Here is a 144179-nt window from a genome sequence, read left to right as displayed (position 1 = left end):
ATGCCACGTTCTTGACGGGCCTAACTTTTGTTTCCTACAATCATTATAACTACGACAACATATGGCACGGGCTATCAGCAATGGTACCATTCGTGGCGTGGCACCTGAGAGACGGGCAGTGTGCAGTGCCGGCAAGGTGGGTTCTGTACCATTGGGGGGAGCTGAGAATAAAGATGGGGCCATGGGTGAAGAGCTTAATGGAAGTCACATTTGGTGGGTCAATGAATATGGAAGAGTTTGGCGATTCTGGTGATGAGGCACAATGAAGGAGGGATGTCTAGAGAGAGGAGATTGGAAGTGTATGATATGATGAGGTGCAAAGCCAGGGAGTACTGTAATGTGAGGAATGAAGGTAGGGGTTTGGCGATGATAGGGCTGACAATGCTGATGAGAACAGGGGCGAGGTCTTTCAGGAATGAGTCAGCTGTGGTTGGAATCTTTCAAAGGGAGTGTGGGAAGGTGGAGGGGTGCAACTTAACGGTGGCTTATGCCCATAACCTCACCTTCTGCCAACAGGTTAGCATAATATTCCTTTAATTCGTTTCTACGCAAAGATTTTCTGTTGCAAAAATGCTAGTCACTTCAATACCTATTTGATCCTTTCACAACTATATATTTTTCACACTTAAATTGAAACTCATAATAATAAAATATAGAAACCTTCTAAGAATGATTATTCAAATGTAAATCAAGTTTAACTTTCCAATATGTCCCCTTACGCTTGATTTTTTCTAAGTATCATCCTTAACTTTCTAAAATCTTTCAACTTGAGAGGCTTGGTAATAATATTTGTAATTTAATCTTGAGATTTTGCAAATTTTAATTATAATTCTTTCTTTATAATGCACTCGCTAATAAAATGATACCATGCATCGATGCGCTTGTTTCAATAATGGTATACTAGATTTTTTTTATAATGCAATTAGTGATTTGTTATCCACATAGATCTCTATTGGTTCCTCTTACAACACATTAAGCTCATCCAACAATTTTTTAGCCAAATTGCATGACATACACACGATGTTGCTAAAAAAATTATGTTTCACTAGTTAAAAATAGGCTACTTCTTTAAGTTTCAAGTGATTGTGGTATCTCCCATAAAAAATTAAAAATAATATAAAATAACGCCATTGGTTCTTTTTTTATCATCCAAATCTTCACCCCAATAACTATCAATATATCCAATAAGCTTAAAATTGTCAAAATGTGAATAATATAAACCATAATGAAGTTTACCTTTGATGTGATAAAGAATTTGTTTGATGATCTTCTTGTCGGTCACTATATATTGGTGCTTTTATACAACAACTAGTAAGTCTAACTTCAAAAAGAATGTTTATCCTTGTACAATCAAATAGTGTAGGCTTCCAACTATGTTTTTATTTTGTCTTGGATCCACCTTTTCTCCTTTTTCATGTTTTGACAATTTAACATAGAGGGAAAGAGTATCATAGTTGCTTCTTGAGCACCCCAATCTCATTCTTCTTTTTTATTAAACTTAAGACCTCTTGTAATAGTCATGATGATCATTATTTAGATTGTATATCATGTAACCTTTGTACCTTGAGTCATAACCAATGAAAATATATTTTCCACTCTTTTCATCTAACTTTGATCGTTTTTTATCCCATATATAAGCATATGCAATGCTTCCAAACACTCTCAAATATGAAATGTCTGACTTTCTTCCATTTCAAGATTGTTTTGGTGTTTTATTCCATACATTTTGATTAGGAGAACAATTTGACAAATAAATCGCACAATCACCCATTTTGGCCCAAAATTCTTTAGGCATCTCCTTACTTTTCAACATACTTCAAGTTATGTCAAGAATAGTTCTATTTTTTTCTTTTAATTATACCATTATTTTGTGGAGAATGTGAAATCATTACGACTAATACATCATATGACAATTTACTTTTGTCTTTTACTAGAATTTTGAATGTATCTCCAAAATGAACATGACCACTTTTTGATTCATCAAGTTCTACAAATAATTTTGAATCCACACATGATTTCTTGTTCTAGTGTCAAGGTATCATGTGTTTTTATCTTCATTTTATCCTTTATATGCCAACAAGATAGTAGGTTCTTCTTGACATTTCTTTTGAAGATAATTGGCTTGTCCTTCCACATTGTTAGTGACACTTCCATATTCACAAGCATAATGACCATATTTTGACAATTATAACATTGAATTTGGGATTTGTTCATTTTGTCTTGAGTTGTGTCATCTTCCAACCTCTAATAAGGAATATGAAGTTTGACTTTTTTTTTCATTATTTGATGAATTATAATCACCTCTTTCTCTATTACCCTGGTCATGCCCATGGCCACGTCTACAACCACATCCAAGATTATTCTAACTTCTTTTAATGAAGTTTTCTTTATTCTCTTTTAATATAAGTTTTGTTTGAAGAACTTATCCTAATTTTCTTGGTTCTTCCTTTTTAGTTTCTCTTCATGGGTTTGCAATGATCCTATAAGTTGATCAATGACTATAAAATCTAAATCTTTATATTATTTAATGGTTATAACAATGTAATCAAACTTTGAATTTAATATATATATATATATATATATATATATATATATATATATATATATATATATATATATATTTTCAACCATAAGAGTTCATTTAAACTTTCACCTATTCTTTTTAATAAGTTCACAATAGCTAGTACTCTAGAAAAATAATCAAAGATTGTTTTTGCTTCTTTCATATTCAAATCTTAAAATTTTCCGTAAGAGTTTGAAGATATATATATATATTGGTACCTTATCAACTCCTTTGCATGTATTTTGTAACATTTCCCAAGCTTCTTTGGAGGTAGGTGCACTTGAAATTTACAGAAAAAAAAAAAAAACCTTAATCCATTGCTTGATAGAAGATGATGAGAATCATTTTTATCTCTCCTAATCCTATCTTTCAAAAAATCCCTTCGATTTGAGGATAGAACGATTTTACCTTGTGGCTTTTTATAGCATTTCTCTATAACCTTTCATGCATCTTGTGGTCCAAGCAAAACCTTCATCTTGATGTTCTAATTATCATAATTGTCTTTGTTGAGTTGAGCAACTTGAAATGGATACATTCCATTAGCCATCTTTTTTGTATGGCTCCAGAACCAATTTATTGGAGTAATAGAATTGAATGAGAAACACAAACTGCAACATAAAATAAGATAAAATTAAGAAGAATTAAAGATTTATTGCCCTCTACCACTATTTTATTCAAATATTACATCATCTCTTATTTATAGATACTCACATTTAACAAAGTAGAAACTCCTAATAACAAAATATAGAAATCTTCTAGGACTTGACTACTCAAATAAAAAATCTGAAGTAATCATCCAAAATAAAATATTTTCATTGCCTTGTGGAGCTAAGTCTAATTATAATTTTTAGAAATTTTCTAACTCAAATTGAACTTTCCAATAATCCTTTTGATATGTGCAATTTTAACTGTATTAGAAATAGGATATACCAAAACAAATCACCACAACTTTGGGTGTAATTACAAAAATAAATGTTCTTGATTGAGTCACATTTAAGAGATTGTTCAAAATAATTAATCTTTTATGCATTCAAACGTCCTTGAAACGCGAATCTCATCGATAGAACACACCTAGAGGGGGGTGACTAGGTGTTTTTGTCCAATTTTAAAGGTCTCCTAACACTAGTTAACTAACCTAAATGTTTTTTTCAATTTTTCCTTCTCTTTACAAACACTTCAAAAACACAAATTAGAAATCACATGCAAATATGAATGCAACAACACTCCCCAATAAGAATAAAATGCAACTCACATGCACATGTTCCAACACTCCCCAACACAAAACCTTAAAACAATTTCTAATGAATAACAAGAGTAAAATTTCTCAAATATGCCTATGAACAATATTCAGAAACAACATTCAATATTCTTAAAGGCAACTCATATCTATTTTACCTCAACATTCAATCAAAAATTAGATGTCCAAATTATCAAAGATAGCTAAAATTGAAAATGAAATGAAGAGGATAATGAGAGACAATGAGATAACACCAAAATCTACGTGGAAAACCTTCAAAGAGTTAAAAAAACCATGAACCTACAACCAATCAAAAATCCACTTTGAAGAACAATTAAGGTGTACAAGGATTTACCTAGCTCAAGATCTTTAATCCTTCACGGACTACTTGAAAAGCACTTTTTCACCTCACCAAGATGTCTTCATCTTCAGGAACATGCTTGGAGTCCTTCCCAATCATGATCTCGACCTTCTCCTTGAAGCTCCATTAAGAAGAAAATGGGCTTTCACTCAAACCCAAAATGATTGAGAGATGAATGTTCAAAAAACTCAACCCATTTATTTATTTATTTATTTTAGAAAATCAAAAAAAAAAATGCTTGAAGATTTGAATGAATTTTCTTGGAAAGCAAACAACATCTTAAAAGGGAAGGGAATGAGGAATACAAGAACCGACTACTACAGTCTCTTATCTCCATAAATGGGAAATTTTCATTTTAAAGAGATATGAAACCTTAATCCAATGGCTAGAACAAGATCACAAAAAAAGTTATTTGGATCGATTTGCCCCTGCACTTGGATCGATCCAAAAATAGGGTAACCTACAACTTTTAGCAAAAATATTTTTCCCATGCTTTCCTAACTTTTTAAAAATAATTCAAGATAATCAACATTATGAAAATAGGGTTGATTCAAATTCATTCAACACAAACTCAGTTACTTACCTTGTCCTCTTAGCAAATCCAATATCTTGATCATCAAGTCAAATAGTCCAACAATAGATTTAGAGAACCGTAGCTAATAGACACTTAGGTATTTTTTCTAGAATTGCCAACCTAACTACAACACTCACAGTCCTAATGCTAAATTTAGTGGAAAAGCTTCAAACATGTCCTAAAACCCAAGGGCACTTACCATGCTACTTTCAATTTCTTATCTAGAGTGCTTAATTTGAAGGTTAAAAAATGGCACTTTAGATTTCATGTCAACACTAAAACAAGGTTTCACACATTCTTTTTGTGGAGTTGTTCGTATCCACCAAGTACATTTAAAATGGGAAATTAAGCTATAAGTTTACTCCACACATATATACTCTAACAATGACGCATATTGGCATGGGTTAATGTATTGATCCAGGTGAAATTGATGAGCTTGACAGACATTGTAGTATCTGCACATGGCGCCCAACTAACCAACTTGTTCCTCATGGACAAAAATAGTAGTGTGATGGAATTCTTTCCCAAAGGATGGTTGAAACTTGCAGGTGTTGGACAATATGTATTTCACTGGTTTGCTAGTTGGTCTGGGATGAAACATGAAGGAGCATGGCGAGACCCAAATGGAGATGATCGCCCTTACCCAGAAGATGATCGGCGTTGCATGTCCATCTATAAGAATGGCAGAATCGGATATAACGATACATTTTTTGAAGAGTGGGCAAGAAATGTTCTCATGAAGGTGAAGACACGGAAGATGGAAGAAGCCTTGAATAAGAACACTACTTCAGTTTTAGGTGGTTGTGCTTGTAGTTGAAATGCTAAACTACCGATGCTTAAGCACATTGATTATACTATTTAGTTTCCATGATAGAAACGATATCCTAATTGATGGTTCTTTTTAATTAAAAATTTTAGCGCACAAGTATCAACATAAGTATGAACTTTTAGAAGTTACTTTTATTGTGACCACAATTGTATCTTCAGGTCCCTAAACATTAATGCACATGTTAAAATTAATATTCCTAAAAATCTTTTTTTTTTCTTTAACTAGCCTATAAACAAAAAATCTAGAAGTTAGATGTAGATGTCTTCGAATAACATATATAATCACATCAAACAAGTGATTTTTATTTGCCCACGAAGTTGATCAAACCAAAATAATAGAATCTATACTTCTTGAATAGTCAGTGTGTCCTAACTTCTCATAAAATATTTTTAAAATGTCTATACATTAAAAAAAAAAAAGTTTTAAAAAGATATATGTGATATTTTTTAAAAGGACTTTTTCAAAATAAATAAATAAGTTATTTTGTTTTTTTTTTAATTCATAAACTCAAATATAATATTCTTTATGAAAGAATATTTTCCCTTTGATTCTTTCACTTTTATCACAATTCAAAAAATATATGTTGATTTTATTTTATTTTTGTTTTTTTTTTTAAAGATCAATAGATGGTATAGAGTGGTTTTTTTCCTTAATGAACTTGTTGAATGATGAAGAACACATGTAGTACTTTTGTCATTTCATGGACTAGGAGGGAGATTTTATGAAGCCTCTTTTCCCTGTGAGGTCATTTTGCTAATCCTCCTCTTAGAAGGAACTCACTTTTATTTATAATTGATCCAATTTTGAATTCCCAATATTTGATTGCTTAATTTAAGGAATTTGGTTCCTTGATTTTAGCAATTTTTCTCCCCTCCATGGAAGTTTTGCCTACAAGAGAATGTTTCTTATTACTATTTTTTTTTTTACTTCAATTGGAGATTTGTTTGCCCTTTTTAGGAAACTTATCAACAAAATAATATTTATTTTGTATTCCCTTTTGACTTTAATTGAAGATTGGTTTCCTTTTTTTTTTTAAGGGAACTTATCAAGAGTATAATTATTTTTAATTCTCTTATGACTTCAATTTTTTATTTTTATTTTTATTTATTTTGAAGACTTAATTTCGTTGTCCTCCAAATTTTGTCATGTGTTACCTTTTGAGTTGCATGCCACATATTTGATGTGTATGACCCATCACTTGTCAAGCACTAATTTTGTTGAATTATAAAGTCTTGATTTTGAAGACCAAATTAGTGGTAATTTAATCCACCAAAATTTTTTATATCCACATATGCAAAGAAAGAGAACTCAATAGGGAAATATGGTGAACATTTCAAGGCCGGATTGATTGTAAAAGGGTATACACAACAAAAAAGTATCGACTATAATGAACTGTTTTATCCTATTGTTAAGCATTCTTCCATTAAATTATTGCTAGCTGTTTTTGCTTGTTATGATCTAAAGTTGTCTCAATTAGATGTGAAAATTGTCTTTCTCCATGTTGATTCAGATGAAGATAAATATATGTCTCAATCCAAGGATTATAAAGAACTTGAAAAAGAATAATTTCTTTGTAAAAGAAGCCAATATCATTATTTTGTTTATATTAGCAAATTATCTTATGGAAACTTTATTTATTTGTTAATATATGTTAATGATATGTTGATTGCATATAAGAGTATTGAATAAAATTGAGAGGCTGAAAAATTAGTTGAGAATTGACTTTAAAATTAAAGATCTTAGAGATACATGAAAAATTCTTGGAATTGATATGATAAGAGATAGAAGCAAAGGGCTTGTTGCATTGTCACAAAAGTAATATTTTCAAGCCTTGCTTCAACATTTTCTATGAATTTTGAAACAAAGACGGTATGTACTCCTTTGACACCTCATATGGAACTTAGTGCAGGTGCCTTCTTACATAGATGAAGTTGAGTACATGAATAATGTTCCATATACTAGCGTTATTGGAAGTTGGATGTATGTCATGGTTTGTAGTAGGCTTTATATTTCACATGTTGTTAGTATGGTTAGTAGGTATATGCATAATCTAGGGAAAAGACATTGGCAAGAAATAAAACGAATTTTGAGATATATTCTTGGCATAGTTGATGTTGGAAGAGTACTATTTCAACAAGGAAGTTCAACACAAGCCATGGGGTTTTTGGGTTGAGACTACAAAGGAGACCTTGATAAGTCAGGTAGATCTACTATAAGTTATGTATGTACACTTGCAGGTGAACCTATTTGTTGGAGATCAACATCACAATCTATTGTGGATTTGTTTAAGAAGGAAAATATATGGCAGTGGCAAAAGCTTTCAAGGAAACTATTTAGTTGCATGGTTTGGTTGAGGAATTGGGACTCAAACAATATCATATTCTAAGTTGTTGAATGTGGCTTCATTTAAGATACTTCACCCAATATTGCAAGAAAAGTTTTGAGGCCTTAATATTTGAACTAGATACTTCTTTAGGTGGAGGTTGAAAAATAAAAACTACAGTTAGCATATAGTTGCTTTTGAGAAGTTTCAAGGCGTGTGTGTGTGTCTATATATATATATAATTGGTGTTCTTTGTATTGGTTTTTTCAAATTTTGAAATTCATGAGAAACCTATATAGAGAAAACCCAAAACCAGAATAGAGAGTACTTCGTAATTGCTCTGTACTCTTTTGAAATCTATAGTGAATGATTTTGCTACCACCTCACATATAGGCACACTGTTGAACTACATAAATCTTGATGTCTTTTGTTGATTTGGTTTTATTATTCTTTTGCATGCATTTTGTTTTCACAATCAATTTCATAGATCCATTTTGTTTCTACATAGCATTTGTAACTCTTTAACGATATTGTGATTATGAAACAATTTAAATTAAATTTGATTTTTTTACATGTATTTGTTATTTAAAAAAAAAAATAGTTTGGTTAAAAATTATTTAAAGTAAATAATTTTTAGATAGTTTAAAATAATATAAAAAATATAAAAGGACAAATAATCCCAGTGACTGTTTTTGGTCTTATTGATTTTTTTTTGTATTTCTATTGCATCCTTATTATAATTAAATAAGAATAAAGATAAATACTAATAAACATTTATAATAAATTTTTAAAAATTATTTATTAAATTATGTCAATTCTAAAATCAATACAATCCTAAGAATGAATATAATACAATCCTTAATAAAAATAATTTTTTATAAGAGTTGTTTTTAAAAATAATTTTTCATTTCGATTTTAAAAACAAAAATATTAACTCAATTTATATAATACAAACTAAATTTAATTCAAATATTATTAAAAATAAAAATAATTTTGTAATTAAAGATAAATAGTTTTTAATTAGTAAAATATGAGTAGTAATAATATATAGAATCATAAATTATATTTTTTATAAATATTATAAAAATATGGATATTAACATCCTCATAAAAGTATAATTGAATTATTTTTTTATAAATAAATAATAACAAATTAAAATTAATAATTACTAGTACTATTTTATTTTAAATGAATTTAAAAACTGAAAATGTTTATTTTTTTAAGGTATAAATTAGTCAAGTTTTTCATTATATAAACACATTTAATACTTAATTACAAACTAAGTATTCTAAAATTCTTACTGTAGCTTGTAATTAATTAATTAATTTTTTGAATTCTAAATTATATATTCTTAAATATTAAAAAATTCATTAAAGAATTTAAAGTATTACTTATGTCTCACTTAATCCAAAATCTATTTAGCTAATTAAAAAATTCATAAAATATAGGTGTGTGTACAGGAGAAGCAATAAAGTCATGACCATACATCTAATAAATCTTTTATTTCGTAGTGATTCACTTAATGGTCTATTATTATTATTTTATTTTTTGTGATTATATATATTTTTTGAGTTACAAATTAAAATCATTAAATTCATTAATAAATTCAATACAAACTCCCACTTAATTTGAAATTCATTTCTTTAGTGAAAAAAAAATTAATTCTTCCAAAAAGAAAAATGATAGAACCATTCTAAACTAATTTTCATTCATAAAATTATTGTAGTTATTAAGTTATTATTTGACTTTTGAATTATTTGTTTAGTACAAAATTTAGAGAAGTTAAAAGAAATTCATAAGAAAAAAAACACATAATTTTAAAGAATATCATATTTGAAGATTTTCGGTATTGGTATTGGATGGTAAAAAGGGATTAAAAGAAGAAAGATATTGTGTTCTACTTTATTTGTTTTTTCTTATTTCTTTATATTTTCTTTTTGTTTTTAAAAATTGATAAAAACATTTCATTTTATTTTTAAAACTGGTTTCTAGATAACAAGAATCAAACAATGCTATAAATTTTTAAAAATAATTTTTTATTTTTAAAAGATAGAACATTGTTTTTAAATCAGACATCAAATATGCTTTGAATATATAGTAAAAAAAACCTTGAAAGATGTTTTATTTAAATGAAAATAAAAAATTATTTTAAACTATATGCATCGATATTATTATCAATTTATTTCTTTTTGCATTCTCCTCCCCATTATTACCTAACATTAAGATGAAAACAAATAATAATTTCAACCTTACATTTGTAGGTGTGCATCCAAATATAAGAATCGGTATCACCAAATTTATTCATATTCAAAGAGAAATAGGAATAGAAACAAAATATTCATTCTCATTTCTCATTCCCATGTACCAAACATGGAAATGATTGATTTTACAAGCTACAATAAGGTGGAAAAAAAAGGAGCTCAGTAACATTATTTATAGCTGAAGGCTGTAAGAGAAGAATGTTGGTTGGGCAGTGAGAAAAACCAGGATTCCAAAGGGTTAGAAATAGAGGATATAGCTCTTGATAGAGCTGAATGCGTGGTTGAGTAGTATTCAAGTAGCTTGGCCAAAGGCAATTTCTTCACTTCCAGATCTCCTTTTTCTTGTTGCTTTCACTAGAAATTACCTGAATACCATAATCCCCAAATATTCAAAGACACTTCAATGATATTTTCCATAGCATTAAGATACAATTTACACATTATTTTATGGCTTCTTAAACTAAATAAATTCAATCAAATTGAATTTTCAACATTTGACCAACTTTTCCATTCTCTTGTAAAAGAAATTCTACGGAAATTTTAAAGAAAGTACAATGTGACTTCCAACTTTAATGTAACCATCTCAACCCTAATTACACAAGGAGTTCAAAAAAAAATCTCATGATAAAAAGGCAAATGTAGTGGGGGTTGAGAAGTGAAGAAATTGGATTGGATTAAAAGACACTTATGTACATGCAATCGGGTTCAATTCAATATTATTATTGAGATGGTCGATTCAAGTTCAACTTCATCTCATTTTTGTAAGTTGGAATTGTTGAACCTTAAAACAGTCTCAAAACTAACTACCAAACTCCACAAGAAAACTCCTCATCTGCACCAGATAACAGTCCCGTTTGTTATTCTATTATGGCTTAACTAATGTACTTATAATTTGTTAGTTAGTTATCTCATCTTCAAGATGTGTATAAATAGGTTGTAATAGTGTAGAAAATGATATGGAATTGTAAGAAACCTTCCTGCAATATCTAGTTTCTTATATGGTATCATAGCAATCGTCCATACTCATCACCCAGATTTTCTTTTAGCTAAATCCATGGCCAATTCCATCCAAAGTTCCAATCCTCAACAATTCCATGGTCTAGAAGTCATCTCATCACAACAGCCTAACATGATTCAGTCACTGCACATGTTGAATCATCCTCTTCCTGTTAAGTTGGATAGAAACAACTACGTTCTTTGGAAAACTCAAATGGAGAATGTCATATATGCAAATGGATTCGAAGAACACATTGAAGGACTCAAACCTTGTCCTCCCCAGATGATTGCAATAGGTGAAGTTAACCCGGATTTTCTCACCTAGCGGCGTTTCGATCGCATGATCCTAAGTTGGATCTTTTCTTCTCTTACTCCCGAGATTATGGGATAGATAATTGGATACCAAACATCCAATACAGCTTGGGTAGCTCTTGAGAAAATCTTCTCAGCTTCATCCAAAGCCAGAATAATGCAACTCAGACTTGCATTTCAAACAACCCGGAAAGGATCTCTACCCATCATGGAATATGTCCTAAAAATGAAGACAATCACAAATAGTCTTGCTGCCATTGGAGAACCTATGGCTGAACGTGATCAAATCTTGCAACTTCTTGCTGGTCTCGAAGCTGATTATAATCCTATTGTAGCTTCTTTAACAGCTCGTGAAGATGATCTTACACTACATTCAGTACATAGCATTCTGCTCTCACATGAACAAAGACTTCATTTCCAAAATTCTATAGTAGAAGATGAAGTCATTTCAGCACATATAACTACTCAAGATCATCCTCAACCATCTAAAAAATACCATACTGGGAAACCTGGCTCTTCTTTTAATAGTCAAAATTCATTTCATCACCAGCAAAACAGAAGACGTCCAAATGCTCATGGTCAAAATCAACGCACACATCAATCTGGGGGCAGACCTCAATGCCAACTTTGTGGCAAATATGGGCATACAATAATTTCTTGTTATCATAGATTTGACATTAATTTCCAAGGACCAGATATCTTACCTACAAACCCTACCAAAGCTTCATCAAATGTACCAGTCAACACCAATAAAATGCAAGCAATGGTAGTTTCACCTTCTTCAGCCTTCAATGATTCCTGGTTTCTTGACAGCGGCGCCACTCATCATCTATCCCACAATGAGGGTCAACTCTCCAACATACAGCCCTATCAAGGCAAGCACCAAGTCACGGTTGGAAACAGTAAGCAATTGCCCATCTCCAGTATTGGTTCCAAATACTTTCATTCCTCTCTTAAATCTTTTCAACTTCAAGATGTCTTTCATGTCCCTCAACTCACCACAAACCTTATCAGTGTGTCTAAATTTTGTACTGACAACAACTCCTTTTTTGAATTTCATCCCAATATCTATCTCATTAAGGACAAAACTACAAAGTAGATTCTCCACCAAGGCACAACTGAACGAGGTCTATACAAGTTTCCTAGCACTCCTTGTCACGGTTCAGTATCATCTTCATACAGTTACTCAGCGTTTACTGCTTAACCAAAAAATGAATTTTTCGAGTGGCATAATAGACTTGGACATCCAACTCCACCAATCTTGAAACAAATTCTTGTTTCTTGTAATATTCCTTGTAATACGAATACAAAACAAATTTGTTGTGCATGTCAGTTGGCTAAAAGCCACAAGCTATCTTTCTCTTCATCTACCTCTAAAGCTTTTCATTCTCTTGTACTAGTTCACTCAGATTTATGGGGTCCTGTTCCCATCCTTTCCACAACAAGTGCTCGTTATTTTCTTCTATTTGTAAATGATTTTTCAAGATTTACTTGGATATATGTTTTGCATTCTAAAGATCAAGTGTCTTCTACATTTCTTAAATTTAAAGCTTTAGTTGAAACTCAATTCAACCTATCCATTAAAAACCTCCAATCTGACAATGGAGGAGAATTCAAAGCTCTTGCTTCTCATCTTTCTAAACATGGGATTCATCATCAATTCTCATGCCCATACACTTCGGAACAAAATGGACGGGCTGAAAGAAAAATAAGACACATTGTTGAGACCGACCTATCTCTTCTTAACACTGCTTCCTTACCTTTAAAATTCTGGACTTACGCATTTCAAATAGTAGTCCATCTCATCAATTGTATGGCCACTCCAACCCTTCAACATATGTCTCCATTTCAAATTCTCTTCCATAAACTTCCAGACTACAGATTTTTCAAAACTTTTAGCTGTCTTTGTTACCCATATTTACGACCATATTCATCCAATAAACTCCTTCACCGCTCCGCTCCATGTATCTTCCTTGGTTGCAATTTGTCCTACAAAGGTTATTTGTGTCTCCATCATTCCACCAATAGAATTTACATCACTAGGCATGTAATATTTGATGAGTCCAATTTCCCTTTTCATTCATCTACTTCTCTTCCATCATCTTCAACATCTTCCAACCAGTTATTACCCCAACTGGTCTAGTTCCTCTTCATTCTTCACAACTAATTCCCTCACCATCCTCAGTTTCCTCTCCACCAACATCCCATAATTCTACATCTCATATCCCCATTCCTCCTATAACTCAAGTCCCATTCTCTAATTCATCCATGTCCAATTCTATTTCCACTTTCCACAAGACCAACTGTCATCCCATGCTAACTCGATCCAAAACTGGAACACTCAAGAAAAAGGCATTTACCGTCTCTGCTCCAGTTGAACCACATACAATCAAGCAAGCCTTACAAGACCCTCATTGGCACTAAGCAATGGAGGTTAAGTACACAGCTCTACTAAAAACAAATACCTGGACTTTGGTTCCACCTCCTCCACATGGAAATGTTATCGACTGCAAATGGGTTTTTAAACTTAAATACAAACCAGATGGAAGCATTGACCTCTATAAGGCTCGACTTGTTTCCAAAGGCTTCAATTAGACTCCGGGAGTTGATTATTTTGAAACCTTTAGCCCGGTGGTTAAGCCTTCGACCATTCATATTGTTCTCTCTCTTGCACTATTTTTTCAGTGGCCAATACGCCAACTAGACATTCAAAACGCCTTCCTCAATGGAGATCTCCAAGAGCAAGTATACATGCATCAACCTCCTGGCTTTGTGAACACCCAAAACCCATCTCATGTATGTTGTCTTCACAAGGTGCTTTATGGACTCAAACAAGCTCCCCGAGTGTGGTTCACTAAGCTCAACTCTTATCTACTCACATTTGGTTTTCAAAATTCTTGGGCTGATACCTCACTCTTTTTCCATCACACAACTACAGATTTACTCATTATACTCATTTATGTTGATGACATTCTCATCACCGGGAGTAGCACAACTCAGGTCTTCTCCTTCATCAAACACCTCAACAACACATTTACTCTTCGTGATCTCGGGAACCTTTGTTGGGCTTTGTGGAGCCTAGTTTTGTTTGATCCGGTTTGACGACCCGACCCGAATAATATTGCATGGCCTTTTTAATGGGAGATTTATTGAGGCCTGTTGGGCCCGTTTAGCCCATTGTGGAACCATATTTTGTAATTAGGGTTTTTTAGTATGGTAGGGTTGTCGTGCTATATATATATAGAGAATATTGTAGCCGCCAAGTTGTACTCTGTATTCTTCCCTGATAATAGTGATATCCCTACAACTCCGTGGACGTAGGCAAATTGCCGAACCACGTAAATACTGTCTTGTGTGTGTGATTGTTTTTCTTTGGCGTGTGTTTTCTCTATTATTTTTGTTTCTCACGGGTTGGGAATTCGGTTTAATTCCCTACAACTGGTATCAGAGCCTAGGGTTAGGTTTGAGTGGGAGCAATGGCAGAGGAAGCAGGAAAGGCGTCTGGAATAGAAAAGTTTGATGGCACAGACTTTGCGTATTGGAGGATGCAGATTGAAGATTATCTCTATGGGAGGAAATTGCATCTGCCTCTTTTGGGGACAAAACCTGAGAGTATGAAGGCTGAGGAATGGGCGCTTCTTGACAGACAGGTTCTAGGAGTTATTAGGTTAACTCTGTCTAGGTCTGTTGCACACAATGTTGTAAAGGAGAAGACCACAGCAGATCTGATGAAGGCTTTGTCCGGTATGTATGAAAAGCCGTCCGCAAACAATAAGGTGCATCTGATGAAGAAATTGTTCAATTTGAAGATGGCAGAGAATGCATCAGTAGCACAACATCTGAATGAATTTAATACAATCACAAATCAATTGTCGTCTGTAGAAATTGATTTTGATGATGAGATTCGTGCTCTGATTGTCTTGGCTTCTTTGCCAAACAGTTGGGAGGCAATGAGGATGGCAGTAAGCAATTCTACGGGAAAGGAAAAACTCAAGTACAATGATATACGAGATTTAATTCTGGCTGAGGAGATTCGCCGAAGAGATGCAGGTGAAACCTCAGGATCTGGTTCTGCCCTAAACCTTGAGACAAGAGGTAGAGGTAATAACAGAAATTCAAATCAGGGTAGATCAAATTCCAGAAATTCTAATCGGAACAGAAGCAAATCTAGATCAGGCCAACAAGTACAATGCTGGAATTGTGGGAAAACAGGTCACTTTAAAAGGCAATGCAAAAGCCCTAAGAAGAAGAATGAAGATGATTCTGCTAATGCTGTAACAGAAGAGGTACAGGATGCATTACTTCTTGCAGTAGACAGTCCACTTGATGATTGGGTTTTGGATTCAGGAGCTTCGTTTCATACCACTCCACACCGAGAAATCATACAGAATTATGTTGCAGGTGATTTTGGTAAGGTGTATTTGGCTGATGGTTCAGCCTTGGATGTTGTGGGTCTGGGAGATGTCCGGATATCATTGCCCAATGGGTCTGTTTGGTTACTGGAGAAGGTTCGACATATTCCTGACCTGAGGAGGAATCTGATTTCTGTTGGACAACTTGATGATGAAGGACATGCAATACTATTTGTTGGTGGTACTTGGAAGGTTACAAAGGGAGTTAGGGTATTGGCTCGTGGAAAGAAGACTGGCACTCTATATATGACCTCATGTCCAAGAGACACAATTGCAGTTGCTGATGCAAGTATTGATACAAGCCTATGGCACCGTAGACTTGGTCACATGAGTGAGAAAGGGATGAAGATGTTGTTGTCAAAAGGAAAACTACCAGAATTGAAGTCCATTGATTTTGACATGTGTGAAAGTTGCATCTTAGGAAAGCAAAAAAAGGTGAGCTTCTTGAAAACTGGCAGGACACTGAAGGCTGAAAAATTGGAACTAGTACACACTGATTTGTGGGGGCCTTCTCCAGTTGCATCCCTAGGAGGTTCAAGGTACTACATCACCTTTATTGATGACTCAAGTAGAAAGGTATGGGTTTATTTTCTGAAAAATAAATCTGATGTATTTGTAACTTTTAAGAAGTGGAAGGCCATGGTTGAGACAGAAACAAGTTTGAAAGTAAAATGTTTGAGGTCAGATAATGGAGGAGAGTACATAGATGGAGGATTCAGTGAGTATTGTGCTGCACAGGGAATTAGGATGGAGAAGACCATTCCTGGGACACCACAGCAGAATGGTGTGGCTGAGCGCATGAATAGAACTCTCAATGAGCGTGCTAGAAGTATGAGGTTGCATGCTGGACTACCAAAAACTTTTTGGGCTGATGCTGTTAGCACTGCAGCTTACCTGATAAACCGAGGACCATCAGTTCCCATGGAGTTCAGACTTCCTGAGGAGGTTTGGAACGGTAAAGAGGTGAAGTTTTCACATTTAAAAGTTTTTGGTTGTGTTTCTTATGTTCATATTGATTCTGATGCTCGTAGTAAACTTGATGCAAAGTCAAAAATATGTTTTTTCATTGGCTATGGTGATGAGAAATTTGGCTATAGGTTTTGGGATGAACAAAACAGGAAAATCATCAGAAGTAGAAATGTGATATTTAATGAACAGGTTATGTACAAGGATAGGTCAACTGTAACGTCAGATGTTACAGAGATAGATCAAAAGAAATCTGAGTTTGTCAACTTAGATGAATTGACTGAAAGTACTGTCCAAAAGGGGGGTGAAAAAGATAAGGAGAATGTAAATTCACAGGTAAATTTGAGTACACCTGTAGCTGAAGTTCGCAGATCTTCCAGGAACATTAGACCTCCGCAACGTTATTCACCTGTTTTAAATTATCTCCTGTTGACTGATGGTGGTGAGCCAGAGTGTTATGATGAAGCCTTGCAAGATGAGAATTCAAGCAAGTGGGAGTTAGCCATGAAGGATGAGATGGATTCCCTATTGGGGAATCAGACATGGGAACTGACTGAATTGCCAATAGGAAAGAAGGCTTTGCACAACAAGTGGGTATACAGAATAAAGAATGAGCATGATGGTAGCAAACGTTATAAGGTCAGATTAGTTGTTAAAGGGTTCCAACAGAGGGAGGGCATTGACTACACAGAGATATTTTCTCCAGTTGTGAAGATGTCAACAATTAGACTTGTACTTGGAATGGTGGCTGTAGAAAACTTACATCTTGAGCAGTTAGATGTGAAGACAGCATTCCTTCATGGTGACTTGGAGGAAGACCTTTACATGATTCAGCCAGAAGGGTTCATTGTTCAGGGACAAGAGAATCTAGTCTGCAAACTGAGAAAGAGCTTGTATGGCCTTAAACAAGCTCCTAGACAGTGGTACAAGAAGTTTGACAATTTTATGCATAGAATTGGGTTCAAGAGATGTGAAGCTGATCATTGTTGCTATGTTAAGTCCTTTGACAATTCTTACATCATATTACTGTTGTATGTGGATGATATGCTTATTGCAGGGTCTGACATTGAGAAGATTAATAATCTGAAGAAGCAATTGTCCAAACAGTTTGCAATGAAGGATTTGGGAGCTGCAAAGCAAATCCTTGGTATGAGAATCATTAGAAACAAGGCTAATGGTACATTGAAACTTTCACAGTCAGAGTATGTGAAGAAAGTTCTCAGCAGGTTCAACATGAATGAAGCTAAACCAGTGAGCACACCCTTGGGTAGTCATTTCAAACTAAGCAAAGAACAGTCACCGAAGACAGAAGAAGAAAGGGACCATATGAGCAAGGTGCCCTATGCCTCAGCTATTGGCAGCTTGATGTATGCTATGGTGTGTACAAGGCCAGACATTGCACATGCAGTGGGAGTTGTGAGCAGATTCATGAGTATGCCTGGAAAGCAGCATTGGGAGGCAGTCAAGTGGATTTTAAGATATCTGAAGGGTTCATTAGATACATGTCTTTGCTTCACAGGTGCAAGTTTGAAATTGCAGGGTTATGTAGATGCTGATTTTGCTGGTGATATTGATAGTAGAAAGAGTACTACTGGGTTTGTTTTTACTCTAGGTGGTACAGCTATATCATGGACCTCAAATCTACAGAAGATTGTTACTTTGTCTACTACAGAAACTGAGTATGTTGCAGCAACTGAAGCTGGAAAGGAGATGATTTGGCTACATGGTTTCTTAGATGAATTGGGTAAGAAGCAGGAGATGGGCATTCTACACAGTGACAGTCAGAGTGCAATTTTTCTTGCCAAAAATTCGGCTTTTCATTCAAAGTCGAAACATATACAAACAAAATACTGATTACTACTCAAAAAGTGCTATTTGATAGCCTTTAATTAATCCTTTTTAACACTTTTGAGTAGTAGTTTAGGCCTTTTAACTCAATTGGCATGTTAAGGATCCTTTAAGGCAATTTTGATCACTTTGTGCAAGTTTTGGTGTTTTTGATAGTATTTTGATCACCAAAGCAAGTCAAGAATGAGGAGAGCTATGAGGAATCTTGGGCAAAGCTTAGAATTCAATTGCCAAGAGTGAATCCGGATTGCAAGGAGAAAAAGCAAAGAGAATCTGTCATGAAGCCTATTCTTGATGACAGTCGTAGCAGCCACTTTTGGAGCACTTTCTGAAGTCCAAATGATGCAAGCTATATACCATTTCAAAGCTCAGGAAGTCAAAAATCCAATGCTTCAAACGGTGTGCAATTCGGAGTTGAAACGAAGAAGTTGCAGCCATTACAAGCCAGTCACTCTAAAGTGTTGCGGAATCAGCCTTTTGTTGCGAGAATTTCGCAACACTTTTGTACAGTAAGGTGTTTCTCCTTCTGACGATGCACGAACCATGCCGCGAGAAGGGAGCTAGAAACTTCAAGATGGAAGCCAACTTCGCAGCCCTATGAAGACAGCTTGGTCTTGCGAAATAATTTCGCAGCCCTCTTGGGTGTTTGCGAAATTTCGCAGACACCACTTTTCTCCTGCGAAATGGCTCCTGAAGCCTCCCGAAGCTTGCTACCGACATTGGGAGATATTTTCCATTAGATTTTTGTTGTCTAAATCCCAAAATACTCCTTGTAAACCACCAATTACATGATTCCTTAGTTTTTAAGTTAGTAAAAAGACCAAATATCTTGGTAACAATTAGTTTTATATTGTTTTGATATATATACCTCTCGAGAGCCTGTTCTCAGAGAGGAGTTCCTTCTGTAAACATTTTGGTAAGCGAGTAAAAGGTCTTTTCTTTCTACTGCCTTACCTTCTCACTTTGTATTTTCATTTTATTTCTAAGTTATGAATTCTCTGAGGAGTTTTCCCCAGAGAATGAGTAACTAAACCTCCAATTCCTTGGAGCTAAGGTTGCCGGGGAAGGTTCCAAGTGCAAGAATGCAAAGCTCTGTGGTTTTAGCTAGTAATGAAGAGGAAGTGAAATCCTTTAGTGATTTCAATGTTTTTAGTTAACTTAAAACACTTTGGAGTCACCTAGGCCAACACTTGGTAAGGCAAGTGATTTCCAACCGTGGAAATGCACTAGTTTACCCCTTGCGAGCCTCTGGTAGGTGACTTCAAGGTAGGATTTTCTGGAATTACCAACACTTGGTAAGCTTTTGGACTCCTAGGAGACATCCATTAGTTATCTCTTGCGAGTTTGTGAAGGGGAATCCAAGGTTAAAGATCACCTTGAATGGTAAGTGCTCGTGAGAGGCATGAACCATTGCAAGTTGTATCAGTGAGAGAATTAAAGTGAAATCTAATTGAAGGAGTCTCTGTACATCACCGGTTAGAGGATTGACTATAAGTTGAATCTCTAATGCGAGGAAATGAACCATCTGACCGGAGCTATGTCTTTTGCATGAGGAACCACCCCAGTGAACCTAAATCTCCAAGGAATGCTTTTCTTCCTAAATTATTCCAAACTTCTGTTAAGTTAGTTAGTTTAAGTCTCAACCTTTACAAATCAAAGTTTGTGTTTTATTCCTTAAGCTAACCGTGAAATGAAACAAAACCAATTCACTTGGAATTGGTATCCTTGATTGCTTGCAAATCATTCCCAGTGAACGATCCTTAGAGCCACTATACTATAGTAGCTTTGTATTTGCTACCCTAGTGTATGGTGTTATAGGTATAAATTTTGTTGATCACTTCCTCAATCAAGGAGCACCAGCTGAACACAAATCAGCTGAGACACCAATTGGGCATGAGTCAAATGGCGCCGCTGCCGGGGAATGAGTGTCAAGTTCAATGTGATACCATTGTTGAGCACTTGTGATTTTCATCACAAGTTGGTAAAGTTTCTTTCACTTTACTAATTTTCATTCTCTCTTTGTTTATTTACAATCTAAGTTTATCTTTTTAAAATTTAGTCTAGCTTAATTTTGTTGTTGTAGTCCTCTGTTCTTGTTGCCCTCTGTTTTCATTTTTAGTTGCAGGTAGATACTAGTTGTGTATGCCCAAGTGGATACGAGATAGTGGAGGTAGGCTTGTTAAGTGTGATACACCTCAGAAAGGAGAATTTGAAGTAATCTTGAACATCATGGAGGCTGCACCTGAAGATCAGCATAGTCACCAAGGTCGTCAAGACAATCTCAATGAATTCAGATCAATGAGGGACCGTATGCATCCACCTCGTATGAGTGCACCATCATGTATAGTGCCCCCTACAGAGTAGCTAGTGATCAGACCATATCTTGTTCCACTTCTACCAACTTTCCATGGGATGGAGAGTGAGAATCCGTATGCACACATCAAGGAATTTGAGATGTTTGTAATACATTCCAAGAGGGAGGAGCTTCAATTGACTTGATGAGGCTTAAGTTATTTCCTTTTACTTTAAAGGATAAGGCCAAAATTTGGCTTAATTCTTTAAGGCCAAGGAGTATCCGCTCTTGGACTGATTTACAAGCTGAATTCCTCAAGAAATTTTTTCCTACTCATAGAACAAATGGCTTGAAAAGGCAAATTTCAAACTTCTCAGCTAAAGAGAATGAGAAATTCTATGAGTGTTGGGAAAGATACATGGAAGCTATAAATGCTTGTCCTCACCATGGCTTTGATACTTGGCTATTGGTGAGTTATTTTTATGATGGTATGTCCTCCTCAATGAAGCAACTCCTCGAGACAATGTGTGGAGGAGATTTCATGAGCAAAAATCCAGAGGAAGCTATGGATTTCTTGAGCTATGTAGCTGATGTTTCAAGGGGATGGGATGAACCAACCAAAGGAGAAGTGGGAAAGATGAAGTCTCAGTTGAATGCTTACAATGCAAAGACTGGGATGTATAATTTGAAAGAAGATGATGACATGAAAGCAAAGTTAGCAGCTATGACAAGAAGATTGGAGGAGCTGGAGCTGAAAAGAATGCATGAAGTGCAAGCTGTTGCTGAAGCACCAGTGCAAGTGAAGTTGTGTCCCAATTGTCAATCGTTTGAACATTTGGTGGAGGAATGCCCTGCAATTTCAGTTGAAAGGGAAATGTATAGAGATCAAGCAAATGTTGTTGGACAATTCAGGCCCAATAACAATGTTCCATATGGAAATACCTACAATTCAAGTTGGAGGAATCATCCAAATTTCTCATGGAAGGCCAGAGCAACTCAATACCAACAGCCGGATCCACCATCTCAGCAATCTTCAAGTATTGAACAAATAATAGCTAATCTCAGCAAGGTAGTGGGAGATTTTGTGGGAAAGCAAGAAGCCACCAATGCTCGAGTGGATCAAAGAATGGACAGAGTGGATCAAAGAATGGATAGAATGGAGAGTGTGTTGAACAAAAGAATGGATGGAATGCAAAATGACATGAATCAAAAGTTTGATAATATCCAATATTCAATCTCCAGGCTTACAAATTTGAATACACTGCAAGAAAAAGGAAGATTTCCTTCTCAACCTAACCAAAATCCCAAAGGTGTCCATGAAGTGGAAAGCCATGAGGGAGAATCATCACAGGTGAAAGATGTGAAAGCTTTGATCACTCTAAGGAGTGGTAAGAAAATTGAGCAGCCAACACCTAAGCCACATGTTGAGAAAGAAGAAGAGATAAAGAAAGGGAAGGAAATGGAAGATAAAGGCAGTAAGATCAGTGAAGAAAAGAAGGACTCTGATGCAACAATGAAAGTAATTCCAGAGAAGGAGCTTCTGAAGGAAGAAATGCTAAAGAAATCAACTTTTCCACCTTTTCCTCAAGCATTACAGGGGAAAAAGGGGGTTAGAAATGCAGCTGAAATCCTAGAAGTATTGAGACAAGTGAAAGTTAATATTCCACTACTGGATATGATCAAACAAGTTCCAACGTATGCAAAATTCTTAAAGGACTTGTGTACTATCAAGAGAGGGTTGACTGTAAACAAGAAAGCCTTCTTGACTGAGCAAGTAAGTGCAATCTTACAGTGTAAGTCTCCTTTGAAGTACAAAGACCCTGGAAGTCCTACCATTTCAGTCATGATTGGAGGAAAGGTAGTTGAGAAGGCCTTGCTAGACTTGGGAGCAAGTGTGAATTTGCTTCCATACTCTGTCTACAAGCAATTGGGACTTGGAGAGTTAAAGCCAACATCAATCACTTTATCTTTGGCAGATAGGTCAGTGAAAATTCCAAGAGGGGTAATTGAGGATGTATTGGTTCAAGTAGATAATTTCTACTATCCTGTAGATTTTGTTGTTCTTGATACAGATCCTACTGTAAAGGAAGCTAATTTAGTTCCTATCATCCTTGGAAGGCCATTTCTTGCAACTTCAAATGCAATCATCAATTGTAGAAATGGGCTGATGCAACTCACTTTTGGTAATATGACACTGGATCTAAATATTTTCTACATGTCTAAAAAGCAAATCACTCCGGAAGAAGAAGAGGGTCCAGAAGAACTATGTATAATTGATACTTTGGTGGAGGAGCACTGCAATCAGCATATGCAAGACAAGTTGAATGAAAGTCTTGTGGATATTGAGGAAGGTTTTTCTGAATCTCCTATTGGGCTTGCTACTCTACAAAGTTGGAGAAAGATAGAAGGAATTCTACCTTTGTTCAATGAAGAAGAGGAGGCAACTGTTGAAAAAGAAATTCCAAAACTCAATCTGAAGCCTTTACCTGTGGAGCTGAAATATACATATCTTGAAGCAAATAATCAATGTCCTGTTGTGATTTCTTCATCTCTGACTAGTCATCAAGAGAATTGTTTAATGGAAGTTCTCAAGAGGTGTAAGAAGGCAATAGGATGGCAAATATCTGATTTGAAAGGCATTAGTCCTTTAGTTTGTACTCATCATATATATATGGAGGAGGAAGCAAAGCCAATTCGTCAATTTCAAAGAAGGTTGAATCCTCATCTACAAGAGGTGGTGCGAGCTAAGGTGCTGAAGCTACTTCAAGCAGGAATCATTTACCCTATATCTGATAGCCCTTGGGTGAGTCCTACTCAAGTGGTACCAAAGAAGTCAGGGATCACAGTGATTCAAAATGAAAAAGGGGAAGAAATTACTACACGCCTCACTTCAGGTTGGAGGGTGTGTATTGATTATAGGAAGCTGAATGCTGTCACTAGGAAAGATCACTTTCCATTGCCATTTATTGATCAAGTGCTGGAGAGAGTCTCTGGACATCCATTCTATTGTTTCTTGGATGGGTATTCAGGGTATTTTAAGATTGAAATTGATTTGGCAGATCAGGAAAAGACCACTTTTACATGTCCATTTGGAACATTTGCTTATAGAAGAATGCCTTTTGGTTTATGCAATGCACCTGCTACATTTCAAAGATGTATGTTGAGTATTTTCAGTGATATGATGGAGAGAATTATGGAAGTTTTCATGGATGACATCACCATATATGGAGGTACATTTGAGGAGTGCTTGGTTAATTTGGAAGCAGTTCTTCATAGATGCATTGAAAAAGATCTGGTGCTGAATTGGGAAAAATGTCATTTTATGGTACGTCAAGGAATTGTCCTTGGTCATATCATCTCTGAAAGAGGCATTGAAGTTGATAAAGCAAAGGTGGAGCTTATTGCCAAATTACCATCTCCAACAACTGTGAAAGGAGTAAGGCAGTTCCTTGGCCATGCAGGGTTCTATAGGAGGTTTATAAAAGGTTTTTCAAGTCTTTCAAAACCTCTTTGTGAGCTGTTAGCTAAGGATACTAAGTTTATATGGGATGAAAGGTGTCAGCATAGCTTTGATCAATTGAAGAAGTTTTTAACAACAACTCCAATAGTGAGAGCCCCTAACTGGCAGTTACCTTTTGAACTGATGTGTGATGCCAGTGACTTTGCTATAGGAGCTGTGCTTGGCCAAAGAGAAGACGGGAAGCCCTATGTGATTTACTATGCAAGTAAAACACTAAATGAAGCTCAGAGGAACTACACAACTACAGAGAAAGAATTGTTAGCTGTGGTATTTGCTTTGGACAAATTTCGAGCTTATTTAGTGGGGTCTTTCATCATTGTCTTTACTGACCATTCAGCCTTGAAGTATTTATTGACAAAACAAGATGCAAAAGTAAGGTTGATTAGATGGATTCTATTGTTATAAGAGTTCGATCTTCAAATCAAAGATAAGAAAGGAGTGGAAAATGTAGTAGCTGACCACTTGTCAAGGTTAGTTATAGCACATAACTCCCATCCCTTGCCTATCAATGATGATTTTCCTGAAGAATCACTCATGTTCCTAGTGAAAACTCCTTGGTATGCTCATATTGCTAATTATTTAGTAACTGGTGAAATTCCAAGTGAGTGGAATGCACAGGACAGGAAGCACTTCTTTGCCAAAATTCATGCTTATTATTGGGAAGAGCCCTTTCTCTTTAAGTATTGTGCAGATCAGATTATTAGGAAGTGTGTCCCTGAAGATGAGCAGCAAGGGATTCTATCTCATTGTCATGAGAATGCATGTGGAGGCCACTTTGCCTCTCAGAAAACAGCCATGAAGGTATTGCAATCAGGGTTTACTTGGCCCTCTCTTTTCAAAGATGCCCATATCATGTGTAGAAATTGTGATAGATGCCAAAGGCTTGGAAAGCTAACAAAAAGAAATCAAATGCCTATGAACCCCATTCTGATAGTTGAGATATTTGATGTATGGGGCATTGACTTCATGGGACCTTTCCCAATGTCTTTTGGTAATTCTTACATCTTGGTGGGGGTGGATTATGTTTCTAAATGGGTTGAGGCAATCCCCTGTAAGCAAAATGATCACAAGGTGGTTCTCAAGTTTCTTAAAGAGAACATTTTCTCAAGATTTGGGGTGCCCAAGGCCATAATCAGTGATGGAGGTGCTCATTTTTGCAACAAACCTTTTGAAGCTCTGTTATCCAAGTATGGAGTGAAACATAAGGTGGCCACACCTTATCATCCTCAGACTTCCGGGCAAGTTGAGCTAGCTAACAGGGAAATAAAGAACATCTTGATGAAAGTGGTGAATTCCAACAGAAAGGATTGGTCTATTAGGCTTCATGACTCATTGTGGGCATATAGAACAACTTATAAGACTATTCTAGGGATGTCTCCCTATCGTCTTGTCTATGGTAAAGCATGCCATCTCCCTGTGGAAGTTGAATACAAGGCTTGGTGGGCAATAAAGAAGTTGAATATGGACTTGATCAAGGCCGGAGAAAAGAGATTTCTAGACCTTAATGAGATGGAGGAATTAAGAAATAATGCTTATATCAATTCCAAAGTTGCAAAACAGAGGATGAAGAAGTGGCATGATCAACTCATCTCCAACAAGGAATTTCAGGAAGGGCAAAAAGTTTTGATGTATGACACAAGACTCCATATCTTTCCTGGGAAGCTCAAGTCAAGGTGGATTGGTCCATTTGTTATTCACCGAGTATATTCCAATGGAGTGGTGGACTTATTGAATTCCAATGGCAAGGATAGCTTTCGAGTCAATGGATATCGTCTCAAGCCATTCGTGGAGTCATTCAAATCAGAAAAGGAGGCAATCAACCTCCTTGAGCCTCAAAAAGCCTAAGTGAAATGGGTTTGCTGGGCGTGGTTTTACCACAGTCCAAAATTTTTTGTAAATTTTCAAGTTGTTTCCATGCTTTTGATCTTAGTTTTTGATCTTAAATCATGTTTTTAGGTGTGTTTTAATCGTTTTATATGATCCCAGGTGGAAGAAATTTCAAGGGGATTGAAAGAAAAAAAATCGGGTCGAAATTGGAGCCGAAACAGAGCAAAAACAGGGGAGAAACAGAGCTCTGCGAAATTTCGCAGGGTGAAGGAAATCTCTGCGAAATCGGCATTTTGTTGCCAAACCATTCCGCAGCACTGTAGAAGCCTCTGCGAGTGTATTTCGCAATTGCGAAAGTGGATTTGGCACACGAGTGCCACTTCGCAGTACAGTGGCATCCGTTTCGCAGCTGCGAAACCCATTGCGAAAAGGAAAAGCGTGATTTCGCACCAAAAGTCCCATTCCGCAGGGCATTTCGCAATTGCGAAAGTGGATTTGGCACACGAGTGCCACTTCGCAGCACAGTGACATCAATTTCGCAGCTGCGAAACTCACTGCGAAGTTGTTGCGAAAATGGCAAGTTGCTGCGAAATTGCCGTTTTGTTGCGAAACTTAAATTGACCCCTGGGCTTCCGTTTTTCCTATTTATACCGGTCAAAAGTGCTGCGAAAAGGGTTTCAAAAATCAGAGCACCATTCTCGCAGCCCCTTCGTCTTCTTCACAAAGCCACGCCGTCCGTGTCTCCCGTCGTCTTCTCCGTTTAGCAGTGCCGACCAAAGATCGATATCCAAAAATGGCACGAACGCGAGGGGCAAAGTCTTCATCCCCTTCGAACCGCAAAAGGAGTCTGCGAAAGGAGCCAAGCCCAGGTTCTGTTCCAGAACCTGCTCCAAAGCTTTCGCCGTCGAGACCAAACCCTCCTCCAGTGAAGCCGACGCCACCAAAGCCGCCGGCAAGGCGATATTTAACCAGGTCAGGTGGTCAGCCATTGAAGAAGAAAGCCAGGGTTGAGAGCTCTGAACCAATTGATTTGACTGAGCAATCCCCTGAGAAATCACCAAATCCTTCACCGGTACAAATTCCAGTGCCCTCACCGGTTCCCTCGCCAATTCCCTCACCAGAAGCAACTCCAATTCCATCGCCGGTACCATCTCCGGCCCCCCAAGAAAAAGCTCAGGAGCCTCAAGCGCCAATTCCAGAGCCCCAAATTGCAGCTGAAGCACCTCTGGAAGAAGTGATCCGAAGGCCAATGCTTCCCCAGCCCCCAATCGAAGGAAACCTGGATTGCCGAACTCGAGCATTCCATTCTGAATTGTGCTTCGATTTAGCAACATTTAGAGTGAGGCCAGAACTTGCCCAATCCTTCCAGCTGCTGAGGAGATATCATATGGAGCATCTGCTAGCTCCAAGGGATTTTTTCTATCCCCGGGTAGTCACGGACTTCTACCAGACCATGACAACCAAAGAAGTAAGAAATCCAACTCTGATCCATTTCATAATTGATGGAAGGCATGGTATTTTGGGAGCAAGACATATTGCTGAAGCCCTGCAAATTCCGTTTGAGCCAACCCAATTTGACAATTTTAAAGCTTGGGTAAATCCTACTGAGTTAGAGATGGTTCGCACACTAACCAGAGGAGCTGCAAATCGGTCACACCTGTTAAGGGGGGAGCTACCTCCAGTGATGTTTTTGATTGATGCCTTTTTGAGGCATAATATCTATCCCCTACAGCATTGGACCCAAAGAAGGGGAATTCTCCTGGAAGCCCTGTACAAGATGTCAGAAGGATTCTTCTTTGGGCCTCATCATCTGATCATGGCAGCCCTTCTATACTTTGAGGAGAAGGTTCACAAGAAGAAGCTTCAAAGAGCAGATTGCATTCCACTCCTCTTCCCAAGGCTGTTATGCCAAGTTTTGGAGCATTTAGGATACTCCTCTGAGCCTCAGCAGGAAAGAAAGAGAATATGCCGTGAGCCATTTACCCTTGATAAATGGAATAATATGACGGCCTACAAAATTGATCAGCCTGGGCAGCCTCAGCCAGCAGCAAGGAGAGCCTCCCCAAGACATCCACCTGAAGGTATAACACTTGCTACTCCTGCCATCCCTCGAGCTCCACCAGCTGCACTTGCTCCATCACAGCCATCCACATCAGCTGAGCCGAGGATGGCCATCCCTATATCCGAATATCGAGAGCTGTGCCGTGCATTAGAGACTCTTACAGCTTCCCAGAGCAATCTTGCTCAGGAGTTGGCAGCCATCAAAGCAAGCCAGGAGCAGATGTTAGCCTCTCAGGCTCAACAAGCTGCCATCCTAAGGCAGCTTCAAGTCCATTTCGACCTGCCACAAGCTGTAGAGCCCTCCATTCCTACTCCACCAGAGCCACACTCTCAACCTTCAGAGTCTCAAGCTCCAGAGCCCGAAGCCCCAGCTGATCCACCTACTGAGGAGGCAGATCCTTCTGCCTAGCACCATCACCCCACTCATCAGACATTATATATATTTGCTGTTTATGTTTTTATGCATGTTTGTTTTGTTTTAGTTGAAAAGAAATCCCAGTATTTTGGTACTATATATGGGATTCCTTGTGTTACTTGTCTTTAGTATTGTAATCAAATGAACTCAAAGTAATACAAGTTGACTATTTCTTGTTAAAAGTTAGCATTAAATTCTCCTTATTTCCTTTTCTCACATATTCTATTCTTTTTGAAACATGTGGTTTTCCCCAATCAATATTCGAATTTGATATCAGCATGGAGGTACCACTTCCTCCCTTTTATTACAGTCACTCAAATCACATTGAGGACAATGCTCAGTTCGGTTGGGGGGTATGAGGAAGGAAGTATTCTAAATCTTTTTGGTATTGCAAATATATTGGTTAATTAGTTGTAGTTTTTACTTTTTACTCTTGTTACTCTATTCTCCATGAATTTTGAGGAAAAATTTTCAAATTAAACCAAGAGAAATTGAACTGTTGTTTTTCACTTGACTTAGAGTATGGATTATGCTTACTAAAGTAGTTCAATTGTTGAAACTTCTACTGTAATTGAAGTTAGTTCTTCCACTTTAAGCTATCCACACACTGTGCACATTAGTTTCCGATTATAACATGAAAAGCTATTTCCCTCTTGACTTAGTATATTTTTGGGACTTGGTATATTTGACCTCATTTGATAAAAATTGAAACACCCTGCAAAAGGCCAATGAGCCTTTGAAATAAAGAAAGTTGTTTGCTTGCCTTGAAACCCGAGCAAGGTCTGAGGGGTATATGGTGAAAATCTTTAAAGCCTGGTGCCCTAAACCTTAATTGGTTGGGAGTCACTGACCTCAATGCTCGTTACAAGGGTGAATAGGTAGAGCTAGCATATGGTAGATGCTTGGGTATTAGAAATTCATTCTTAAAAGTCCGGGGAAAAATCCGAGGAGTTAGTGGTTGAAAGATCCTTAAAACTTGGTGCCCTAAACCTTAATTGGTTGGGAGTCATCGATGGACCCCCATTACATGGACAAGTCAGAAAGAGTACCCCATAAAGCTACCCTGAAAAGAAAAAAAAAAAAAAAAAAATGAAAGTGTGTTCTTTTCTTATTGATTTTGGTCAGTTTGCTAAAGTGTTGAAAAGACATAGGTTGGGGGGTGAGACTAGTTTGGCATATTATTCTCGGAATCTAAGGAACCAATACACATAGATTTTTGTGGAAGATTGAAGTTTAATTCTTTGAAAGTGGAAATGATTTTAAAACTTCAGTTTGCATAATGCACTCCCTTGATTGACAGTGTTTAGCATAAGTGTTATGACTCTTGTTGAGATTTGGGTTTGTATTTCTTCAATGATTCATGTGAGAATTAGATCATCATGCCACTTGAGAATTATTTTCCTTTAGCATGATGTTGTAAATTTTAGTATAATTAACTATTTATTTTCATTTTTCTCTCCTATATTGCTAAGGGACTAGCAATATGTCGGTTGGGGGGAGTGATTACTACTCAAAAAGTGCTATTTGATAGCCTTTAATTAATCCTTTTTAACACTTTTGAGTAGTAGTTTAGGCCTTTTAACTCAATTGGCATGTTAAAGACCCTTTAAGGCAATTTTGATCACTTTGTGCAAGTTTTGGTGTTTTTGATAGTATTTTGATCACCAAAGCAAGTCAAGAATGAGGAGAGCTATGAGGAATCTTGGGCAAAGCTTAGAATTCAATTGCCAAGAGTGAATCCGGATTGCAAGGAGAAAAAGCAAAGAGAATCTGTCATGAAGCCTATTCTTGATGACAGTCGTAGCAGCCACTTTTGGAGCACTTTCTGAAGTCCAAATGATGCAAGCTATATACCATTTCAAAGCTCAGGAAGTCAAAAATCCAATGCTTCAAACGGTGTGCAATTCGGAGTTGAAACGAAGAAGTTGCAGCCATTACAAGCCAGTCACTCTAAAGTGTTGCGGAATCAGCCTTTTGTTGCGAGAATTTCGCAACACTTTTGTACAGTAAGGTGTTTCTCCTTCTGACGATGCACGAACCATGCCGCGAGAAGGGAGCTAGAAACTTCAAGATGGAAGCCAACTTCGCAGCCCTATGAAGACAGCTTGGTCTTGCGAAATAATTTCGCAGCCCTCTTGGGTGTTTGCGAAATTTCGCAGACACCACTTTTCTCCTGCGAAATGGCTCCTGAAGCCTCCCGAAGCTTGCTACCGACATTGGGAGATATTTTCCATTAGATTTTTGTTGTCTAAATCCCAAAATACTCCTTGTAAACCACCAATTACATGATTCCTTAGTTTTTAAGTTAGTAAAAAGACCAAATATCTTGGTAACAATTAGTTTTATATTGTTTTGATATATATACCTCTCGAGAGCCTGTTCTCATAGAGGAGTTCCTTCTGTAAACATTTTGGTAAGCGAGTAAAAGGTCTTTTCTTTCTACTGCCTTACCTTCTCACTTTGTATTTTCATTTTATTTCTAAGTTATGAATTCTCTGAGGAGTTTTCCCCAGAGAATGAGTAACTAAACCTCCAATTCCTTGGAGCTAAGGTTGCCGGGGAAGGTTCCAAGTGCAAGAATGCAAAGCTCTGTGGTTTTAGCTAGTAATGAAGAGGAAGTGAAATCCTTTAGTGATTTCAATGTTTTTAGTTAACTTAAAACACTTTGGAGTCACCTAGGCCAACACTTGGTAAGGCAAGTGATTTCCAACCGTGGAAATGCACTAGTTTACCCCTTGCGAGCCTCTGGTAGGTGACTTCAAGGTAGGATTTTCTGGAATTACCAACACTTGGTAAGCTTTTGGACTCCTAGGAGACATCCATTAGTTATCTCTTGCGAGTTTGTGAAGGGGAATCCAAGGTTAAAGATCACCTTGAATGGTAAGTGCTCGTGAGAGGCATGAACCATTGCAAGTTGTATCAGTGAGAGAATTAAAGTGAAATCTAATTGAAGGAGTCTCTGTACATCACCGGTTAGAGGATTGACTATAAGTTGAATCTCTAATGCGAGGAAATGAACCATCTGACCGGAGCTATGTCTTTTGCATGAAGAACCACCCCAGTGAACCTAAATCTCCAAGGAATGCTTTTCTTCCTAAATTATTCCAAACTTCTGTTAAGTTAGTTAGTTTAAGTCTCAACCTTTACAAATCAAAGTTTGTGTTTTATTCCTTAAGCTAACCGTGAAATGAAACAAAACCAATTCACTTGGAATTGGTATCCTTGATTGCTTGCAAATCATTCCCAGTGAACGATCCTTAGAGCCACTATACTATAGTAGCTTTGTATTTGCTACCCTAGTGTATGGTGTTATAGGTATAAATTTTGTTGATCACTTCCTCAATCAAGGAGCACCAGCTGAACACAAATTAGCTGAGACACCAGTTGGGCATGAGTCAAATACCACTTTATCCGTTATCTTGTTGAGGATAAACTGGTAATACTTGAGAAGATTTGTGGATCTAAGAACCCTGCAGACATGTTGACTAAGGGTGTCACTATTGAGAAGTTGAAGCTGTGCGCAGCTTCAATTGGTCTTCTAGCTTGAGGACAGGAGGATGAGTTGTAGGGATGAGGGATCGTTTCTTGGAGGATAGCGGTTTGATGTTGGTGATTGGACTAGTCTCCAAGTGGGAGATTTGTTGGGCTTTTTGGAGCCTAGTTTTGTTTGATCCGGTTTGACGACCCGACCCGAATAATATTGCATGGCCTTTTTAATGGGAGATTTATTGAGGCCTGTTGGGCCCGTTTAGCCCATTGTGGAACCATATTTTGTAATTAGGGTTTTTTAGTATGGTAGGGTTGTCGTGCTATATATATATAGAGAATATTGTAGCCGCCAAGTTGTACTCTATATTCTTCCCTGATAATAGTGATATCCCTACAACTCCGTGGACGTAGGCAAATTGCCGAACCACGTAAATACTGTCTTGTGTGTGTGATTGTTTTTCTTTGGCGTGTGTTTTCTCTATTATTTTTGTTTCTCACGGGTTGGGAATTCGGTTTAATTCCCTACAACCTTAACTATTTTTTGGGAGTTGAAGTCACTTCTCAGTTAGATTCTCTTCATCTTAGTTAGAAAAAATATATACAAGACTTGTTACATAGAACTGATATGGTTGATGCCAAACCAGTACGCACACCTGGAGCTCTCGGGTAGCAACTTTCTCTTGTTGATGGAGATCCTCTTCCAGATGCCACCTTATATAGAAGCACTGTTGGAGCACTTCAATACGTTACCATCACCCTTCCAGCCTTGCATTTGCTGTAAATAAAGCATGCCAATTCATGGCACACCCAATCACAACCCATTGGAGTGCAATTAAACAAATTCTACGCTATCTCAAAAGCACCTCCTCTCATGGTCTTTCATTACACGCCTCCTTATCCTTTGAACTCCAAGGCTACACTGATGCTGACTGGGCATCATCCCCAGATGATCGTCGTAGTACCGAAGGATATTGCATATTTTTGGGACCAAATCTCATCTCTTGGTCTTCCACTAAACAAAAGGTAGTCTCCCGTAGCAGCGCTGAATTGGAATATCAAGCTCTTGTTTCCCTCACAGTTGAAATTACATGGGTGCAAACATTATTAAAAGAACTTTGTATCTCTCAAACTGTCCCTTTGCTCTAGTGTGATAATCAAAGTGTTGCAGCCTTAGCGGCCAACCCTGTTTCTCATGCACGTTCCAAACATGTGGAATTAGATCTTCATTTCATTCGTGATAAGGTTCTACGTCAAGATATTCAAATTCAATATATCCCCTCCACAGATCAAGTAGCTGACATCTTCACCAAGCATTTACCAAGCTCATAGTTCATCACTCTCCGTATAAACTCTCTATGGTTCCTTGCCCTATAAGCTTGCAGGGGGATGTTGAACCTCAAAACAGTCTCAAAACTAACTACCAAACTCCACCAGAAAACTCCTCATCTGCACCAAATAACAGTCCCGTTTGTTATTCTATTATGGCTTAACTAATGTACTTATAATTTGTTAGTTAGTTATCTCATCTTCAAGATGTGTATAAATAGGTTGTAATAGTGTAGAAAATGATATGGAATGATAAGAAACCTTCCTGCAATATCCAATTTCTTATAGGAATTAACAATATTTGAATTCTTTGAGTCCCAATGGATTGAATCTATATTTTCACAATTTTTTTCTTATATATTTATATCAAAATTTTAATAGTGAATAAGATAATATTTTAAAATAATAAAAAATATATATATTAAATAAAAACGTGGTCATAATCCTAACTCTCAAGAAAATTAAATTGCCTATTGCATGAGGCAAATTAGTAATTGTATAACCGCATAATGACAACACCTACAAATGCAAACATCTAATTTCTAGTAAATTATTGTACGAAACCATTTACTCAATTGATACCTAAATCTATCTTGGACTCGAAGAATATTTGAAGGTGATTAACTTTACTAAGAGCTTCAAACCTTTTAAATATCAGATCACTTTCAAAGTGCAACAAATGGCAAGCCATCTCGGATATCTTTTGCACCTTTTTATTTTCCATTCAAACACAATTTTCTAGATATGTGTTGAGCCAAGTCACGTATGAGACCATGCATTACAAAAAAAATGATTCTTAAGTTTATAATAGATTTTTGGAAAAATAACTTTGATATAAGCTTGTTAAAGTACATATCGCCTACCTCTTCCATTCTTTTATTGTCATTTGGTTGTAGAAAATCTTCTACCATCCATAGTAAAATCACATTGTTTTTGTCGAATTGATAGTCCTTGGGAAAGATCGAACAATAAGCAAATCGTGCACTGCTTTAGATGCAAAGGAAAATGTTGGTAACTCAATCTTAACAACAGAGGAATTGTTGGCAGATCCCCATATTTCACTTCTCAAAATTTCATCCCATTCCCTTTTCTGGACCTTTGAGTACAAGAGACTACCAAGTGCTTTTATTGCTAAACACAAATCATGGCACTTGTCCACAATCTTCAAATGCAAATTTTGTAAAAAAGGACCAGTAATCTTTTGGGGGTGATTCTCCAAGAGGATAAGTCTGAACTGCATGACCATGCATGACTGTTGCAACACCTTTACTCCGAGTAGTCACAACAACCTTGCTGCCCTACCCAGCAGCTACAAGTGGAGTATGTAACTGATCCCATTCTATGCAACTTTCATCCCAAACATCATCCAGAACAAGTAAAAGCTTCTGGTCACCAGGGCTCTCTTTTAGTTTAAGCTGAAGCAAATGTAGGTTATTACTTTGGAATCAAAAGGGGCTGCAGAACCAAACTCATGTTTTCAAGGGAGAAGTATTTCTTCACTCTCTCATCGTTGTAGAGGAGCTGAGCCACTGTGGTCTTGCCTGCGCCGCATGCCAAATATGGACAACCTTCACAGCCTCTGGAGAAGCCAACCTGTCGAAAAGAATTTGGAGAGAAGTGGAGAGAAAAGCTCCTCCAACTAAAGCATCAGCCATGTCTTTTTCTTTGCAAACCCGAAATGAAAGACACAGAAGATCCACATCAGACCCAATTATAAGCCCTCAAACTTTTGTCGGCACAAGATTTTACCCTCAAAGAATCCTAATTACATATAATAAGGTAGTGTATGTGTCTTTGTTATTACATACCCAAAAGAGACTCATGCCTCTTAGGACTGACAATCATAAGTGGTTCATTGGGCTGGCCATGTAGTCTCAATGTGTTAGCCGATGGAAACAGGACTGAAAGAGTTCCATTACTCCTAGACAGTGGCCAGAGATTCTTGCAATTAAAGATCTCATTGATCTCCACTGTGCCATTGAAAAAAATAATAATAATAAACAGATAAATTCAGAAATAACCTAGTCCATATCTTTGCTCCAGCTTCCGAGCACCTAGCTTAAGAAATAACTCTTAAATCAAACAAGCAGAGCATGTCCTGCACCCTAATCTCCATTAACATTACAAGCAAATGACTTGTATAGATGCACCATTCTCAAACTTGATAGTCAGAAATGGACCTCGGACTTCTTTGGCAAGAAAATCAGGAATCAAAATGTGCCATGAATTTTCAGGGGATTAGTCTATTGAAATAAGCTTGAGGCTGAAAGGACATTCCAATTAACAATTGGGGGGCCAAGAGATCAGACCTATAGATCTGTTGAGCATCTGCACAATGTAAACTTCAAGCCATCTTAGAAGTAAGTATGATGAGATGTGGCCCGGTCAGAAGCTACAATCAGTACTATAATGAGAATGAAGCATAGCCTAAACCTGAAAGACACTAAAAGTCATTTATAATCATAAATCAAACTGGTATTTTGGCACATCTAATTTTTAAGAAACTTATGTTGAGCATGGAACAAGCACTAGACCTCGGATTCATGCAGTTTCACCTTCATCAGAATAGCACATCATCTATCACCACACATCCAATGTGAGCTATATGACACCAATCTTCCCCTTTTCCAAATTCGCACCGATGTTCCAGGAAAGAGCATTTTTGTATTTTAAGCAATGAAAGGGGTGTAGGCAGTCTCTCTTTCGATCAAACATTGGAGCCTACGAAAATCATTGATGTATAATTTTTTGAGAGAGGTAAAGTGTTGAAGACCCAACCCTGTTTGAGGACAGGAGGGCAGGGCAACTACTGATCTCCAATTGTTCAAGAGATGTAAGACGTTGAAGCCCCTCTTCCCCAAAAGAGTGGAGCTCAGGGCAGTTGTTGATGGATAATTTTGTAAGAGAGATTCGTAAGTTTATGCAAAAAATTCTAATCATTGATTTCCTCTGGGCCTCTGTAAGACAAGTAGATAAGTTCAGACATTGAAGTTATTAAAGTGGAAACAAGTCATAGAAAAATGAGAATTGGTGGGTATTCTCAAATTGCTCAAAGGATGTTTTTGAATGAATATGTATGCTTAACATTTTGGCCAACCAGTGCTCAATCTCTACTTGCTCTCTTTCATATCTTTGTTCCAGCTTCCAAGCATCTATCTTAGGAAAAAACTCTTAAATCCAACAAAAATAGGGCATGTTTTGCTCTCTTAGGTGGTGTTTGTTTTTTTTACTTAATTCTAAATAGAACCTTAATGCTTAATAGTGTTAAATATTAGGTTGTTTGTTTTTGTAGTATTTTATTTCTATTAAGTATTAAAAAGTTAAAAAAAGTCTAATATGTTATTTTTTATATTTAGAAAAAACTACATATTTTGGTTTTTTCTATTTAGTAAAAAGCTTATAATAAGTCATGAAAAAGTAGAAAAACAAACAACCTAAATTCTAAAACTAAAGTGCTTTCAGCAAAAAGCCAAAAAAACAAACACCACCTTAGTTCCAATAACAATATGAGTAATGATATTTGTACATTCACAATTCTTTAAGAGAGTTGAGGCTCTGCAATTCTTGATTTTATGCTGCCGTCATTGAGAAACAGTTTCGTGATTCTCAAAATTGATTATCAGGAATGGTTTAGGGAAGAGATGGCTTTCAGAGTTCTTATATTTTTAATGAAGAAAATTGGGACTCAAATTTTGCCATGAACTTTCAAAGGAATTATTCCTTGGAAAATGATACTTATGATAAAGGCATTTGAGATAGTCTATTAAGAGGATAAAATAAACTTATTTGACAATAAATAATAAAGGCACAACCTAATTTTATAAGCTTGAAGAGAATTTGAGGATTATAATCCTGTTGGGAATGGGATCCATGAGTGATCTCAATAGTCATCTCCACAGCAGTAGACATATATTAAATTTCTGATCACAATCAAGACCAGAAATAACAAAAATGGGTAAAGAAACAATCTAACAAGTACACAACAATTTGTACATTCTTAGCTTGGTATAAACTTCCAAATTTGTGCAAAAATAACAAAAAGAACAATGCATGAGGACAATGAATAAGCCCCAAATCATGTTTTCTATATAAAATCAACAAGTTCAATGAGGAAACTGCACTGCACCACTTCAAGATGATACTGACATCAAAATGGCTAATAGAGCTACAAAAAGTCTCAAAGTATGATCAATTTAGTCACAATATTCTTCTTGCAAGTCTCATGGAGTAAACCTTCATTAAAACTTTGGATATTATTTCTCTACAAATAAACAATTGACTCTAGTTGATACAAATAATTGACTCTAGGACCATAACCCCCACAACAATGGAACATCTTCACATACTCCTGCCCCAATCAAGACATAACAAACACAAGAACAAAAACAACAAAATGACATCAAAATTAGGAAAGAAATGAGTGGCAACTACAGATCAAAGATGTTGGAATTCTATCCCCCTGCCTTTGGTAAGTGGTTCACTTGTTTAGGCAGAATAAAGCGTCACCAGAACCTTATGTTACAGGAACTCCCAGTAAGTGCAATCTGCCAAATAAAATGAAAGCTGGCTGTATTGAAATGTGAATTATCTAGGACTAGGCTTGTTGGGTTAAGAGAAAAATGTTTAAGTGAAACAAATATTTTTGGAAGAAATTTATTTTGAGCACATAACAAGTACCTGGTTATATATTGATGTACCACCACCTTCATTAGAACAGGACTAGGCCTATCTCCATGTGTGGAATGTGAGCTATATAATGCCTGTCTTTCCCTTTCCTGAATTGGAACTGTTCTTGCAGAGAAAAAAAGCAGCTGACAGTCAGATAAGAGAGGGAGACTGGCAGTCTCGGTTTTGTCAAAAAAATTTGGTCACAGTTGACACCCAAGAAAACCAAACCAAGAATAAAATGACATCAAAATCGGGAAAGAAAAATGTTCCAAATGTACACCAGAAAGACGTTATACTTAAACGGGCTTTGTCTTTTGAAACTGGTTGACTTAATGCAGGACAAAAAATCTCCAGGGCCTTTCATCACAGGGACTCCTAGTAAGTGCAGCCTGCCAAATCAGAACAGAACCACCTCTGTAAAATTTGACCAATTCTATTTCAGTAATATAGCATGGAAAGGCATGGTAGTGGCACACTCCCTGGTCAATTTTGGCAGATCCCATCAAGGAGGAGAGAATCATCAAGAATAATATCTCTTAATTTTAGCAGCAATTATGTCACAGACACGTCTTCCTAACTCCACCTTCTACTCCAAAGAACCATCATAGTAATTAAATAGTTACTTTGAACATAAAAAAGATTAAGCTTTAGGAACAAGACCAGCCATGAAAACAGAAAAAGATATTTGCTTCATAATCACAATTGATCAGAAAAAGAATACAGAAAAATTCACTACTGAGTTTAATTTATCATTGGCATTAAAAACTCTAATTGATGATGAATTATAATATAAAGGGGAAGGAAGTGGCCAGAATGTGTTGGGTGACATGTTGTTAAAGCATGAAGAATTTTAGTTTGAGTCATCTAAATGATTACACCAAATGGATTTGGAGAAGTCTTTAAACCTTTTCAAGGAAGGAGTACAGTTTCAGATTAACACAAATTGGACTATGGACTATCTTGAGGGATGTCTTTCTCTCATTTAATAAATTGTATTATCTTAGTTCTGCATCACTGGGTTTGTTTTTGGACCAGTAGTCTCCAAAACGAGTCCTAGATCTAAAATAAATTTGCGCAACAATGTAAGCTACCTAGGGTCAATTCTCTGTTGCTCTTCTTCATATATCTGTTCCTGGTTTCTAGTTTCAAAATAAGTCTTAAATTCGACAAACAAGGAAGGTTCCTTCTCCATCAAAAGTATTAGAAAATAGCATTCAGTTCATGAAGAGCGCTGAGGTTCTGCAGTCCCTTGAATGGAGTATCAAGATCTGAAGGGGGTTCTTGGATGCAAATGGTAGTCAGAATGCAAAGAGAAAATGACATTCATCAAAATGGTATGTGTCTTGCTTGCTGTGTATGCTTAAAGCAATAGCTACCTTAAGTCGATCTCCCCCCATTCTTCTTCTATTTTTGTTCCAGATTCCTACCTTCGGAATAAATCTTAAATCAAAGAAACAGAGCATGATGCACCAATCTTGTGAAGGGCATTGGGATGCAGAAGATAGTAAAAACAAATTTTCAAGCATAAGTTTCACTAGTTACAAAAAATCTAACTCATATATCAAACGCTATTTGGAGAAGAGAACACAAAACCTGACAGTAAATTGGTGTGCATGCAATCGTGGTCATTAGAAAGCCAGATCATCTCTTACTACACGTGGGACATCAGCCATGAACAATTGTTAATCCCCAGTAAGGTACCAGAGGCGCATAAAAGTGGGTTTTTTTACTTAAAAAATGTGTTCGATGACTAAAATGTATTTCAAATTCAAGCTCAAACAAAAAGACCGCCCAGTCCCCTAAGAGCTCTTTAGAGATGAAAACAACATAATAATTCATAAATTGTGAAGTAAATCCTACATGTATATTCACATGTATTTGATAGAATTAATTTAAATGGAATAGAAATATCGCAATTCTTTTTGTTTCTATCAACAATTCTCATCAAGAAATCATTCAAGGAGGACAACTGACATCTTCAAGGCTGACGAGTAGTTATCACTAGTTGAAGATACTTAAACTTTCCTTAGAAGAATTTATATTTATATGAAAATTGCTTAATTCTCTTTAAAATCAATTGTACTATAAATAATGTTTTTATTTTTTATTAAATGAATAAAAATTAATTTTTAAAAAATAAATTTTAGAAGACTAGGAAACGTTTATAAAAAACCAAATGGAACCACTCATCCATTATTTTAAAATGTCTCGTAAGAAAATTAAAGAAGAACATGGGTTGTCATTCAAAGGTAAAATTGTGTGACATCAAATAAATTTACTTGGAATTTAGGCTCTTAGCATTCAAAAATTTTGAGTTGATTTTCATTTTCTTTTATAAGCTCACTCGTAGTCCACAACATTTTGAATTGAATAGGTGCAACCAAAAACTTAGTGGACACTCTTCTCCTCTTGACATATCGTATCAATACTATCATTGCTACTACTGCTACTTTTTATTTGTCTTGTAGTATATCTTCATGGTTCAGATATCCCGAGCATAAAACCAACCTCATTTAATATTTTCATAATATTTATAATATATATATTTTTTATATAACAATATTTGTTATATTTTCATGTAATTATAATTATTTCATGTAATTTTTCAATTTTTTAAATATATGTAAATTTATTTCTACTTTTTTATTACTATTTAAAAATTTTATTTTACTATTTAAATTTTTGTATAAATATACAAAAATAAAAATTAGAGAACATTGTGAATGGATTTTGAATCATACAACTCAATCAATTTGAATCCAATCCAAGATTAGAAAATTAAGATTGGATTGAGCTTAATATTTTAACCCATTTAGGATCATTTTTGTGGAAAATTATAACAACATGGAAAGATAGGGTAGCCATGACTCATTTTTTTTAATATAATTTATTGATTTAAAGAACATTAAAAGTTAAAAAAAAAAAAAAAATTAAATGTTGAACATTTTTTCCTTTGATGTTTTTACTTTTTATTATTTTTCTTTGGACATTGTTTTCATATACAAATATTTTATGAATTATTTTAAGTAGAAAAAAATAATATCAATTGGAGTTGTTACTGAAGAATCAATAATATTTATGAAAGGTACTATAATTCTACATCATACTAACTTTCTCTTGACATTTTTTTAATAATGATTAGGTTTTTTGTATTATATACACAATTTTTATGCTTGTTAGTGTATCATGTCCTATCATATTAGTAAACATGAAATTTTCTTTTGATCTTCGGAAAATTTCCTCCAATAGGACTTTTTGTTTGTTTTCTAGGAATATTATACCATGTGTGATGAGGATATCAATCAAGGTGAAGGGAATTTAATGATGAAATTTATAAATGACATTATTTCCACATTATGTGTACAAAAATACAAAACTTTCCATATATTTTTTATAGATTTTGTTTCAATCCAATATAGAATTTTCTAAAAAAAAACAAGAGTAGTTGAATTTGCTAGTAGCCAATTCCTTCCATAAAACTCTTCTTCTTTTTCTTTCCTTTTTCTTTTTTTTTTTTTCCTTTTTTTAAGAAGAAGAAGAAAATGTTTGATAATTTATTGATCTAAAGAATATTAAAAGTAAAAAAAAAAAAAGATTAAAATGTTGAACATCTTTTCCTTTGATTCTTTTACTTTTTATTATTTTTCTTTGGAGATTGTTTTCATATACAAATATTTTATGAATTATTTTAAGTAGAAAAAATAAATATCAATTGGAGTTGTGACGAAGAATCAATAATTTTTATGAAAGGTACAATAATTCTATCTCATACTTTCTCTTGACATTTTATTAAATAATGATTAGGCTTTTTGTGTTATATACACAATTTTATGCTTGTTACTGTATCATGTCCTCTCATATTAGTAAACATGAAATTTTCTCTTGATCTTTAGAAAATTTCCTCCAATGGGACTTTTTGTTTGTTTTCTAGGAATATTATACCATGTGTGATGAGGATATCAATCAAGGTGAAGGGAATTTAATGATGAAATTTATAAATGACATCATTTCCACATTATATGTACAAAAATACAAAACTTCCCATATATTTTTTATAGATTTTGTTTCAATCCAATATAGAATTTTCTAAAAAAAAACAAAAGTAGTTGAATCTGATAGTAGCCAATTCCTTCCATAAAACTCTTCTTCTTCTTTTTTTTTTAAGAAGAAGAAGAAGAAAATGTTTGGTAATTTATTGATCTAAAGAATATTAAAAGTAAAAAAAAATTAAAATGTTGAACATCTTTTCCTTTGATGTTTTTACTTTTTATTATTTTTCTTTGGACATTGTTTTCATATACAAATACTTTATGAATTATTTAAAGTAGAAAAAAATAATATCAATTGGAGTTGTTACTGAAGAATCAATAATATTTATGAAAGGTACTATAATTCTACATCATACTAACTTTCTCTTGACATTTTTTTAATAATGATTAGGTTTTTTGTGTTATATACACAATTTTTATGCTTGTTAGTGTATCATGTCCTATCATATTAGTAAACATGAAATTTTCTTTTGATCTTCGGAAAATTTCCTCCAATAGGACTTTTTGTTTGTTTTCTAGGAATATTATACCATGTGTGATGAGGATATCAATCAAGGTGAAGGGAATTTAATGATGAAATTTATAAATGACATTATTTCCACATTATGTGTACAAAAATACAAAACTTTCCATATATTTTTTTATAGATTTTGTTTCAATCCAATATAGAATTTTCTAAAAAAAAACAAGAGTAGTTGAATTCGCTAGTAGCCAATTCCTTCCATAAAACTCTTCTTCTTTTTCTTTTCTTTTCTTTTTTTTTTTCCTTTTTTTAAGAAGAAGAAGAAAATGTTTGATAATTTATTGATCTAAAGAATATTAAAAGTAAAAAAAAAAAAAAGATTAAAATGTTGAACATCTTTTCCTTTGATTTTTTTACTTTTTATTATTTTTCTTTGGAGATTGTTTTCATATACAAATATTTTATGAATTATTTTAAGTAGAAAAAATAAATATCAATTGGAGTTGTGACGAAGAATCAATAATATTTATGAAAGGTACTATAATTCTACATCATACTAACTTTCTCTTGACATTTTTTTAATAATGATTAGGTTTTTTGTGTTATATACACAATTTTTATGCTTGTTAGTGTATCATGTCCTATCATATTAGTAAACATGAAATTTTCTTTTGATCTTCGGAAAATTTCCTCCAATAGGACTTTTTGTTTGTTTTCTAGGAATATTATACCATGTGTGATGAGGATATCAATCAAGGTGAAGGGAATTTAATGATGAAATTTATAAATGACATCATTTCCACATTATATGTACAAAAATACAAAACTTCCCATATATTTTTTATAGATTTTGTTTCAATCCAATATAGAATTTTCTAAAAAAAAACAAAAGTAGTTGAATCTGATAGTAGCCAATTCCTTCCATAAAACTCTTCTTCTTCTTTTTTTTTTAAGAAGAAGAAGAAGAAAATGTTTGGTAATTTATTGATCTAAAGAATATTAAAATTAAAAAAAATTAAAATGTTGAACATCTTTTCCTTTGATGTTTTTACTTTTTATTATTTTTCTTTGGACATTGTTTTCATATAAAAATACTTTATGAATTATTTAAAGTAGAAAAAAGCAATATCAGTTGGAGTTGTGACTGAAAAATTAATAATTTTTATGAAAGATTAATTATTTCTCATACTAATTTTCACTTGACATTTTTTAATAATGATTAGGTTTTTTGTGTTATATACACAATTTTTATGCTTGTTATGGTATCATGTCCTATCATATTAATACTTGAAAACATTTGTTCGAGGGGAAAACTAAGAGGATGTGGTTGGTGTTAGTAACAATGAAATTTTAAAATAGGCACTTTTGGGTATGTATATATTATATTATTAGTAAACATGAAATTTTCTTTTGATCTTCTAGAAAATTTCCTCCAATGGGACTTTCGGTTTGTTTTGTAGGAATATTATACTATGTGGAAAATAATTGGTGATATTTGGAAAATAATTTTTGAGAAAATTATTCTCCATATTGTCATGTCCCACAGAAAGGAAAAATGAAGAAGGTGAAGTGAATTTAATGATGAAATTTACAAATGACATAGTTTCCACATCATGTGTACAAAAATATAGGAACTTTCCATATATTTTTTTTTATAGATTTTGTTTTAATCCAATATAGAATTTTCTAAAAAAACAAGTAGTTGAATTTGCTAGTAGCCAATTCCTTCCATAAAACCTTTTTTTTAAGAATAAGAAGAAAATGTTTGATAATTTATTGATCTAAAGAATATTAAAAGTAAAAAAAATAAATAAAATGTTGAACATATTTTCCTTTGATGTTTTTATTTTTTATTATTTTGCTTTGAACATATTTTTTATATCCAAAATTTTTATTAATTATTTTAATTAGAAAAAAACCATATGAATTGGAGTTATGGCTAAATAATTTTTATGAAAGTTACTTTAATTCTTTCTCATACTAATTCTCTCTTGACATTGTTTTAATAACAATTAGGTTTTTTGTCTTACATACGTAATTTTCATGCTTATTATAATATCATGTCTAGTTGAAATTAAATATTTTTATATTTTAAATTATTTATATTTTGTAACTAAAATTTTATTTTATATGATTGAGACGGGATTTAATGGACATTACTTCACAAAATGGACATTCAAAAAATATTGAAGTTAAGAAAATCTTTTCAAGAAAATTAATTTTAAAAGCATGATGAATAATTAAAAATAAATTAAAAAGTGCAGCTTTAAGTGGAAGATTATTGTTTTCCTAATTAAATTGGGATTAAAAGCATTTTTGTTATTTCACTTGATGGGTCATACTTGATTTCAATTTTGAACTTTTGTTCCATTTTTCTAATTTGTTCTCAATTTAAGTAAGCCCAAGAGAGCTCCATCTGAATAAATTCAGACCAATCTCAATCATCATTTCCACCTTTTCGCCATGGCCAGAGCTCCAACTGAATCCTGTGGTGATACTAACATTTCAGACTGGTCTTTCTGCTCGCCCAAACTCTTTGTTTACATCCTGGTTACTTGTGTCATTCTCTTGATTCTCTTCCAGATCCAATATCTTGACTCCCCTGGATCTCCTTCTTCTTCCTCACCCTCATGGCCTCTCAACCACTCATGGAACGCAGGGTCCCAAGAAAGCCCAAACTGCAGCCATGAGCTCCTAGCCTTGGCCGAGAAACTTAGTGATGCAGTCACGTTTCTCCCGCTTAAAGATCTCCGCTACGCCCAAACTGCCCACCAAGGCCACACGTGGTTCATGAGCTCCCTATATGATACTCACGTAGAAGGCGAGGTCCAATACCAACAATATCCTTCAGCGGCCTCCAGAGGCAGGCTTCTATGCATCAAGGGACGCGACACCCACGACGGCGCGCGCAACTCCTATGCCTTGGCATGGCCGAACGCTCTTCCTCGAAATGCCACGGTCTTGACGGGCCTAACTTTTGTTTCCTACAATCATTACAACTACGACAACATATGGCACGGGCTATCAGCAATGGTACCATTCGTGGCGTGGCACCTGAGAGACGGGCAGTGTGCAGTGCCGGCAAGGTGGGTTCTGTACCACTGGGGGGAGCTGAGAATAAAGATGGGGCCATGGGTGAAGAGCTTAATGCAAGCCACATTTGGTGGGTCAGTGAATATAGAAGAGTTTGGCGATTCTGGTGATGGAGTGGCTTGTTTTGAAGAGGCAGTGGTGACGAGGCACAATGAAGGAGGGATGTCTAGAGAGAGGAGATTGGAAGTGTATAATATGATGAGGTGCAAAGCCAGGGAGTACTGTAATGTGAGGATTGAAGGTAGGGGTCTGACGGTGATAGGGCTGACAATGCTGATGAGAACAGGGGCGAGGTCTTTCAGGAATGAGTCAGCTGTGGTTGGGATCTTTCAAAGGGAGTGTGGGAAGATAGAGGGGTGCCGCTTAACGGTCGCTTATGCCGATAACCTCACCTTCTGCCAACAGGTTAGCATAATATTCCTTTAATTCGTTTCTATGCAAAGATTTTCTATTGCAAAAATGCTAGTCACTTCAATACGTATTTGATCCTTTCACAATTTTTATGTTCTAAGGTGACTTTCCTTGTTAAAAAAATAAGTATATGACCATTACCACTTTTAACGACTTTCACATCCACAAATTTAAATGTAAAAAGTGAAGTCACACTTAACGAAATCGAAACCCATAATAATAAAATATAGAAACCTTTTAAGAATGATTATTCAAATATAAATCAAGTTTAACTTTCCAATATGTCCCCTTAGGCTTGATTTTTAATCTAAGTATCGTCCTTAACTTTCTAAAATCTTTAAACTTGAGAAGCTTGGTAAAAATATTCGTAGTTTGATCTTGAGATTTTGCAAATTTTAATTATAATTCTTTCTTTATAATGCACTCGCTAATAAAATGATACCATGCATCGATGTGCTTGTTTCAATAATGGAATACTAGATTTTTTTATAATGTAATTTGTGATATGTTATCCACAGATCTCTATTGGTTCCTCTTACAGCAAATTAAGCTCATTCAACAATTTTTTTAGCCAAACTGCATGACATACACATGATGTTGCTGAAACAAATTGTGTTTCACTAGTTAAAATAAGTTGCTTCTTTAAGCTTCAAGTGATTGCAGTATCTCCCATAAAAAAAAAACAAAAAAAAAAAAAAAAACACCATTGGTGCTTTTTTTATCATCCAAGTCTTTGCCCCAATAAATATCCATATATCCAACAAGCTTAAAATTGTCAAAAGGTGAATAATATAATCCATAATGAAGTTTACCTTTGATGTAATAAAGAAATTGTTTGATGGTCTTCTTGTCAATCACTATTGGCGCTTTTATATAACGACTAGTAAGTCTTTAACTCCAAAAAGAATGTCTAACCTTGTACAATCAAATAGTGTAGGTTTCCAACTAAGTTTTTATATTGTGTTGGATCCACCTTTTCTCCTTTTTCATGTTTTGACAATTTAACTCCACATTCTATTGGTGTATTCACCAAATTGCACATATTCACATCAAACTTCTTGATAATTTATTTTGCATAGGCTTCTTGAGAAATTATAATACCCTTTTTAGTTTGTTTCACTTCTCTACCAAGATATTATGACATGAGACCAATGTCAATCATCTCGCACTCTTGAGTTGTTACTTCTTTAAACTCATTAAATATGATTGAATTATTTTTTGGTGAAGATCAAATATTCTACATATAAACAAACAAGTAATATATCACTCTTTTTATTCACTTTTATATAGAGAGCATGTTCATAAGAGCATTTAATAAAATTATTATCTTGAAAATATTTGTCAATTCTATTATTCCTTGTTCTTAGTGATTGTTTTACTCCATACAAGGCTCTTTTTAATTTTAGAACCTTGCTCTCATAACCTATGGATTGTTCAACATGCATTTCTTCTTCAAGATGCTCATTCAAAAAAGTAGATTTCACATCCATTTGAAAAATCTTTCAATTACTTTTGAGCAACCAATGAGATTATTAATCTTATAGTTTCTAAAAGAGCAACAACAGAAAACACTTCGTCATAGTTGATGTCTTGTTACTTGTAAGCCTTAGCCATCTATCTTGCTTTGTATCTCTCTACTTCTCCTTTTGCATTCTTCTTTACCTTGTTTACCCATCTTACTCTAGTTGTCATTTTCCCTTTTGGAAGAGATTCTAGTTCTCATGTGTCATTCTTCTTTATTGCTTTTATTTTCTCATCCATAGCATTTTCCCATCTTTTGTCTTAAATTGCTTCTTAAACTTATTGGTTCACAATTTGTAAAAGGATGAAAGAGGTTTGATCATTTTCATTTTTTATTACCTCATAAATCTTTTGTAGAGTTCTAAAACTTAGTGTCCTTTTACTTAACTTTTCCAATAAAGAAGATGTTTTTGGAGCTTCATGAGTTGATAGAGGTGGTGATGGAGTACTAATTTCTTACAAGCTTTCTCTTGTTTGTTCTACTTCTTCATAGAGGGAAAAAGTATCATAGTTGCTTCTTGAGCACCCCAATCCCACTCTTCTTTTTTATTAAACTTAAGACCCCTAGTAATGGTCATGATGATCACTATTTAGAGTGTATATCTTGTAACCTTTGTAGCTTGAGCCATAACCAAAGAAGAAAATATATTTTCCACTCTTTTCATCTAACTTTGGTCGCTTTTGATCCCACATACAAGCATATGCAATGCTTCGAAACACTCTCAAATATGAAGTGTCTTACTTTCTTCTATTTCAAGATTGTTTTGGTGTTTTATTCAATATATGCAATGCTTCCAAACACTTTCAAATATGAAATGTCTTTCTTCCATTTTAAGATTGTTTTGGTGTTATATTCCATACACTTTGATTAGGAGAACGATTTGGCACAATCAACCATTTCAGCCCAAAATTCTTTAGGCATCTTCTTACTTTTCAACATACTTCAAGTCATGTCAAGAATAATGCTATTTTTTTCTTTTAATTATACCATTATTTTGTGGAGAATGTGAAATTGTGAAGGCTAATACATCACATGATTTTCAAAATATTATTTAAGTTCTTTTGAATTGATTCATCTCTTCTATCGAATCTCACTACCATTATAGCACATTCACTTTCCTTTTCAACAAGTGCTTTAAAGTTTGTAAAAGCATTAAATACTTCAAAATTTTCCTTAAAATAATGTACACATGTTTTTATACTAAAATCATTAATAAAAAGCAAGAAATATTTATTCTTACCAAAAGAGTTTGGATGAGTTAGGTTGCATACATTTGCATGAATAAACTCTAAAGGCTTCTTTGTTGTTGTAGCTACTTTTAGACATGTTTTTCCAAGTAAGAATTTTCAACTAAAAATCCTTCATATAATTAATCTAGAGGATCTATAAAAGACAATTCTTTCATCATTTTTCTTTACTCTATAATTTCAATCCTTCAAAATTAAAATATACAAATCTGAAGTATCAAATCTAAGAGGATTCATTGACAAAATTTTTTAGACATTTTATAGCATCATTTTGAATGTATAACAACAACATTCTATTTCTTGTTATAGACATATTAGTAATTAAATTGACATGTTGATCTCTTATTGAGAGACTTTGATTTTTCATATGAATTCATAATGTTTTTCTAAGAGTTGACCTAAACTTGACGCTTTCCATTTTTCAAACAAATTAATATTTTACTTTTGTCTTTTACTCGAATTTTGAATGTATCTCCAAAATGAACATGACCACTTTTTGATTCATCAAGTTCTACAATTAATTTTGAATCCACACATATGATTTCTTGTTCTAGTGTCAAGTATCATGTGTTTTTATCTTCACTTTATCCTTTATATGCCAACAAGATAGTAGGTTCTTCCTGATATTTCTTTTGAAGATAGTTGCCTTGTCCTTCCACATTGTTAGTGACACTTCTATATTCATAAGCATAATGACCATATTTTGATAATTATAACATTGACTTTGGGATTTTTTTTATTTTTTTATTTTTTGGCCTTGAGTTGTGTCATCTTCCACCCTCTCTTAAGGAATATGAAGTTTGACTTGTTTTACATTATTTGATGAATTAAAATCACCTCTTTCTCAATTACCTTGGTCATTCCCATGGCCACATCTACAACCACATCCATGATTATTCTAACTTCTTTCATTGAAGTTTTCTTTATTCTCTTTTAATATAAGTTTTGTTTGAAGAACTAATCCTAATTTTCTTGGTTCTTCCTTTTTAATCTCTCTTCATGGGTTTGCAATGATCTCAAAAGTTGACCAATGGCTATAAAATCTAAATCTTTAGATTTTTTTATGGTTATAACAATGTAATCAAACTTTGAATTTTTAAAAAAAAATTATTTTTTCAACCATAAGAGTTCATTTAAACTTTCACCTATTCTTTTTAATAAGTCCACAAAAGCCAAGGTTTTGATTCTTTCACATTCAAACCTTCAAATTTTCTGTTAGAGTTTGAAGATGATTTTTTCTTTTTTTCTTTTTTTCTAGAAATTTTCTGAGTCAAATTTAACTTTTCAATAATCCTTTCGATATGTGTAATTTTAACTATATTAGAAACAGCATATACTAAAACAATTCATCACAACTTTGGGTATAATTACAAAAATAGATGGTCTTAATTGAATCACACTTAGGAGAATCCAGAGTAATTAATCTTTTATGCAGTCAAACGTCCTAATGCTAAATTTAATGGAAAAGCTTCAAACATGTCCTAAAACACAAGGGCACTTACCAATGCTACTTCCCATTTCTTCTCCAGAGTGCTTAATTTGAAGGTTAACAAAGGGCACTTTGGATTTCATGTCAACACTTAAACAAGGTTTGGAGCATTCTTTTTGTGAAGTTTTTTTTATCCACCAAGTACATTTAAAAGAGGAAATTAAGCTATAAGCTTACACCACACATATATAAATTAACAATGACGCATATTGGCATGGGTTGATGTATTGATCTAGGTGAAACTGATGAGCTTGACAGACATTTTGGTATCTCCACATGGCGCCCAACTAACTAACACGTTCCTCATGGACAAAAATAGTAGTGTGATGGAATTCTTTCCCAAAGGATGGTTGAAACTTGCAGGTGTAGGTCAATATGTATATCATTGGATTGCTAGTTGGTCCGGGATGAAACATGAAGGAGCATGGCGAGACCCAAATGGAGATGATTGCCCTTACCCAGAAGACGATCATCGTTGCATGCCTATCTATAAGAATGGTAGAATCGGATATAACGATACATTTTTTGAAGAGTGGGCAAGAAATGTTCTCATGAAGGTGAAGACACGGAAGATGGAAGAAGCCTTGAATAAGAACACTACTTTAGTTTTAAGTGGTTGTGCTTGTAGTTGAAATGCTAAACTACTAATACTTAAGCACATGGATTATACTATTTAGTTTCCATGATATTGAATAAGAACACTGCCTCAGTTTTAGGTGGTTGTGCTTGTGGTTGAAATGCTAAACTACTAAAGCTTAAGCGTATTGATTATACTATTTAGTTTACATGATAGAAACGACATCCTAACTGATGGTCCTTTTTAATTAAAATTTTTAGAGCACGAGTATCAACATAAGTATGGACTTTTAAAAATTACTTTTATTGTGACCACAATTGTATCTTCAAGTCCCTAAACATTAATGGACATGATAAAATTAATATTCCTAAAAATATTTTTTTTCTTTAACTAGCTTATAAATAAAAAATCCAGAAGTTAGATGTAGATGTCTTCAAATAACATATATAATCACATCAAACAAGTGATTGATATTTACCCACAAAGTTGATTAGAGCAGAATAATAGAATCTATGCATGGCTAAAGACTTGTGCACTGAGCTGGTTCGAGAAGCCATGGGCGTAATGCCATGGCTTGACGTTGTGGATCAGATGGCTTGACAGGAGGCATTGATACAGTGGATAGACTAGTGGGATTGGTGGTGCATGACACGAGCAAAGCATCAATAGCCTCGCAACTAGTGGGAGCCTGACACACACCCAATGCCATAGGCACCTTGACATGGTAGGGGCTCAAGCATCAATGTGAGGAAAGGCATGCTGATGCATCAAATGCACATAATTAGATGATTGATGCCTGTTGTTGGTTCAGAGAACCTTGATCAAAGACACCTTGATGGGTACCCGTTCACATGAGGCACCTTGTGAGGAGGAGGTGTGTTAGGGGGACTTATCAATAGCTTTATGAGAGATGGCTTGAAGAAACAATAGTTAACTAGTGACAGTTGAAGGTTGATCAGTGCAGCACCTAGGAAGACAGTAGCTAGACTCAGCTAAGGGAACTTGTAGTTAGTTGATGGGTAGTGGCTGGTGTGAAGAGACACCTTGGTTCATAGGGGTGTCTCGAACTAGGTGGTTATGGGCAGTTGCATAACCACTACCAGACTCCTAGCTTGAATTTTGAAAGGGGAAACTGCAAGCTTTGAGTTATATAAACCCTAATGCATCTCAGAGATACATGGATAGACACTTTTGAATGCTTAGACAGGTTGTTAAGCATTGTAATTTTCTAACCCTTGTAAAGTGTTGAGACACTTTGAAATAGTTTTGTATCTTGTAGTTGTTGATTGAATAACACAAGTTGGGAAGGATTTTCGTAATTGATTTGGCCTCTTTACGTTGCTTTTGTGAGGTACACAAGGAAGGTTGGCTAAGAAAGGGTTCTTAGCACCGCGCACTCAGAGAAAAGTTTGGGGTGATTCTCAGGGGTGTGACAAGTGGTAATACTTCTTGAACATTCAATGTGTCCTAGCTTCTCGTAAAATATTTTTAAAATGTCTATACATTTAAAAAATAAAATAAAAGATATTTGTGATATTTTTTAAAAGGAATTTTTCAAAATAAATAAATGAGTTATTTTGCAATTTTTTTGAAATCTATAAACTCAAATATAATATTCTTTATGAAATAATATTTTTTTCTCTTTGATCACAATTCAAAAAATAATGTTGTTTTTTTAAAAAAAAAAAAAAAAAATCAATCGATGGCTTAGAGTGGCTTTTTTCCTTAATGAACTTATTAAATGGCAAAGAACACATATAGTACTTTTGTCGTTTCATGGACTAGGAGGAAAATTTTATGAAGCCTCTTTTCCTTGTGAAGTCATTTTGCTAATCCTCCTCTTTAAAGGAACTCATGTTTATTTATAGGTGAAGTTAGGGAATTGAATTTTGAATTCCTAAGACTTGATTGCTTAATTTAAGGAATTTGGTTCCTTGATTTTAGCAACTTTTCTCCTCTTCGTAGAAGTTTTGCCAACAAGAGAATGCTTATTATTGTTATTTTTATTCTGTTTTTTACTTCAACTGGAGATTTGTTTCCCCTTTTTAGGAAACTTATCAACAAAATAATATTTATTTTTTATTCCCTTTTGACTTTAATTGAAGATTGGTTTCCCTTTTCTAAGGAAACTTATCAACACGAGAATAATTATTTTTAATTCTCTTCTGACTTCAATTATTTGATTTTTTTATATTTATTTTGAAGACATAATTTCATAGTTCTTCAAATTTTGTCATATGTTACTTTTTGAGTTGCATGCCACATATTTGATGTGTATGACCCATCACTTGTCAAGCACAAATTTTTTGAATTATAAAGTCACGATTTTGAAGACCAATTTAGTGGTAATTTAATCCACTAAAATTTTTTATATCTACATATGCAAAGAAAGAGATCTCAACAAGGAAAGATGATGTACATTTCAAGGCCAGATTGACTGCAAAAGGGTATGCACAACAAAAAGAAGTATTGACTATAATGAAGTGTTTTCTCCTATTGTTAAGCATTCTTCCATTAGATTATTGCAGCCCTTGTTGCTTACTATGATCTAGAGTTGTCTCGATTTGATGTGAAAATTGCCTTTCTCCATGGTGATTTAGATAAAGAGAAATACATGTCTCAATAAAAGGGTTATAAAGAACTTGAAAAAGAATAATTTGTTTGTAAAATAAGCCAATTTGATTATTTTGTTTATATCAGCAAATTATCTAATGGAAACTTTATTTATTTGTTAATATAAGTTGATGATATGCTGATTGCATGTAAGAGTATGACTGAAATTGAGAGGTTGAAAAATTATAGTTGAGAATTGACTTTAAAATTAAAGATCTTAGAGAAGCGTGAAAAATTGTTGGAATGGATATGATAAGAGATAGAAGCAAAGGGCTTGTTGCATTGTCATAAAAGTAATTTTTTTAGGCCTTGCTTCAAATTTTCTATGAATTTTGAAACAAAGACTCTATGTGCTCCTTTGACACCTCATACAAAACTCGATGTAGATGTCTCCTTACTTAGATGATTGAGTACATGAATAATTGTGGACCCGTATTTTTCATGTGTATACCCACTAGTTGATGAGACTCATTTTTTAATGGTGAAAAATTAGTTTTGGAAAAGTTGGAGTCCCCACTTATTTCATTTTATTTTAAAAGAGAAAATAAAATAAGAAAAAAAATACCCTAAAGAAGTGACTCCATAGTTTTGGAAATGCATGTATTAAGAAAAAATAGAATATTGGTCCGGGGATCAGGTTACCTATTGGGAAGGTACCTCAAAGAGATAATACCCTTTTAAGCCCTAAAGAGGTCTCTACTGGCTAAGTTAAGGGAAGTATGACAATTAGTCAGTTGATTGAGGATACCTAGGTGGGCTAAGGTGATTTCAAGACTAGCATGTCAAACCAAAATTCAAAAACACAATCATAAAGAAAGGATAGTATGCGTACCTGAACTATTTCTAAAGCGCTATCACAAAACATCAAAGTGCTTAGAAATATGACACGCAACATGCATTTTATCAAAACAAATCAAACAAACATCATGGCATCTAGAGATAGTATCAAACATGGATATAGTTCTCAATAACATATATCTTTATACAATTTCAAAATTGGAGGATGAAAAGAGCATACCTGGTTAGCAAGCATCAATGCCTCTACAAAAAACAAGGTTAGCTCAACAACAAGGATAAAACAGACTCAAATATATCATAGAGAGGAATCAAAATCAATCAAATATCAAACAATCATCTCTGGAATCAATACCAAAGAAGATGTCATAGATGTTGGGCCCCCACCAAAACCCAATTAATTGTGCATGAGTTGATTCTATGAGTTCCATTACTTGGAACCATGAAATTTATTCATGCTTGTTGAAAATTGAGAAAATTAAGAAAATAGTTGAAAATTAAATAAAATTAGTGAAAAGCATGGCAGAAGGAAAATGGTAGCAAATTTATTAAAATTTTGATTTTATTATCTAAAAGAAATATAAAGATGGATTTATCAAAATTGAAAATGTTTAGTTGGAAAAGGATTCAAAAATTCAATGTAAGACAGTAAATTCTCAATCAAAGAAGCAAACAGAGGAGGAGGTGTGCACCAAAATGGCTACTTTCAGAGTACAGCCCAGGGATGCGACTGTGACTGCATTGCTGATGATTGTAGGTGCTGCTAAAAATCCCAGTTTTAAATGATCTCTTCACTGTTGAAGTTCAACACTAATGCTCCCCAGAAATTCAAGGTCCATTTCTTTCGAATTCCTTCTTGAGTGACGAGAAAGCTGCATGGACAAAATAAGAATAACATAAGAGAGTCAAACTATCCCACAGGAGGAAGGGTTCCTCATACTTTAGATGATGACACGGCTAACTGGATGATTATTCCAATGCATCTTCCTGCTCCAAATCCATTTTACGTCTCACACAGAGCACAAGATGCGTTTCCAGGTTCGTTGGAACAAAAGGAATACTGCATGCAGAGTGGGCACCATTAAGAGACCAAAGGTGATCGCCATGCAGGGGTGGTTGCTGGAGATGGTTTAAATGGCTGCTCCTTCAGATGTCACAGTTGTTGTAAGTTGCTGCCCAGGAATTAGTTCAGTTTTCTTGTAGCAAGGACGTAGGAGCGATGCTGGCATGCGGAGATGTACTCATCTTACAGTTCAGAACACTGAGTATTATGGGGTCATCAACATCTTTGAATAACCCTTGATCGGCGTCATTGAATAATCTAACAGCATCAACATAATGCACAGAGTCAGACTGTTCTACAGGGAAGTGATGTCTGTAAACAGCGGTGCACTTCTGCAGGTATTTGGATGGTTCACGATTTCTACTGATGATTGTAGTGGGAAATAGGGCAGCTTCTCACGAATTCTTCCATACCAGCAGAATTCTCACCTAGCAGTTGATTCATTTCTTTGTCAGTTAGCCTCCAATATTCTTTTCAAATAATATGCATCCATGTGTTCTGACCGACTGGACATTATGATTGACTATCATCCTCCTGTTGATAACTTGAGACTTCGTTACCGGCCTCTGAATTCTGATCTTTTTGGCTTAAGTCCATCTCAGGCATCGCTTTCACGAAATCTGTTTCAATCTGAACATTCATTCTCTCCTTTTAGAAATTTCTGTTCCAGAACTCTCCAAGGACTCTTTTTCCAAGTCTTAAATTGAGGTAGAATTGCTGTGCACAAATCCCAAATTACGATACTTCCCATTCTTTGATCGATCACTCTTCGTTTTTTGTAGTAGTAAACTGATTTTCAGAAGCTGTAGGTATATTTCCAGAAAATTGGTTTTCAGAAAGCTTGAGAAGCTTCAACTACAAAAGAATCCTACTGTCACACCCAGGATTCTGGGCAACCCAAAACTCGACTTGTGACCCCAAGTCAAAGTTTGACCCTAAGGGTTATTCCTATCCACAGGGGCAATCAATTAAAACACACTAATTTTTTTTTTCCTTTTTCAATAAAGCGTCTAATCTAAATAAATTTATTATGCTAAAATTTATTGTAACATATTATTTTTTTTTTTCCAAAACCAACCACCACACTATCTCTTGTTCACAAGTATAATAAATTCATCAGTTATCTTCCTACCTAAAATCTCAAATATTTATAATAATCTCTAAGTCAAAAAGAATATTTCCAAAAATCTTTAATAAACTAACAAAATATAATTTAACTTACAAATGTCCATATAACTCAAATTAGTACATGTCAAAAGGGTAATATAAATTTTAAAACAACCATTATTATGATTCTTTTGCTTTCTGGAACACTTCTTGATCTTCCCGTGGTCCCTCCAAAACTATATTTACATCTAAAAATTTTAGAAAATGAAGGAGTGAGCATTTCCATGTTGCTCAATAGGGTGTTTTACACCCAAATGGGTTGAAAATTCTAGGTCAATAAAACACAACCATGTGCCAATATATAATATTACCTTTACATGCATTATACACACTAAAAGATACCCCAACCATACAAATTTAAACCAATCAAAATTATCATTTTCCTCATTCAATCATATATCCAGCATATCAACAAATTCTAAATTTACAAAATAAATAAGTCATTTTAGTCTTGAATGATATATTCAAACATATACTTGATAAATAATACAAATTCTTCTTCCAAATGCAACCATGATGCAAATGCTTACACGCAATCACATAATGCATAGTCATTCTCAGGCTTTCATTGAAGGATATGCATCTGTATCCGAATACACTCCCCACTTAGAGTCTTCCCGATGTAAACTTTTGGGTCTTTCACCCTAAGGATCTCACTCTCTTCTTAATTCACCCTCTTTGGGGTCATTCCATTTATTTATTTATTTATTTATTTTCATTTTTGCCCTCTCCGGGGTCTTTTTATTCTTATTTCCATCTCACACAACCATTTCTTTAATTTTTCTTTTTCTTCACATAACCATAATGCGTGTAAAGTGCAATCAAATCATATTTTAACATCCATAATTTTTCAAGACATAATTTTATTTGCTCTCATTATATTTCATAATTTCCAATAATCTACACAATGATTTTTCTTCACTTTAATCACCACAAACATCAAAGAAAATTCACAATTAATTGTATAACATCAAAACATAGTTTCAAACCTTAGCCACATAAATTCTATTTATTCTTGACATGCTTAATAATTTCCAACAACCAATATAACCATTTTTTTCTTCAATTAAATAACCACACATATCCAAGAACATTCCCATTAATACAAATATCAACAAAAACGTAATTTATGTCATAATTTATTTATCTCCAATAATCTCAATAATATTAACACCTAATACAACAATTTTCCACAATTATGCCACCACAACATTTGGGAAATATTTTTCCGATAATTCAAATATTAAAAAAAACCCAATTTATATTATCAATTTATTTATTTCTAATAATATTAATAATTTTAAAACAATCATTTTAAACATATCTCAATACTCAAAATTTTCAACAAATAATTTCCGTTATTTTCCACACCAATATATCATCAATAAATTTACATAATTTCTAACATAACAACAATCATAAAAATATATTAAGCAATATTCCAATAAAAAGAATTTTCATAACCACAACAATCCGATAAATCCTATTACAGGAACAACAATTAAATACCAACAATTCTAATATTTTTATCTTGCATCTAACTTTTATTTACTTCCCATTTAACATTTTCAAAGCAAAATCAAATCATTTTACGCATTCAGGGTTTCCAAAAACAACCTAAATGAAAACTATATGACGATCTACTATAACCCAACAACTTACCCATTTCCATGGAGTTTTTGAAAGTAAATAAGAGCAAAATGAAAAGCCCAAAAAAAGTCGAGTGAGAAATTTAGGAAAAACACACTCCTACCTGTACAATAAAATCCAACCATGGGATAAAAAATCTGACTTCACAGAAGTATTTACCACATTGAAGACTATCACTGTCTGAAATTTCATCACGATTAGAGGTCATTTCGTAGTCAAATCGGCAAAGACACGTAGACCCTGCATCTCCCCTACGCCTGCCTCTCCATTCCTTTCTTTCTTTCTTTCTTTTCCTATTCTTTTGCCTCCGGACGCCCAACAATCCACTTATATATATATTATTAAACAAATTTGAAAATATCAGGCATATTCTTTCTTTTAATAATAAATTAAACTACTATTATTTACTTCACACTTCATAATTATAAATTATACATAACTTATGATTTTTCGCCTCATAAAATATATTACCGTCTTCGTAATTAAATTTACTACAAGCCTGCTCTTGAAAAAATATAATTTGACTTTAATTCCTTGAAACATTAAGGCAAATAGTACCGAGACCTTTAGGAATACATGTGAGTGCCTTTGATGAAAGAAGTATTCCAACCACCACTGAAGATGAAAAGCATCAGGAAGGCCTGATTCACGCAAGGAAGAAAAACAAGCAGTCATTAAGGACAATTTCGGCCAAGACAATCATAGCATGAGCATTTTGGGATCTCACAGAATCTACAGGAATATAAATAGCAGACCCAAGCACCTTCAGCAAAACCCCAATGAGCCTCTTTTGTAAACAAAGCTGATCATCACTTCAGCCTGAACCTTCTCCAATGATCATTGAACTATCATTTGTTCCATCTGAACCAAAAGTCCTGTGTGCTTCTATCCACGGTCTCTTTTGCTAAAAGTTCTACACTTCTTTTAAGTCTTTAAACAAGGAGCAATTGTATTGCATTCCGAATCTCTGATGACACTCCTAGAACACCAACAAAATTGATGCTAGATCCATTCAAAAATTCCAAACATGCTCATGAGATGCTGAATGTGCAACCAACTGGGCACCAAAGACAAGCATTGCAAGGGTTACAAAAGTTCCAGGGACAACTTCTTCAGACCCCACAATCCTAATTAATTCATGGGTATATTTTGGCCCATTGGTTTTAAAAGGGTACTAGCTCATCATGGGCACCATTAGATTGAGCAAGATCGATAAATACACAAGGGCAAATCTTGTTGTACAGTCTGCAAATTCTGGAAGAACTGAAGATATAAGAATACCTGATCCTAGTCTGGTGCAATCTCTTATTCCGCACATTCCACCTGGAAATCAAATCAAGACTTGACCATTGCCCAGCATGTAGGTTTCCAGTTTGTTATTGCCTTTAGGGATCACAAGGTTTTTATCTTTGTCCAGTCTTGGCAAATCTGGAATCTGCTCCCTTACAAAGACAGATCTACTAAGTTTTTTTTACCTACATTGGCTATTAAGAATATTTTTTACTCCCTTGTTAAGAAACACGATCAAACTAAACCCAGCAGCAACCTCATGAGATGATGTAGGGGTTGATTATGGAGATTTCCTTGCCTTAACTGATCTTCGAGTTGTGGTGGAATTGAGCAATGGTTATTTGTACCCATTTGAGTGACGAAAAAGTCTGAGAAATGATGAGGTCCAATGGAAATGGTATCAACAATCATGGTCAACTTGGAGGTCAGGTCATTTCTTGAGAATATTTCAGCCTTTTGATCTTGGAGAAGGAAAACTTCCTGTGGTGCTGTACACAGAAGCCAAGAAAAAGAGTTTGACACGAACCATATGAGATAACTCCAGCACTGCCAGTAGCGAGCCTTAATCCTTCATTGCTCTATGTACACATCAAAGGTCTTCTTCTGGATGCATCTTCATTCTAGTATCTGTAGGGCCCATGTTGTGTTTGATGAATCACTTTCTTCTCATGTAAATACCCGGCACCCTTGGCAATGCCATTGATGATAGAAACTCTAGTAGACTATTCAAGGACCTTCCCACTGTTATCAATCACATCCAGATACTGCAGCAAGCTTCCATTGGGAACAAAATCATAGATGAGAAAACACTCTTCCCTGCCTTAATCCAGAACATTAGCAGCAAGAGAAGACCCTGAAATATTCTTACTGATGTAGGAGCATTCCATACACCCATTATCAAACCCCTCTTTTCTCCTTTGCTTAAGTAGTACAGCTTCCATAGTAAACAGAAGAGGGACAACAGGTCCCCAGTTCACTTTGTACAGGTCTATAACAAACCACCTCGGAGGCTCTAGTTCAGGAATTGCCACTTCTTTTTTGGTTGTTAACCTCCCCCTTCTAGTGGTTGTGACTATTGATGACTGAACCACTGGACAAAAATATCAGTGATCATTGCAATTATAGACTAGGGAAGTAGCCTGGGTTCTTTATCACCATGTCCTAGTCCACTGTAGTCCTCTGTGGTGGTAATTCTATGAAGATTAAAATTCCCCAGTGATACACAGTTCCTTCCTCACAAACCCATCATGCTCACAACATATCATCAATGCAGAAATAGAAACAAACCCAGATATCCAAAATACTTAATAGTGTTGCTCCCAAATAGAAAATTGGAGACTCTAAACCAACGGCAAATTCATGAAAGAGAACCAAACCCATATGGAAAACATCCGACTCAGTACAGCAGCCACAGTCTTGCCACGAATCTTGATTTGATTAATGCCACCTCAAGCTCTTTCATGTCAGTCTCATCATCCCATGGTTTCACGTCCAAGTGAATGTGCAAACACCAAGAGCGAGGAGAAAATAGCAAAAAAAAAAAAAAAAACGGAACATAAATGAAGAAAATAAGAACTATAAAAAAGCCACGTCTGAATCAATGGGCTTAAATGCAGGTGGAATAAAAGGGTTTTCAAATATCACAAAGAAGAATCGAAGGATTCTTTAACATAAACAAAGAAGCAACAATGGGATCAGAAGTCAGGGAAATCTATGAAACACCCAAAATCAACAGTAACAAATCTTAATGAAGGAAAAGAAACAGAGAAAATAAAATAAATTGGACTTCACCCTGAAGAGCTTACCTCAGGGGAGATGCTGGGGACTTCAAGAACTCGTGGGCCTCTCCTATTGCTTCTTTCCTTCCTCTCCTTTGGTTCTTTTTTCCTTTTTTTTTGGTTCGTGATGATCCTTTCTTCTCAAAGTAATAGTGCCTCTGTCCCTGATCCTCTCCTGTGGCCCTCGGCCCTTTACAGAAAAATTCACACTATCGAAGCAGCCTCTCATCTTCGGCTACCCATCCTTTTCATCCATGGAGAAAATCCTCCCTCTCAAATCCGTGAGTCTCCCCCTTAAAGTGAACTGTGTGTCCCCTTTATTGCAGCCCGTAGAGATCTTCTTCTTATGGGAAGTGGGGATCTTCTATGGCATCCTCTCTCATTGAATATTCTGCTTCTTTTTTGAATGCATGTGGATATGGGAAGTGCATATATGCGTAGCTTACTTGGAGATTTCGTCAAGGATGCAGCCCATGTCTTGGTTGGTAAGTGATCGAATCCTCATGCAAAAATAAAAAAATAAAAAAGTACAAAAAATAAGAAGGGGGCTTAGAAATCATGCAATGGTAAATAAAAAAAAAATTGGAATAAAATTGGAAATTGCACAATCACATGCATATATAGGAGAATCAAAAATATTAGTTCATGCAAAATAAAAATAAAGGAATCAACCTCATGCAAATTTAAATAAACAAAAATAGAAATACGAGTACCAAATGCATGCAATCAAAAGAAACAAAATGTCAATCTAATGCAATCAATAATAATGAAAATTGAAACATCGAACTCGTATAACTAGGTATCGAAAGACCATCTCATGTAGTCAATACTCACCGAAACCTAAAGAATCAAGCAATAAAGAAGTCAAACCTAAAGAAGTGTCCAAGTGACCTATTCTGAAAAAAGTGCCAAGTGACCTAGGGTGAATGTGTGCAAGCTGGACAATGTTTAGGACGCGTCTAAGTGTCCTAAAAGTGTACCTAAATGCACCATCCTAAAACAGAAAAAGGAAAATCCTAGATCTAACTCAAGGCTGCCAAGGGGCTAAATAAATCTCTCAATCAAAGTCTCCAAGGTGACTAAAAAAAAAAGTAAGTTGTATGAGTAGCAATAGGCCATTAGGGAACTACTATGGAGTATTGAAAGAGCACTGAAAGACAAGTACTAAAGGGACAAAATGAAAGCTCTACAATAATGTTTCATCTACTAGCATTATTGGAAGTTAGATGTATACCATGGTTTGTTGTAGGCTTGATATTTCACATGTTGTTAGTATGGTTAGCAGGTATATGCATAATCTAAGGAAAAGACATTGGAAAGCAATAAAATGGATCTTGAAATATATTCTTGGCACAATTGATGTTGGAATAATATTTCAACAAGGAAGTTCAACATAAGCTATGGGGTTTATGGATTTAGACTACAAAAGAGACCTTGATAACTGTAGATCTACTACAGGTTATGTATTTACTCTTGTAGGTGAACCTATTTGTTAGAGATTAACATCACAATCTATTGTGGATTTGTTTACTACAGAAGGAAAATATATGGCAGTGGCAAAAGCTTTCAAGGAAACTATTTAGTTGCATGGTTTGGTTGAGGATTTGGGACTCAAACAAGATCATATTCTATGTTGTTAAATGTGGCTTCACTTAAGATACTTAACCCAATATTGCAAGAGAAGTTTTGAGGCCTTAATATTTGAACTAGATACTTTTTTAGGTAGAGGTTGAAAAATAAAAACTACAATTACCATATATATAGTTGTTTTTGAAAAGTTTCTAAGTATATATATATATAATTGGTGTTCTCTATATTGATTTTTCAAATTTTGAAAATTTTGAGATACTTATATGGAGAAAACCCAAAACAAGAATAGAGAGTACTTTATACTCATTTTGTACTCTTTTGAAATCTATAGTAAATGATTTTGCTACCATCAGATGTAGGCAAACTATTGAACATTGATGTCTTTTGTTGATTTATTTTTATTCTTCTTTTGCATTTTGTTTTCACAATCAACTTCATAGATCCATTTTGTTTCTACATAATATTTGTAACTCTTGAACAATATTGTGATTATGAAATAATTTAAATTAAATTTGGTATTTTTATATGTATTTGTTATTTAAGACCAAAAACAAAATAGTTAGTTAAAAAATTATTTAAAGTAAATAATTTTTAGATAGTTTAAAATAAATTTAATAATATAAAATATAGAGAAGGACAAAAATAATCTCAGCGACTATTTTTTTTTTCTCTTTGATGTTTTTTATTTCTATTGCATCCTTATTAGCCGGTGGAAAACAAACCCAATAATGCTAATCAAAAACCCAAATCAGTAGAGCCGCTCAAAGCACCTGGATTGCAAGCACATACTTGTGTAAAAGCTTCAACATTAAAAGATTGAATAGAAGGAGATATGGACTCAAATGATATACCAAACTGAAATAATTTAAAAAAAACCAAAACAAGAATTACCACCGTAATTACAAATTTTCAAGCATTTGTTTCACTAGTTACAATCAATCTAACTCATATATCAAACGCTATTTGGAGAAGAGAACACAAAACCTGACTGTAAATTGGTGTGCAAACCCCGTCATTAGAGAGCCAGATTGTCTCTCACTACACGTGGGACATCAGCCATGAACAGTTCGTGATACTCAGTAAGGTACCAGAGAATGCATCAGAGACCTGAAATTAATTCTTGCTATTAGAGATCTTATTGATTTCCTCTGTGCCACTGTAAGCGAAATAGACAGATAAATTCACATGTTACCTAGTCCAGTCTGGAAGTAAAATGTTAACCACATTTGACTCAAGTCACAAATTGTTCAAAATGTTGTCCACCTGTGGTTAATCTTCCCTTGCTCCTCTTCATATCCTTGTTACAGCTAGCTTAAGGAAAAACTTTTAAATCAAACAAACGGAGCACGTTGTGCACCCTAGTCTCCAAGAATATACACAAGATTAGGACACCCTGTGATCAATACATCACAAAGTTAAATCCCGAATTTTATAGCATGGGAAAGAGATCATATCCTTGTTACAGCTAGCTTAAGGAAAAACTTTTAAATCAAACAAACGGAGCACGTTGTGCACCCTAGTCTCCAAGAATATACACAAGATTAGGACACCCTGTGATCAATACATCACAAAGTTAAATCCCGAATTTTATAGCATGGGAAAGAGATCAGCAAGCACAAATCCATAGTAGGGCCTCAAAAGGATTAAAGTAATTAAAATATTTCACAGCTAGTTAAGTTAAGTCTTTGCATTTTGAAAGGTAAATTGAAGAAGCCGTGGAAATAAGATTCTTGGCTGGTTAAATTGTGACTTACCTAGGATCAATCTTCCTTGACTCTTCTTATCTTTGTTGGAAAAATTCTTAAATCAAACAAATAGAGTTCGCAGCACAACCATATCTCCACCAATATTCTTCAAAAGAGTTGAGTTGATTATGACTCTGAATGCAAAAAAGAGAAAGAATTAAGTAATTTTGATATCAAACATATGTTTTGTACCACTGGAATAAAAAAACCTTGCAGACTTAAATCTCCACTTTTCTCACACTGGAAGAGAGAATAGCAGCAAGGAAAAACAAAGAAAGTAACATTACTTACTTACAAGCAGTTAACTAGAATACGTGCTGGTTTCCTCGGCTCCTGTACAAGAGAAATAAGCAGAGAATGTGAGAAAAGTCCACATGAAAGATGAACAATTTTTGGAAATATGAGAATTGGTTGTATGCATGAAATGTAAACTACCTGGGATCAATCTTCCCTGCTCCTCTTCAAATCATTGTTCCAGGTCTCTGGTTTCAAAGAATCTTAAAATGAACAAATGTGCACCATTAGAATATGGCAATTGTATGGGTTAAATCAAATCCCCAACAACATGACTAGCAAATGGATTATATATGTAGATGCACAATTCTTGAGATCATTCAAAATTTCGAAGCATAAGTTTGGCCACTTAATGAATTGGAACATAGTTTTTCTGAAAATTATTTTCAGTGTAGAGCAAGTACCTGGCTAAATATTCTGTAGCAAACAACTTAGTTAAAGTAACTCATAACCTATGACTATTTCTGGAATGTGAGCTTTATAATCCCATTCTTGAATTGGCACCGTTGTTCCAGCAAAGGACAGTTGTTGATGTGTAGAGAAGAAAGGGAATCTGGAAGTCTCTCTCTTGCCAAGGATCGAAGCTTAGGACAGTTGAAGATACATAATTTTTCAAGAGAGGTGATATGTAGAAGACCCACTTCTGTCAAGGATTGGAGCTCAGGGAATTCCCCGATGTATAGTTGTTTAAGAGAGGCAAGGCTTTGAAGACCCACTTCTTTCAAAGATTGGAGCTTAAGGCAGAGACTAGTGGCCAATACTTCAAAAGAGGTGAGGTGTTGAAGACCTAATCCTGTCAAGGATTGGAGTGCATCGCATTGACAGATGGATAATCGTTCAAGCAATGAAAGATGTCGAAGCACCTCTTGCCCGAAGGATAGGAGGCCCTGGCAGTCTTCGATCTCTAATTCTATAAGAAAAGGAAAATGTTGAAACCCTTCTTGTGGAATAAATTGGAGCTGAGGGCAGTGACGGATGGACAATTTTGTGAGCGAGGTAGTTGAAGCCCTCTACCGTCCTGAGACTTGAGATTTGGAAAATATTCAATTTTAAGAGTGGTAAGTGAGAGGGCAGCAGGTGCTCCTCGGGAAATGACTCCACGTCTTGGCATCCACCTCTGATTTTGAATTCTGTAAGAGAGGTCAGTCTCTGCAAACCCCAGTTCACCTGGGGCGTGAGTTGGTTGTATTTGCAAATTTCAAGTTCACGTAGGTTGGAGGGCAAACTATCTTCGTGAAGCAACAATTGTGGACAATCTTTTAAGCTCAATTTCTGCAAGGATGAGAGCGTAAGTGCCAGCAACTTGAGCTTCCCGCATTCCAAGATCTCATAGAATGCCGAGTCGAGAGCGGGCAATTCAATATATCCGAGATCATAGCACCTGATGATTTTCAACCAACGAAGGGAAGTGGGTTCCCCTTCTGAAATCGAGATGGAGAGGGATTCAAGACCATTAAGAGCATCGATATCGAATTGAATCAACCCAGGGAAGATGGCTAATGAGAAGGATAATGTGAAGGTGAAGGATGATAGGATACGAAGGGTATGACTGCCGATTTTTAATTCTTCAAGAGCTGGGTGATGGCATCTGAACAACTCAGGTAGGAGAAACCCTAGGTTGTCACAGTCACATATTTCTAGCGCTTTTAATGTGACGATGGGAAAACCAACTCTGTCAAACAGTCTGGAAAAAAAGCAATCTTCGATTACCAAATCTTGCATAGGAGAAGTGTGGGTTTTCAACATGTGAAGTTTGAAGAGCAGCGAAGCCAGAGGCTGGCATTTTCAACTGCAATTCACCAAAACCCACCATCTCCAATTCACGGATGGCTGGAACTTGGAGTGAAGCCACAAGCAGCCGCCAACATCCATCAATTTCAAGTTTCTTCAAGGAAGGAAGCTCTTCTGGTAATTTCCCTGTGAGTTTGGGACAACCGATTAAACAAAGCTCCTGAAGACGACGGAATTCGCATCTACAACGATGAGCAATTATCACACCAATAAAGATATACAGACACAAGATTGGAGAATAAAGGATCTCCTATCCAATCTGGAAATGTTATACCAGGATAGCCATCGATGGTAAGCTGCTTTAAATTTGGATGAGGCTGCAAGTTGTTGAGTATGCCACTTTGTATAACATCATTAGTATCTCCGTTGCTCCATTTCAAGTCTAGTTCATCAAGGTGCCTCTTATCCTTCATGTTCGCTCTCAATGCATCCCTAGCACACACCACATTCTGCATTTCTGAAATTTCAACTCTCCCCCCAATATCTGAAAGCTCTCCTAATTCACCAATTTTTAATCCACCTTTTTGGCCCACAATAAAATTACTCAATTTTTGTAAATGTTTTAATCGACTAAAGTGACTTGGCATTTCTCTCCATCCACTTATATCGAGATAATGTAAATTAATCAATTTATTCATCCTTGAAGGCAATTCAATGAAACGGACATCTCCTGATAGTATCATCGTTTGTAAATTGTACAAATAACACACTGAATCAGATAATTTTGTTATCATTGTATATGAAATATCCAAATAACGCAAATATTTTAATTCACCTATTGAATCGGGCAACTCAATAAGAAAATAATTACGCAATGACAACACTCGTAAGTACCCCCCATTCGGATAATATATATAGCATGTAAATCAACCCTTTTACTTAATATAAAAATAGTCCATTTCGCTCTCTTTAATTCAAAGTATGTTCAAAGACAATTTATTTTGGCAAGGACCCCAAACCTCTTAACCGTAACCATTCCATCAAAGTTACTTATAAAGTTCAATGAGTGACAAGTGTTCTCAGAGATTTCTTGCACCTTATCATCTTCAAATCCAATAGAAAATACTTTAGATATATATTGAGCCAAGTCATGTATAAGATCATGCATGACAAAGCATGATTCTTTCAAAGCAGATTTCTGAAAAAATGACTTCGATAGAAGTTCATCAATGCTTACCTACCTTTCCCACTCTATCATTGCCTTTTGAAAATTGTAGAAGTCCTGCCATCCATAGTAAAATCAGTGTGTCCTTGTCGAATTCATGGTCCTTGGGGAAAATGGAGCAATAGGCAAAACATTGTTTCAGATGCAATGGGAGATCTTGATAACTCAATAGCAACGAAGGAAGGATTTCATGATCTTGCAAACCCCATATTTCACTCTCCAAAATCTGTTCCCATTCCCTTCTGTCAGTTTTAGAATACAAGAGACTCCCGAGTGCTTTGACCGCTAAAGGCAATCCTCGGCATTTAGCGACAAGCTTTCTGCCTATTGATTCAAGTACTTGAGGATATGGGCAGGAGTCTTTATTTTCAAATGCAAGTGTTTGAAATAAGGACCAACAATGTGCCTCGGACAACCCTTCCAAAGGATGAGTATGATCTGCACGCATGATTTTTCCAACGTTTGGATTGCGAGTGGTCACACCAACCTTGCTTCCTTCCCCAGAAGCTAGGAGCGGAATTCGTAACCCTTCCCATTCTCTACGACATTTCTCCCAAACATCATCCAGAACAAGTAGAAACTTCTTGTCACCAAGGCTCTCTTTCAGTTTTTGCTGAAGCAAATCTAGGTTCTCGCTTTGCATATAAGAAGAGGTCGCAGATCCGATTCCCTCGAGAATTGATTTTGTCACCTTGAGAAGACAAAACTCCCCCGAAACACAAACCCATGCTTTCAAGTGAAACTGTCCTTTCACTCTCCCATCATTATACAAAAGCTGAGCCAGGGTGGTTTTGCCTGCGCCGCCCATGCCGACTATGGAGATCACATCTATCTTGTTGCGACATGTATTATCAGACAACAACCTTCTAATCATGTCCTCTTTAATTTCATCCATGCCGAACACACAAAATTCATCCACCAGAGAAGCCGAGGGTAATCTATGTCGCAGTTTCTTACCATCACCCTTCAAAGCAATCACATCTATTGCTTGTGCAAGGACTTCCAGTTTGTCGATGATCTCCTTTACCCTAGACTCTATGCTTTGGAAAAGCTGCTCGATACCTGAGTTAGGCCAGTCTGGGAGTCAGCAGCATCCATCTTACATCGCAAAGCTTCGGTAGCAATCTCGTCCAGCAGGTCTCCCGCATCATAGACAGCATCCTTTGCGTGCACCAGCCACTATTTGACTCCCATCTAAATTGTTTCACCTCAGCATGGTCGAGCACTTCATCCACAATCAGCAATTTGATCTTAAACTTGCTGAGGACTGAATCACTGAGCTTCTGTCCCCTGATGAAGTAGAGGACCTCCGAAGAAGCCAACCTGTCGAAAAGAACTTGGAGAGAGGCGGAGAGAAAAGCTCCTCCAACTTTTTCAATAATGTCTCAACGCCATCGATAATCGAGTGGAAAGTATTGAAGAAAACAAATAAGTCAAAAAGACAAAGAAAAGCGCTGAAAAAAGGACAGAGTTAGCACATGGCCAACTATCACTTGAAGGCTACACCTTATAATCGCTTGAATCACCATCTAATTTAACTTTAAGATAACCTCACGTATAAATCTTGTGGCTGGTAAAAAGAGAAGTTTGGATCCCTTTACTTAAGTAATTAATTGGACATTGTGGTAAACTCAAACCACCTAAACAATAAGAAATTGATTCCATTGTTCGAATGATAGACTTAACATTATGGTAAGCCCCAACAGCTCATTCTATTTGCCAAAAATAAGAATTCACTTTGGCAAGCAAAGAAAATAGTAAAAGGAGAACATGGGTTGTTGATTACTACTCAAAAAGTGCTATTTGATAGCCTATAATTAATCCTTTTAAACACTTTTGAGTAGTAGTTTAGGCCTTTTAACTCAATTGGCATGTTAAGGATCCTTTAAAGCAATTTTGATCACTTTGTGTAAGTTTTGGTGTTTTTGTTAGTATTTTGATCACCAAAGCAAGTCAAGAATGAGGAGAGCTATGAGGAATCTTGGGCAAAGCTTAGAATTCATTTGCCTAGAGTGAATTCGGATTGCAAGGAGAAAAAGCAAAGAGAATCTGCCATGAAGCCTATTCTTGATGACAGTCGTATCAGCCACTTTTGGAGCACTTTCTGAAGTCCAAATGATGCATGCTATATACCATTTCAAAGATCAGGAAGTCAATAATCCAATGCTTTAAACGGTGCGCGATTCGGAGTTGAAACGAAGAAGTTGCAGCCATTACAAGTCAATCACTCTAAAGTGTTGCGGAATCAGCCTTTTGTTGCGAGAATTTCGCAGCACTTTTGTACAGTAAGGTGTTTCTCCTTCTGACGATGCATGAACCATGCCGCGAGAAGGGAGCTGGAAACCTCAAGGTGGAAGCCAACTTCGCAGCCCTGTGAAGATAGCTCGGTCTTGCAAAATAATTTTGCAGCCCTCTTGGGTGTCTGCGAAATTTCGCAGACACCATTTTACTCCTGCGAAATGGTTCCTAAAGCCTCCCGAAGTTTGCTACCGACATTGGGAGATATTTTCCATTAGATTTTTGTTGTCTAAATCCCAAAATACTCCTTGTAAACCACCAATTACATGATTCCTTAGTTTTTAAGTTAGTAAAAAGACCAAATATCTTTGTAACAATTAGTTTTATATTGGTTTGATATATATGCCTCTCGGGAGCCTGTTCTCAGAGAGGAGTTCCTTCTGTAAACGTTTGGGTAAGCAAGTAAAGGTCTTTTCTTTCTACTGCCTTACCTTCTCACTTTGTATTTTCATTTTATTTATAAGTTATGAATTCTCTGAGGAGTTTTCCCCAGAGAATGAGTAACTAAACCTCCAATTCCTTGGAGCTAAGGTTGCCGGGGAAGGTTCCAAGTGCAAGAATGCAAAGCTCTGTGGTTTTAGCTAGTAATGAAAAGGAAGTGAAATCCTTTAGTGATTTCAATGTTTTTAGTTAACTTAAAACACCTTGGAGTCACCTGGGCCAACACTTGGTAAGGCAAGTGATTTCCAACCATGGAAATGCACTAGTTTACCCCTTGCGAGCCTCTGGGAGGTGACTTCAGGGTAGGATTTTCTAGAATAGCCAACACTTGATAAGCTTTTGGACTCCTAGGAGACATCCATTAGTTATCTCTTGCGAGCTTTTGACGGGTAATCCAAGGTTAAAGATCACCTTGAATGGCTAAGGCTTGGTGAGAGGCTAAAACCATTGCAAGTTGCATCAGTGAGAGAATTAAAGTGAAATCTAATTGAAGGAGTCTCTGTACATCACCGGTTGGAGAATTGACTCTAAGTTGAATCTCTAATGCGAGGAAATGAACCATCTGACCGAAGCTATGTCTTTTGCATGAGGAACCACCCCAGTGAACCTAAATCTCTAAGGAATGCTTTTCTTCCTAAATTATTTCAAACTTCTGTTAAGATTAGTTAGTTTAAGTCTCAACCTTTACCAATCAAAGTTTGTGTTTTATTTCTTAAGCTAACCGTGAAATGAAACAAGACCAATTCACTTGGAATTGGTATCCTTGATTGCTTGTTAATCATTCCCAGTGAACGATCCTAGAGCCACTATACTATAGTAGCTTTTTATTTGCTACCCTAGTGTATGGTGTTATAGGTATAAATTTTGTTGATCACTTCCTCAATCAAGGAGCACCAGCTGAACACAAATCAGCTGAGACACCAATTGGGCATGAATCAAATGGCGCTGTTGCCGGGGAATGAGTGTCAAGTTCATTGTGATACCATTTTTTTGAGCACTTGTGATTTTCATCACAAGTTGGTAAAGTTTCTTTCACTTTACTAATTTTCATTCTTTCTTTGTTTATTCATAATCTAAGTTTATCTTTTTAAATTTAGTCTAGTTTAATTTTGTTGTTGTAGCCCTTTTTTTCTTTGTGTCCTCTGTTTTTATTTAAGTTGCAGCTGAATACTAGTTGTGTATGCCAAAGTGGATACGAGACATTGGAGGTAGGCTTGTTAAGTGTGATACACCTCAGAGAGGAGAATTGGAAGTAATCTTGAATATCATGGAGGCTACACCTAAAGATCAGCATAGTCACCAAGGTCGTCAAGATAATCTCAATGAATTCCGATCAATGAGGGATCGTATGTATCCACCTCGTATGAGTGCACCATCATGTATAGTGCCCCCTACAGAGCAGCTAGTGATCAGACCATATCTTGTTCCACTTCTACCAACTTTCCATGGGATGGAAAGTGAGAATCCGTATGCACACATCAAGGAATTTGAAGATGTTTGTAATACATTCCAAGAGGGAGGAGCTTCAATTGACTTGATGAGGCTTAAGTTATTTCCTTTTACTTTAAAGGATAAGGCCAAAATTTGGCTTAATTCTTTAAGGCCAAGGAGTATCCGCTCTTGGACTGATCTACAAGTTGAGTTCCTTAAGAAATTTTTTCCTACTCATAGAACAAATGGCTTGAAAAGGCAAATTTCAAACTTCTCAGCTAAAGAGAATGAGAAATTCTATGAGTGTTGGGAAAGATACATGGAAGCTATAAATGCTTGTCCTCACCATGGCTTTGATACTTGGCTATTGGTGAGCTATTTTTATGATGGTATGTCCTCCTCAATGAAGCAACTCCTCGAGACAATGTGTGGAGGAGATTTCATGAGCAAAAATCCAGAGAAAGCTATGGATTTTTTGAGCTATGTAGCTGATGTTTCAAGGGGATGGGATGAACCAACCAAAGGAGAAGTGGGAAAGATGAAGTCTCAGTTGAATGCTTACAATGCAAAGGCTGGGATGTACACTTTGAGGGAAGATGATGACATGAAAGCAAAGTTGGCAGCTATGACAAGAAGATTGGAGGAGCTGGAGCTGAAAAGAATACATGAAGTGCAAGCTGTTGCTGAAGCACCAGTGCAAGTGAAGCTGTGTCCCAATTGTCAATCATTTGAACATTTGGTGGAGGAATGCCCTGCAATTTCAGCTGAAAGGGAAATGTATAGAGATCAAGCAAATGTTGTTGGACAATTCAGGCCCAATAACAATGCACCATATGGAAATACCTACAATTCAAGTTGGAGGAATCATCCAAATTTCTCATGGAAGGCCAGAGCAACTCAATACCAACAGCCGGATCCACCATCTCAGCAATCTTCAAGTATTGAACAAATAGTAGCTAATCTCAGCAAGGTAGTGGGAGATTTTATTGGAATGCAAGAAGCCACCAATGCTCGACTTGATCAAAGGATGGATGGAATGCAAAATGATATGAATCAAAAATTTGATAACATCCAGTATTCAATCTCTAGGCTTACAAATTTGAATACACTGCAAGAAAAAGGAAGATTTCCTTCTCAACCTAACCAAAATCCCAAAGGTGTCCATGAAGTGGAAAGCCATGAGGGAGAATCATCACAGGTGAAAGATGTGAAGGCTTTGATCACTCTAAGGAGTGGTAAAAAAATTGAGCAGCCAACACCCATGCCACATGTTGAGAAAGAAGAAGAGATAAAGAAAGGGAAGGACATGGAAGATAAAGAGAGTGAGATCAGTGAAGAAAAGAAGGACTCTGATGCAACAATGAAAGTAATTCCAGAGAAGGAGTTTCTGAAGGAAGAAATGCTGAAGAAATCAACTTCTCCACCTTTTCCTCAAGCATTACATGGGAAAAAGGGGGTTAGAAATGCAGCTGAAATCCTTGAAGTCTTGAGGCAAGTGAAAGTTAATATTCCACTGCTGGATATGATCAAACAAGTTCCAACGTATGCAAAATTCCTAAAGGACTTGTGTACCATCAAAAGAGGGTTGACTGTAAACAAGAAAGCCTTCTTAACTGAGCAAGTAAGTGCAATCTTACAATGTAAGTCTCCTTTGAAGTACAAAGACCCTGGAAGTCCTACCATTTCAGTCATGATTGGAGGAAAGGTAGTGGAGAAAGCCTTGCTAGATTTGGGAGCAAGTGTGAATTTGCTTCCATATTCTGTCTACAAGCAACTGGGACTTGGAGAGTTGAAGCCAACAGCAATCACTTTATCTCTGGCAGATAGATCAGTGAAAATTCCAAGAGGGGTAATTGAGGATGTATTGGTTCAAGTAGATAATTTCTACTATCCAGTAGATTTTATTGTTCTTGATACAGATCCTACTGTAAAGGAAGCTAATTTAGTTCCTATCATCCTTGGAAGGCCATTTCTTGCAACTTCAAATGAAATCATCAACTGTAGAAATGGGCTTATGCAACTCACTTTTGGTAATATGACACTGGATCTAAATATTTTCTACATGTCTAAAAAGCAAATCACTCCGGAAGAAGAAGAAGGTCCAGAAGAGCTATGTATAATTGATACTTTGGTGGAGGAGCACTGCAATCAACATATGCAAGACAAGTCGAATGAAAGTCTTGTGGATATTGAGGAAGGTTTTTCTGAATCTCCTATTGGGCTTGCTACTCTACAAAGTTGGAGAAAGATAGAAGAAATTCTACCTTTGTTCAATGAAGAAGAGGAGGCAGCTGTTGAAAAAGAAATTCCAAAACTCAATCTGAAGCCTTTACCTGTGGAGTTGAAATATACATATCTTGAAGAAAATAATCAATGTCCTGTTGTGATATCTTCATCTCTGACCAGTCAACAAGAGAATTGTTTAATGGAAGTTCTCAGGAGGTGTAAGAAGGCAATAAGATGGCAAATATCTGATTTGAAAGGCATTAGTCCTTTAGTTTGTACTCATCATATATATATGGAGGAGGAAGCAAAGCCAATTCGTCAATTTCAAAGAAGGTTGAATCCTCATCTACAAGAGGTGGTGCGAGCTGAGGTGCTGAAGCTACTTCAAGCAGGAATCATTTACCCTATTTCTGATAGCCCTTGGGTGAGTCCTACTCAAGTGGTACCAAAGAAGTCAGGGATCACAGTGATTCAAAATGAAAAAGGGGAAGAAATTACTACACGCCTCACTTCAGGTTGGAGGGTGTGTATTGATTATAGAAAGCTGAATGCTGTCACTAGGAAGGATCATTTTCCATTGCCATTTATTGACCAAGTGCTGGAGAGAGTCTCTGGACATCCATTATATTGTTTCTTGGATGGGTATTCGGGGTATTTTCAAATTGAAATTGATTTGGCAGATCAGGAAAAAACCACTTTTACATGTCCATTTGGAACATATGCTTACAGGAGAATGCCTTTTGGTTTAAGCAATGCACCTGCTACATTTCAAAGATGCATGTTGAGTATTTTCAGTGATATGGTGGAGAGAATTATGGAGGTTTTCATGGATGACATCACCGTATATGGAGGTACATTTGAGGAATGCTTGGTTAATTTGGAAGCAGTTCTTCATAGATGCATTGAAAAAAATCTAGTGCTGAATTGGGAAAAATGTCATTTTATGGTACGTCAAGGAATTGTCCTTGGCCATATCATCTCTGAAAAAGGCATTGAAGTTGATAAAGCAAAGGTGGAGCTTATTGCCAAATTACCATCTCCAACAACTGTGAAAGGAGTAAGGCAGTTCCTTGGCCATGCAGGGTTCTATAGGAGGTTTATAAAAGGTTTTTCAAGTCTTTCAAAACCTCTTTATGAGCTGTTAGCTAAGGATGCTAAGTTTATATGGGATGAAAGGTGTCAAAATAGCTTTGATCAACTGAAGAAATTTTTAACAACAACTCCAATAGTGAGAGCACCTAACTGGCAATTGCCTTTTGAACTGATGTGTGATGCCAGTGACTTTGCTATAGGAGCTGTGCTTGGCCAAAGAGAAGATGGGAAGCCCTATGTGATTTACTATGCAAGTAAAACACTGAATGAAGCTCAAAGGAACTACACAACTACAGAGAAAGAATTGTTAGCTGTGGTGTTTGCTTTGGATAAATTTCGAGCTTATTTAGTGGGATCTTTCATTATTGTCTTCACTGACCATTCAGCCTTGAAGTATTTATTGACAAAGCAAGATGCAAAAGCAAGGTTGATTAGATGGATTCTTTTGTTACAAGAATTCGATCTTCAAATCAAAGATAAGAAAGGAGTGGAGAATGTAGTAGCTGACCACTTGTCAAGGTTAGTTATAGCACATAATTCCCATCCCTTACCTATCAATGATGATTTTCCTGAAGAATCACTCATGTTCCTAGTGAAAACTCCTTGGTATGCTCATATTGCTAATTATTTAGTGATTGGTGAAATTCCAAGTGAGTGGAATGCACAGGACAGGAAGCACTTCTTCGCAAAAATTCATGCTTATTACTGGGAAGAGCCCTTTCTCTTTAAGTATTGTGCAGATCAGATTATTAGGAAGTGTGTCCCTGAAGATGAGCAGCAAGGGATTCTATCTCATTGTCATGAGAATGCATGTGGAGGCCACTTTGCCTCTCAGAAAACAGCCATGAAGGTATTCCAATCAAGGTTTACCTGGCCATCTCTTTTTAAAGATGCCCACATCATGTGTAGGACTTGTGATAGATGCCAAAGGCTTGGAAAGTTAACAAAAAGAAATCAAATGCCTATGAACCCCATTCTGATAGTTGAGATATTTGACGTATGGGGCATTGACTTCATGGGACCTTTCCCAATGTCTTTTGGTAATTCTTACATTTTGGTGGGGGTGGATTATGTTTCTAAATGGGTTGAGGCAATCCCCTGTAAGAAAAATGATCACAGGGTGGTTCTCAAGTTTCTTAAAGAGAACATTTTCTCAAGATTTGGGGTGCCCAAAGCTATAATCAGTGATGGAGGTGCTCATTTTTGCAACAAACCTTTTGAAGCCCTGTTATCCAAGTATGGAGTGAAGCATAAGGTGGCCACACCTTATCATCCTCAGACTTCCGGGCAAGTTGAGCTAGCTAACAGGGAAATAAAGAACATCTTGATGAAAGTGGTGAATTCCAACAGAAAGGATTGGTCTATTAGGCTTCATGATTCATTGTGGGCATATAGAACAGCTTATAAGACTATTCTTGGGATGTCTCCCTATCGTCTTGTCTATGGTAAAGCATGCCATCTCCCTGTGGAAGTTGAATACAAAGCTTGGTGGGCAATAAAGAAGCTGAACATGGACTTGATCAAGGCAGGAGAAAAGAGATTTCTAGACCTTAATGAGATGGAGGAATTAAGAAATAATGCTTATATCAATTCCAAAGTTGCAAAACAGAGGATGAAGAAGTGGCATGATCAACTCATCTCCAACAAGGAATTTCAGGAAGGGCAAAAAGTTTTGATGTATGACACAAGACTCCATATCTTTCCTGGGAAGCTCAAGTCAAGGTGGATTGGTCCATTTGTTATTCACCGAGTATATTCCAATGGAGTGGTGGACTTATTGAATTCCAATGGCAAGGACAGCTTTAGAGTCAATGGATATCGTCTTAAGCCGTTCATGGAGTCATTCAAATCAGAAAAGGAGGCAATCAACCTCCTTGAACCTCAAAAAACCAAGTGAAAAAGGGTTTGCTGGACGTGGTTTTACCACAGTCCAAAATTTTTGTAAATTTTGTAAATTTTCAAGTTGTTTCCATACTTTTGATCTTAGTTTTTGATCTTAAATCATGTTTTTAGGTGTGTTTTAATTGTTTTAAATGATCCCAGGTGAAAGAAATTTCAAGGGGATTGAAAAGAAAAAAATCGGGCCGAAATTGGAGCCGAAACAGAGCAAAAACAGGAGAAAAACAGAGCTCTGCGAAATTTCGCAGGGTGAAGGAAACTTCTACGAACTGAGCATTTTGTTGCCAAACCATTCCGCAACACTGTAGAAGTCTCTGCGAGTGTATTTCGCAGCTGCGAAAGTGAATTTGGCACACGAGTGCCACTTCGCAGTACAGTAACATCCATTTGGCAGCTGCGAAACCCATTGCGAAGTGGAAAAGCATGATTTCGCACCAAAAGTCCCATTCCGCAGGGCATTTCACAATTGCGAAAGTGGATTTGGCACACGAGTGCCACTTCGCAGCACAGTAACATCAATTTCGCAGCTGCGAAACTCACTGCGAAGTTGCTGCGAAATTGGCGTTTTGTTGCGAAACTTAAACTGATCCTTGGGCTTCCATTTTTCCTATTTATACCGGTCAAAAGTGCTGCGAAAAGGGTTTCAAAAATCAGAGCACCATTCTCGCAGCCTCTTCGTCTTCTTCGCCAAGCCACGCCGTCCGAACCTCCTGTCGTCTTCTCCGTTCAGCAGCGCCGGCCAAAGATCGATAGCCCAAAATGGCACGAACGCGAGGGGCAAAGTCTTCATCCCCTTCGAACCGCAAAAGGAGTCTGCGAAAGGAGCCAAGTCCAGGTTCTGTTCCAGAACCTGCTCCAAAGCCTTCGCCGTCGAGACCAAATCCTCCTCCAGTGAAGCCGGCGCCACCAAAGCCGCCGGCAAGACGATATTTAACCAGGTCAGGCGGTCGGCCATTTAAGAAGAAACCTAGGGTAGAGAGCTCAGAACCCATTGATTTGATTGAGCAATCCCCTGAGCAATCCCCAAATCCTTCACCGATTCAAACTCCAGTGCCATCTCCGGTTCCCTTGCCGAGTCCCCTGCCAATTCCATCGTCGGTACCATCTCCGGCACCCCAAGAAAAAGCTCAGGAGCCTCAAGTGCCACTCCCGAGCCCCAAATTCAAGCGGAAACACCTCTGGAAGAAGTAATCCGAAGGCCAATGCTGCCTCAGCCCCCAATCGAAGGAAACTTGGATTGTCGAACTCGAGCATTCCATTCTGAGCTTTGCTTCGACTTAGCAGCATTCAGAGTAAGGCCAGAGCTAGCCCAATCATTCCAGCTGCTGAGGAGGTATCATATGGAGCATTTGCTAGCTCCAAGGGACTTTTTCTATCCTCGGATAGCCACGGATTTCTACCAGTCCATGACAACCAAATAGGTAAGAAATCCAACTCTGATTCATTTCACAATTGATGGGAGACATGATATTTTGGGAGCAAGACATATTGCTGAAGCTCTGCAAATTCCTTTTGAGCCAACCCAATTCGACAATTTTAAAGCTTGGGCAAATCCTACTGAGTTAGAGATGGTTCGCACCCTAACCAGAGGAGCTACAAATCGATCACATTTGCTGAGGGGGGAGCTACCTCCAGTTATGTTTTTGATTGATGCCTTTTTGAGGCATAATATCTATCCCCTGCAGCATTGGACCCAAAGAAAGGGAGTTCTCCTGGAAGCCCTGTACAAGATGTCAGAAGGATTCTTCTTTGGGCCTCATCATCTGATCATGGCAGCCCTTCTCTACTTTGAGGAGAAGGTTCACAAGAAGAAGCTTCAAAGAGCAAATTGCATTCCACTCCTCTTCCCACGGCTGCTATGCCAAATTTTGGAACATCTAGGATACCCGGCTGAGCCTCAGCTGGAGAAAAAGAGAATATGTCGTGAGCCATTTACTCTTGATAAATGGAATAATATGACGGCCTACAAAGTTGATCAGCCTGGGCAACCTCAACCAGCTGCAAGGAGAGCCTCCCCAAGACATGCACCTGAAGATATAACAGTTGCCACTCCTGCCATCCCTAGAGCTCCACTAGCTGCACCTGCTTCATCACAGCCATCCACATCAGCTGAGCCGAGGATGGCCATCCCTATATCTGAATATCGAGAGTTGTGCCGTGCATTGGAGACTCTTACAGCTTCTCAGAGCAATCTTGCTCAGGAGTTGGCAGCCATTAAAGCATGCCAGGAGCAGATGTTAGCCTCTCAGGCTCAACAAGCTGCCATCCTAAGGCAGCTCCAAGTCCATTTCGATCTGCCACAAGCTGTAGAGCCCTCCATTTCTACTCCACCAGAGCCACACTCTCAGCCTTCAGAGGCTCATCCTCCAGAGCCCGAAGCCCCAGCTGATCCACCTACTGAGGAGGCAGATCCTTCTGCCTAGCACCATCACCTCACTCATCAGACATTATATATATTTGCTGTTTATGTTTTTATGATTGTTTGTTTTTTAGTTGAAATGAAATCCCAGTATTTTGGTACTATATATGGGATTCCTTGTGTTACTTGTCTTTAGCATTGTAATCAAATGAACTCAAAGTAATACAAGTTGAATATTTCTTGTTAAAAGTTAGCATTAAGTTCTCCTTATTTCCTTTTCTCACATATTCTATTCTTTTTGAAACATGTGGTTTTCCCCAATCAATATTCGAATTTGATATCAGCATGGAGGTACCACTTCCTCCCTTTTATTACAGTCACTCAAATCACATTGAGGACAATGCTCAGTTCGGTTGGGGGGTATGAGGAAGGAAGTATGCTAAATCTTTTTGGTATTGCAAATATATTGGTTAATTAGTTGTAATTTTTACTTTTTACTTTTGTTACTCTATTCTCCATGAATTTTGAGGAAAATTTTCAAATTAAACCAAGAGAAATTGAACTGTTGTTTTTCACTTGACTTAGAGTATGGATTATGCTTACTAAAGTGGTTCAATTGTTGAAACTTCTACTGAAATTGAATTTAGTTCTTCCACTTTAAGCTATCCACACACTGTGCACATTAGATTCCGATTATAAGATGAAAAGCTATTTCCCTCTTGACTTAGTATAATTTTGACCTCATTTGATAAAAATTGAAACACCCTGCAAAAGGCCAATGAGCCTTTGAAATAAAGAAAGTTGTTTGCTTGCCTTGAAACCCGAGCAAGGTCTGAGGGGTATATGGTGAAAATCTTTAAAGCCTGGTGCCCTAAGCCTTAATTGGTTGGGAGTCACCGACCTCAATGCTCGTTATATGGGTGAATAGGTAGAGTTAGCATATGGTAGATGCTTGGGTATTAGAAATTCATTCTTAAAAGTCCGGGGAAAAATCCGAGTTGTGGTTGAAAGATCCTTAAAGCTTGGTGCCCTAAACCTTAATTGGTTGGGAGTCATCGATGGACCCCCATTACATGGACAAGTCAGAAAGAGTACCCCATAAAGCTGCCCTAGAAAAAAAAAAATGATGAAAGTGTGTTCTTTTCTTATTGATTTTGGTCAGTTTGCTAAAGTGTTGAAAAGAGATAGGTTGGGGGGTGAAACTAGTTTAGCATATTATTCTCGGAACCTAAGGAGCCAATACACATAGACTTTTGTGGAAGACTAAAGTTTGATTCTTAGAAAGTGGAAATGATTTTAAAACTTCAGTTTGCATAATGCACTCCCTTGATTGACAGTGTTTAGCATAGTTGTTATGACTCTTGTTGAGATTTGGGTTTGTATTTCTTTAATGATTCATGTGAGAAATAGATCATCATGCCACTTGAGAATTATTTTCCTTTCAGCATGATGTTGTAAATTTTAAATTAGTTTGCTATTTATTTTTAATTTTCCCTCCTATATTGCTAAGGGACTAGCAATATGTCGGTTGGGGGGAGTGATTACTACTCAAAAAGTGCTATTTGATAGCCTATAATTAATCCTTTTAAACACTTTTGAGTAGTAGTTTAGGCCTTTTAACTCAATTGGCATGTTAAGGATCCTTTAAAGCAATTTTGATCACTTTGTGTAAGTTTTGGTGTTTTTGTTAGTATTTTGATCACCAAAGCAAGTCAAGAATGAGGAGAGCTATGAGGAATCTTGGGCAAAGCTTAGAACTCATTTTCCCAGAGTGAATTCGGATTGCAAGGAGAAAAAGCAAAGAGAATCTGCCATGAAGCCTATTCTTGATGACAGTCGTAGCAGCCACTTTTGGAGCACTTTCTGAAGTCCAAATGATGCATGCTATATACCATTTCAAAGCTCAGGAAGTCAAAAATCCAATGCTTCAAACGGTGCGCGATTCGGAGTTGAAACGAAGAAGTTGCAGCCATTACAAGTCAATCACTCTAAAGTGTTGCGGAATCAGCCTTTTGTTGCGAGAATTTCGCAGCACTTTTGTACAGTAAGGTGTTTCTCCTTCTGACGATGCACGAACCATGCCGCGAGAAGGGAGCTGGAAACCTCAAGGTGGAAGCCAACTTCGCAGCCCTGTGAAGATAGCTCGGTCTTGCAAAATAATTTCGCAGCCCTCTTGGGTGTCTGCGAAATTTCGCAGACACCATTTTACTCCTGCGAAATGGTTCCTAAAGCCTCCCGAAGTTTGCTACCGACATTGGGAGATATTTTCCATTAGATTTTTGTTGTCTAAATCCCAAAATACTCCTTGTAAACCACCAATTACATGATTCCTTAGTTTTTAAGTTAGTAAAAAGACCAAATATCTTTGTAACAATTAGTTTTATATTGGTTTGATATATATGCCTCTCGGGAGCCTGTTCTCAGAGAGGAGTTCTTTCTGTAAACGTTTGGGTAAGCAAGTAAAGGTCTTTTCTTTCTACTGCCTTACCTTCTCACTTTGTATTTTCATTTTATTTATAAGTTATGAATTCTCTGAGGAGTTTTCCCCAGAGAATGAGTAACTAAACCTCCAATTCCTTGGAGCTAAGGTTGCCGGGGAAGGTTCCAAGTGCAAGAATGCAAAGCTCTGTGGTTTTAGCTAGTAATGAAGAGGAAGTGAAATCCTTTAGTGATTTCAATGTTTTTAGTTAACTTAAAACACCTTGGAGTCACCTGGGCCAACACTTGGTAAGGCAAGTGATTTCCAACCATGGAAATGCACTAGTTTACCCCTTGCGAGCCTCTGGGAGGTGACTTCAGGGTAGGATTTTCTAGAATAGCCAACACTTGATAAGCTTTTGGACTCCTAGGAGACATCCATTAGTTATCTCTTGCGAGCTTTTGACGGGTAATCCAAGGTTAAAGATCACCTTGAATGGCTAAGGCTTGGTGAGAGGCTAAAACCATTGCAAGTTGCATCAGTGAGAGAATTAAAGTGAAATCTAATTGAAGGAGTCTCTGTACATCACCGGTTGGAGAATTGACTCTAAGTTGAATCTCTAATGCGAGGAAATGAACCATCTGACCGAAGCTATGTCTTTTGCATGAGGAACCACCCCAGTGAACCTAAATCTCCAAGGAATGCTTTTCTTCCTAAATTATTCCAAACTTCTGTTAAGATTAGTTAGTTTAAGTCTCAACCTTTACCAATCAAAGTTTGTGTTTTATTTCTTAAGCTAACCGTGAAATGAAACAAGACCAATTCACTTGGAATTGGTATCCTTGATTGCTTGTTAATCATTCCCAGTGAACGATCCTAGAGCCACTATACTATAGTAGCTTTTTATTTGCTACCCTAGTGTATGGTGTTATAGGTATAAATTTTGTTGATCACTTCCTCAATCAAGGAGCACCAGCTGAACACAAATCAGCTGAGACACCAATTGGGCATGAATCAGTTGTCATCCAAAAGTAAGTTGGTCGCATCAAATAAACTTCCTTGGAATTTAGGATCTTAGCATTCAAACCTTTTGAGTTGATTTTCATTTTCTTTTATAAACTCATTTGTAGTCCACAACATTTTGAATTGAGATAGGTGCAACCAAAAATTTGGTAGGCTTTCTCCTCCTCTTGACATATAGTATTTGCTAGTTTTGTCCGTCTTCAAGTATTCCTTCATGGTTCGGACATTACGAGCATGAAACCAACCTAATTTAATATTTTATAATATTAATAATATATATTTTTTATATAATAATATTTATTGTTTATATTTTTAAAACAAATATCAAATTATAATTATATCATGTAATTTTTCATTTTTTGAAATATATGTAAATTTATTTCTAATTTTTTATTACTGTTTTAAAATTTTATTTTACTATTTAAATTTTTGTATAAATATTAAAAAAAAAAAACTTTTAGAAAACATTGTGAATGGACTTTGAATCATACAACTTAATTAATTCAAATCCAATACGAGATTAGGAAAATAAGATTGGATTGGAGTTGGAATTTTAACTCATTTGTAATCATTTTCATGGAAAATTATAACAATGTAGAAAGATAGGGGTCATGACTTATTTTTCAAGCTAAGGGCCCATGTGCATTAGCTTTTCATAAAAGAAGTGAAATAATTCAAAAAAGAGAAAAGGCAAAAAGGAATGAAGAATGGTCCATCAAAGAATTTAGGAAGAAAAAAGGGAAATATGATCACTAAATATAAGGGTGCAATTTGGACAAGATAGTTTTACCCAATCCAATATTTGGGTGAATTTAGACAATCATTTTCAACACTTGGTTAGGTTTAGGTTAAGTTTTTTCAATTTGAATCAAGGTTTGGACAATCTAATTGTAACTCAAACATGATTTAATATTTTAACATATTAATAATGTATATTAATTTATATAATAATTTTTTTTTATAGATTTTTAAGAAACGATATCAAATTATAATTATATTATATAATTTTTTATTTTTTTACTACTGCTTGAAATTTTGTTTCATTTCTATTTAAAGTTTGGCATGAATATATAGAAAAAAAATAAGTTTTTAAAAAACATTATGAATAGATTTTGAATCATACCACTTGATCAATTTGACCAACCTAAACTCAACTCAAGTTTAGAAAAATAAGGTTAAGTTGCATTAGAATTGAAATTTTTAGTTATTTGATAGATTTTTTTCATGGAAAATTTTAACAATGTGAAAAAATAGGCAAGCCATGTCTCATTTTTCAATCTAAGGGCCCATGTGCATCCTCATTTAATTATATATATATATATATATATGTGTGTGTGTGTGTGTGTGTGTGTGTGTGTATGTGTAAAAAGCAAAAGGAAAAAGAATAGAAGTAGCTAGATGTAAAAGAGTCCACTAAGAGGTAAAGGAATTAAAACTATTATTTACATTGATGGTTATCACATGGATAGATTTTTCTATGACATCAAAAGATAATGGTTCAATATTAACCATATGAATGGTAAAGTTGTTGCAAATGTCATTAAAGTATCTTTGAGTATACACATGATATTCTTGTACTCGGGTAATTACACTAATCGAATCAATAAAATGACAATTAAAGGAAAGGGGAACAAGACAAAAATACTTGGCTTTAGCTAGAGAACATTATCATAGGAACATTAATACCAACTCCATAGCCATGGTCAATTAGCCACCACCCTTCATCTTCCCTTCTTCTAATTGTATGCGTATTTGAAATTTAAATGTATTTGTTGGATTATTTCTATGGAAAATTAGAACAATGTGAAAAGATAGACATGTCATGACTTATTTTTCAACCTAATGTTCTAGGTACATTCCCTTTTCATAAAGAAGTGAAAGAATTCAAAAAAGAAAAAAGAAAACAAAGGGAAAAAGGGAAAAAAAAAAAAAAGAAAAAAGAAAGAATAAGAGCATTAGATGTAAAAGAGTTTTGAAATATTAAGGGAGTGCAATTAAAGGGTCAAGAAAAACTATTATTTTCATTGACTTATGGTTAGATTTATCAATTATATCAAAATAAAAATTAGATATTGGTCACATGAGTACATTAGTCACATTTATTTATACCTTATAATAGTTTTATCTTGTATTCCCAAATTTATTTATAAAATAAAGGAATGGTGGCTAGGGAAATTTTAACTTTATTTGGTGGATCATTTTTATGGAAAATTATAACAATGTAGAAATATAAGAGTGAATTCATTTTTCAACTTAAGGGCCCATGTACTTGGCTTTTCTCAAAAGAAGTGAAAGAATTCAAAAAGGTAAAAAAAAAAAAAAAAAAGTAGCTACATGTAAAAAAAAAAAAGTCCATTAAGGAGTGATGCGGTTGTCACATGATTAGATTTTTCTATGATACCAAAAGTAACTGTTCAATATTAACTATAAGACTATACATCCCATTTATTCACATTGTAACCATGGTTAAATTTTTTTATAGTTTAATCTCATTTCTTTGTCCATAATTTTTTTTTCTCACCTTTCAATAATTATATTTATTGATATAGATTAAGATCTTATATTAAAAATTCGTAAAGTATCAAAGATGTAATATAATTTTTTTATTTTTTACAATTTTATATCTTGCAATCCATACTTAGACGTGTATTTATAATTTATTTATTTAAGGACAAATAGAATGAAGCAATCATATGAATTGAAATGAGGGAAAATAGCATGTAAGTGGTTAGCCTTTGTTGGACGGAATATCATGGCAATGTTTTAAAGTTTATGTGGACCTGCATTTTTCACGTGCGTCCCCACTCGATCGGCAAGACTCGCTTTTTATTTGTGAAAAATTAGTTTTAGAAAAGTCGGAGTCACCACTTATTTTATTTTATTTTATTTTAAAAGGAAAATAAAACAAGAAATAAAATCCTAAAAAATGACCCCATAGTTTTTGGAAAAGCATATATTTGAAAAACCCAAGTCTAGGTCTAGGGATCAGGTTATTTATTGGGAAGGTACCTCTAAGAGGTAGCACCCCTCTAAGCCCTATAAAGGTCTTTACTGACTAAGTTAAGGGAAATGTGACAATTAATTGGTTAATTATAGATATCTAAGTAGGCTAAGTGATTTCAAAAAAATGGAATGTCTAATCAAGAAAACCAATCACAATCATGTAGAAGATTTAGGGTGCCTAAATGGGCCAAGGGTGCCTAAATGAGTCGGGTACCTAAGTGGGCCTAAGGTGCCTAAATATGCCTAGGGTGCCTAAATGGGCCTAGGGTGCTTAAATGGGCCTAGGGTGTCTCAAATGGGCCTAGGATGCCTAAGTGGGCCTAGAGTGCCTAAATGGGCCTAGGGTGCCTAAATGAGCCTAAAGTGCCTAAGTGAGTCTAGGGTGCCTAAATGTGCTCAAGGTGCCTAAATGGGCCTAGGGTGCGTAAGTGGGTCTAGGATGTCTAAATGTGCCCAGGGTGCCTAAATGGGTCTAAAGTGCTTAAGTGGGTCTAGGGTGCCTAAATGTGCCCAAGGTGCTTAAATGGGCCTAGGGTGCCTAAATGGGTCTTGGGAGCCTAAATGGGCCTAGGGTGCCTAAATGGGCCTAGGGTGCCTAAGTGGGCCTAGGGTTCCCAAAAGGGTTTAGGGTTCCCAAATGGGCCTAGGGTGCCTAAATGGACCTAAGGTGCCTAAGTGGGCCTAAGGTGCCTAAGTGGGCCTAAGGCACCTAAGTGGGCCTAGGGCGCCTAAGTGGACCTAAGGTGCCTAAGTGGGTCTAGGGCACCTAAGTGAGCCTAAGTCTAAATTAGGGTTATCAAGAGTCACAATGGAGTTTGATAAATCCCTCAACTAAAGTTTCCAAGATGGCTTAGAAAAGATAATCTACATGAGTAGTAATGGGCCACCAGGGAATTGCTGTAAAATACAGAATCAATACCTAATAGGACATGTGCTAGGAGGACATGCAAAATGGAGGGTCTACAGTTTAATAAGTAATTTCTTCAAAATGAAAATGGGATTGTTGCAAAGGGAAGTATCAGATCTAGTACTTGAATTACTAACTTATCACTAACTTTTTCGATATTGAGGTAAGCCAAATATTTAGGTTATATTTGGTTCTCAGAAGATTTGAAAGAAAATGAGGGGAAAAATAGAAAATAAAAAAGAAAATAAAAAAATTTAAATTTAATCAACTATTTCTATATTATACTTTAAACCCATTTTACTTATTTTAACTTTTATATATAAAGATTAAATAATTTTAAAATACATAAATTTTAATTATATCTAATTATTTTTTTATATTTTTCATAATATAATCAAGCATAAGAAAAATTATTTTTCTTAATATTTTCTTTTCTTTTCTTAATACTTTGGCCAAGTGAAACATAACCTTAAATCATATGGCTTGTAAAAATGATTATAAAATAAGTAAATAAATAAACTAAAAAAAAACTTTGCATCATTGATTGAATAATAATTGACAAGACAAAGTGGTAGACCCAATAGCCCATATTGTATGCCAAAGATAAGTATCTGATCCCATGATTGGACAAAGAGGTAGACCAAGCAGTTCATTTTGTTAGCAAAGATGAAGAAAAGAGGGAGAGGAACAGATGGGTGGTGAAATTGTCATTTTATTGAGACTATTGTAAAACAATGTGTAAATTGTATGGTAATGTTGTGGAAAATGTCATCAAAATGTCTATGAGTATTATACACATGAGATTCTTGTACTTAGGAATTAAACTAATTGAATCAATAAAATGACAACTAAAGGGAAGGGGAACAAAGCAAGAATACTTGGCCTAACGTTAAGAACACTATCAAAAGTACATTGATACCAACTCCTTAACCATATCCACAATCCTTCATCTTCCCTTCTATTGTGATGTGTTTTGAATAAATAAATAAAAATGAAATATAAAACCACCAAAATTTGAACTTCAAAAAACTTGCCAAGGAACAAGCTTTTCAAATAAAGAGTTTAAAAAGGAAAATAATATATATATATATCGGTCTTATTTTTTAATGCTTAAATTTCATTCCTTAACATCTTTTAGTAATTTAAATTTAATCATATAAATCAAAAACACCTATTAAAAGTTTGTTTAGTATCAAAGATGTAACATAGAACAGAATCCCTCTATAATTACGTATGCTTCAATCCATACATAGACTCGTTGAAAAGGCTTAACATGACTTACATACATAGCTAATTACAAATAAAATGAAACAATTGTTTGGATTGAAATGCATTCAACGAGCTAGTCTAGCATGCCAGTGATCATAAATCTCCACTCCAAAAGGAATTTTATGACAATCTTCTATTTTTCTTCAAAATTAATGAAAGCAAGATTGTTGTGATTTCATTGCTTGAATCACAAATTAATTTAGCATTTAGATAAGCCACATATTTGAATCTCGTAGCTTGTAAAAAGGAGAACTTCAGATTCTTTTCTCTTGATGGTATCAGTATTGTCATTGGTTGCAAAAAGGTATGCAAAATAAAAAGGCATTAACTATAATGAAGTGTTTTCTCATGTTGTTAAACATTCTTCTATTAGATTATTGTTAGCTCTTCTTGTTTACTTAGTATGATATGTAGTTGTTTCAATTAGATGTTAAAATTGCATTTTTCCATGGTGATTTATATGAAGAGAAATACTTGTCTCAATTGAAGGGTTTTAAAGAACCCAAAAAAGAACAATTTGTTTGTAAATTTTCTAAATTATCATATGATTTGAAGCAATCCCCCAAAATGATACAAGCAATTTGATCAATTTATGGTTAGGAAGAATAACATCAAATTTTAATTTGATCATTATGTTTATATTAGCAAATTATTTGATGGAAACTTTATTTATTTGCTAATATGTTGTGAAGATATGCTTATTGCGGGTGAGAGTATGACCAAAATTGATAAGTTGAAAAAATTACTTGAGAAGAACCATGATTTCAAAAAGTTAAAAATAAAGGATATAGCTCTAGATAGAGCTGAATGGTTGAGTAGTATTCAAGTAGCTTGGCCAAAGTTAATAGAATTGATGATTAACAGGGTTGTGCTGAATCGTTAAGTTTTATATATTTCTCTATACACTTCCAAATCTTTTTTTGTTTTTTTGTTACTTTCACTACAAATTACCTGAATACCATAATCCCTAGATATTCAAGGACACTTCAATGATATTTTCCACAGTATTAAGATACAATTTACACATTATTTTATAACTTTCTAAACTAAATAAATTAATTCAATCAAATTGAATTTTAAACATTTGAGCAACTTTTCCATTCTCTTGTAAAATAATTTTAATGAAATTTTAAAGAAATTACAATGTGAATTCTTACTTTAACACAACCATCTCAACCCAAATTACACAAGGGGAGTCAAAAAAAATATCTCATGATCAAAAGATAGATGTAGTGGTTGAGAGAGAAGAAATTGGATTGGATTAAAAACACCTCATATACAATATCGTTCAATTTAATCTTAGTATCGAGATGTTCAATTCATATTCAACTTAATCTCACTTTTGTAAGTTAGAATTGATAAGATTTTAATTCATTAAGTCAAGATGGATTGAATGTATATTTTTATAATTTTTTCTTATATATTTATATCAAAATTTGAATAATGAATAAGATAATATTTTAAAATAATAAAAATATATATAATAAATAATATAATTATAATTTTGTAATTTTTTAAACAATTTTAAAATAGATAAAAATAAATATTATTATATAAATAAGATAATAAACTTAGAAATATTATAAAAATGTTAATTCCTTTGGATAAACAAAACTTACCTAAGCCCAATAAGTATTAAAAATATTATCTACCACACCAAGAATCCAATTGGGTTGCCCTACCCTCATGTACCACCCAATTGGAAATAGAATAAATGGCAAAAAAAGAAACAAAAAAGGCAAACATAATTCCGTTTCTTTGTCTCTTATGTTAAAATCAAGACCATCACAATAAAGAGAAAAAGGATCAACCAATAGCACCAAACACATGAGAGTCAAGTGGTTTACTGGTGCCTTGCCCTTGGGTTGGACCAGGGTCCGAGCTGATGGCAGGGCCTATTAAGGAGTAGGGGCAGTGATGAGTAATTTGAGCTGATGAGAAGTCACGCATCTGAGCTCTCTTTTTTTTTCATCTTCTTTTTCATTACTTGTATTACAAATAAGTTGATGCCAGCAGTTAATCTGCACAAACCTTACACACAACACAGATCGATGCTAAATGAATCTCTACTTTGAAAGAGTTTATGGTTTTTTTTTTTTTATCCTTCTTCACGCCCACTTCAGCTTGCAGAGAGGGCAGGTGGCATGACAGCAAGGGAGCTCGCGCAGCTCTCAGTTCCATCCTCATAGGCAGAGAGGCAGATGCAGCATTCCTGCGGTTCATCACAGGGCTTGTGTTATAAATGAGAAGAACAATACCAACACCATAGCCGCAGCCACCACCCTTAGTCTTCCCTTCTATCATGTTATGTTCTAAATGAGAGGAAAATAAAGTACAAAATCACAAAAAAAAAAAAAAAAAAATGAACTGCAAGCGTGTCAGAAAATAAGCTTTTCTAATGCAAAATTGTACAAGACAACAATTTATCTTCTGTTATATTCAATCAATATAATATTGATTCTATGCTTCAATTATGAATGGCTTACAAAAGGGATTGCTTTCTTAGGGATGCAAAAGTTTAAATTATGGCAATAATATGTCTACCCTTCCTGTGTTGGCCATGAAGGCATTGCTCTTCTTGTTCCATGCGTCCCTTATCAACCTTTAAAGCTGTTCCATTAATGGCAACATCATAAATGGAATAGTCTGTCTCTCCTGTATCAAACCCTCAACACCTTTGTTGTGCCTTTCTGTTGCCCTTCCCTTGGACCGATCAGTGCGTGGTGAAGTCATCATCCTCTTCTGGATTTGCATCCAAAAACTTAGCAGACTCTCTTCTCCGGTTGATGGTATCAGTACTGTCATTACTACCACTGCTTCTTTTGTCGGTATTCCTGATGGTAGATTCAATTGTTTCCAACACTCTATCTCCTTACCTTTTCCCTGAATGAGCCCACATCTCCATTCCATATAGATGGTTTACCAATTCATTGCAAGCAAACCAGATCCAATAACTTACTTGCCGATGCCATTGATTTCAAAGAGTTTTTCCTTGCTTCTGGGTATTCTCTTACTTATTTGCTGTAACCTAGCATTTCTTGGTTGCGGAGAAAAAAAGTGCAACTTATTAGGATATAATTTTGTAACAGTAAATCTCCTTTTGGTAGCCAAGAAAGTAGATAAGAAAAAAAAAAAAAAAAAAGCAGAAAAGAAACAGGAAATGGTTAAGAACTAACCAAACATGAGGTATGCCATGAGCCCTTCCCTGGCTTCTTCAACAAGAACAAAATTTGAAGTGCATAAAACATGTCCCTAAGCACGAATTCATAATAAGTTAGCAAGTATATTAAAAATAAAGCTCTTTGCAAGTATCCAACAAGTGATGTTGGGAGGCATCTGAAACACCAACTGTTTCCAAGGTCTGGAACGGTGCATTTAATTTTCTTGTCAAAACATTTTTTTAAAAATCTATCAAATTTCTACACCTTTGTATCCACAATATATGCTTGTTGAAGCCTCTAGCTACACTTTCTCACGTGTCCTGCTGGGTACTCAAATATCCCATACATGCACCGCTGGGGCAGTTGGCCAGTTCGCTAGTGGAATAGGTAACACTGATGCTGGTTTTGTATTGGGCAATGGAAAGATCTTGCCCAATACAAAACTAGCATCAGTTTTACCCATTCCGGCCGGTAGCGCACTGGGCAAATGGCCGAGCAGTACATGTGTGGAATATTTGAGTAGGGCTAGCAGGACATGTGAGAAAGTGTAGCTAGAGGCTTCAACAAGTATATATTGTGGTTGTGGATATAAAGGTGCAGAAATTTGCATAGATTTTGAAAAATGATTTAGCAAGAGGGACGCACCCCCATGGCCTGCAATGACCTTCTTCCAAAAGAGCAACATGGCATGCATCTTTATAGTCTAGGTTAGCCTGCCCAGTCAATAAGTGAACTTTAATTTACATTCAATAATCTCTCACCAATCACAATAAGCAAAGCATGGCTTTAAATCCACTGCATTGACCTTTTAGGAAGCTTCATCCAAAATGACAAAACAGCCCAATGGTTTACCAAAACAGCCTGTTCAAATAATAAACACAGATGACTAAACCACATAAAAAAAGAAATAATAATAATTGACTCACCAACCCAAAAAAAAAATGATCCACCAACACCTAAAAAAATTTTAAATAAAGAATAAAAAAAAATTAAGGGGCAGGTAAACATTGATTCTCAGGTAGATACAAGAACCGAGATAGGAAAAGACAGATGAGCTAGGGTTGAGTCCAAGTTTGTTATAAAATATGATAAATAAAAAATAAATAAAAATAAATAAATAAAAACACATAAAAAATAATATGTTTACATTAGAGTTTCTACTCACATAACAAGTGGTATTAGTCCCTTAATTCAAGATGTCGAGAAGAGTTTTGGTTGAAGATGTCCGAAAGAACCTTGGTTAAAGATACTTGGAAGAACCTTGGTTGTGGATGTATGAACAAGCCTTTGTTTAAAGATTTTAAGAAGAGTAAAGAACATAGCACAAAAGAGGATTACAAAGAGAATTTTTGTTAAGGGGGAATTAATTATTCTCTCATCATAATGTGATACAAGAAACAAGAGAAATGTAACACACAATAAGACCATGGTGCATGAAGGGAATTTTGGTGCATGAAGGAGATGGTGACACACATAGACTGTGAGGTGCACAAGTGGTATTTTTTTTTTTTTTTTGTTAAACCATATATAATGGAAAGATGAAAAGTTAACTTAGTTCAAGGTAGAGATTGTTGGGAGGTATCTCAAATTTCTAATTGAAATATATTTCTTTTTATAAAAAGAATATACATAAAATATTTTCTAAATTAATATGTAATTGTAATTAGATTCCTTGTAAAATAAAAAAAGAAAGGTAGTAAGAATATCTTTATAAATATTCTAGATTATGAGCGGAAAAAGTTAAGAGAGAAAGATGAAATTGAAAAAGTGGGATGTTTCAAGGCTCAATAATTATATTTATTTCTGTCTTTTGTAATATTTTCTATTTGTAGAGGTAGGCATGATTGACTGAACCACATTAAAACCTTGTGTACCTTTATACAGATAGTTTTAGTCTACATTCCTCCATTAATAAAGCTTCCCCTCATCCAACACAAAGAACATGAATCTTTCCATGTCATGGCCCTTTATAGTTTCCTATCTAAGATGAATTTCAAGGAATCATGGAGAGTTTAAAAGCCATTGTCAACTTATAACTAACAAAATCTTAGATTCAATTTCCATTGGATGAATATTGATAGGGACCTTTCAATAATATATTAGAATTGGTTCTATGTCAATAATATGTCATCATCTATACACGATAAATCAGTTAGATATATTTACATCATAAGCCAAATTTAAGAAACTAGTATTTTCTATCAACTATCTTTTTTCCTCGGCCCATTTTTGTTGACAAGTAACTATCAAAGGAAACATAGAAATGATTTTGAAAGATTTGGGGTGACATTACTTTGAACGGACTGTGCAAGAATATGAATTAGAAGCAAGTCTCCAACTTTACTATCGACGAACATTCGTATTGACAAAAATTTTGGGCTTAAGAGACTTAGTAAAAATATCAATAATTTGATCATACAAGACTTTGCAAATTTCAATTAGATTCCCTTCTTTGCTATGCACTCTCTAATAAAATAATTACATGCACTATTGTGGACCCGCATTTTTCACGTGTGCCCCCACTCAATTGGCGAGACTCGCTTTTATTTGGTGAAGATGTTGTTTTTGGAAAAGTCGGAGTCACCACTTATTTTATTTTATTTTAAAGGGAAAATAAAACAAGAAATAAAACCCTAAAAAATGACTCCATAGTTTTTGGAAAAGCATGTCTTTGAAAATCCAAAGTTTAGGTCCGGGGATCTGGTTACTTATTGGGAAGGTACCTCTAGGAGATAGCACTCCTCTAAGCCCTACAAAGGTCTTTACTGACTACGTTGAAGGAAATGTGGCAATCAACTGATTAATTGAGGGTACCTAGGTAGGCTAAGGTGATCTCAAAACTAGCATGCCAAACAAGAAAAACCAATCACGCTCATAAAGGAAAGTTAGAATGTGTACCTGGACCACTTCTTAAGCGCTATCATAAAACATCTATGGTTAGTTTAGATAATATATCACTCAGCATGCGTTTTATCATGAATGATCAAACAATGTAGCAAATATCAAGACATCACAAGCATTCTCAAATATAGGTATAATTCATAATGGCAATCATATTTGCAGAATTTAGAAGGTAGGTGACAGGAGACGTACCTGGATAGCATAGATAACTTGTAACGTGCTTGTTATCTAATTAGCATAGAAAAAAAAAATATGCCCCTCTTCGGTAGAGTTCACGAGTGCAAGGAATATGAATACTGGAATGAAAAGAAAGCGTGAATAGTGAGTGTAACGAAGTGAACTCTATCGAAGAACAAAAGAGACCCCCAAAAGGACACTAGTAAAATAAGAACTCACTCAAGCCAACAGATGAACACAAAGGCCCTAACCCTAAAAGAAAAGCGCATCTCAAAACGCCTCACAGGTTGCACCAAGGATCCACACTCTCTCTAAGATGTCTCCAAAAGTGACCCAAGAGATCAATGTCAAAGATGAGTAACGGTCGAACCACCTTGGAGTACGAGCAAGAATGCGCCCAAAGGGGACTATCCTATGTGGACTACGAGATGAATAGGCGATAAGCATAGAATAACGAAGTGAGGAAAGCCGAGGACGAATGCAAAACCCTGAAGGTAAGATGCGCAATGCCAGTGGACATGAACGCCAGGAGTTGTGACTCTGGATGACAAAACCGACTCTAAGCACTAAACTGAGAAAATAAAAGCTCTGGAAGTCAAACCAAAAAGCTAACTCTAAACACTAAACCAAGAAAATAAAAGCTCTGGAAGCCAAACCAAAAGACTAACCCTAAAAGCTAAACTATGAAATAACAGCTCTAGAAGCCAAACCAAAAACTAACTCTAAAAGCTAAACTAGAAAATAACAGCTCTGGAAGCCTAAACAAGACGACAATGATGGCTCTGGAAGCCTAAATAAGACGACAGTGATGGCTCTGGAAGCCTAAACAAGACGACAGTGATGGCTCTGGAAGCCTAAACGAGACGACAGTAATGGCTCTGGAAGCCTAACCAAAAAAACTAACTCTAAGAGCTAAACTAGAAAATAACAGCTCTGGAAGCCTAACAAAAAACTAACTCTAAAAGCTAAACTAGAAACTAACAGCTCTAGAAGCCAAACCAAAAACTAACTCTAAAAGCTAAACTAGAAAATAACAGCTCTGGAAGCCTAACCAAAAACTAACTTTAAAAGCTAAACTAGAAGGTAACAGCTCTAGAAGCCTAACCAAAAACTAACTCTAAAAACTAAACTAGAAAATAACAGTTCTGGAAGCCTAAACAAGACGACAGTGATGGCTCTGGAAGCCTAAACCAGACGACAGTGATGGCTCTGGAAGCCTAAACAAGACGACAGTGATGGCTCTGGAAGCCTAAACGAGATGATAGTGATGGCTCTGGAAGCCTAAATAAGACGACGGTAATGACTCTGAAAGTCTAAACAAGATGACGGAAATGGCTCTGGAAGCCTAAACAAGATGACGGTAATGGCTCTGGAAGCCTAAGCAAGATGACGGTAATGGCTCTGGAAGCCTAAGCAAGATGACGGTAATGGCTCTGGAAGCCTAAACCGAAAATAGTGATGGCTATGAATGCCAAAACTGAGAAGCGATGATGGCTCTGAACGCCACACTGAAAAATAGTGATGATGGCTCTGAACGCCAAACTGAAAATAGTGATGATGGCTCTGAACGCCAAAACTGAAAATAGTGATGGCTTTGAACGCCAAAACTGATAAGCGATGATGGCTCTGAACGCCACACTGAAAATAGTGATGATGGCTCTGAACGCCAAACTGAAAATAGTGATGGCTCTGAACACCAAAACTGAAAAGCAATGATGGCTCTGAATGCCAAAACTGAAAAGCGATGATGGCTCTGAATGCCAAAACTGAAAATAGTGATGGCTCTGAACGCCAAAACTGAAAAGCGATGATGGCTCTGAACGCCAAACTGAAAAGCGATGATGGCTCTAAACGCCAAAACTGAAAATAGTGATGATGGCTCTAAACGCCAAACTGAAAATAGTGATGGCTCTGAACACCAAAACTGAAAAGCGATGATTGCTCTGAACGCCAAAACTGAAAATAGTGATGGCTCTGAACGCCAAAACTGAAAAGCGATGATGGCTCTGAACGCCAAAACTGAGAAGTGATGAAGACTCTGAACGTCGAAACTGAGGATGCGACTCTGAATGTCGATCTGAAAACCGATGATGGCTCTGAACGCCGAAACTAAAAAGTAATGACGATGACCATGAACGTCAAACTGAGAAGTGATAACAACTCTGAACGTCGAAACCGAGGATGCGACTCTGAATGTCGATCTGAAAACCGATGATGGCTCTGAACGCCGAAACTGAAAACACGGTGATGGCTCTGAACGCTGAAACCTAAAAGTGATGATGACTCTGAACGCCGGAGCTGAGAAATGATGATGATGACTCTGAATATTGAGCTGAAAACCGATAATGGCTCTGAACGCCGAAACTGAAAAGTGATGATGGTGACTCTGAACGTCAAACTGAAAAAATAATAGCTCTGGAAGCCTAATCAAAAAGCTAACTCTAAACACTAAACGATAAGGCCCATAGGTGAAGACCTACGGTGGTGATAAATCTAAAACAAAGGGAAATGCCCTAAGCGAACTGACGGTAGGGGAATGCCCTAAACAAACTGAAAATAGGGGGATGCCCTAAACAGACCAAAAATAGGAGGATGCCCTAAACAAGATGACGGTAGGGGGATGCCCCAAACGAAATGAAAGTAGAGGGATGCCCCAAACGTAAATAACAATGGGGAGATGCCCCAAATGTAAATGACAGTAGGGGGGATGCCCCAAACGAAATGACAGTGGGGGGATGCCCCAAACGTAAATGACAGTGGGGGGATGCCCCAAACGTAAATGACAGTGGGGGGATGCCCCAAACGTAAATGACAGTGGGGGGATGCCCCAAACGTAAATGACAGGGGGGGGATGCCCCAAATGTAAATGACAGTGGGGGATGCCCCAAACGTAAATGACAGTGGGGGGATGCCCCAAACGTAAAAGACAGTGGGGGATGCCCCAAACGAAAAGACAGTGGCAATAGGGGGATGCCCTATGTGATAACTCATAAAGATCAACAAATGGGTCCGACAACCATGAAATCAACACGAGACACGGTAAACCCAAAGAAAGGGGGTATGCCCCAGTAGAAAAGTGCTAGAGGGGATATGCCCCAGTATGACGACTCGCAAAGATCAAGAAATGGATTGAGTAGTGAGGAAGTACACAAAAGGCCTGATAAACTCAAGGATGGGGGTATGCCCCAGTGTGATATGCCGCTGCAAATCTCAATCCGCTAGAAATGGCTGAAAGGGACTCTACGAGTCTCGAACGATGCTCCGCTAAGAGCTCATATCGATGAAAAGCTCAGGAATAATGGTCAATGAGGCGAATACAATATATCTCGATCGAGTGATGGAAACTATAACGGATATGTGAGAGAACGATCGCCTCCAGGGCTAAATGAAGGCAATATGCCCTAGTATGACATTAGATGTACCCGATCTGTCTTGATGACCCGAGAATAACACCAATGGGATGCATAACAGATCTGATATGTACCCCTCTGGAATGATGACGTGGGAAATCCAGGCACCAGAGACAACTCCATCCAGGAATCACGGCTATATCAAAGGGTATGAACCTGGCTGAATGACTCAAGAGAGGCTCCTCGGAGTATCCGGACAAAATGAAATCAAACATCGACCTGGCGTGTATCTCATAACCGTGGATGATCATGTAAACCAGTGGGGATCTATAAATCTCGATCAAGATGGGGAATGTGCCCCAATGTGGCATCGAGAATGCAATACGTCGAAAAATCAGATGAGCTCAGGTCATCCCTGCCTGGCTAGATGGCTCTCGATAGGCTCCACTAAGGAATCATCGTGAGGATAGCGAATATATCATCATCTCTGCATACATCTCGCCAAATAAGGATAAGCACGTGACTCGCTCATGATCTGTAAATCTCATCCGAATCGAAATATGCCCCTATATGGCATCGAAATGTATGATAGGTCGGAGATCAGATAGCATGGAATCATCTATCCTCGAACCTGTGACCTCTGCGAAGATCCATAAAGATCATCCGAAACGAAATATGCCCCAGTATGGCATCAGGTGCGCGACAGGTCCGAAGAACAAATGTCATGAAAACATCCATCATCGCTCATGTGACCTCTATGAACGTCCGTAAATCTCATCCGAAACGGAAAATATGCCCCAGTATGGGCATCGGATGCACGACAGGTCAGAAATCAAGCGACAAGAAATCATCTGTCATCGAACATGTAATAATGGTCATCTGAATCCATAACTGAATCATGCACACATATCCAAAATGTATCTCCCAGATGGAGAGGCATGATGGCATCCAAGTGTCGAGAAGTGCGGACCTGGCTTGGTGGATCTCAGAGGCTCCGTAAGGTAACGATCATGTCCACGTCTCGATGAGCATCCAGTAAGTGATGATGGCGCAAGCCCGTGAGGATCCATGAACCTCCAAATGAAATGGGATATGCCCCAGTGTGGCACCAGAGGTATGATAGGTCAAAAAATCAGGTGACACCAAATCAATCATCATCAAACTCACGATCCTGGTAATCCGAACACAACTGAATCAGACCTACACATCAAAGAGGCGACTCCCAGAAGAAGAAGCATGGCGATATCTAAACATCAACCAAACCTCAATCACCTGTCCAAGTAGAGGCTGTCGAAGACGACATCTGATCCCATGGCCTCAGGGTGGTCTTAAGACACGGGACGTAACGTAGGCCAAGGTGATAGGGTGATAGAAATGAAAGGAAACTAGGCTCAAATACCCAATGATCAAAACTCATGCCCTCATATATGAAATGCAACATGTATAGTGAACCCCATGAGCCATGGACCCGAGAATGCCTAACGTGAATATGATATCGATAAGGAGACAAATGAAGCAAAATGAACTGGTAGTGATATGTGTAATGATGATGCGAAGTATCGAACCCGAGATGGGTCGCTGTAAGGGGAGAATAAGATGTGAAGGGAATGAGATGAATCACAAGCAACGATAAAAACGACAGCGAAACAATGGATATGTGAAGAAAGGTAGTGATCGACTCAGATCAAACATGAAGTGAAGTCACATCAATAATGAATGTAATGATGGGAAGGACAATGACTCGGAGTCCTTAGGAGAAGGTCACTCATCTCTCTCACAAATAGATATGACGAAGCAATACAAATAACATAGGATCTCAGAGAGCTCACATACGAACTCCCAATAACGAACATACTCGATAAAAATGACCTCCAGACATCAATATACATACCCAATGATCAAGAACACTATGCACATACACACATGTGCTAATAATAATAATAATGATTTTTTTCTTTCTTTTCTTTTCTCTTTTCTCTTTTTTTTTTTTTTTTTTTTTTTTTTTTTACATATATACAAATACACATACCCTGAACATGAACAAATGAACCCCAAAGGTGATGTCGATAACGGACAGACACCGACCCAAGTGCTAAGGCAACCCAAAACTCTCTCTAACGAGATGACTTTCTCAAACTAAGGATCTCTAAACCAATGTCTGTGAGATAGATGGTGGAAATGATGTGACTATCCTCCATGTGATGAACTGAGGAGGCTCACCACCCAGGGTGAAGAGAACTATGAAACAAACAAATAATAGATAGGATAAGGAAGAAGAGATGAATAACATAACCAATAAGATGAGATGAAAATGCAGAGGTGCAGTGATAGAAAAAGATAATGAGAAAAACATGCCTCTAGGTCCAAAGCTCATGAAACTACCAAACAATGCATGCATACATTAAAGGGCCCCTATCCCGGTGTGAAAATGTGAGCAAGGCGATAAGAAAGAAAGGCTATAATGCGTATGCGAGGCTCAATGGGCTAGCAACGGACTATGTATCAAAAGAAATAACAAGGTAATGGCTAACCGAAATGATGGTCACCCATCCTGCGACCATGGTCTCAAACATAGTACCTCTTTAGCTGATCCACATTGGTTGGCTCTGAGAATCGGTTTCCATCTAAATCCATCAACCATGCAGCGCCTTCTGGGGTCAACTCCCTGATGAAATAAGGTCCGCTCCAATTGGGTCTGAACTTCCCTCTAGGATCTCTGATCAATCCCCTGATGACTTTCAGAACCAAGTCACCTATCCGTAATGGTCTAGGCCTGACCCGCTTTTTGAAAGCGCGGGCCATCTTCCTCTGATACGCACGAACATGGTCTGCTGCTCTCAATCTCCTCTAATCTAGGAGATTGAGCTAATCAAATTGAGCCTGAGCCCAATCTGCCTCGGGAATCTGCTACTCTAGTGCTACTCTCAACGAACCCATCTCAATCTCAACAGGTAGCATCGCCTCCATGCCATATACCAAGGAGTAGGGTGTGGCACCTGTAGAGGTGCGAAAAGAAGTCCGATAAGCCCACAATGCAAATGGGAGCTTCTCTGACCAATCCCGAGAAGTCTCGACCATCCTCCGTAATATCCTCTTGATATTCTTATTCGCGGCCTCTACTGCCCCATTCGTCTGCGGCCTGTACGCAGACGATCTATGATGCCGGATGCTGTATCTCTGTACTAATGTGTCAACCTCTGCTCTGAAATGTACTCCTTTATCTGAAATCAACTCATGAGGGACTCCATAGCGACAGATAATGTGTGATCTGATGAAACTAGCGACTCCAGCTGATGTCAATCTCGCATATGAGGCAGCCTCCACCCACTTGGTGAAGTAATCGATGGCGACCAGGATGAACTCATGACCACTGGAAGATTTCAGTGAAATCTTCCTGATGATATCAATACCCCAGACGGAAAATGGCCATGGTGAAGTCAGTGCGTGCAGCTCGGAGGGCGGCACGTGAATGAGATCTCCGTGTATCTGATACTCGGGACACCTCTGAAAAAACTGGCAACAATCTGTCTCCATGGTCAACCAGAAGTATCCTGTCCTCATGATCTTACGAGCCAACATATGTCCTCCCATATGTGGTCCGCAGACTCCCGCATGAACCTCTCTCATCACCCGATCGGCAGAGGCGCGGTCCAAACACAATAATAGCATCCCGTCAGGTGATCGCCTGTATAGTGTCTCGCCGTAAATCACGAATCGAGTGGCCAACTGTCTCAATGCTCTCTTATCCTTGGCCGTGGCGGCCTCAAGATATACGCCGAGTCTCAAAAAGTGATATATGTCGTGATACCATGGCAAACCATCATTTGGCTCTACATCATCGATCAGGCAACAGTAAGCAGGAGCAGATCTCGACTCGATCAACAAAGGTCGAACAGTGGCGTCAACGGGAATATCGATCATGGAAGCTAGAGTAGCTAAAGCATCAGCAAACTGGTTCTGCGCTCTAAGCAGATGGGTATATCTCAAATCATCAAATCTCCCAACCAGTAGCTCCAAATATGCATGATAAGGCCTAAGTTTCACATCTCTAGTCTTCCACTCGCCCTGAATCTGTCTCAACACTAGATTGGAGTCACCAAACACCTCCATCTGTCTAATCCCGAGCTCGAGGGCTGTCTCTAATCCCAAGATACAAACCTCATACTCAACAATGTTGTTCGTGGTAGGATGTCGATCCAAGAATGCCAACCGAACAGATCTGGGAATGTGATCACCATGAGGGGATATCAACAGGACGCCTATCCCGTATCCAGAATGGTTGGCTGCACCATCAAAGTACATGCGCCAACCTGACAGACTAGTCACAGCAGCGACATCCTCGTCTGGAAAATCATCGTCAATAGCTCTGGCATCAGAAACTGGTAATGAGGCTAGATGATCTGCTACAATGCTCCCTCTGATGGACTTCTGAGTGACATAATGGATGTCAAACTCAGTCAGAAGTACCAACCATCTCATGAGGCGACCAACCAGAGTGGGTCTATCAAACAAATATCTCAGAGGATCCAAGCGAGATATCAAATGCACGGAATACTCGGTCATGTAATGTCTCAACCGGCGAGTGGCCCAAACCAATGCCAAACAATAACGCTCAATCATGACATACCTCGTCTCGTAGTCTAACATCCTCTTACTCAAATAGTAAATGGCTCGATCATTGCCCGAATCATCGAGCTGAGCTAACATGCAACCCAAGGCCACGTCTGATACGGACAAGTATAAGAGTAGAGGACGACCTGGTGTAGGAGGCGCCAAAACAGGAGGTGACAACAAGTACTCTCTGATCCTCTCGAAGGCACGCTGGCACTAGTCATCCCAAACAGTAGGTTGACTCTTCCTCAAGAGTCGAAATATGGGCTCGCAGATGTCTGTCAATCTGGCTATGAATCTACTGATGTACTGAAGTCTGCCTAGGAAGCCTCTGACCTCTCTCTCTATCCTCGGCGCAGGCATGTCAAGAATGGCTCTAATCTTGTCCGGATCTACCTCTATGCCTCGCTCACTGACCATGTATCCCAAGAGTTTCCCAGAAGTCACTCCGAAAGTGCACTTCTTGGGATTCAGTCTCAACCTGAACTGTCGGATCCTCTCAAAGAATCTCTCCAGAGCTGCTAAATGATCTGATCTACCTCAGGATTTCACTATCATGTCGTCTACATAAACCTCGACATCCCAATGCATCATGTCATGGAAGAGGGTGGTCGCTGCTCTCTGATAGGTGGCTCCTGCGTTCTTCAATCCGAATGGCATGACTCTATAGCAATAATTACCCCACTCGGTAATGAAGGACGTCTTCTCCATGTCCTCTGGAGCCATCAAGATCTGACTGTACCCGAAAAATCCGTCCATAAAGGACAACATCGAATGACTTGCCGTATTGTCAACTAGCATGTCGATGTGTGGAAGAGGAAAATCATCCTTAGGACTGGCCTTGTTGAGATCTCGGAAATCAACACAGACTCTCACCTTGCCGTCCTTTTTGGGAACAGGGACGACATTTGCCAGCCACTCTGGGTACTCAACCACTGATAAGAATCCTACACTGAGTTGCTTCTGGATCTTCTCTTTCACCTGCAAGCTCCAACGAGGGTGCAATCGTCTCAACTTCTGCTTAACCGGTCTGGCATGGGGCAGAAGTGGCAAACGATGTTGGACGATAGATGGATCAAGGCCTGGCATGTCCTCATAGGACCATGCGAAAACGTCCAAGTAGGATCTGAGTAGCTGGATGAGGCTATCTCTCTCATCTGTAGACAAATCTGATTCGATCCTCAACTCCCTAGGCTGATCTACCGTGCCAAAGTCAACAATCTCAGTGTCCCCTACAGCAGGTGAAACTCTCTGATCAACGGGGTCTGAATCGGAAGCAGAAGACGAGTCATCGTCTGAGTCGTGCTGCGCAATCTCATCATCAATGTCAAAAAACTGTGATGTGGGTGAAGATGGTGCAGCTAAATCAATAACATGAGAGACAGGCAAATACTCAAAGGTGCTCAAATCCATAGATGAAAAGTCAGAAACATAGTCATGACGGGAGACAAATCCCGATAAAACATCAAAGGTGAGAGGTGGGTCCACAAGGTCGGACGCTCCCTCAACTAGGCCAACAGGGCCATCAAACAAATCAACAGCAACTATAACATCCTCGACGACCTCTGGAGTGGGGGCAACCTGGATCTCCTAGGCGATCTCGAGGACGGACACCCCGAAGAGATCAAATGGTGAAGCGAGCTCCGACGGGGCTATCTCCTCGGTCTGGCTCAAGCTCATCGCGAGCATCTCATCAACGTACTCGTCACGCGGCACGGCTCCATCCACTACGTCTCCAATCTCGGCAAAAGTCCCGTGATCATCGATCTCATCCGGGAAGCAAAGCGTCATAAGGCTCGTGCGATCTGGGGAGGGAGGAGCAATCAACACAGAAGCCGAAGGGCCAGGGGCTCCGTCACTCAACTGTAACTGCTGGACGAGGCGCTGAAGCTCGGCCTCCTAGGTGGTGCTGAGTCCTCCAATGATCCCATCAGATGGTACATGTGACTCCGATGCCCTCACAAAGTAATCAGATAAGCTCCTGGTGTATAGGCGAAAAGGATAGTCGAAAGGCGTGTGGGTCAGCCGAGCCCTCACTCTCTCCTTGCGCAAACGCGCCATGTATCGATAGTTAGCCTCGGTGGGGATGAACCCAAGCCCAAATGGTACGTCATGATCAGGAATGGTGATGAACTCGCTCGGTCCATGCTGACATCGGCCCAACCCCATGCCGGGTAGATAGGACATGCTCCGCATAATATCGAGCACCACTGTGCTCCCATGCTGGTCAAAGGACATGGCCACAAAATCCCGACAGAAATTCTCTATCTCCACAGTCTGCACCTCATCGAAAGTGAATCCAGTCAGAAAAATGTCGTCATCAGTGTGACTAATCTCGAGCATAGGCTCGGCAGTAATGAACATGTCCCCCACAGACTGTACCACGACGACCTGACCATCATGGATGAACTTCACTTTCTGATGAAGTGAAGAAGGAATGGCTCCAGCTCGGTGAATCCATGGTCGGCCTAGAAGCAGGTTAAAGGATGTAGGAATCCTCAAAACCTGAAACACGGCAACAAAAGTGGATGGACCAATCAGCAACTCGATCTCCAATGTACCCATGCCTCCCTCCGAGTACTGTCATAAGCTCGGACGGTCTGAGTTGAGGGACTGAAATCAGAAGGAGCGTATCCAAGAGCGATGGCAGTGGCCAGAGGACATACGTTCAGGGTCGAGCCATTGTCCAGAAGGATAGATGGAACTCAACGACCTGAAAAGCCAACAGATATATAGAGAGGACACGTATGGTCTGAACCCTCTGGTGGCAAGTCATCATCGGAAAAGACGATGCAAGTGGCTCTGCCGGCCGTCATCATATGGATCAATTCCTGGGGGGAGGTGGTAGTCTCGACTCGGATCTGGCTCAAAGCCCGAATCAGAGCATCACGATGAGTGCTCGAGGACGCCAACAGGCTCCAAATGGAAATACGAGCCTGAGTGCTCTGCAACTGTCTCAAGATCTCATCGTCCTCGGCTCTGACCTCCTCAGGAGCGGACGTACCCTCAACTGGCCTAGTTGCCGCGGGAGGTGGCTGTCGCATCACTCTGCCTCCTCGGAGAACATACTGAATGTCCAGAGTCTGAGAGTCATCAACGCACGGAGCCTGAACCTCCTCAACATCCGGAATCAAGATGAAAGGTGTCCGGACACTGTAATGCGGTAAAATCAATGGCTCAACGGTGGCAGCCTGCACTGATGCCGCCTCGGGCACTAATCGGAATGGAGCAGGCGTCCGAGGACCCAGTGTCACCCCACTCATCTCATAAATCACACTTGGCATGATGAGCTCTAGGTCTGAATCATCATCACTCAGCATGTGGATGTGGTCATCGATCTCATCAAACTCTAAGAAATGAATGTCATCGGCTGGTGGAGGGACTGCATGTGTGGTGTGAGCAGGCAACGGGTTCGTGGTCACACTCAGCTGACCCAAGTGTACCAAACCCTGGTCGATCAAATCCTGAACGGCATGCCTCAAAGCGGTGCATCGATCGGTCTCATGTCCAGGCCCCTGATGGTATGCACAGTGTAGATCCATCCTGAACTGAGGTGGAATCGGCTGAGGCGGCGGCCGAGGGGTGAGAGTAGTCAATAACCCAGCCTCTGTAAGCTTCCGAAGAGCCTGGCTCAACGGCATGCCTATCTGTGAGAACTGCCTCTACGCCCTCAAAGCAAAGGGAGCAGAAGTCTGCTGAGCTCTGGGTCGGGGATAAGACGCTACGAGTCTCGCAGTGAACTGAGCAGCATAGCATAGCTGTCCTGTAGCCGTGTAGGAAACTGAGGGTCTCTCAATGCCCTGGGAGGCATAATAAGGCAAAGCCAGAGTCTGCGGAGTATATGTCTGATCATAAGCTGGACGAGGTGCCCGTGGCCTATACTGATGAGATGCATAGGACGAATGAGGCTCGGGAAACTAGGGGATCAGCTGATGGCGCCTGAGAGGCCTCTGATTGGAAGAACCGATAATGCTCACATCTGTCGGCCTCGATCCTACGAAGGGCTTCTTCCCCTTAATATCACTAGGGAAAGAATCTGTCCATAATCCTCTCGAGATGCCGTCCTCGACATCGTACAGAGCCATAACCAGAGACCCAAAATCTGTGAACGGGGCCCCTACCACATGTCTGGCGATCCGCGGCTGCAGGCTCCTCAAAACCATCTGAATCTGGTCCCTCTCTGATGTTCTATCGATAATCTCAGCTATCTTCCCGCGCCAGCGGGAAACGAACGAAGAAACTGACTCGTTCGATCTCTGCCTAAGAGCCTCTAGCTCTCTCCTCGATACGTCTACGACAGTGTTAAACGAAAACTGTCGTAGGAACTCCTGGGCCAAGTCGTCCCATGTGCGGCGCCTCGAGGCCTCCAAAGATGCAAACCAACGCTGGGCCGCCCCACTTAAAGATAGTGGGAAAAGAGTAATCATCTGAGGCTCGTCCAGTCCATGAGCCCTCATCATGGTGCTGTATAATCGGAGATGGAGGCGTGGACAACCAATGCCAGTATACCTCTCAATGTCAGGCATCCTAAACTTAGCCGGCAAGCTAGCTACCGACACTCCATCAAAACCCTCCCAAGTAGTGGCTCTGTCTGAAGCCCTCAACTGTCTCAAACCCTGCTCAAGTCTATCCATGCGAGCATGTGGGTCCTCTGAGGTCGAGGTGGGCACGGTGATGGGAGGCGGGGCAACCCCGTTCTGACTATGCAGAGTGAACGGCATGGTCTGTGGCGCTGACTGACTGGGTGGAGGAGGTGGTGGCACTGTAGGGTCATACTGGGCACCAACCGGGGGCGGGACCTGCTGGGCCTGTTGCCCATCTATCCTCCGGCCAAGGCTAGCTATAGCCTCCTGAATCGAAGCCATGGCCTCAGCGAACTGATCGACGGTAACTATCTGTGAATCCATATCCCTCTGATTTGATCTCTGGTCTAACTGGTCCGATACCCTGATCAATCTACCCCCAACTCTAATCCAAGAAGTCGATCCCAGACTGAACGTATCGGTACTCCTACAATAGTGAAAATACTAGATAAGGTGCGGGGTAAGGGAAACTTCACAAAGAATGTCTATCAAATGTGTCAAAAGGTAGCCTGGAAGCAAACAAACTGATATCCAACCCTGAGCAGATATATAAGAGACTACTGCTAAGGTAACCAAACCTGTTACTACTGAACCGGCTCTGAAGGCCCACGGATGCACCCACGTGTAGGGAGGGAGTCCTAATTGAAATGTCTAAGGCTCAAACTATAAGGTCAAGGTGGCTCTAAAAGGAGATAGGTGGACTTTAAAAGATCCCTAGCAGAAGCGATCGTACCCTCCGGCGGTACGCAACCATCTGCATTCCTAAAAAAAAAAAGACGGGGTGCTTCCATGCAAGGTGGTCATCACCTCCACACATGCACTACCTCGACATCCCAGGGGGTTTCCTATGGTGAAACCTCTCAAACTCTCAACGCTCAATGGTCAACTAAAGTGCACAGTGAATGGTGTGGGTGCATCCGAAAAACCTAAGAATCTAAAGCAGAAGAGGAAACACACTGGTCGCACAACTATCCATGAAACCTAGCTTGGGGCTATACAGGTCTTCAATGATCGGACTCCAATCGACATCAAAGTGTCGCCCTCCTCCGGAATGCTCCCGTACATCGATATAGCCCGTCGCTAGACCCTACTCCTAATCTCTGGCTCGGTCAGGGAGCAAGCACACATAAGGTCTCACACTTGCAATAGTGAGAACCGAGATGAAAGGGATGACCGAAACCAAGAGAGTTGGATGTAGGGGGATAGAAGTGAGACCCACATAGACAGACGACATGCAATCACACAGAAAAATGGCAGTCATGCAACATACAATCAGGCAAAGCTCATGTATATCATCATGTACACACAAGATAAACGAGAATACGACAATCAAGACGAATAGTGACACAAACATCCCGCTCAAAGACGATCAAAATAGTATACAAGTCAGAGAATCAACATGTCAAGATAAGTGATATACAATGGTGAGTGTATGCATGTGAAGTGATCAGAACAATTATGCCAAAATCAGAATCAATACGCTAAGCAATGCAATAAGATCAATCATCAATAATCCAGCATGTCAAAATCTCAAATGAATACGACATCTAAGCATGCATCAAGAAATCCTCAATGTACAATCAAGAGATGAGCATCCACTGATCGTCCAATCAAATGCCACGTTTGCTTCACTCTAAGTTCAAGCTTGACCCTCTAAAAAAAATCCCCAGCGGAGTCGCCATTTTGTGGACCTCGCATTTCGGCTCATGCGTTTCCCACTCGAAGGCGAGCTCGATTTTCATTTTGAAAAAAAATGATTTATTGATTATTCGAAAATGACTTGGAGTCGCCACTTATTTTTGTTTTATTTTTAAGGGGGTAAACAAAATAAGAAAGAAAAACCCTAAGTGTGACTCCTTACTTTGGAAAAGGTGGTCTGTGAAAAATCGAATCGGGTTCGGGGGTCAGGTTACTTATCAGGAAGGCACAGTAAAAACCGTAGCACCCTTCTAAGTCCCTAAAAACGGGTCTCTACTAATAAAATGAAGCAATCATGGCAATGGACGAGTAGATCAATGAGTACCCAGAATAAATCATGCACACGTGAGAATCAAAATATGCTTGGACAATTACCAGAGTGAAAGTAGGTGCGTACCTGGGCGACGAGCCACCATGCGCTATCAAGAGAGAGGTTAGTGCACAATTAAGAAATAATTTCGAGCATGTCATAGAGCAGAATAAATCAATCATGCATGGAAATTAAATCAATCAATCAGTTAATCAATCATAAATCACATATGTGGGGCCCCCACCAAAGCCCGTTTATTTTGCATGAATTAATTCCATAAACCCCATTATTCGGAATTACGGAATTGAATCTATGCTTATTTTAAAATATTTTAAAAGCATGGAAGTAACGAAAAATGTATGCCGAAGAAAAGTGGCAACGAATTTTATTGGAAAACGGATTTTCGGGACCTAAAAACTCTAATGATGAAATTAAAAAAAAATTGAAGTTATTTGAAAAAGAAAAAAAAAATTAAAAAAACTAGATTTTAGGATTATTTAAAAAAACATAATTTAAAAATTATTTACAAAAGAGGGTTTGAGTCGAAGATGTTGAAACAGTAGGTGACACGTGGCCTAAAAGGTGACCATGCAATTCATGCATAAGTGGAAAAGAAATACAATAACAAATGATTTATTAAGATTGGATTTTAGTAAATTAGGAATGTTAAGGATGAATTAAAAGAAGTTAAAGAATTAAACATTAAAGTAGAATTTAAAATCGATCTTTAAAAGCAAACCAAAGTCACTCGAACAATTTTCTATTAAAAGAAAAATTAAAATATGAAAAGCAAGTGAAATTAATAAAAACAAACCAAAAACTATGCATCCGGATTGCCGACTCACTAGTTGATGTGCACTATCAAATGCCTTGAATATTCATCATTGAATTTCCAAAAACCCACCACGTACACCCGTTTGAATTTCAACCATTAATTTCTCCATGTACAACCACTTTAACTCATTGACTTTTTTTTTGAAAAATTTCAGCCATTGAACAGCCACATGTGAGTTCTCTCATTAAAAAAATAATTCCTCCATTAAAGCACACCAAAATCAAAGGCACGGAGTTCCATGGCTGCATGTCATTCAACTGTGCATCCTATTCTCCTCACAAATCCTCTCAGCTGCTACCCGTTTTCCTTTTCTTCCTCTCCCCCTCTTCCCTACAACTTGCCCTCAGGCAAAAAAACTGCCCCCTAGCTAACAGAAACCTCCCTTCTCGCTCTCTGCCAGAATCCCAGCAAATATCTCCAGGTAGCACTCAAAAAGCCTCACGCAGCTGCCTCTCTCTCTAACAGAAACTCCCCCCTGAAGAATGTCTCTCAGCTTGTTTCCCTCTCTGTCCTCAAACTTGATTCTTCCTTCCAACAAAATTCCTCTCTCAAACTAAACTTCTCTTCTCAAAGCCCACATAATGAACAAGATCCAAGAATAGAAGCGGCCTCGACAATGAAGAATGCATGAAAACAGAGCACAAAGAGAACAGGCTAAAATATTTTCAGTTAAAGCTTCACTTCATGGGTCGACAGTGAGCCTGCTAACTAGGTAGGAAAATCCATGTCGATATGAACAAAACACAATTCTCAAGCATTTTCACAGTGGAATTGAAGCATAGTGAGGTCATCTTCTAGCAAAACCCAAGAGGAAAGAGAGACAAAAAGCTATAACAATAAATCCACATTCATCCCATAAAATCAGTAGAAATCAAACAATGAAGGTATCCACACTCAAGCCATCAAACAATACCCAGAAGTAGCAGGAAGAGTAATGGATAAATTATGATAATAAGAAAAAGACTGGAAAACCATGATAAACTTACTTGGAGATCCTCCCTCGTCTTCTCTAAAAACAGCTACGCCTCCCCTCTGTTCCTCTCAGTTGCTAATTTCTCCTCCCTCTTTCTTCCCTCAACTCTTTTCTTTTTAGCTTCCTTTGGCTTCTCCCGCAAGCCTCCCTGCTGCCTCTCCCATCAGCCGCACTTCTCTGCTCGAGCCAACCTCCCATCAGCCGCCTGAGAAAAAAAAAAAAAAAAAAAAAAACAAAGAAACTCCTCCCTGCTTCGCAGCCCTAGGGGGGGGTCTACACAATCATATTTGCAGAATTTAGAAGGTAGGTGACAGGAGACGTACCTGGATAGCATAGATAACTTGTAACGTGCTTGTTATCTAATTAGCATAGAAAAAAAAATTATCACAGTATACGAAACCATCAATTATCACTTATATCTTCTATATAATTCCTAAAAAAAATAGATAGACATGAGTTCCTCAAATAGCAAAGGGGGTAACAAAGATGAGTTTTGAAAATTTTCCTTATGTAAGGGTTTCACCAATTCCTCGATTGATATACATAAATCTAGCCTAGAATTATCCTTTTTTCTTTTTTTTTTGGGACCACAAGCTTGGATTAATGTCTTACTCAAAATTGTAATTTTATTTGAAATTTAAGAAAGATGCAAACCGATCAAAACATGGTTGCACATTATTTGAGAAAATGAATTTTTTAAATGGATTTTTAAAGGGAATGAGATTTTGATTCTAAGAACTCTAAATGAATTTTTGAAATGAATTTTTAAAGGGATCTTTTGAGAATAGTGTTATGTTTTAAAAATAAAAGAAATTAATTTGAAAACAATAAAACGTGTGAATCAAAATACCAAGCAAAACAAAAAGAAAGAACAAAATCACAAAGTAAAATTTTTGATAACCGAGAAAATTGAAGTGGTGAGAATGGAGACCAATCTTCACTATTTTCCGATGGCTTCCGAAAAGTAAATTTTACTAGAGACTACCAAAGCAATAAACTATTCAAACTTAGATCAAATAAGCTAATGAGATACCCACTAAGAATTAATAACGAATATTCAAGAAACACATCAATTAAGAATAACAATCAAGAATTAGCATGAGATCAATTAAACACACAAATGCATCTAGATTGATAAAAATGAGCCAAATTAAATCAAAGCAAACAATAATTTTCAAACATAGAATTAACTTTATTAATGAACTAATCTTATATAAAATACCTAAATCGAATAAATGTGTGAAACTAAATCAGAGTAAACTAAAGGCATGAATTTTCAAATATAGAATTGATTTTATTAATGACCTAAAATTATACAAACTCCTAAAATAATTAAAATGAATCAATTTAACGAAAGGAAACTAAAACAACATATGGATTCAGGGAATCTAATTTCGAAATAAACTTACATTATTAAAATGAAATCTAGGCTTAAAAAATATATATATTTTTAACACTAATAAAGGCAAGTATAAAATCAAATATTTAACACTTAATATTAATTATTTTAAGAAACAAAAATTTTACAAGAGCACCTAAACCTGAAGTTAAACAAAAACACTAACCATATTATATTTTAAAATGAGATCTCTAACCTATAGAATTAATTTTATTGACATATAGATAAATAGACAACACATAAATAAATGATATAATTAATATAAAAAAAACATGAATTAATGGAATCAATTTTCTAAATAAACTTACGTTATAAAGATGAAATCTAAGCTTAAAATGAATTAAAAATTAAAGCCAATTCAAACCACCTTCAATAGATTTTTTTATTTTTATTTTAAACTAAATTTTTAACCCATAGGTTCAATCTCATTAATAAATAAATAAATAAGTTACAAAGCATTATATTAGTAGCAAATAAATAAATAACAACTAATAATTAAATGAATCAAAACTAAATTAAATAAAAATCAAATTATATTTTTTTTTTCTTAAAGCAAAACTACATAAAAAAATATATTTTCCGAATTTAATATAATAAATCAAAAACTAACCCTAAACACAATTCGCATGTTGCCATATTAAAACAAAAAATGCATGGAGTTAGTAAATAAAGTCAAATCACACAATATAATAATAATTCCACTAAAACCAATCAAACCTTCGCTGTAACGTGCAAACCCATATATATAAAAGTTAAATGTTGCCATATTTAAAGAGATTCAGCTGGAGCTAGTGATGTTAGTTAAACAATACAATATAATAATAATTCCACAAAAAATAAATAAATAATAATAATAATAATTAAAATTCTAAAAATATCAACTAAAACAAGATCAATCAAAACTAGAGTATATATATATTTAGTTATTTATTTATTAAAACATGAATATATCAACACAAAACAAAATAAATTAACCAACTTAAATTCTAAAACTAAAAGGATAAATCATGAATTAAAATTAACAACCTTTGGATATGAAAAAAGTGGCATGGAATCAATTGAAATAATAAACTAAAATTTTAATAACATCTAAACTAAAAGATAAATTAAAACTAAATTAAATAAAATTATGAATTTCCTAATTGAGAAAAAAAATAATAATAATAATGCTAATCAAAATTCTAAATTTTAAACCATCATCATGAATTGCTCAAACTCTTAAAAAATCCTAACCTTTCCATTATCAACAGAAATTGCCCAAACCAATATTTAAAAAATCTATATTGTCAAACTAAGAATAATAAATTGTAACTACATTAAACAAAAATCATAATCTTCAAGCTAGAATAATGAATCAATAATTAATTTATTTTAGATAAGAAAAATTAAAAAAAATAAATTAAAGATTAACATCTAAGCTAAACATGAATTTACAATAAAAATTTAAAATACAAAGATTGAATGGGAATAATTTTAAAAATAATAAATTGTCATCAAAAAATATATTGATATTAGAAATAATTAAACTAAATAGATAAAACTCTAAAACAATTATGCATTGAACTGAATATTTCATGAATCAAAATTGAAATAGGAAGAATAAATTCACCTTTTCCGAAACGTGTAGGTCACTTTCCACTAGTAGGATTTCTATTTTTTTATTTTAAAAGAATCGTTGCGAAGGATGCATGGTGTGGTGGCTGCCCATGCACCGTAGCTGAAGACTTCTTCTTGGTGGTCTTTGAAGCCTAGGAGCACGGCTGAATGTTTCCTTTCTTCCAATGGTGCAGCTGCTCCGGAAGTCCTCTCAACAGTGCGGCTGATTCAGAAATTGTCCTCTCAATAGTGCGGCTGCTGATCTCCTTCCCATTTGGTGTCACCCTCTCTTCTGATCTATACTGAAAGTGTCCTAAGAAGGGTGCAGCTGGTCGTTCCTCAAAGATGTGGTTGTTCCAAAAGTTCTCTCAAAGGTGTGGGTGATGTTGAAAGTTCCTCAAAGATGTGGTTGTTCCAAAAGAATTCCTAAAGAGTGCGGCTGCACCTTGCACCTCTCTTACACTCTCAAAACTCTCTATTTTTTTTATCCCTTCAAACAACCTTTTTCCCGCTAAGGATGATGCGGCCCTCCATCTTCAGAATCTTGCGACTACTACTCCTTCAAGATTCAGCAAGGTCAGTCTCTACACGCCTTCCCCAACGCGGGTGAATTTCCGGTGAATCAACTAATAGTCACTGTAGGGACCCCTCCCCCTGATAACACGTGGCGCCCATCGCTATCCGGAGCAACTCCATCCGAACTCCCCAAGAGGACACGTGGCGCGCCCCTATCCGGACTCCCCAGGGGAGGCACACGACACTCTCAGATATCATACCCGGGCAATGCTCTATCCTACCCGGGCCTATTATCCAGATCATTGACTGTAGCAAGCAAGCCTTGCTGAGTCATCCCCGACAGCCTGCCACAGCCCACGTTCTGCCGCCTGTAGAGCGAAAGGACAGGAGCGATGGCAAGTCACCTCCCACGATCTCTAACAGCCGCCTGCAGGGTGATGATGGCCCTGCCACCACCTTGAGGACATCATGACAAGCCAAAAAGTCTTCCCCCCATTAAAGAGGGAGGCAGAGCTTCTGACACTATATAAAAGGACCTTCACACGAGGAAGAAGGTAAGCTTGATATCCCTGAAAAAAGGCCAACAGCTTAATCTCTAGAGCCATGGCTAACAAAACCATCGGAGGGTGTGTCCGGACACCCTGTCCGAACATCTTTTGCAAGGTCAACTGAGCCAGAACTCAATCTTGGTTGAAGGCGCGCATCCACTTGGCAGCTACGTGGATCCCTAGGACGCTAGGCATCAACATTGGCGCCGTTTATGGGAACATCTTTTCTTCTCAGTAAATCCTGTACCTTCCAACTGTAAAGATGACTTCATCCTCAAGGAGTCACTCTTCCGCCAGAGGTGACAAAGGTTACTTCGAATGGCGAAGTGACATGGAAAGACGACAATGAGAAAATGAACGGCAGATGCAAATTCTGCTCCAAGAAACAAGAAAACTCAGGGAAGAAAACAATGTCTTGAGGATCCAAAGCTCTTCCCAACCTCAGCATTATCAGCGGAGGCAGGATCCTTGTTGCAACCAGGAAGTCCCACTCCCCCGAGAGGCGAGCCCAACCCTCAAGGCGCATGAAGCATGGCCTAATGAAACCCCAGTGCACGCTCACCATGTCCGACGAGACGAAAGTTCAGGCTCTACTTGAGTCTCATCCAAGCGACAACGTGAGAAAAGGCCTCAAATATCTGACGCAACGCGCTTGCGTCTGGGACCCTAAACACTCTGCAAAAACAGGTCTCATACCACCATATCACTGAAGGCACACTCCGAGCCTTCAATCTCGCCTACTTTACAGGGACATGCCGCTCGCCCCCCTGTGACGCGGGTCTGCAAAGATCCCTCGCACACAACCCCTCCTATAATCCGCTCTCCACTCATTCAGACACCTCTCACCAAGTCGTACGAAAAACTGCTTCCTATAATCCGCGATCTGCCTGGCTTCAGATGGCTAGTACCAATGAGATTGAACCCCTCAGAAAGGGACCGCAACAAAAGATGTGATTACCATAAAGATAATGGGCACAACATTGAAACGTGTAGAAACCTTCATTACATGGTGGAGGATATCTTAAAGGCGGGACAGTTGAAGCAGTATGTCCGAACAGCGCCTAAAGGTGAAGGATCTTCCCATGATCGAGGCCCACGCGCCCCAGCGGCTCTTGTTAAGACAGTAATCAACTACATACACGGAGGCCACTCTGCCCCTGGCCCATTCTGACTGTGATGCCCCCGTCTGGCACAGTTCGGTGGTACGGCCGGGCACCAGAGCACAGCCTTGTCACCACCCAAGTTCGAATCCTGGGGACGTCACTCTGGGTCACTTTGGCACCAAAGCCAAAAACTGGGTCGCTTTGGCACCAGAGACAAAAATACTCCGGTCCAATCCCGGATAAAACAAATGACGTCCCAACACGGCGGACAAAGAATCGACTCTGGATGATTGATGGTGTCTGCATGTTGACGGGGTCTCCCGCCCATCCGGATCAGGAGTCGGACTCCTCCTCAAAACGCCAACCAGAGAACTGCTGGAGCAATCCATCCGTCTGGATTTTCCCGCCTCAAACAATGAAGCTGAATATGAGGTCATCCTATTCGGATTGGGCCTTGCAACCACCCTAAATGCCTCAAAAGTCAAAATCCATAGCAACTCCCAACTCGTCGTGGGGCAAATACAAGAAGAATACGAGGCCAAGGAGACGAGCGCATGGCCAAATACTTACTGAAAGTACAAGAGTCACTCAGCCGGCTGTGAGAGTGGGCCATTGAGAAAATCCCAAGGGGAGATAATGTGCAAGCCGCTCAGAAGAAGTTTCTACTCGTTGCTACCGATTATTTCAGCAAGTGGGTGGAGGCTGAAGCCTATGCAAGCATCAAGGACAAGGACGTCAAAAGGTTCGTCTGGAAAAACATAGTATGTCGATTTGGTATCCCTCGGGCGATCATAGCTGACAACGGCCCTCAGTTTGATGGCTCTGCCTTTAAAGATTTTTACACGAAACTTTACATCAAAAAACCTGTATTCCACACCGCGGTATCCTCAGAGCAACGGTCAAGCGGAAGCGACCAATAAAACCTTGCTAAGTGCGTTGAAGAAACAGTTGGAAAAAGCCAAAGGAAAGTGGATAGAAGAGCTACCCGGAATGACGATAGGGAACACCCCGTTTGCCCTCGCATACGGAACAGATGTCATCATCCCAACTGAAATGGGTATGCCCACAGCCCGGAATGCCGTCCAAGGTCAAAGAAATGAAGGCGATGAGATTGCAAGGCACTTGAATTGGGCGGATGAGGCTAGAGAGGCAGCATCCATCCGGATGGCCGCATAACAACAAAAGGACACACGGACGTCTCCCTTGCGACGCGGGGCATCGCTCATTCCACCCGGACGGGAATCATAGCTCATTCCACCCGAGGGAGGAATTCTGTCCGACCAACATCCCACCACATCCGGATCCGGCCGATGTTCCGCCTTCTCCGGGGTATCCCACATCTAGATCCGCCGATGTTCCGTCTTCTCCGGATATCTCACATCCGGATCCGTCGACATCCCACCACATCTGGATCCGGCCGACGTTCTGCCTTCTCCGGATATCTCACGTCCGGATCCTGCTGCCTGATAACATCCGGATCCTCTGGTAGTGCCTACCCAGAGAACATCTGTGGCTAACGATTCAGATTCCCCGGATAGCTTGGCTCGTCAGATACTCGCGATTCGCCGGATCCATTTCCGCCCACAATCAAAAAGCAAACTCCGACAATGCTGACGACCAAGTCTCCTGAACTGTCACTCATCTTTAATGCAAGATGTGCTCGACAAGACATTCCCAAGTCTTCTCAGGTTGCCTGACGCATTCCTAAGTCATCTTTTCGCCTCCGCGCACCATGTGGCCCAATGAGTGCAAAAAGCAAACCTAAGTTTCAAAAACAATCATTTTTAACCCGCCCATTCTGCCTGGGTAAAATCGACAGGTTAAAAGGGGGGCATTGTAGGGACCCCTCCCCCTGATAACACGTGGCGCCCATCGCTATCCGGAGCAACTCCATCCGGACTCCCCAAGAGGACACGTGGCGCGCCCCTATCTGGACTCCCCAGGAGAGGCACACAGCACTCTCAGATATCATACCCGGGCGATGCTCTATCCTACCCAGGCCTATTATCTGGATCATTGACTGTAGCAAGCAAGCCTTGCTGAGTCATCCCCGACAGCCTGCCACAGCCCACGTTTCGCCGCCTACAGAGCGAAAGAACAGGAGCGATGACAAGTCACCTCCCACGATCTCTGACAGTTGCCTACAGGGTGATGATGGCCTTGCCACCACCTTGAGGACATCATGACAAGCCAAAAAGTCTTCCCCCCATTAAAGAGGGAGGCAAAGCTTCTGACACTATATAAAAGGACCTTCACACAAGGAAGAAGGTAAGCTTGCTATCCCTGAAAAAAGGCCAACAGTTTAATCTCTAAAGCCATGGCTAACAAAACCATCGGAGGGTGTGTCCGAACACCCTGTCCGGACATCTTTTGCAAGGTCAACTGAGCCAGAACTCAATCTTGGTTGAAGACGCGCGTCCACTTGGCAGCTACGTGGATCCCTGGGACGCGAGGCATCAACAGTCATGTATCTCCCTTTTTTTCCCCCAAAACCACCACTCCTTTTCCTCTCTTTAATCTCACCTCATCTCTTTGAGTACTCCGCCAACATGGGAAGACAACTCACCAGCCCGGAGAGCCTCAATCATCCACGTCAGTCCAGCATCATCAGGACTCTCCTTCCTGAACATAGTCTTCATTCCGTCCAAATACACATTGAACCTTTCCTTTTCCCATGCCAAAACAGCTTTGGTAATTTTCTTTCTTCATTCATTTCCTTCCATCAGAAGCACAATCAGCACATGCATGGGTGCATACTTGCTTTCCTTCTTAGTTCATTTCCTTCCATACATCCTCTCCTCTTCCAACCACCTTGAATCCATCCTTCAACCTGCTGAATATTTCCTTTCCATAATCACACATGAAAATTCCTCTTTTTAATTTTATTTTTTTTTTACTGAATATCCTCTATTTCCCGAAAGACTCACGCATGAATATCCTTGCCAATACACGTTTTCAACCTTCCTTTTTCTCTCTAGTGATTATTCCTTTGGTGAGTTTCTCTACAAAAACATAAAGAAAAGTAGACTTAATAAATGAATCTCAAGGTGTTTTAGAAAATTATAAAATAAATAAACAAATTAAATTAACAAAATAATTAAGTAAATAATGATAATAATAATAATAATAGTAAAGTGTCATGAAATCTATGCAACCATGCAATCATGTGAGCAATTCAAGTCATGCAAAGAATGTCTAATGGGCCTCGGGTATATCTAATGGACCTATAGGGTCTAAGTGGACCAATGACGGTGCCTAATGGGCCTAAGTGTGCCTAAGTGGGCCTAGGGTGTGGTGCCTAATGGACCTAAAGGGTCTAAGTGGGCCTAGGGTGGTGCCCAAGTATATCTAAGTGAACCTAAAGTGCTTAAGTGGATCTAAGTGAACCTAAAGTGCTTAAATGAGCCTAAGTCTAAATTAGGGCTACCAAGAGTCACGATAGGGTTAAATGAATCCCTCAACCGAAGTCCCCGATGTGGCTTAGAAAAGATAGGCTACGCAAGTATTAATGGGTCATCAGGGAATTGTTGTAAAGGACATGTGTTAGGAGGACAGAATAGAGGGTCTACAACTATAATGTTTACTTCAATAATTGGAACATCAAACTCTATAATTAAATTCTAAACAATCAAAAAAATTTATTGTATATTTCTTTTTGAAATCAAATCAAATCCAATTATTGAAATCTTTCTAAAAGCTCATTGTCATTTTTCAACCCTCTCTCTAAACTTGATTTGGAACTCCAAGTAGAATTCTAAGCCTTCTAAATTATTAAACTTAAAAGACTTTGTAAAAATATCAATAATTTGATCATACAAGGCTTTGCAAATTTCAATTAGATTCCCTTCTTTGCTATGCACTCTTTAATAAAATAATAATATGTATTGTTATGCTTACTTCGATAATTGGAACATCGAACTCCATAATTAAATTCTAATGAAATACAATATTGCTAATCGTTATCAACATAGTTATGATGAAATTCTAATGTTATGTTTTGTTCTAGAAAAGTACAAAAGAAAAAAAGCTAATGAACATGATTTTTTTTCATGTTTGATTTTACAATGGAAAATAGGAAAAAAAAAAAGTAAAATATAATTAATGCCCGTTGGATGTGCTTTTGAATCTTGCTGAGACAAACAATGAGAAGCAATGCCCATGGTCACTGATAGAACTGAAGGCATGGCAATTGCAACTCTGCCAATGAGCAGCATAAGAAGGTTCTCAATTCAAGGACATGTAAACAAAACAAAAACAACAGAATATCTCTCTGTGTGGAATATGACCTATATAATGCCAGTCTTTCCCTTTCCTGAATTGGGACTGTTCTTGCAGAGAAGAACAGCAACTTGAAAGTCAGATATGAGAGGGAGACTGCCAGTTTCCGTTTCGTCAAAAATTCCTGGTCAGAGTTGATACCCAAGAAAGACCAAACCAAGAAGAAAATGACATCAAAATCGGGGAAGAAACAAGTTCAGAAGGTAAACCACAAAGACTTTAATTTAAACTGGCTTGTCTTTTGAAGGTGGTTGACTCCTAGTGAGTGCAGCCTGCCAAAACCAAACAGAGCCACCTCTGTAAAATTTGCCCAATTCTGTTTCAGTAATATAGAATGGAAAGGCATGGTATCTCTAAATTTTAGTAGCAATTATGTCACAGCCATTACAACAGACACATCTTCCTAATTCCACCTTCCACTTCAAGGAGCATCATAATAATTAAATCCTTACTTTGAACATACAAAAAGTAAGCTTCAGGAACCAGACCAGCCATGAAAACAGCTGCAGCATTACAGGTGTTGTTTTTCTTGAGAAAACTAATGATCCATTTGATAAGCAGCAAAGTAATGATATCCATACAGTGAGCAAGGAAGAAAAGGAAACACCTTTGAACAAGTAGGATTTATAAGGCTGGCGAAAGTGAAAGGTATTTGCAAAAGACACAACAGTTGGACAAATACTTAGGTGTTAACACATTTCATAAGATCATATATGAAACTGAAAGGAGTGGGTATGAGTAAATTAGTCAATATATGGTCAGAGAATTCAGACTGTTACCATATAAAAATAAATAAAAGAAAAGAAAACATGGCTGAATTGATCAGAAATTTGCAGAGGTACAGCTATGGATTCATAATCACAATTGATCCCAAAAAGAATACATAAAAATTCACTTCTGTATTGCTATTTAGTTTATTCTATCATTAGCATGTATGGCCCGGTCAGAAGCTACAATCAGTACCATAATGAGAGTGAAGCACAGCCTAAACCTGAAAGACACCAATAGTCATTTATAATCATCTAATTTTTAAGAAACTTATTTTGAGTATAGAACAAGCACTAGACCTCGGATTCATGCAGTTTCACCTTCATCAGAATAGCACATCATCTATCACCACACATCCAATGTGAGCTATATGACACCAATCGTCGCCTTTTCCAAATTCGCACCGATGTTCCAGCAAAAAGCATTTTTGTATTTTAAGCAATGAAAGGGGTGTAGGCAGTCTCTCTTTCGTCAAACATTGGAGCCTACGAAAATTATTGATGTAAAATTTTTTGAGAGAGGTAAGGTGTTGAAGACCCGACCCTGTTTAAGGACAGGAGGACAGGGTAACTACTGATCTCCAATTGTTCAAGAGATGTAAGATGTTGAAGCCCCTCTTCACCAAAAGAGTGGAGCTCAGGGCAGTTGTTGATGGATAATTTTGTAAGAGAGATTCGTAAGTTTATGCAAAAAATTCTAATCAAGAAACCAAACTTGTAGACCAGCTTTCGTGCACCTGTTTCATAAACAATAGTCCATTATAGATGATGTGTGAAAGCTTCAACACAGGAATTACTCAAAAGCAAGGGATTTTCCAAAGATTGCATATAAGGCCCATTCCAGAGAGTGTGTATATTCTGCAATTACAGATCTCATTGATTTCCTCTGTGCCTCTGTAAGATAAATAGATAAGTTCAGACATTGATGTTATGGAAGTGGAAACAAGTCATACAAAATTGAGAATTGGTGGGTATTCTTAAATTGCTCAAAGGATGTTTTTGAATGAATATGTATGCTTAACAAAAATAGTGCATGCTTTGCTCTCTTAGTCCCAATAACAGTATGAGCAATGGTATTTTTGTACATACACAATTCTTCAAGAGAGTTGAGGCTCTGCAATTCCTGATATTTTGCTGCTGTCATCGACGAAACAGTTTCATGATTCTCAAAATTGATTATCAGGAATGGTTTAGGGAAGAGATGGCTTTCAGAGTTCTAATATTTGTCATGAAGAAAATGGGGACTGCCATGAACTTTCTAAGGAATTATTCCATGGAAAATGATACTTACAATGTCACTTTGTTAATGGTCTTAACATTACAAATCAAATTTTAAAACAGGAACTTCCTAGGGCTGACAACAAATCCAATAGAATCAAAACCCTAAAATGGTAAATCAAAAGGGCTTTTGAGATAGTCTATTAAGAGGATAAAAGAAATTTATTCACACAACCTAATTTTATAATGCTCAATCATTAGAAAAACTGAAAGAATAGGCTTGTTTGGAATGGGATCCATGAGTGATCTCAATAATCATCTCCACAGCAGTAGACATCTATTAAATTTCTGGTCGCAATCAAGACCTAACAAACACCAAAACAAGAATAAAATGACAACAAAATGGGTAAACAAACAATCTAAAGAGTGCATAACAATTTGTACATTCTTAGCTTGGTATAAACTTCCAAATTTGAGCAAAAATAACAAAAAAAAAAATGCATGAAGACAATGAATAAGCTCAAAATCATCTTTTCCATATAAAATCATAAAGTTCAATGAGGAAACTGCACTCCACCACTTCAAGATGATACCGACATCAAAATGGCAAACAGAACTACCAAAAGTCTCATAGGTTGATCAATTTAATTACAATATTCTTCTTGCAAGTCTCATGGAGTAAACCTTCATTAAAAATTTAGACATTATTTCTCTACAAATATACAATTGACTCTTGTTGACACAAACAATGAGAACCAATGCCCATAGTCACCGATAGAAGCACAAGAATGTTCTCAATTCTAAGACCATAACCCCACAGCAATAGAACATCTTCGTATTCTCCCCGAGCAATCAAGACCTAACAAACACCAGAACGAAAACAATAACAAAATGACATCAAAACTTGGGAAAGAAACGAGTGGCAACCATAGAACAAAGATGTTAGAATTCTATCCCCCTGCCTTTGGTAAGTGATCCTCTTGTTTAGGCAGAATAAAGCGTCACCACAACCTTTTGTTACAGGAACTCCCAGTAAGTGCAATCTGCCAAATAAAATGAAAGCTGGCTGTGTTGAAGTGTGAATTATCTCGAACTAGGCTTGTTGGGTTAAGAGAAAAATCTCAAGTGAAACATTTTTGGAAGAAATTTATTTTGAGCATAGAACAATTACCTTGTTATATATTGATGTACCACCACCTTCATTAGAACAGCACTAGGCCTATCTCCATTTGTGGAATGTGAGCTATATAATGCCCATCTTTCCCTTTCCTGAATTGGAACTGTTCTTGGAGAGAACAACAGTAGTTGACCGTCAAATAAGAGAGGGAGACTGGCACTCTCCATTTTGTCAAAAATTCCTGGTCACTGTTGACACCCAAGAAAGACCAAACCAAGCAGAAAATGACATCAAAATCAGGAAAGAAAAAAGTTCCAAAGGTACATCACAAAGATGTTGTACTTAAACTGGCTTGTCTTTTGAAACTGGTTGACTTGGTGCAAAACAAGAAAATCTCCAGGGCCTTTCACCACGGGGACTCCTCGTAAGTGCAAGCCTGCCAAATCAAAACAGAGCCACCTCTGTAAGATTTGACCAATTTTGTTTCAGTAATATAGCATGGAAAGGCATGGTAGTGGCTCACTCACTAGTCAATTTTCGCAGATCCCATCAAGGAGGAGGGAGAGAACCATCAAGAATAATATCTCTTAATTTTAGTAGCAATTATGTCACAGCCGCTACAACAGACACATCTTCCTAACTCCACCTTCCATTTCAAAGAGCCATCATAATAACTAAACCCTCGCTTTGAACATACAAAAGACAAAAATTTTAGGAGCAAGACCAGCCATGAAAACAGCTGCAGCATTACAGGTGCTATTTTTTTTTTATAAAACTAATGGTGCAGTTTATAAGGAGCAAAGTAGTGATATCTATACAACGAGCAGGGAAGAAAAGGAAATACCTTCGAATAAGTAGGGTTACAAGGCTGGCGAAAGTGGAAGGCATCTGCAAAAGACACAACAATTAGACAAATATTTAGGTGTTAACTCATTCCATTAGATCATATATGAAACTGAAAGTATTGGGTGTGAGTTTATGAGAATATATAGTCAGAGAATTCAACAGCTACCATATAAAAATAAATAAAAGGAAAGAAAACATGGATGAATTGATCAGAAATTTGCAGAGGTACAGCTATGGATGTGCTCTGACTTATCTTTTTAAGATATTTGCTTCATAATCACAATTGATCAGAAAAAGAATAAGAAAAATTCACTATGGAGTTTAATTTATCATTGGCATTAGAAACTCTAATTGATGATGAATTAAAATATGAAGGGGAAGGGAGTGGACAGAATATGATGGGTGACATATTTTTAAAGCATGAAGAATTTTAATTTGAGTCATCTAAATGATTACACAAAATAGATTTGGAGAAGTCTTTAATAAATTGTATCATCTTAGTTCTGCTTCACTGTGTTTGTTTTTGGACCAGTAGTTTCCAAAATGAGTCCTAGATCTAACATAAATTTGCGCAATAATGTAAGCTATCTAGGGTCAACTCTCTCTTGCTCTTCTTCATATATTTGTTCCTGGTTTCTAGTTTCAAAATAAGTCTTAAATTCAACAAACAAGGAGGGTTCATTCTCCATCAAAAGTGTGAGAAAACATCATTCAGTTCTTGAAGAGAGCTGAGGTTCTGCAGTCCCTTGAATGGAGTATTAAGATCTGAAAGGAGTACTTGGATCAAATGCTAGTCAAAATGCAAAAGAGAAAATGGCATTCATCAGAACTCTGTGTCTTGCTTCTTGTGTATGCTTAAAGCAATAGCTTCCCTGAGTCATTCTCCCCCCATTCTTCTTCTATTTTTGTTCCGGAGTCCTACCCTCTGAATAAATCTTAAATCAAAGAAACAGAGCATGTCCTGCACCAATCTTGTGAAGGGTACTGGGATGCAGAAGGTAGTATGTGTCTTTGTTGTTACATACCTGAAACACAATGCCCCTTAGAAACTGATAATCAAAAGTGGTTCCCAATGATTTAGCCCATGGAAAACAAACCCAATAATGCTAATCAAGACACCAAATCTGTAGGGCTGCTCAATGCACCTGGATTGCAACATAGTTGTGTAAAAGCTTCAACTTATGGACCATTATCGGAATCTGAAAAGATTCAATAGCAGGAGATATGGAATCAAATAATATACCAAACTGAAATAATTAACAAAAACAAAAATTACCTGACTGACTGTAAATTGGTGTGCAATCATCGTCGTTAGAAAGCCAGATCATCTCTTACTACATGTGGGACATCAGCCACGAACAGTTCGTGATACTCAGTAAAGTACCAGAGCAAGCATCAGTGACCTGAAATTCTTGCAATTTGAGATCTTATTGATTTCCTCTGTGACTCTGTAAGAGAAATAGACACAAATTTACATTCTGGAAGTACAATGTACACAAATGTTTGCAAAACCACATTTGATTCTAGTCTCAAATTGTTCAAAATGTTGCCTACCTGTGGTTAATCTTCCCTTGCTCCTCTTCACAAAGTTAAATCCCAAATTTTGTAGCATGGGAAAAAGATCAACATTTGTTAGGCCCTCAAAAGGATTAAAGTAATTAAAATATTTCACAGCATTTTGAAAGGTAAATTGAAGAAGTCGTGGAAATATAATTCTTGGTTGGTTAAAATGTTAAAATGTAGCATAAGTACCTGGCTAATTATTACTCCAGCAAACACCTTCGTTAGAATGCCTCACGACCGATGTATATTCGTGGGATGTGAGCTATATAATCCCATTCTTGCCCTTCTTCAAATTGGCACCGCTGTTCCAGCAAAGGACAGTTCTTGATGTGTAGAAAAGAGAGGGAATCTGGAAGTCTCTCTCCTGTCAAGGATTGAAGCTTAGGACAGTTGAAGATGCATAATATTTCAAGAGAGGTGAGGTGTTGAAGACCCACTTCTGTCAAGGATTGGAGCTCGGGTAAGCCCGAGATGTGTAGTTGTTTAAGAGGGGCAAGGCATGGTAGACCCACTTCTTTCAAAGATTGGAGCTTAGGGCAGAGACGGATTTCCAATTTTTCAAGAGAGGTGAGGTGTTGAAGACCCGATCCTGTCAAGGACTGGAGTGCATCGCACCGACAGATGGATAATCGTTCAAGAGATGAAAGATGTCGAAGGATGTCTTCCCCAAAGGATTGGAGGCCCGGGCAGTCTTCGATCTCTAATTCCATAAGAGAAGGAAAATGTTGAAACCCCTCTTGTGGAATAAATTGGAGCTGAGGGCAGTGACGGATGGATAATTTTGTGAGCGAGGTAAGCTGTTGAAGCCCTCTACCGTCCAGAGACTTGAGATTTGGAAAATATTTCATTTCAAGAGTGGTAAGAGTGGGGGGCAGCAGGAGCTCCTCGGGAAATGACTCCACGTTCTGGCATCCACCGATTATGAATTCTGTAAGAGAGGCCAGTCTCTGCAAACCCCAGTCCACCTGGGGCTTGAGTTGGTTGCATTTGAAAATTTCGAGTTCACGTAGGTCGAAGGGCAAACCATCGTTGTGAAACAACAATTGTGGACAACCTGCTAAACTTAATCTCTTCAAGGATGAGAGTGCGAGTGCCAGCGACTTGAGCTTCCAGCATTCCGAGATACTATAGCATGCCGAGTTGAGAGCAGGCAATTCAATATATTCAAGATCATCGCACTTGATAATTTCCAACGAACGAAGAGAAGTTGGTTCCCCTTCTGAAATCGAGATGGAGAGGGATTCAAGACCATCTACAGAACTGATATCAAAATGAATCAACCTGGGGAAGATGGCTAAAGAGAAGGATAATGAGAAGGATGATGAGAGAGATAAATCGGTTTTACTATCGATGATTTTTAATTCTTCAAGAGATGGGTGATGGCATCTGAACAACTCAGGTAGGAGAAACCCTACGTTGTTACAGTCACAGATTTGTAGCGATTTTAATGTGACCATGGAAAAACCAAATCTGTTCAACGGTCTGGAAAAATAACAACCCCTGATTTTCAAATCATGCATGACAGAAGGGTGGGTTTGCGGGATTCCCTCCTCTAGTAGAGACTCTACAGCATCAAGGTTTGTAATTGTGAGCTCGTGCGGTTCCAATGGTAGTTGCCTCCACTGAGGCACATTTGAAATTTCAATATGTGAAGTTTGAAGAGCAGTGAAGCCAGAGGCTGGCCTTTTCAACTGCAATTCACCAAAACCCACCATTTTCAATTCACGAATGGCTGGAACTTGGAGTGAAGCCACAAGCAGCCCCCGACATCCATCAATTTCAAGTTTCTTCAATGAAGGAAGCTCTTCTGGTAATTTCCCTGTGAGTTTGGGACATTTCTTTATATAAAGCTCCTGGAGACGATGGAATTCGCATCCACAACATAACCATTGCTCCCAGTTGTCCATCCTGTCAAATCTTAGAGTTTGTAGGAATGGGAAGGAGGGCTTACTTGCAATGGAGGAAGAAGCATCCCCATAAAACTCCCTTCCCACCCTCTCTACTCCTTTTAGTCCTGAGATAGAAAGATGTTTAAGAGAGGGTAGTTGCCCAAGTGGTGGCAATGATGAACAATTTTCACATGTCCACAACAGCAGGGTGACCAGATTCGAGAGTGAAGAACCTCCTCCTATCCAGTCTGGAAATGCTACACCGGGATAACCTGCGATGGTAAGCTGCTTTAAATTTGGATGAGGCTGCAAGTTGTTGAGGACGCCACTTTGTATAACATCATTAGTACCTTCGTCTCTCCATGCCAAGGATAGTTCATCAAGGTGTCTCTTATCCTTCATATTCGCTCTCAACGCATCCCTAGCACACTCCACATTCTGCATTTCTGAAATTTCAAGTCTTCCCCCAATATCTGAAAGCTCTCCTAATTCACCAATTCTTGATCCACCTTTTTGGCCCACAATAAAATTACTCAACTTCTGTAAACTTTTTAATGTACTAATGTGACTTGGCATTTCTCTCCATCCTCTTATATCAAGATAACGCAAATTAATCAATTTATCCATCCTTTCAGGCAATTCAATGAAATGGTAATATACTGATAGAATCATTGTTTGTAAATTGTATAAATAACACACGGAATCAGGCAACTTTTTAATCCCAGTATATGAGATATCCAAATAACGCAAATATTTTAATTCACCTATTGAATCGGGCAAATCAGTAAGTCTATAAAAACGCAATGACAACACTCGTAAGTACCTCCATTTAGATAATATAGCGTGTAAATCAACACTTCCCCTTTTACTTGGAATATAAAAAGGAAATTCCTCTGAAAACTCAAGGTACGTTCGAAGACACTTTATTTTTGCAAGGGCCTCAAACCTCTTAAACACAACCAATCTATCAAAGGTACGACAAAAGGCCAATGAGTGATGAGTGTTCTCTGAGATTTCTTGCACCTTATCATCCTCAACTCGAATACAAAATTCTCTAGATATATATTGAGCCAAGTCATGCATGAGATCATGCATGACAAAGCATGATTTGTTGAAAGCAGATTTCTGAAAAAATGACTTCGATACAAGTTCATCAAAATACTTCTCACCTACCTTTCCCATTCTTTCATTGCTTTTTGAAAATTGTAGAAGTCCTTCTGCCATCCATAGTAAAATCAGATTCTCCTTATCAAATTCATGGTCCTTGGGGAAAATGGAGCAATAGGCAAAACATCGTTTCAGATGCAATGGGAGATCTCGATAACTCAATATCAACGAAGGAACGATTTCATGATCTTGCAAATCCCAAATTTCACTCTCCAAAATTTGTTCCCATTCCCTTCGGTCAGTTTTAGAATACAAGAGACAACCAAGTGCTTTGACCGCTAAAGGCAATCCTTGGCATTTAGCCACGATCTTTCTGCCTATTGATTCAAGTTGAGGATATGGGCCCGAGGCTCCATTTTCAAATGCAAGTTTTTCAAATAAGGACCAACAATGTGCCTGGGACAACCCTTCCAGAGGATGAGTATGATCTGCACGCATGATTTTTGCAACGTTTCGATTGCGAGTGGTCACAACAACCTTGCTTCCTTCCCCAGCAGCTAGGAGTGGAATTCGTAACCCTTCCCAAGCAGCTAGGAGCGGAATTCGTAACCCTGCCCCTTCACTAGGACATTTCTCCCAAACATCATCCAGAACGAGTAGAAATTTCTTGTCACCAAGGCTATCTTTTAAGTTTTGCTGAAGCAAATCCAGGTTCTCGCTTTGCATATGAGAAGAGGCCGCAGATCCTATTCCCTCAAGAATTGATTTTGTCACCTTGAGAAGACAAAACTCCTCCGAAACACAAACCCATGCTTTCAGGTGAAAGTGTCCTTTCACTTTCCCATCATTATACAAAAGCTGAGCCAGGGTGGTCTTGCCTGCGCCGCCCATGCCGACTATGGAGATCACATCTATCTTGTTGCGACCTGTATTATCAGACAACAACCCTTTAATCATCTCCTCTTTAATTTCATCCCTGCCGTACACACAACATTCATCCACCAGAGAAGTCGAGGGTAATCTTTGTGGCAGTTTCTTACCATCACCCTTCAAAGCAAGCACATCTATTGCTTGTGCAAGAACTTCCAGTTTTCCGATGATCTTCTTTACCTTAGATTCCATGCTTTGATGATCAGCAAGTGGGGCCTTAAACCATGTGGAAAAGCTGTTCAGTACGTGAGTTGGGCCAGTCTGGGAGTCAGCAGCTTCCATCTTGCGTCGCAAAGCTTCTGTGGTAATCTCGTCCAGTAGGTCTTCCGCATCATACACAGCATTCTTAACGCGCACCAACCACCTTTTGACTCGTTCATCTGTAAATTGCTTTACCTCAGCATGGTCGAGCACTTTATCCACAACCAGCAATTTCATCCCCAACTCCAGAAGGAGTTCCTCACTGACCTTCTGTCCCCCGATGAAGGTCCATACCTCGGAAGAAGCCAACCTGTCGAAAAGAACATGGAGAGAAGCGGAGAGAAAAGCTCCTGCAAATATCTCTAGGGCCATGCCTGTTTCTCTGCAGAGGAAGTGAAGGAATTGAGGGGAAGATGAAGGTTAGCAGATGCGAAGTGGAAATGAAAGACACAAGACGTCGTTAGGAAGAATAGGAATGGAGTAGCAGCTTTCTTTGCTCCAATAAGAACTCAATGCCGTCAATTATTTTTGTTGGAAATTAATGACGACAATGTGGAAAGTTAGGTGTGCCATCACTCAACCCATGGCCCATTCATGTATGTCTGCTTTCTATGATGGAAGTGAAAGATGTAAATATAATGGAATCTTTCTAAATTTTATGGTCTTCCATCCGTGAAAACCTTGCTTTTAGAAAGCTTACCATGATTTACATAGCCAATCTCCTTGCTCGAATGATTGACTAGACATTATAGTAGACCTAAACATCTCATTCTATTTGTCAACAGATAATAAACTTGATTTAATATTTTCATCATGTTTATAATATATATTTTTTACATAATAATATATATATTTTATATTTTTTTAAAAACATCAAATTATAATCATATCATGTAATTTTTCATTTTTTTTAAAGGTATGTAAATTTATTTCTACTTTTTTTTATTACTATTTTAAAATTTTATTTTACTATTTAAATTTTTGTATAAATATAGTAGAAAAAATTATGAATGGATTTTAAATTAGACAATCTAATCAATTTAAATCCAATCCAAGATTAGAGAAATATTAATGATATATATTTTCAGATAATTACACTAATCAAATCGATAAAATGGTAATTAAAGTAAAGGGGAAGAAGGCAAAAATACTTTGACTTTACCTGGAGAACATTATTAGAGGAACACTAGTACCAACTCCATAGCCATGGCCAATTGGTGCAATCACCCTTCATCTTCCAATACAATTTCAATGTATTTGTTGGATCATTTCTATGAAAAATTAGAACAATGTGGAAAGATAAGCATGCTATGACTCATTTTTCAACTTAAAAGGGCCCATGTACTTGGCTTTTCTCAAAAGAAGTTAAAGAATTGAAGAAGCAAAAGGGAAAAAGAATAAAAGTAGCCATATGTTGAAAAGCGCATTAAAGAGTGATGTGGTTGTCACATGGTTAGATTTTTCCTTGATGCCAAAAGTAATCAATATTAATTATATACATCCCATTTATTCACATTGTAATGTTGATTAATTTTTTTTTATATTTTAATCTCAATTCTTTGTACATAAATTTCTTTTTTTCACCTGTTAGTAGATTAGATTTATTGATATAGATTAAGAGCTTATATTAAAAATTCTTAAAATATAAAAAATATGATATAATTTTATTTTATTTTTTACAATTTTATAAGTTGCAATCCATACTCAGACGTGTGTTTAGAAGACATAATTTATTTATTTAACAAAAAAAATAGAATGAAGTAATTATATGAATTGAAATAAGAGAGAATAGCATATAAATAGTTAGCATTAGCTTGAATCAAGCAGCTTACAAAATTGAAACACAATGACATAATATATTAAAACAAATACAAAAAATAAAAATAAAAATCCATTATAGTCCAAACACTTAATACCCTATTATGAAATGTAAAATCAATCAATTAAATTCCATGCATAATTCTGATAACAAAAGTCCCTATAACCATTAAGATACATTTACAACCAGAAATTTGTGTACTATAGTCCCTATACAAATGTCATACAATTACAATCATTTTTATGTGCAACTTTCCTAGATGGTGCAACTGTCACTTTCATCATAATTAATGTGTGCAAAATCAACCTCCACACCTATCTTCACCATAGCGCTAACATCGTGTTCCATATTCTCCAAGTTCTCACAACCGAGGAACTAATATACTACATACAATTGTTATACAACTTGATTATTGTTATCATTGTGTCCAAAAACAGTCGAAAGCCCTCACCATCCCATAGTGGTCAGTGTAGGGACCCCTTCCCTTGGGAAACACGTGGCACGCAGCTCATGGTGACGCTTGGCACGTGTTATCAGCCGGACCATCATCATCCGGATTCCCCTAAAGATATGCATGGTGCGGCTATCCTATCCGGAACCCCTCAAGGAAAGACAAACGACGTTTCAGCTTCTCCTATCCAAGGAAGAGCAAACGACGCTGGCAGAGCGTAGACACCCGGATAGTCTCCACAACACATCCGGATAATCAGCATGATCCATCCGGATATAAATCGTCTGGATAGTCAATTAAAGTAAAGCGAGTCTTACACGCAATCACAACAAGCAGCCATGGCCCACATCCCATCACCTGCAGAATGAGAAGACAAGAGGAAGTGACAGCAAGTCACTTCCCACGATCATTCTACATAATCGCTTCCCACGATCTCTGACAGCCGCATCACCTACCATGGTCTCTGACAACCGTTCGTAGGATGATAGTGCTCCTACTGACACCTATTATCATCATCACAACATAAAATATCTTCTCACCATTAATGAAAGGAGCAGTACCCCTGAAGCTGTATATATATGACTTCACACGAAGAAGAAAAGGCTGATCCCCTGGTAACCTCTTGATACCTAGTAAAAGGCCAACTGATTTATATATCTCTCTTTCACCATGGCTAACAAAACCATCGGAGGGTGCGTCCGGACACCCTGTCCGGATGCCTTTTGCAGGTGCAATCGCTAAATCAAGAACCCCTTGTGTGTTGAGAATCACGTGTCCATCCCTCTAGCAGCAATGTGGATCACCGGATACGCGAGGCGACAACATTGGCGCCGTCTGTGGGAAACTTTTACTTTTTATTCTGATTCAGTCACTAGCAAAGATGGCCACACCTTCCCAAAGTCGATCATCTGGTAGAAAGGAGGAAGATAATTACGAATGGCGTCAAGCCATCGAAAAAAGACAGTTGGCGAGCGAAAAACAACTAAGAGCTCTCCTCCAGGAGACGGAGAGGTTAAGGGAAGAAAACGCTGTGTTACGCATTCAAGCCTCAACGTTAGGTCCTCCTCGTCGTCAACATTCAAGAGGCCAGGTGGCAAATTCAAGGCCAGAGCCAGAATCGATATATCCTGGGTCAACAGGAGCTGCCCCAAGAGCATACAACGCAAGGCCCCATGAGCCACGCACGCCCATGCCTCGAGCTCCCCGTGAGGAAAGCTCAGATTCCACTCATTTTTCAGCAAAAAGACAACGTGATAGAAAATCACAGTTGTCAAGTTCTATGCGCGCAAGACTAGGCCCACAAGAGCCTGGGAGATCAAGGCCACCAGTAGCCACAACCCGGGCACCACGCCCCGATCCTATGATCGCTCCCATGGTGCAGAACGTACCTCCGCATCGTGACCCCATGGTCACCCCAGCGATGCGGAACGTTCACTCACACCTAGCGGAACGACCAGCTGGGAGAAACCTCCCAAACGAGCCACCCATTGGCTCCATCAGCAAAAGGCTGGATGACATGCTCTCCATGCCCTTTTGCTCTCATATCACCCATTACGAGCCCCCAAGGGGATTCCTCGTACCAAAGTTTTCCACATACGATGGGACCAACGATCCCTTCGATCACATCATGCACTATCGACAGCTCATGACGCTCGATATTGGCAACGATGCATTGCTATGCAAAGTATTCCCCGCCAGCCTTCAAGGGCAGGCCCTCTCATGGTTTCATCGCCTACCTCCTAACTCTGTTGACAATTTCAGGGACCTCTCTGAAGCATTCGTGGGACAGTACTTGTGCTCTGCTCGACACAAGCAGAATATCAGCACCCTCCAGAACATAAAAATGAGAGACAACGAATCCTTGAGCGAATTTGTGAAACGATTTGGCCAAGCCGTACTCCAAATAGAGGTTTGCAGCATGGATGCTATCCTACAGATCTTCAAAAGAAGCATCTGTCCAGGCACTCCATTTTTTGAATCGCTGGCCAAAAAGCCTCCTACAACGATGGACGATTTGTTCAGACGTGCTAACAAATATTCAATGCTCGAAGATGACGTACGTGCAGCCACCCAGCAAGTTTTGGTTGCCGGACGGGCTTCTAGAGATAACACGGACAAACATGCCAAACCTCCGGACCGGCCAAAACCAGTTGACCGGAGGCAGGACGGGCCGAGTCGTCCGGATAGGCCGCCCATCACACCCCTATCCATATCATACGAAAAGCTTCTCCCAATGATCCAAGGGTTGTCCGACTTCAGGTGGCCTAGACCCCTCGAAACGGACCCATCCATAAGAGACCGCAGCAAGAAATGCGCCTTTCACAAAGACCATGGTCATACAACAGAGACATGTCGGTCCCTCCAGTATCTAGTTGAAAGGCTCATCAAAGCAGGACATTTAAAACAGTACATCCGCTCAGATACTGGAGGAAGAGACGTATCTCAACATCGTAACTCTGGGGCCCCGAGTGCCCCAATCGCCCCCAAGGCTGTCATAAACTATATCAACGGGGGCCCATCTGACGAGGAATATGATTCCAGAAGGAAAAAGCAGAAATTGCTGCGAGCCGCGTCAATACGCGAACGCATTAATTCCATCCGGCCGGGTCTTACTGGAGAGGGCCCTCGCCCCATAGATGGGACAATCATTTTCCCACCAGCAGATCCCACCCGGACGCTACAGCCACATCGCGACGCCCTCATCCTCTCCCTAGAAATAGGAGAGTTTGATGTAAGACGTATCTTGGTCGACCCAGGCAGTTCAGCCGATCTGGTGCAAGCATCAGTCGTTGGCCATATGGGACATAGTCTCGCGGGTCTCGAAAACCCCGGACGAATCTTATCCGGATTCAATGGGTCATCAACCACATCCATAGGAGACATTATACTGCCGGTCCAAGCTGGTCCAGTCACTCTCAACGTACAATTCTCGGTGGTACAAGAGTTATCACCCTTCAATGTCATCTTGGGACGCACATGGCTCCACTACATGAAAGCCATCCCTTCCACATATCATCAAATGGTGAGTTTCCTCACCAACGAAGGGCAAACCGACTTGTATGGCAGCCAATTAGCCGCTCGCCAGTGCTATCAAATAGCACGCGAGGCAGTCGCTAACCAGGAGGATGCATCTCCCCCTGAACCTAGCATTGCGCACGACCAATAGCAATTATTGGATCCGGCGGACAAAGATCCCCCGGTAGCAGATCCCTTACAGACAATCCAAATTTCGGAGGAAAGTGATCACCTCACAAACATCAGTTCCCTCATGACACAAGAAGAAACTCGCGGCATGCAAAAAGTCCTCAGACAGAACCATGACATCTTCGCGTGGGCACATTCTGACATGAAGGGAATTCATCCCTCCATTGCATCTCACAGGCTTAACGTCTTTTCAACTACCAGACCCGTCCGGCAGAGGATTAGGCGCTTCCACCCGGATAGACAAAGAATCATCCGGAACGAGATTGATAAATTGCTCGAAGCCGGATTCATCAGAGAAGTTTCGTATCCGGATTGGCTGGCAAACGTAGTCGTGGTACCCAAAAAAGAAGGAAAATGGCGAGTTTGTGTAGATTACACCAATCTCAACAGTGCATGTCCAAAAGATAGTTTCCCCTTACCACGAATAGATCAGATTGTGGATTCCACTTCCGGACAGGGGATGCTCTCTTTCTTGGATGCCTTCTCCGGATATCATCAAATCCCCATGTCCCCGGATGACGAAGAAAAAACAGCATTCATAACGCCACACGGCCTCTATTGCTACAAAGTCATGCCATTCGGACTCAAGAACGCTGGCGCCACGTATCAAAGATTGATGACTAAAATCTTCAAACCTCTGATAGGCCGCTCGGTCGAAGTATACATTGACGATATCGTAGTTAAAAGCAAAACGCGAGAGCAGCATATCCTCCATTTACAAGAAGTTTTTTATCTCTTGCGAAAGTATGGCATGAAGCTAAATCCTTCCAAATGTGCCTTTGGCGTGAGTGCTGGCAAATTTCTGGGATTTATGGTCAGCCAAAGAGGCATAGAAGTCAGCCCGGATCAGGTCAAAGCAGTCATGGAGACACCTCCTCTCAGGAACAAAAAGGAGTTACAACGCCTCATAGGCAAGCTCGTTGCGTTAGGACGTTTCATAGCCCGCTTCACTGATGAGTTGCGACCCTTCTTCTTGGCAATACGAAAAGCTGGAACGCAGGGGTGGACGGACAATTGCCAAAACGCGTTGGAAAGAATTAAACATTGTCTTATGCATCCACCCATCTTGAGCAGCCTCATCCCAAAGGAGAAGCTATACATGTATCTAGCTGTCTCAGAATGGGCAATCAACGCCGTTCTATTCCGCTGCCCTTCACCAAAGGAGCAGAAACCTGTCTACTATGTCAGCAGGGCATTGGCAGATGTAGAAACCAGGTATTCAAAAATGGAGCTAACAGCCTTAACTCTTCGAAGTGCTGCCCAAAAGCTCCGCCCCTATTTTCAAGCCCACCCAGTGATTGTATTGACCGACCAACCCCTTCGTAGCATTCTGCACAAACCAGATTTAACCGGGCGAATGCTACAATGGGCCATCGAATTGAGCGAATTTGGAATCGAATTCCAACCCAGATTATCCAAAAAAGGCCAAGTAATGGTCGACTTTGTGCTCGAATATTCACGAAGACCCAACCAGCACCACGAATCAAGTGAACAGGAGTGGTGGACACTACGAGTTGACGGAGCCTCACGCTCATCAGGCTCTGGAGTTGGGCTCTTATTACAGTCCCCAACTGGGGAACATCTGGAGCAAGCCATCCGGCTGGGATTCTCCGCGTCTAACAATGAAGCAGAATACGAGGCCATCCTGTTCGGATTGGACCTCGCCCTTGCTCTATCCGTCTCCAAACTCCGGATCTACAGCGACTCGCAACTAGTGGTAAGGCACGTCCAGAAAGAATATGAGGCTAAGGACTCACGCATGGCGCGATACTTGGCCAAAGTAAGAAGCACCTTACAGCAATTCACCGAGTGGACAATCGAAAAAATTAAGCGAGCTGACAATAGGCACGCTGACGCTTTGGCCGGCATAGCTGCCTCTCTACCTATCAAAGAAGTCATTCTATTGCCCATACATGTGCAAGCCAATCCCTTTGTCGCAGAAAATTCCACTTGCAACACCGTTGAGGCAACCCAAACGGATAATCAAGAATGGACGCATGATATTGCAGAATATCTCCGGACAGGCACTTTACCCAAAGATCTTAAACAAGCACACAAAATCCGGGTGCAGGCTGCCCGCTTCACCCTGATCGGGGGGCACCTGTACAAGCGATCTTTCATAGGGCCTTATCTTCGCTGTCTTGGGCATTCAGAGGCCCAGTATGTGCTAGCTGAATTACATGAAGGAATATGCGGAAATCATACGGGAGGACGATCCCTAGCACATAGAGCTCATTCACAGGGGTACTATTGGCCAATAATGAAGAAAGACGCGGCAGCATATGTTCAAAAGTGTAATAAATGTCAAAGATACGCTCCCATTCCGCGCATGCCATCAGCCGCATTAAAATCGGTCTCAGGCCCATGGCCTTTCGCGCAGTGGGGCATGGACATAGTGGGACCCCTCCTAGCAGCACCCGCCCAGAAGAAATTCCTCCTTGTCGCCACTGATTACTTCAGTAAATGGGTAGAAGCTGAAGCATATGCAAGCATCAAAGATAAAGATGTCACCAAATTCGTATGGAAGAACATTGTTTGCCGCTTTGGAATTCCCCAAATCATCATAGCTGACAATGGTCCACAATTTGACAGCATTGCATTCAGGAATTTCTGTTCGGAATTGAATATCCGGAATTCATACTCCACGCCACGTTATCCTCAAAGCAATGGCCAGGCGGAAGCCACAAACAAAACTCTAATCAATGCCTTGAAGAAAAGGCTGGAGCAAGCCAAAGGGAAGTGGGTGGAGGAGCTACCCGGCGTCCTGTGGGCCTATCGAACCACACCCGGACGACCAACAGGAAATACTCCTTTTGCCCTCACATATGGAATGGATGCAGTCATTCCCACTGAAATAGGTCTTCCTACTATCCGGACTGATGCAGCAAAGCAAAAAGACGCCAACACGGAACTAGGAAGAAATTTGGACTGGGCAGACGAAGTCAGAGAAAGCGCGTCCATCCGGATGGCAGATTATCAACAAAGGGCATCAGCGCATTACAATCGAAAAGTCAGGCCCAGAAACTTCAAAAATGGTACGCTAGTACTTAGAAAAGTTTTTGAAAATACTGCTGAAGTAGGCGCGGGAAAGTTCCAAGCCAATTGGGAAGGACCCTACATAGTGTCTAAGGCAAACGAAAATGGAGCCTATCATTTACAAAAGCTAGATGGCACTCCGTTACTCAGACCATGGAATGTGTCCAATTTAAAGCAGTACTATCAGTAGAAAGTATACACAAGTGCAAATGAGAAAGAAGTATGTTTTATTGATATGAGTAAATGTAATTACAAAGAGATCTCCGGACCACAAAAAAAATACAGAAGGAAAAATTACAGCAGAAAAATTGCAAAAAGAGATAAACTATCAGGGAGCAGGCTTCTCATGGAGCTTCTTTTCTTCACCCGGAGGAATTGTAGGGGTATCTCGCTTAATGCCGTTCTTCTTCATGCAGCAGCGATACCCAAAGATAAACGTATCATCCACTTGTTGCTGGTAATCCGCTGCAAGTTCCTCTCTTTCCACAGCAAACTCCCGTTCAAGTTCCTCTTTTTGCACATCCAGGCGCAGCTGCAAGTCTTCCTTCTGTTTCTTTTCATTCAAAACTTCTGTCCGGAGTTGACTCAATTCATCCCTTAGCCGGGCTGCCTCACCCTCCGCCTCATGAAGGCGGCCCGCAGTTGATTCTTCTCGACCCTTTGCCTCAGCCAACTCCACCCGGAGGGCTTCATTTTCCTCTCGCATGGTGGATAGACTGGCCTCAGCCTCCTCCATTCTCAGACGCAGTTGATTTTCAATCTCTTGGCGCCGAGAGGAGAAGGTCCTCATATAGTCTGCAGTCTGCAGCAGCTGAATAAAAAGATCGTGTTGTTGAGACATGCTGCGGAGGCCCCTCACCAGCTGACACACAAACAAGAAAAGCAAAGACATAAATCATACTACAACAAACACATCAGTGCAACAAAAAGTCAAAAAGCAAAAACACAAGACAACGATATACCGTTTCTATCATATCAAACATCTGAGCAGAGGGCTTGATGGCTCTCCAATCAGGTGTAATCTGCTTTAACTTAACTTCCAACTCCGCGTAGCTGAAAGGGCTAGCGGGAGCGGCATCGTCAGCAGATTCCTCCTCAGGTGAGGAAGGAGATGGTAACTCTTGTCCCGGAATCGGAACCCCCATATCTTCGTCCGGACACATAGGTCCGGATGCATCCTCAGCCGGAATTATTGTCGGAGCGGCTGAGGTCTCAGTAGCCATCTCCACCTCGCCTCCATCCGGATGAGCGTCATGGGCAGAAGCGCAGCTAATTTCAATCTCTTGCTGCCGCTCTTAAAGCCGCTCAAAGAGTCCGGACTGTAGATCGCGCGTCAAACGCGGCTTCTTGAGGGGAGGCCCTTTCACCAGGACTATGGCCAAGCGATCCGGGTCGTCGGAAGGCTGACTTTGGCTTTCTGCCCCCGCTTCCTCCAACGGGGCCGTTTCAGCTGCATCAGCATCCGGATTAAGGTCGCCCGGATGGTTGATAGATGCAGCTTCCTCAGCCACGTTAGCCAGACGCGCAGTCGAGACTAAGGAAGGACCTGAGTGATTCAACCCCGACATGCGTCCGGGGCCGCTTGAGATAGAGTGCGGAGCAGCATTTACTGGCTCCTCTATCATTACTTCCCCCTCATAGGTAGTTTGTGGAGGAGGAAACTCCTTGGGAGGAGTGGGTTCCTTCACATCCTTCCCATGCTTCTTCACTAGCTTCCCCCTCTTTCCTGGAATTTTCTTTGAAGGAGGGTCCGGACCCCCCTTCTGTCCGAGAGCCTTCCGGATAGTGCCTTCAGTTTTTTTCTGATCTCTATCCTCCAGGAGCTTTCGCCGCCTTTCAGCGTCAGCCTCTTTAGCTTCCTGATAGAGGGGGAGCTCCTTCACAGTATAATGCTCCCCAAGCACTATCTCATCCTTTGCCAGTTTCCTAGGAAGAATATTGATAACATATTCCTGGGGCTCCCGGACGACCTCTATCAAATTCCGCGCGGAAAGCAATGTTTTGTAGGCCCTCTCCTTGGGATCTATTTCGAATAATTTGCAGACGCAGGCAAAGGACGCCTTTTCCACCCAATCCACAAGGTGGCCCCTCAATTCCAAACTTGCATTGTCAGCAACAAAAGGTGAGAATTCCGTCCGGAAAAATCAGAAAAAATCAGCAAAGCAAAATCCGGACAAAAAATGACAAAACAAGATTACCCGGAATTTTTAAGGTATAATTCGGAGAAAAAGGCCTCGACGGATGCTGCGATAGCCCCGCCCATCCACCCCAGACTGCCACCAGCCCCTTCGCCCCTCCCTTTGTCGAATCTGGCAGTTCTGTCACCATTTGAAGGGAGGGCAGGTGAGCAGACACACTGAAGATATCATTCTTTGCTTTCTTCAGGGAATAGACAAAGAACAATTCCAGTAGCGTAAGGTCGAGGCTGTACAGCATGTTGATGATGTTGCATCCCATCAGCACCCGGACAAGGTTGGGATGAATGAAGATGGGTGGAATCTGAGAGAAGTGGAGGAATTCCTTGAACAACGCCGGCAGAGGGAACCAGAGCCCCGCGTTGAATTGTTCCTTTGTGAAGAGGATAACGTTTTTTCCACCTTTCTCAGTAGGCATAGCCGCCTCCTCGTTCACCAAGTCTATCAATACGTCATGGGGGATGCGGAATCGCTCCCGGAACTCCTTCGCATTTAATTTGTCTATCGCCTTTTCGCTAGCTTCGCTAACCTGGACAGATGAAACAGCCTTTTTTGGAGCCATTTTTTACCACAAAGCTAAATCAAAATCTACATACAAAAGCAATACAGCGAATCAAACCAAGCAGTCAGAAAATACACAAACCCTAACCCAAAACAGTCAGAAAAACCCCTCAAAAACCCCTCCAAACAACAACAAAGTACCAACATTCAACAACAATTGCAAACGACTCGTCCAAAACAACGCCCAAGCAAGCCAGAAAACAAATTTAAAGAGCCAGCAAATGCAACCAAAGGAATGGCAGTAGCAAAGAGGTACGTACCAAATAAAGCACCGAAGAAGAAGAACGGGTACTGCCTTGATACAAAATCACCAGCAGCAAACAAACAAAGTCGCGATACAAAAGCACCGGTACAAAAGAGCTTTCGAAGTTTGTCTCAGAGAAGCAAAGGACGCAGGAAAAAGCAGTAAGAAGAAAGGCTCTCAAGAGAATGCAGTAGGAAAAATTGCAAAAAGAGGTACAGTACCCTATTTATAGCAGGACAGCCTCTCGGAAAGGCAAACCAACAACCATGTTATCATTGAAACGACATATTGCCTGGGGATACACAGGGTCGGCGGCTCGCCATAAATGCCTTTTTTGGCTTCCGCACCCCCACTCGCCACGTGGCCAAGTTAGACGAATGGACTTTTTCAATTTTCAAAAACCCAGTTATTTTTAACCCGCCCATTTTTTGGGCAAAATAGGCAAGTTAAAAAGGGGGGCAATGTAGGGACCCCTTCCCTTGGGAAACACGTGGCACGCAGCTCATGGTGACGCGTGGCACGTGTTATCAGCCGGACCATCATCATCCGGATTCCCCTAAAGATATGCATGGTGCGGCTATCCTATCCGGAACCCCTCAAGGAAAGACAAACGACGTTTCAGCTTCTCCTATCCAAGGAAGAGCAAACGACGCTGGCAGAGCGTAGACACCCGGATAGTCTCCACAACACATCCGGATAATCAGCATGATCCATCCGGATATAAATCGTCTGGATGGTCAATTAAAGTAAAGCGAGTCTTACACGCAATCACAACAAGCAGCCATGGCCCACATCCCATCACCTGCAGAATGAGAAGACAAGAGGAAGTGACAGCAAGTCACTTCCCACGATCATTCTACATAATCGCTTCCCACGATCTCTGACAGCCGCATCACCTACCATGGTCTCTGACAACCGTTCGTAGGATGATAGTGCTCCTACTGACACCTATTATCATCATCACAACATAAAATATCTTCTCACCATTAATGAAAGGAGCAGTACCCCTGAAGCTGTATATATATGACTTCACACGAAGAAGAAAAGGCTGATCCCCTGGTAACCTCTTGATACCTAGTAAAAGGCCAACTGATTTATATATCTCTCTTTCACCATGGCTAACAAAACCATCGGAGGGTGCGTCCGGACACCCTGTCTGGATGCCTTTTGCAGGTGCAATCGCTGAATCAAGAACCCCTTGTGTGTTGAGAATCACGTGTCCATCCCTCTAGCAGCAACGTGGATCACCGGATACGCGAGGCGACAACAGTCAGTGTTAAATAAATGTCAACTGAGAACTTATCAATGTACTTTGCCCAAATACACCCATATAACATATGAATAAATTTACATGACTTTGTTTCTCCCAAATAATGTACAACCAAATCAAATTTGTATCATCACATCCAAAGGATCACTCCCCATCATTCTGTTGTAAAAGGATGTCGATTTGAATTCTATTGAGAAAACAACAATGTGGAAAGATAGGCAAGTTATATATAACTCATTTTTCAACCTAAGGGTCCATGGACATTAGCTTTTCACAAAAGTGAAAAAAAAAGTAGCTAGATGTCAAAGAGTAACTAGATGTAAAAGAGTCCCCTCAAGAATATAGAAAGAAAGAAAGGGAAATACGGTCCTTAGCATTAGGGTGCAATTTGAATGGGATACTTGATCCCACCCAATATTTCGGTGGATTTGCACAATCATTTTCAACACTTAATTAGGCAAGGGTTAAGTTTTTCCACCTGAACTAAATTTGAGTTGGAGTTGAACCAAGGTTCAAACAATTCAAGTATAACCGAATTTGATTTGATATTTTTATAATATTAATAATGTATATCATCCTATACAATAATATTCAATTTTTTTATATGCTTCCATCCATGAAAAACTTGCATTTCGAAAGTTTACCATGACTTACATAGCCAATTTCAAATTAAATGAAATAATTAAATGGATTGAGATTAGGTAAGTATAGATGTAAATGATAAATTAATCATCACAATAAAGAATTTTATGGCAATCCTTTTCCATTTAAAAAGCAATTTCTTCAAAATTAACGAAATTAAGTAAGATTGTTGTGAAGAGAAGTTCAAATTCCATGGCTTGAACCAGCATCTAATTTAACATTAAGATAAGCTCAACATATAAATCTTGTGGCTTGTAATGAATGATATTAAAAAGAGAAGTTTGGATCCACTTACTTGAATAATTAACTGGACATGCACTGTGGTAAATCTAGAGTGCTTAAACATAAGAAATTGATTCCATTATTGGAATGATTGACCTGACATTATGATAGACCCAACCATCTCATTCTATTTGCCAAAAAAATAAGAATTTAGTTTGACAAGCCAAAAAAAAAAAAGTAAAAAGAGAACATAGGTTGTCATCCAAAAGTAAAATTATTTCACATTAGATAAATTTCTTGGAATTTAGACTCTTAGTATTCAAATTTTTTGAGTAGATTTTCATTTTCTTTTATAAACTCATTTTCAATAATCCACAACATTTTGAATTGAATTGAGATAGGTGCAACCAAAAACTTA

The 144179-nt window shown here is 38.0% G+C and overlaps 3 protein-coding genes, 1 long non-coding RNA gene and 1 pseudogene across 22 annotated transcripts; 2 read left to right on the top strand and 3 right to left on the bottom strand.

Annotated features, from left to right (window-relative positions):
* LOC100256097 (uncharacterized) overlaps positions 1–5552 on the top strand; it is a 6039-nt pseudogene extending 487 nt beyond the window's left edge.
* A 32234-nt stretch (positions 5553–37786) lies between these two features.
* Positions 37787–38546, bottom strand: LOC109123457 (uncharacterized). The gene is made up of 2 exons (XR_002031198.2): positions 38291–38546; positions 37787–38157 (listed from the first exon to the last, which is right to left on the bottom strand). It is a non-coding gene; the product is annotated as an uncharacterized LOC109123457 (long non-coding RNA).
* Positions 38547–45119: 6573 nt separating this feature from the next.
* On the top strand, positions 45120–51293 carry LOC100245802 (uncharacterized). 2 transcript variants are annotated; one of them, XR_009467155.1, is made up of 3 exons: positions 45120–46291; positions 50596–50655; positions 50792–50879. XR_009467155.1 is itself a non-coding variant. In XM_002264923.4 (2 exons), exons 1-2 carry the CDS (start codon positions 45257–45259, stop codon positions 51185–51187), a joined length of 1431 nt encoding a protein of 476 aa, XP_002264959.1. In that variant the 5' UTR covers positions 45121–45256; the 3' UTR covers positions 51188–51293. The 2 variants fall into 2 exon arrangements, 1 of the variants encoding a protein (XP_002264959.1); XM_002264923.4 differs by lacking the exon at positions 50596–50655 and having other exon boundaries at positions 45121–46291; positions 50792–51293.
* Positions 51294–65238: 13945 nt separating this feature from the next.
* LOC100259284 (disease resistance protein RGA2) lies at positions 65239–130699 on the bottom strand. 18 transcript variants are annotated; one of them, XM_059741044.1, is made up of 9 exons: positions 126180–130699; positions 125982–126006; positions 125704–125875; positions 125453–125572; positions 124426–124469; positions 124109–124266; positions 123924–124017; positions 123636–123829; positions 122980–123507 (listed from the first exon to the last, which is right to left on the bottom strand). In XM_059741044.1, the coding sequence occupies exon 1, from the start codon at positions 130487–130489 to the stop codon at positions 126212–126214; it is 4278 nt and encodes a 1425-aa protein (XP_059597027.1). In that variant the 5' UTR covers positions 130490–130699; the 3' UTR covers positions 122980–123507; positions 123636–123829; positions 123924–124017; positions 124109–124266; positions 124426–124469; positions 125453–125572; positions 125704–125875; positions 125982–126006; positions 126180–126211. The 18 variants fall into 18 exon arrangements, with proteins under 18 accessions (XP_059597040.1, XP_059597037.1, XP_059597041.1 ...); XM_059741045.1 differs by having other exon boundaries at positions 124109–124227; XM_059741042.1 differs by having other exon boundaries at positions 123636–124017.
* LOC109123531 (putative disease resistance RPP13-like protein 1) lies at positions 67871–69443 on the bottom strand. The gene has a single exon (XM_019223533.2). It carries the CDS (start codon positions 68966–68968, stop codon positions 68075–68077), a length of 894 nt encoding a protein of 297 aa, XP_019079078.2. The 5' UTR covers positions 68969–69443; the 3' UTR covers positions 67871–68074.
* Positions 130700–144179: the final 13480 nt, after the last annotated feature.

Source organism: Vitis vinifera, chromosome 12, assembly GCF_030704535.1.
Source record: "Vitis vinifera cultivar Pinot Noir 40024 chromosome 12, ASM3070453v1".
Classification (NCBI taxonomy): domain Eukaryota; kingdom Viridiplantae; phylum Streptophyta; class Magnoliopsida; order Vitales; family Vitaceae; genus Vitis; species Vitis vinifera.
This window is presented reverse-complemented; position numbering and strand designations above follow the sequence as displayed.

Coding starts and splice junctions, on each gene's coding strand:
- LOC109123531 (XM_019223533.2), bottom strand. CDS start 68,968: ATGGATGAAATTAAAGAGGACATGATTAGAAGGTTGTTGTCTGATAAT.
- LOC100259284 (XM_059741054.1), bottom strand. CDS start 130,489: ATGGCCCTAGAGATATTTGCAGGAGCTTTTCTCTCCGCTTCTCTCCAT.
- LOC100245802 (XM_002264923.4), top strand. CDS start 45,257: ATGGCCAGAGCTCCAACTGAATCCTGTGGTGATACTAACATTTCAGAC. Junction 46,292..50,791: donor ACCTCACCTTCTGCCAACAG/GTTAGCATAATA, acceptor GTATTGATCTAG/GTGAAACTGATGAGCTTGAC.